This window comes from Gossypium raimondii, chromosome 3, assembly GCF_025698545.1.
Source record: "Gossypium raimondii isolate GPD5lz chromosome 3, ASM2569854v1, whole genome shotgun sequence".
Lineage (NCBI taxonomy): Eukaryota > Viridiplantae > Streptophyta > Magnoliopsida > Malvales > Malvaceae > Gossypium > Gossypium raimondii.
Genome location: NC_068567.1, coordinates 53,831,678 through 53,975,856, shown reverse-complemented (window position 1 = coordinate 53,975,856; position 144,179 = coordinate 53,831,678). Strand labels below are relative to the sequence as shown.

Here is a 144,179-nt window from a genome sequence, read left to right as displayed (position 1 = left end):
TACTACCATTATTATTACTCTCATTCTTCTTCTTATTATTTTTATTACAATCTTAATTTCATCCTTTTTATTTGTCCTTTTAATATTTCATAAATTATTTTTCTTTTTAAATATTCATTTGTATATTTATTTATTAATTCCTTTTTCCTTTTAAATTTAGTATGGCTTTGTTATTTTTTATTGTTTTATTGTTGTTATTCATTGATATTATTTATTTATTTATCTTTTATTTTCATTCATTGTTAATATTTGCGTTAAAATGATGTATCATTGTTGTTGTATTTGCAACGATTTGTTTATTAGTACACTCACATTGTGGTCGTTTGTTAGTTTAATATTTTATGCGTATATTTGCATGTAAGTGTTTTCAAAGTACGTTCTTTATTTGTTTCATGTTTTGAGATCCTTGTATCTCAATTAAGCTAACATTTATGTCTAATTTCAAAACTATTAAAGTTTGAAGTGTTGTCATTGTTGAATTGAATGTATTAACATATAGATAAAAACAAAATCAACTAGTAGATAATAGAGGAAAATGAAAGATCACAGATAGATCATTTGATGTTCAATTTCTGCTATTAGACCATGTAAGTTCAGATGGTGTTGTAATATTTAATTATGAAATATCTGAATGGGAATGTATAAAAAATGGTTAGTAAACTGGTATGATAAAGCAAGAAAATATGTTAAATGGTAAGATGAAAGTCCAGTTATGTATGTGTTGCTAGAATGAACAAATGATACAATGGCACGCCAATAAGGGTATTTCTACACTATACGAGAAGAAGGGAGGTGTGAAGAAGTTGAAGAAATTTCACTAAATTTTTCTGGAGTCTTGCATTTGTTACGAATTTCCAATTTAATCTTTTCAGAGATTCTAGAGTGTTATCGATTGGAAAGCTCTTATGAGCAATCTAGCGTGCTATTAGGGGAGAATATTTAGCCTACAGGCTTTGCACTATGTGTAACTAACGTATTATCTGTTGGAAAGCTCTTATGAGCAAACTAACGTATTATCGGATGGATACCCACGTATTCCTTTCTGTTCATGTTGAGTCATTGGGCTAAATGTTTTTGAAATAGAAATTTTGACTATGTAACATCTTAAAAACTGGGACAAAATAAATTGAGTTGGCAAAATCAAGATTGGTTACCTTTTAATTTTGAGTTAATATTTTGAAAACTTTTAAAAGTAATTGATTTGGTTCAGTGACTAATTGTTATGTTTGTGTGTGCGTGGTTCCAGGTTCGAACCCTTTCTTTTGAATTTTGCTACCTTTCTATTCTTAAGCATCCGGTTTATATAGTAATTTCACTCAATTGATGACAATGTTGAGCTTAGTGGTTCAGTGGTTAAGCTCTTGTATATCCTCTGGTCTTATGTTTGAATCTCTGCGAAAGCAATAGGAAAATGTTCTTTTTGTTTATGCTGCATTGTGAGTTAGTTTTCCTATTGTTTTAAAGTAGCTAAGTTTCACTCAAAATTCCCTCTCTTCCATGTCCACTTTTCATTTTTGTTTTCTAGCATTCCTATCTATTTTCCTTCCTCTTTGTTTTGCCTTTTCTTCTTTAATTACTTTTGTTTTGTTATACTGCATGAAATTGATTTTTTATGGGGTTTGGTTTCTCCTTCTTGGTTTAATTCGTAGTGCCAATAAATGTTTGTTTTGCTAGTATGGTGAACTTGTTCTGTTGGGTTTTTTAGTTTGCATTACAAGAGTTCATTCTAATTTGAGTGTTGGATTAATGGGTTTGGTTAATTCAAGAGAAGATAGAGTGACATTTAACGCTCCCCCAACGATTTAAGAATTTAGTATTGGTCGATTCGTCTGCCAGAAGTTTGATTCTGATTTTTGTGTCGAAAGTTCTTCCACATAACTTTGGGTTTGGATGTTAGTTTTGCGTTTTGATTTTGAATAAATTGTTTCATTGAGATTGATTATTGTTTTAGGGCCGAGAATTCATCTTGGTTGCTTTTACATCGAATCTGTAACAGGTGTGTAATGAAAACCTGAAATCTCGCAAACGACAGAGGCAAAAACAAATGACTATCGACGTCACGCGGCTGTGTGGGCTACACGACTGTGTGTCAGGCTGTGTGGTAGGTCGTGTAACTCACTGTTTTGGAATTAGAGACACACAGGCCAGAGACACGGACGTGTATCCTGGCATGTGAAATATATTTTGGATCTTGAGTCACATGAGCATGTGCTCAGTCATGTGCTAGACTGTGTAACTCTCTGACTTGGGTCACACGACCGTGTGAGGCATTGATATCAGCCACACGGCCCTGTACCAGGCTATGTGGACCACACGGGTGAACTTTGTAGGCCATGTGAATCCACATGGGCGTGTGGGCCTAAAAATTAAGTTTTTTTTCTAAAGCCATAAACATTGTTCCATTCGAACGTAAGCCATTCATGGGGTCCGTATGGTATAAAATATGCTATAAAATTTGATATATGGTGATTTGTTAGTGTATAATCCGTTATCTATACGTATGTCTGATATGATATAAGTTAAGTAAGTATGATTTGTTAGTGTATGATGTGCTTTTATTCGAGATGTGGTTAAGGTATGTGTTTTGTCCAGGTATGATCTGTCTTTTGTTAATTTTGATGGTACATCTCTACGTATTTTGTTGAATTAGAACATGTGATATTCGAAATGTTGATTTGTTTTATACTGATTCTGATATATAACCATGCGTGTGATTTCATGGAAAATCTAATATGATTAATTGATATTTGAAAATCTGTTTTGCGTAACATGGATTACCATGCCTTCTGTTCTATCATTGTACTACATCATGTCCTACATGTTCATCACTTTGATTCTAAATATATATGTCATGACACTTTTCGTAGGGTTTCGGATGATGTGAAGGGAGGAAGTTACTGATAGTTTAATTATATGCATTATCTGGTGGTTTATCAACAATTCTGCCTGACAGGTTGTCTGCAATTATAGTGGCTTGACCATATATATCTGATCTAATAGTTTTAACTGCAAATTTGGTGTCACTATCTACAAACATCCATTGGTGTATTTTGGTTGGAAGAGTTTTGGGGAACTCTATTTTGGTATGTAACGGAGATGGATAGGATATTTCTGAAAAATCTACATTCTGATTTTCTGAAAAACACAACATTAGCATAATCAAACATTATTCGTTCTGTTTACATGATTGTTATGAAATCCTCTGCGTTACTTTGATTTATGTATTGTGTTTGGTTTATCTCTGTTTGAGTTTAATTATACACTGAGCTTAATAACTCGCCCATTTTGTTTTATCTCTGTTTGTTCAAGTAACCTTCTAACTTAGGACCGGACGACGTGTGGGAGCTCGGATTATTTTTTGCCCTTAATGTAAATATCTTGATTTTGGTTATTGTTTGTTTTGAATTTTTGGGTCTGCAAGCTGTAATTTATTTCAAACTTGATGCGGTCGTTGAAAGCACCAAAAATATCCTATCCCTAATAAATAATGAAAAGAATAGTAAAAGGGAAGTAGGGTCAAATCCTCAGGGACTGGACTTGCAAAATATCTTGTTCCGTGATATCCATGGCAGAGTCTTGCCCAAGACAACCTGCGTTCCTGAAAAAAATAAAAACAATAGCAGAATTAAATTGTTGGATCTAGAAACAAAAAATAAAATAAAAACAGAATTAAGAATATTGAATTGAAAATTCGAGAAATTAAAAATAAAGTTAAGAGAAAGAAAATTCTTATGGGAGATTCCAGCCTCCAGTTGTCTCGTTCCGCCTTGGGTTCAATCCTCGGCTTTTAGATGATCCTTCCCAAACCGAATAAGCCAGTTATAGTGGAAGAGGACGCCTACGACCACCAGCTCCAATGATTTAGACTACGATTTGGTGGAACCTGACTCTAGCTAACAATCGCTTCTGTGGGATCGTCTTATGCTAGATCAACGCTTCTCAATGGCGAATCCCACGCCATTTTGTCTCTTGGGCTCGCCAACCTCTAACGCAGTAAGCTAGCGAACCGACTGTGCAACCTTCCCAAAACATACAAAGCGGCCACCTTTGCATATGTTGAAAAACTTACTTCTTAAGGGACTTGACGGAGCGTCGATACAGAAAGTGGAGAAACGATGAATACTCAGCGAGAAGGCTAAGTACGGATTCTAAGCCTCAAGAACCTTTTTGGGGATTTTTGACAACCTTCGGCTAGATGGGTTTAGTGGCTCGTGGTTGTGGTAGAAAAGAAAATAAATAAAATAAAAATAAATATTTTATTGAAAAGATATATGAAAAGAACAAAAGCCTAGATTTTTAGGGACAGAGTGTTTACAGAAGAAGAAAAGATGGAGATCCCCTTTTGAGTCACTTCACCCCCTATTTATAGTGCTAAGGGAGATATTCTAATTCTACTTAAATTCCTAAAAGATAAATACATTTAATTGAAGATAAATAAAGATAAAATAAAATCCTAAAAATAATCATTAATAATTATCTCAATATTAATTATCCTAATATAATTAAAATAGAGTTTAATAAAATAAAATATCTTCTTTTTGCATTTCAACCCTTGTGTCCTCCATGCTTGCACTTTTGGCACCAACTTTTCCTTGTGTCGCACATTGGCCCATTTTATCTCTAAATTCACGCTTTTGGCCCTTAATTTCACTTTTGGCTCAAATTTAGTCCCTATGAGATAAAAGATCATAAATAGCTCAAATTAGCAGGATCATACTCAGAATAAATACATAATTAATACATAAAAATACGTTATTCTAGAGTGTTATCAAATCCCCCCTACTTAGCCCATGCTTGCCCTCAAGTATGGTTCATATCTACTGTGAAAGTTAGATTCTGCCATAAAAGAAATACAACTCCAAAGTTTTATAAAAATCAGTCAAAAATGCATATGAAAAATAAAGAGAACCCTAAGCTTGCTTTAAGTAAAACAGAAAAAGTTTTTCAATTAATACACACAAAAATTAGAATCAACTTGAACTATTTAATGAAAATTAGGTAATTTACCAAACCTACCAAGACACCCTATTTGTTTCCTCCTTTAGTCCCCAAATTATTTTTTTCTTTTTTTTGTTTTTGTTTTTTTTTATGTTTTAGGAATATACTGAACCTTTTGACGCGAAGAGAGATGACAGCCAAGCACCCCACCCCGGTTACTCAGCCCAACATGTTCTTAAAAATTAATTCCGGTTAGCGGAGTTTTACCTAACACGTCACACAACCTTTTGACGCGAAATAGGATGACAACCCAAGCACCCTACCCCGGTTACTCAGTCAGTCACGTTTTTAAGCTGCACTCATAACCACGGAAACATTAAACGACATTTTAATAATAACTTTTTTTATGAGGACTTTAGAGAAAAATAATCAAGTGTCAAAAATAAGTTTCAGTAATTACCTTAATAGTCATCAACATATTTTAGCATGCAAACATATTAAGTGTCTACTTTGTATTTAAACTTGATCAATTTTACGAAAAGCAAGATAGAGTTAACTTTATGAAACACAATTATTTTTACACTAATAAAAATAAAACAGTGGAGATGGCATCAATTATGAAAAATTCGTAATTTTCTCAGAAAACAAGAATCATGCTTGTAGGTCAAACAGTAGGCAATTCTTGGTAAAAATCTTGGGCATGAAAAGAGGCAGGAGATTCTAAAAAAAATGGATAAAATAAAGCCTCAAGCAGCAACACCAGCAATAATAACCAAAATCACAGCAGAAAATGATAGTAATAACGAAGAGTACCTCCCCCTACTGAAAGCACATTGTCCTCAATGTGGACGAAAAGAAATAAATAGGTAGAAAAGTTTAGAAAAACTCCCTGTGTTGTTACTGTCGATCGCATATGATGGCAATGAGCTCAGTCAGTTGTTGGCCAAAGGTTTCAAGTCGGGCCTCAATACATTCTAAATTTTCGCTCTGTATTATCTAAGCAAAAGAAGAAAAATTTATTAATATCTAAATAAGTAAAATAAAATAAAATAAAGTAATAAATAAAGTAAAAATAATAATAATAATAATAAGTGGGTTGCCTCCCAACAAGCGCTTGTTTAACGTCGTTAGCTCGACGCCGTTATTGGTTCTATGGTGGTTCCAAATGGATTTCCTCAACCGTGTGGGCTTGAAAATTCTCATAAAATGGCTTCAACCGCTGGCCATTGACTACGAACTGCTTTCTAGATTCTTCACTCTCTATTTCAACCGCTCCATGTGTGAACACTTTAGTAACAATGAAAGGTCCTTGCCATCGTGATCGAAGCTTACCTGGGAACAACTTTAACACGGAGTTATAAAGTAAAACTTTTTGTCCTACCAAAAAACGCTTCTGAGCTATTCTCTTATCGTGAAATAACTCTGTTTTGTCTTTATAAATGTAAGCATTCTCGTAGGCATCATTGCGAATTTCTTCTAACTCTTGGATGTCTAATTTCCTTGCCTTTCCTGCAGGTTCTAACTCCAACTCTGGTGCCTGTATAACAGAAGGTAACAATTTAATATTTGGAGATAATAACTCATTAACAAATTTAATTTCATTAAGTTCATAATTATCTCCATAAATTGGCTCAAAATTCTCTTCCACCAAAGAGTCAATTATGTCGATACGATTTACGCTCAATATTTCGCTTGGATGGCTAATGGCGTTGTAGACATTAAACTTTACGATCTCCCCATCAAACTCCATCGTGAGAGTTCCACTTCGAACATCAATTTTAGTATTTGCTGTACTAAGGAACGGTCGACCCAGCAGGAGATCTGAAGATCCAGGAGTGCTATCCTCCTCCATTTTGATCACATAAAAATCTGCAGGGAAAATAAGCTCGTTAACTTTTACCAGAACATCCTCAAGGACTCCTTCTGGATGCACAACAGACCTATCCGCCAATTGAATGATAACACTTGTTTTTGTCAAAAAACCTGCGTTAAGTGATTCATAAACAGAATATGGCATTACATTTATAGAATCCCCTAGATCACACATAGCCTTTTTAATTCCCAGATGGCCTATTTTGCATGGTATTGCAAACATGCCCCTATCCTTGCATTTTGCCGGCATTTTCCGCTGTAATACTGCGGATACATTCTCACCAACATTCACCCTTTCATTACCTGTCAATTTTCGCTTGTTAGTGCAAAGCTCTTTAAGAAATTTAGCATACCGTGGTATTTGCTTGATGGCATCCAACAGTGGAATGTTGATCTCGACATTTCTAAATGTTTCAAGAATTTCCTTGTCCTCTTTACCTCTTCGACATTGGATGAATCGTTCTGGAAATGGAGGTTGAATTTTAGGTAATGGAGGCTTTGGTAGGACCTGTTCGTCTTTTTCGGGTTTTTCCTGGGCAATTTTTTGGGTAAGATTCCTGTCAGGAATCGATTCCAGTACCTTTCCACTTCGTAACGTCACTGCATTTGCATTTTGTCTAGGGTTTGGCTCTGTTTGTGACGGCAGCTTCCCTTGAGAGGTTAATTTCTCGATCGATGTGGTCAACTCTCTGATGGATGCCTCGGTTTTCTGTTGGAAATCCTTCATCTCTTTTTGGAAATTAAGATTTTACTGCTGAAAATCAAGAACATTAGCTGCTAACTTATTGACCATGGTTTCTAGAAAATTACCTGAACCTTGCGGCTGTTGTGAAAATCGATTTTGGTATGGCTGGTTATTTCGTGGATTTGCCCCATAACTTAAGTTAGGGTGGTCCCTCCATCATGGGTTGTAGGTATTAGCGTAGGGGTCGTACTGCCTTTGTGGTGGCCCAGGGAAATTTCCAACAGCATCCAAATGGGTCGTGGCATCATCATACAAACTGGGACATGCATCAGTTGTATGATCAAGTGTAGCACATATTCCACATAATCGAGCTGTCTTCGCTTTTTCTGCAATAAGAGAATTCATCATATTAGTAAGTCTATCAACTTTATCCTCTAAGGTTGAATTACTTAGCTGGTGAACCCTTCTAGGGGGTTCAGTATTGGCTCGGAACTGCTGAGAATTTGCAGCCATCGTGGAGATCAAGTCTCTCGCTTGTTGGGGAGTCATGTTGACCAATGCTCCTCCACTAGCAGCGTCTACCATATTCATCTCCATGGGCTTCAAACCTTCGTAAAAGTATTGGAGGAGAGATTGCTCTGTTATACCATGTTGTGGGCAGCTTGCACACAACTTCTTAAATCGCTCCCAATAATCGTAAAGGGACTCAGCTTCTTTTTGCCTTATTCAACGATCTCTCTTCTTAGCTCACCGCCGAGACGCTGGAAAAACACGTTCGAAACAAACGAGATAGATCACCCAAGTTGTAATAGATCTAGGGGTAAATAAAATAACCATTCCTTAGCGGAATCGCTAGGGAGAAAGGAAAGCACGCAATTTAATCGATCTTCGCCCCCGAGGTTTCATGCTAAGACAAACCATATGAAATTCTTTCAGGTGCTTGTGGGGATTTTCATTTTGTAACCCACGAAAAGTTGGCAATAACTGGATTAAACCTGACTTCAATTCAAAATCAGTATCCATAGTAGGATACGCGATGCATAATGGCAGTTGTTCTGTTGGAGCTTCGGCCAGTTGCCGAATTGTTTGAGCCATTGGTTCGTGTGCTAAATTTGGGTTTTCGTTAACCCTAGCGTTAAGCACTTCTTCTAGTGAGTCGACTTCTACTTTTTCACTTTCAAATGTTTGAGTAGGATTTTCGTTAACCCTAGACTCAGCTTCGTCGTCGACTTCAATTTCTGGCGGTGGATTACTTTGAGTTCCAACCACCGCTGACTGGTTTTTTCGTAACTTTGTCTCTTTGCGATTGGCTCTAGCAGTCTTCTCAATTTCTGAATCGAACGCAAGAGTACCTGGAGCAGATCTGGTCATAAGAAACAAAAAACAAGATTAGTACGTTGCCAGTCCCCGGCAACGGCGCCAAAATTTGATGCGGTCGTTGAAAGCACCAAAAATATCCTATCCCTAATAAATAATGAAAAGAATAGTAAAAGGGAAGTAGGGTCAAATCCTCAGGGACTGGACTTGCAAAATATCTTGTTCCGTGATATCCATGGCAGAGTCTTGCCCAAGACAACCTGCGTTCCTGAAAAAAATAAAAACAATAGCAGAATTAAATTGTTGGATCTAGAAACAAAAAATAAAATAAAAACAGAATTAAGAATATTGAATTGAAAATTCGAGAAATTAAAAATAAAGTTAAGAGAAAGAAAATTCTTATGGGAGATTCCAGCCTCCAGTTGTCTTGTTCCGCCTTGGGTTCAATCCTCGGCTTTTAGATGATCCTTCCCAAACCGAGTAAGCCAGTTATAGTGGAAGAGGACGCCTACGACCACCAGCTCCAATGATTTAGACTACGATTTGGTGGAACCTGACTCTAGCTAACAATCGCTTCTGTGGGATCGTCTTATGCTAGATCAACGCTTCTCAATGGCGAATCCCACGCCATTTTGTCTCTTGGGCTCGCCAACCTCTGACGCAGTAAGCTAGCGAACCGACTGTGCAACCTTCCCAAAACATACAAAGCGGCCACCTTTGCATATGTTGAAAAACTTACTTCTTAAGGGACTTGGACGGAAGCGTCAGCCCTGTAGTGCGGAGAAACGATGAATACTCAATGAGAAGGCTAAGTACGGATTCTAAGCCTCAAGAACCTTTTTGGGGATTTTTGACAACCTTCGGCTAGATGGGTTTAGTGGCTCGTGGTTGTGGTAGAAAAGAAAATAAATAAAATAAAAATAAATATTTTATTGAAAAGATATATGAAAAGAACAAAAGCCTAGATTTTTAGGGACAGAGTGTTTACAGAAGAAGAAAAGATGGGGATCCCCTTTTGAGTCACTTCACCCCCTATTTATAGTGCTAGGGGAGATATTCTAATTCTACTTAAATTCCTAAAAGATAAATACATTTAATTGAAGATAAATAAAGATAAAATAAAATCCTAAAAATAATCCTTAATAATTATCTCAATATTAATTATCCTAATATAATTAAAATAAAGTTTAATAAAATAAAATATCTTCTTTTTGCATTTCAACCCTTGTGTCCTCCATGCTTGCACTTTTGGCACCAACTTTTCCTTGTGTCGCACATTGGCCCATTTTATCTCTAAATTCACGCTTTTGGCCCTTAATTTCACTTTTGCCTCAAATTTAGTCCCTATGAGATAAAAGATCATAAATAGCTCAAATTAGCAAGATCATACTCAGAATAAATACATAATTAATACATAAAAATACGTTATTCTAGAGTGTTATCAAAACTGGTTCGGGTTTTTTTAATTCGTCGGTAGCTTCTGATTTTAAATGTGAATCCACAAAATCACGTAAGTCAGCAAAATGGATTTTGGTTTTCAAAATTAAAAACTCCGAGAAGATTTTCTGCTATAAAATAATTAATTTCTTAAGTGTGTCTGTAAACGAGCAAATGGTCTTAATGATTGGTTGCCAGAGTTGTAATTGCTAAGTACTTACTGAAAATAATTTTCTAAACGAATCGATGTAATTTCTCCAGATTTGGTCATAACTTCTAGATCGGGTTTGGGGTGTTACATACTATATGACTTATATGAATTGAAGTAAGGTATGAATGAGTAATGAAATGTTTGGGATACATTATATGTTTGAATGAGATGTACTCACCTTGTACATGTGGTATGTGTTGGCAGGATAAAGAATTTAGTTAAGCAATATATATATGTATGAATGTTTTGTGAGGTGAGTTTAATGTTTTAAACCTGTGAACTTACTAAGCATATTTATTGCTTATCTTGTTTAATTTTCCCTTTCTTGTAGAGAAATTGGTGGAACTCGATGAACGGATTAATCCACAACTAACACTATATAGCTCCTGTTTCGGTAGAATTATTTTAACTCTACGCCGAGTCAAATGGCATGTATATAAGGTCTACTAAGTGGAATTGAATGTGAAACGAGTGTTGATGTATTGAACATTATATTTATATATGTATATACTCTTTCATGATGCTTGTTCAATGTTGGCGTAGACAAATAGTACGCTTGAACTGAAAATAATTGCATGTGTTAAATATGTTAACTTATTTTAGATAATTGGTGGACTTATAAAAGCAGACTATTTAGGCAGATAATAATGTAATAAGAATGCGTAGGGGTGTTCATTCGGTTAACCGACCCAAAATAACATTAACCGAATTAACCAACCTTTCAAAATCTTTATCCGTTAACCGAATCGAAATTTTTTCAAAAAAAGAAACCGAATCGAAATTTTTTTGGTTAATTCGTTCGGTTAACCGAATTAACCGACAATTATATGTTTCTTATTTTTGGTTAAAAATTAACCGAATTACTCGAATTACTCGAATTAACCGAATTAACCGAATTGAATCACTACATAATTAAATTATTTTTAGACTTTTAAACTTCAGTTTTTGTTTTAGTTTTAGAATTTTATTTTTATTTTTTAAATTATTTGTAATTTTTATGATTGGGTTGGGTTGGGTAATTGGGTTGGGTTGAATACTTGGGTTTAGATTAGGTTTAGGTGAATAGTGGGCCTATTTATATATTATAATTTTATTTATTAATTTTTTCTGTTAAACCGAAAAAATTCGGTTAACCGACCAGTTTTGAACCGAATTAACCGTTAATCAAAAAATCAAAAAATAATTAACCGACCCCCGATCGAAAAGTTCGGTTAACCGACCGATTAATCGAATTCGGTCAGTTAACCGAATTTTTTTGGTTTTACCTGAATTTTGCACACCCCTAAGAACGGGCGGTGGATAGTAATTTAACGGATAAGCTCAGGTGGTCAATTTTTTGACGGACCTCCTTGGCGCGTTTTGGTTAAAAATTTTCGTATAGAATTATAAAATACCTGAAACTAATAATATTGTTTAAACCTTGATTAGTCTCACATATGTTTATACCTCTACTATATATGTATCATCATAATAGAATTCAGATGACTTTAAAATAGATTTCTTTGATGGTTTTGCATGTGAATGTCTCTGTTTTTTCATAGCACTATGTAACTTGGGTTCAGCAATCGGGCTGGGCGAGGGGTGTTATAGGACTACCCAACAGAGAGACTACTTGGGAATCAACCGAGACATTGAGTCAGTTCCAAGTCAAGTCAAACTAGTGGCATTCCAAGGACGTGATGAAGGCATTGCAATAATGGGTAGGGGAGAATGTCATGGGTCGCAGATTAAAGCTCGTTACAATTGCGCATAAAACGCCCCATTGAGGTCAACTTATTAAATGGGGCTCATTTGACCCGCTTAAACTGGCCCAATTCGTGGAACCCATAGAGAAGCTCATCTACTTGAAGCCTTGGTAGGCCAATGAAACAATCCAGTAAAACTAGAGTTACCAGGGTAAATATTGTAAATCCTAAAGGATAAGATTGTAGAGAGTTTAAATCTCTTAGGACTCTCAATTGTAGATCGGCTCTAATCTTGCCTGTCGATGTAACTCAATCTGTACTGTTGGATTTGGGGGAGCTCAACTATAAATAGAGGTCTCCCCTTTCATTTGTATTCATCCCATTGTATTCTTTCTTAAGTTAAAGATTGAGAGCATTTATCCAAACATCTTGTGTGTATTGTTTTCTTGTGGCTTTTCAATTTTCTCGTTGCTTTTTCGTTTTGAGTTGCTTTTGTTATATCTTTCGACGCCTTAGAGAATTTCCACGAAAATTTTCATCTTTCGAGAGCTAGGCTAACTTAGGCAAATTTAAAGTAAAGATATCACTTAAAGTCGCAAGATTTATCAAACTAAATTCTAATCCTATAACAAAAGCACATATGACGATGGCACAACTTTAAAAGAGTAAAAGTGAGGCTATTTGAGATGGGTTAAATTTTAATTTGTATGGATTTAAACTTTATTTTTATTTTTTTGTAATTTATTTCTTTCATTGTAGGAATGATTAAATAAATAGGTTTTTCATGGATGGTTGAACCTATTTATTAGAAAATCAATTGCTTCAATTGTATAATTTAAATTAAAAGAATTGATGAAGCCATTAAAGTGGATAAAATCCATATAATTTTTAGTGTAAATTACACCAACAGTCACTCAACTTTGGGGTAGCTAACAAAATAGTCCCCTAGGTTTCATTTCAGTCACTCAACTTTTGAAAAATAACAAAACAGTCACTAACGTTATAAAAAAGTGACAAAACAATCACTGATTAATAGTTCTCGTTAGTGTCTTAACGGGACTGCTGATATGGTCAGTTAACTTGCCATGTTGGATGTTCACAGTGGAAACCCACCCAATTTAAGAAGAAATTGAAAAAAAAACCCTAAAAAACCCCTTAATAACAAAGAAGAAGAAGAAGAAAATGTATCAAGAAATTTTATATTCCGGTGACCATTCCGAACTCCGACAATCAGAGTTCATAATTTTCCGAACTCTGTCAAAAAATTTCACAGTCCAATGACCATTCCCAAATTCCAACATGGAGAAAATTTGAAACAAAATGAAAAACACACAATACTATCCCGGAGACTCTATTTTTTCTTCATCACCATTTTTTTGTGAATGGAAATTTACAGAAAAGGGGAAATTGTCGTTATTTGAAAAAAAAAAGCAAAGAATATTGTAGCCAAGGGGATTAATTTTCGAGAAATTATTTGCATATACAACTTTGACCTGCCAAAAGCTGCTAGTGATTATATAAATCAGGCTGGAAGAATCAAAGAACCAAATATAAAAGGAAAAAAAATGAACCCAAAATGAAAACTCAAAAATTAAAGAACCCACTTTCGTCATTGAAACCCCATGTCTTTGCAGATGTAAAGTTTTTGTTGGGGAAGATAATGTATGAAGAGTTGCAGAGCAGGTAAGAAAATTTCATCAAACATATGTTTTTTTTCTTTGAAAAAAATGGTGGATTGGATTTCAGAGGCTGTGTGTATTTGTGCAGATGACATAATTTGTCTGCAGTTTTAATGGCAACAATGAGAGACCATAAGCTTAGTAGTTGATTTTGGAATCACTGGAGGCATCTCCATTTTTTCTCCTCCTCCTCCTCCTTCTTCTCCTCCTTTTCTTCTTCTTTTTCTCTTCTTAAACCCTAAATTGGTGTTGATAGGGCTCTTAAATTGGTGGGTTTTTTACACTAAACACGCCGTCATCTGCCATGTCACTTTTCGTGATGTCTGTGACGAAAAACGACAAAAAAGACTGTTTTGTCACTTTTTGTTTTGTCACTTTTTTAAAGTTGAGTGACTGAAATGAAACCAAAGTGACTATTTTCTCAACTACCCCAAAATTGAATGATTGTTGGTGTAATTTACCCTAATTTTTATTTCGAGCTTTCTGTAAGTAGAACAATAACTGAAATTTTAAACCATGGAAGGGCTAAGATGTGTGGTTAAATGTGGGGCTTAAAAAGAAATAGGGGCCTCCAAAGATTGCCTTTAGTCTCTCACAAAAATTAAAATATTTTATTTATCTTTAAAATTTTTAATTAAATAAAAAATTATATTCTTTTATCCTTTTAAAAGAAATAAAATTTTAAACATAAAACTTTTATTTTTAGCTTAAAATCTCATAGTTTTTATATTTCAAATGCACAATCAAACCAACATTTGCGGTCCAAAGCAGGAGCAGTACAGACCAGATTCAAACTGGAAATGGTTTTTTTTTTGGGGTAGAAAACACCCAAAATAATTACAACATTATTTCAATATCATTACGCATAAAACGACCATCTATCCTTAATTAATCAAGAATTTCTTCTGAGAATTCTTGAGGATACAAGGGGATATACATAAAAGCTTTAAATTTTGAGGAATCATCCAATTTTTAGAGCACTTTCAATTTGGCCATTTAAAATAAAATCCTTAAAATTTTGTCACCCAACTTTTAAAACACTTTCATTTTTAGTCATCCAACCGTTAAACCTCTAACGGCAATTATATTCTACATACCGTATCATGTTTATACATTCGTTTTGGTCATCTAATTGTTTTTAATATTAAAATTTTAAATTTCAACACATCAAAATCAATTAAATAAATTGTTGAAATTTTTATCCTTCTAAATTCATTCTTGTAATATCTGAAATTAATTAATTTAATCTCCTAAATTTTAAATTTTATTTTAAATTTTCAGATTATTCTTAATGAAATCAACTTGAATAACTCATATTTAATAATTGTTTACAAAAACATAATCTCCAATCTTCCGTGCTAAGCTAAAAGAAAAGAAAAACCTTGCAATCAATTAAATTAATTGTTTGTTCTCTGTTTGGTTAAAGAAGTGATGAAAAATTCTAGGTTTTGTTTGGCATGAAAAATAAGGTTAAATAATTGCAATGAGTTTTCTTTACTTTTAGCTTAATATGGAAAATTCAAGATTATATAATCGAAGAAATTTAAGTTTTATAGACAATTATTAAATATGATTTATTTTAACTGACTTTAATATAGTAACATAAAATAAAAATTTAAAATTTAAAAGGAAATTAAATTAAATTAATTAATTTACTTAATTTCAATATTATAGTAATAGATTAGCTAATACTATCAAGGAATAAAATAAAATTTCAATGTTAAAAAAAAATAAAACTTTCAGCAATGTACAAATTTTAAAGCATTATTTTAATTTTTATTGTTTTTTCACTTTTATTTTCAATGTTAATATTTAAAAATAAAAAAATTTTGGATGAACAAAATGAACTGTGTCTATAATCAACCACCATAAAAAATTAAATTGTTGGACATCATTTCATTTTCGTGACCCTAAAAGTTGAGTTGCCTACCGGTTAGTTTACCAAAATGAAATACCTTAGAAAATGCGTGGTTGCTCCACTTCCCGAGCCCGGATCTGGGTAACTGCCTGCGATCTCATTTTTACATTTATTTCAACATTTTGAACATTTAGATATAATCCTCCAATGCATTGGTACAAATATTTCAACATAAAATTTTAAATATTTTAATTTATGAAACTCATATTGTTGTATATTTTAAATATATTCAAGAAATAAGAAAAACATAAGAATATCTTTTCCTTCAACCTAAAATTGTTTCTGCTAATATATCAAAAAATTGTTATGTTACCCAATTTCATCCATGATCATCACCCCAGCAGATAAAGAGAGAAAAAAAAATAAAAAAAATCAATCTACTTGTTTCCATTGTTGAGCTTAGTTACAAGACAGTTCTCTAACACTTCATCACAGAGTTCAAGTGTGGTTTCCATGTTCCCTTCTTCATAGTTTATATCAACAAAATAACAATATATCTCTTTATCTGCTGCCATCCCTTTTTGTCTCATCTCATCAAAAATTTCCTTTGCCTCTTTCAACTTTTTCCTCTTAATGAAACCCTTGATCAGATCATTATATGATGTAGCTGTAAGATCATACCCCTTCTCAATCATTTCTCTTCGTAAGAACCATGCTTCCTTCATATTCCTTGCTTTACAATGCCCTTTTATCAAAATGTTATAGGAGTTGGCATCCGGCATCACTCCTTGCGCGCACATGCCTTTCCACATTGCAGCTGTGGCGCACATATCCTTCCGTATGCAGTACTGCTTCATAAGATAATTATACGTGGTTGCGTTCGGCTTTATACCCTTTTCCAACAGCCATTGTAGTAACTTCTCACCATCTTCCAGCATTCCGGACATGCAAAAACCATTCATCAGCACATTGAATGTAACAAGAGTGGGTTGTATCCTTCTATCCAACATCTTCCTCAGAAGCTCATAAGCCTTATCCATCTCCCCTGTCTTACAGTAAGCATCCATTAATGTGGTATATGTAATAACATTGGGATGAAGCCCCGCGGTCTCCATATCATCCATCAGTTTAATAGCTTGAGCAATATTTCCTGATTTACAGAGCCCATTAACAAGAGAGTTGTAAGTAAAGATATTTGGCTGAAGGCCCCTTACACACATTTCATGAAGAAGCTCATTGGCTGTATCTACCTCCCCGCATTTACAAAGGCCATCAGCAAGTGCAGTATAAGTCACGACATTTGGTATAAGCCCCATTTGCACCATCTGATTATGGAGGGAGAAGGCCTCTTTCATTTCACCTGCCTTACAATAACCATCAATAAGTGCTGTGTATGTAAATTCATCGGGTTCCAACCCTCTTCCAAGCATTTCTTGAAAGATATTACAAGCTTCTGTCATCTTTCCAATTCGACATAACCCACAGATTATAGATGTATAAGTTAATAAATCGGGGATAATTTTTCGACCCTGCATCTCATTTAACAACTTGTACGCAAAAGCAATATTCCCTAGCTTACAAAAACCATCTATGAGAGTTGTGTATACCACACTATCAGGGAGTATTCCCTGGTTCAACATCTCTCTCAAAGCTTTCTCTGCTTCAACTACCTTACCAGTCTCGCACAGTAGATTTATTATGCTGCTATAGGTATAAGGGTTGGGCCTTAGTGCTTTACTTTGCATTTCGTCAATTAGCCTTAACACCATTTGCAGCCTCCCCACATGACAATATCCATCAATTATGGTGCTGTACGTTACAACATCAGGAATACAGCCCCTCAACTCCATCTGCAAGAGTAAACGGTGGGCTTCTTTTATTTTCCCTAATTGACAGAGGGAGTGAATGATAATGTTGTACGACGCTGTATTCCAACAAATGCCAACATCAGGAAGTTCAAAGAAAACCTTTATAGCTCTCCAAAACCCATCAAAATGGTCTCTTAATTTACTAAGATATATGTTTAAAGAATCAACAGAGATAATCAATCCATAATTCAACATTTTGTCAAAGAGCTTCTTCCCTTCATCAAGCAACCCGACTTCAACGAGAACTTGAAAAAAAACATCAAACACTTTGGGATCTGAACCCCAGTCCTTGTAAGTGTAAATTAACCGTTCAAGGATGTAACTGAATGAGAGACCAATATCCAAATCAGGTTTTGACCAAAAGTCATGAATAAGTTGATGAGCCATTTTTAAATCTTTAGAAGCTACAGCAATTTGGATAACAATGCAACGGGCCTCGAGTGTTGGGTCTCTACGCAAGCATGCCCACTCAAAGAAATCCAAAACAAGTCTATATTCACCCTTAATGTTCATCAGAACCCAAATCAAATGATCAGATCTAAATTTTGACTCATAAGGCTTCAGAACACGACAGACGGGCTCAGAACGGCGTAATTTTATTGCATTTGAGATTTGATGCACAAGTTCCGAGTCCTTGACGGTAGGTTTCTTTGGGGAATAATTGGGAAAAGGCCTGGTATTGGCAGAGTCCGACAAGTGGAGTATTGGGCCCAAATATCTTTTGAAGAAAGGTGGACCAGATTTGGGGGCAAAACTTTGGGGATAACAATGAGATAAGAGCTGGAAACAATGGCTCAGAGAACAGACAGCAAACTTGATCATCTTTGCAGGAAAAACCCATCACGAGAAATTTTGAAAAATCTTTGTTCAAGAAGACAGCAATTCCTCTCCATGAAGAAGAAACAGAATGAAGGAACTTTCTCATCACACCATCATAAGGAGAATGCAAATTATCATGGTAAAAGCTGCATATATTAGGATAATAATAAATAGACGATAGCATGGTAGCAAATCAGTGAAATCACATTTTCAGCAACACTCAATCATTACTAAATGCTAAGTGATATGAAATGCCCACTAATATCATCATTAAGCAACACATTAAATTGATATCCACAAATTTATCATTCTCTTCTCATTTGAGCTAAACTTTGTACATAAACCACATGCCATTATGGAGGTGAAGTCAATAGTTAAACAATGAAGGTAATCATTTTAACAAAAATGTTGGTTCACCTCTCTGACTTGTGCAATCAGTAAACATTTCTAATGAATTTGAAATTAATGAAAAAGAATATATAAATCAAATACTATTCAAACAGTGAAATTTGAAGTACCTTGTTTTCTCCTTTCAGCAAAACATATTTCTCCCAGTAAAAACTGCTATAGGGAACGAAAGAATTATTTAGCTAATGATGCCTTTATTCCATATGGTGATAGAAGTCTCAAAGATCAACACCTCAAACAAGCCGTATGTAAAACGTAACGCTCATACATCAAGATTTCAACAGCATCTTGTTCAGTGGCCTTTTCCTGATGATGGAGAAAACAATTATATTAGTTAAGTGCTGAAATCCAACATTCAGTTCGAAACTTAAATATATCATCAGTATAAAGGTGACCAGTCCATTTAAAAGCCTAATTTACGTGGCCCAAAAACAAATGTTACAAGCCCAAATTGTAACCCAATTACATTAGCCTAAAACCAAATCTAATCTAGCCCAATAAACCCATCAAAGAACCCTAGCCCCTTCGCCTCAGTGCTGCAGCAGCAAGCAGCCTCCACAGCGCCACAGATGTCGCAGCACGTCGCACGATCTCTTTCCACGTCGCGCACGTCTATCTTCCACGAACCACAAACAACAGCAAATAAAAAGAAAAGGAGAATAGCAAAACGGGGGGGAATTTTTTCTGTAATGAAAGAGGAGGGAAATGAGTGTAAAAAAATCAGTGTAAAGAGACAAGTTTTGTATTGAAATTAAGGAAACTAAAAAAGAAAAAACAGAAAAGCAAGGATTTTGAAGGTGATTTTCTGGGTCTATTTTCTTCTTGCTCATTGATTTCTTTGTTTTTTTTCTTCTGCACACCAATCAAAAATAAAAGGAGGAGAAATCCTTACCAAAAGAGGCGCGCCGCCAACATCTTTGCTTCTCTTCGTCTAAATCGAAGTTGAAAGGAGGGAGTTCGGCTTGAAAAACAGAGGAGGAGGTGGAGCAGTTCTTGAGGCTGCTGTTACCGCAAAAGGGAATAGGGTTTTAATTAGAGTTTGGAATGGGTTTTAACTTTTAAGCATTGATGGGTTATTTGTGTTTTTAATCCTTCCATTTTATCCCATCATTTCAAAACCATTCTTTTTTTGTTTTCAAATTTTTCCATGAAATATCGAATCTGTTTTATTTTAGTCCAGTGTTGCGCAGCGTTTTGGGTGGTTTGGGTAAATTTCTCTTTTGATCCTCCTCCTGTTGGGCGCATTTTAATTCGGTCCCTTTTTGTGTTTTCTATTTTTAAATTTAGCTTTAAATTTTCGTTTGTTTTCAATTTAATCGTTAATCTGTTGTTTTTTTTAATTTCTTTTATATAATTAATTTTATTATATAAATTATTATTATTGTTATTATTATTATTTCAATACATATATGTAGGCGCATATGTATCTTATTATATATATGTACATATTTAAAATGGTTTTTAATACATATGCATATCTTATATATTTTATTATTATTTTATTCTTCTTAGTTTTATTACATATATATACGTACATATATTTATATTTTATAATATTTATATAGTTTTTCACATTTTATAATCCATATATATATATATATATATTTATTTTTATAATATACATATATATACATAAACTATTCAAAATTATTATAAATATATTTTCCGCATTTTTCATAATTTATGAATATATTTTACTTATATTATTTATTTATTTATTTATTTTAGATACCTATACATATTTATTTATTTTTCATAATTTATGAATATATGCACACATATTTTTAAAATTCACGTATATTTTATTTTGTAAATACATATACATATATCATTTAAATTGAAGTAATGGTTTCATGTTATGCATTAACATTTTTAAGAAAACATCTTGGTTTCGTCAAAGTACCAAAATCATCATATTTTATAAATTTTCAAAATATTTAGCATTCATGATTCTCGAGAAAATAATTGTGTCTTAACTTACTGGATTGCGATTATTTTTCGATGAATTTAGAGAGCTAATTATTTATCTTGTAATAAATTCACAGAGATTTCAAATAAAAGTTTATTCTCGGGAATCCAAAAATGTCAGGTCCTAACTTACTGGTCATGACATTTTATTATCTCGAAATAAGAATTTCTAAAACAAAAGATCATATTCGGTATTTGGAATTTTGAGAAATTGTGGCCTAACTTATTGGGTTTCAATTTTCTTCATTTGACCTAGATAGCCGAATATTCTTAGATTTAAATGTGTGAGTTTTAAAAATCAAAAGACAAACTTAATTTTGAAGATTTAAAAATATTGCGCCCTAACTCACTAGGTGTGATATTTTATTTCTTTGAAATAAGAATGTTTTGTTATTTTAATTTATTCACAAGTTAAAAGTTTTCTTTTAAAATATTTTCAAATTTTCGACACCAAGACATTAAACAATTAATTCGGTACCGATTTTGAGCGTTACGAGGGTGCTAACCCTTCCTCGTGCGTAACTGACTCCCGAACCTATTTTCTCAAATTTCGCAGACCAAAATCGTTTTTAAGGTGAGCCGATCATACCTCAATCAAGGATCGGTGGCGACTCCAATTTTTGTTTTTTAAAGGTCGACATCTAATTTTTTTGTTTTCAAAAAAATAGTTTCGACAGCTTGGCAACTCCGCTGGGGACATTCTTAGAGAGTCGAGCCATAAATTGATTATTTCTGTCTTTTTTGTCGAAAAATCAAAATTTGTTTTAAATCACGATTTCCCCTTTTGCATTCATTGGTTTTCCTCATGATATGCTTACTTAATTGGTCTAAATTCGTTAGTTTATTTGCATTTTGCATTTCATGGTCAATTTTACCCCTCTAGATGGGAGCGAGAAGCTAGTCCTTCGTGAGGATTTCACTTCCGTGCAGGGTAGTGGACCGCTTTTGGGATACATCCGTACCTATGTCTTCGTGAGATTTTCATCTCCGTGCAGCCATAGGGAAATGTATTCCCCTGAACTGAACTCGATCTATATGAGCCTATAATGGGTGAGGATCGAGGAATCTGCTGGTTCGGGTACCCTTTCTTTAGAAGCCAAACCTCATATAATGAACCTTAGGAACTCACCCTAAGTAGAATTACTCTTAACCTTAGTAGACACCTCATTAGGAGTTTTTACTATTTCTTGGTCGTATTGTATTTAATTGATACTGACTTTTTGTGTTTTACTCTGATTGCATGGCATTACATGGCATTTCATTATAAAGGCGTTGGTTCGTATTCGGTTGCTCGATAGAAAGTTTATCATGGGAAATGGGTTTCTTGATAGACCAATATCCAAATCAGGTTTTGACCAAAAGTCATGAATAAGTTGATGAGCCATTTTTAAATCTTTAGAAGCTACAGCAATTTGGATAACAATGCAACGGGCCTCGAGTGTTGGGTCTCTACGCAAGCATGCCCACTCAAAGAAATCCAAAACAAGTCTATATTCACCCTTAATGTTCATCGAACCCAAATCAAATGATCGATCTAAATTTTGACCCATAAGGCTTTAGAACACGACAGACATGTGCTCGAACGGCGTAATTTTATTGCATTTGAGATTTGATGCACAAGTTCGAGTCCTTGACGGTGAGGTTACTTTCGGAATAATTGGGAAAAGGCCCGGTATTGGCAGAGTCCGACAAGTGGAGTATTGGGCCCAAATATCTTTTGAAGAAAGGTGGACCGATTTGGGGCAAAACTTTGGGGATAACAATGAGATAAGAGTGGAAACAATGGCTCGAGAGCAGATGACAAACTTGATCATCTTTGCGGGAAAAACCCATCACGAGAAATTTTGAAAAATCTTTGTTCAAGAAGACAACAATTCCTCTCCATGAAGAAGAAACAGAATGAAGGAACTTTCTCATCACACCATCATAAGGAGAATGCAAATTATCATGGTAAAGGCTACATATATTAGGATAATAATAAATAGACATTAGCATGGTAGCAAATCAGTGAAATCACATTTTCAGCAACACTCAATCATTGTTAAATGCTAAGTGATATGAAATGCCCACTAATATCATCATTAAGCAACACATTAAATTGATATCCACAAATTTATCATTCTCTTCTCATTTGAGCTAAACTTTGTACATAAACCACATGTCATTATGGAGGTGAAGTCAATAGTTAAACAATGAAGGTAATCATTTTAACAAAAATGTTGGTTCACCTCTCTGACTTGTGCAATCAGTAAACATTTCTAATGAATTTGAAATTAATGAAAAAAGAATATATAAATCAAATACTATTCAAACAGTGAAATTTGAAGTACCTTGGTTTCTCCTTTCAGCAAAACATATTTCTCCCAGTAAAAACTGCTATAGGGAAACGAAAGAATTATTTAGCTAATGATGCCTTTATTCCATATGGTGATAGAAGTCACAAAGATCAACACCTCAAGCAAGCCGTATGCAAAACGTAAACGCTCATACATCAAGATTTCAACAGCATCTTGTTCAGTGGCCTTTTCCTGATGATGGAGAAAACACTTATATTAGTTAACTACTGAAATCCAACATTCAGTTCTACTACGGGAAACTTACAAAGAGCCTATTCAATCACCTCTAAAATGTCAAAGCTAAATAAATATATCATCAGTTCCTACTGTTTGTGAAGGAAAATAATTTCAAACCATGTACTAATGAAAGCATCTAATTTCAACAGCTTAACAACAAATGTACCCTTTTTTTATACCGATATGAATAGTTCTAGGCAATTCATCAAACATAAGGAGAGTAAACTTTAGATTCTTTACCATACGCAATCCAACACAAAAAAATAATTCCTATAATTCTATAATCTCAATTGAATCCACAGAGAAACCCAAGAAACGGCTGGAACAACACATTGCGGCAGATTTTAAAGAGCACCTCAAAGAAAGAAAGAAAAAAGTTGATGGCATAGAAAATAAAATAAAGAAAACGTGAATGCGACTGATACCTTGAATTCGAAGAAAACCAGTAGGAAGGTGCTTCAGTTGGTTTCCTAGTTCCAAAAGAGGCACGAAGATTTTGCTTCCGCTGTTCGGCTACAGAAATAAAAGAGAGACCAAATTGCAGTTGGTGAGTTGCCAGTTGGGACAGTGCTTCATCGTAGGGGTTGGGCTTCTATATGATTTTCTCGGCTTCTATTGGGCTTTTTATTTGTTACAGGCCATCAAATCAAATTCAGTTGGGAGTTGGAAACTGTATAAATATATATAGTAATTCATATTCTCTACTAAAAAGAATGCGAGTACTAATAAAATTAATAAAATAAATAAATTTTCTAAATAATTTTATCTACTTATTCTAATATTTCATATTTGTTAAGTTATTCTCTCTTTAACATTAAACATAAACTTATTATTATTAATAATTGATCCTCAATCAAGTATAAAAATAGATTTTGTGACTTTTGCAGCCTCAGCTTTGGAAAGTTGGCTTCAGACCTAACTTCCAAACCTTCCAACTATATATGCCCTTTTTGTCAATCAAGTTCACCCTAACCGATGAGTTTTGTCGAATATGATTCTAGGATGCAAGAGGAAGAGGAGAAAGAGGTATCATTTCTTTTCTAAGCCTCAGGAAAATGATATGGCTCAGGCCTTTCGCTAGTCACATTTCAAGTACCGTTCCCTTGAGGGTTTTGGGAATTTTACCATCATATAGAAAATGGTCACAACCATCTTGGCCATTCACATTATTGGCCTATCGAAGATTGTATTATATGCAGTCAGATGGTCTACCACTAAAAAGTCAATCATCTTTGTGACTGTATGTTCATTGCCCAATACCATTGGGAGGGTGATAGATTCCTTAACCATGATTGGCTAATTGGCGAAACCATATACTGGACTAGCTTTCATTAATGTTGTGTCCTTAAGACCCATCTTGTGAAAGGCCTTGGCTGTTAAAATGTCCACCAAACTCTCCATGTCTACTAGGATTCTATTAACCTAAAAGGTTGAAATGGTGGCTGAGACAATAAGAGGTCATCTCCAATAGTTTTATGCCATATTAGTAATTTCATCTTGAATTTCAAGATTTTAATTTGGATTTGATTTTTTTTCAGGATGAAAATACTAAAAATTTAGGATGAAAATGCTGATGTGGGATAAAACTATTGGAAAAGTGATACAGATGACGTAGCATCATTGTTTCATACAATCTTTCCCTAGTAACATAGTATTAGTTTTGTCAAAAGAAGAAGACACTTCCTCTAAAGAATCATATTCTAAAATAAAAAGCATAAAAATCGAAAATGTAAAAGAAATTATACTTATCAACAAAATATGATTTCCAATCCTATAAACAACTTATAGAACATTGGAAGAATAAATTTACTAAGACACCGATAAAAATGAAAGAATAGAATATCTAAAACTAATAGAACAACTTTATAAAAAACATAAAGACCTATTTGTATTATTCAATTATCAATATATGTTAAACTATGATACTATAGATAGTAGTAGTAGTTCTAATAATTCGATTATTCTATAGACTTAGAAGACATAAATGTTACAAGTTATAAATCGATGAAGAAAATACTTCAACAGATGAAAAGAAAATATAGAAATACCGAACCAATGGATACTAATCAAACAAATCAAGATCCTAATAGAAAAGAAAATGAGATTTAGATCTTCTAAAAGATGATTATTTAAGATCCTTTAATAAAAAATATGAGCAAGTTGAAAATATAACAAGAATTTTGGCAATCAAATCGAAAATATTGCTACTAACGAAATAAAATCTGAAAATTTAGGAGAATCATCTACTCAACCTACCCCACATAGGATAGATGATCTAAATAAAAGAAATGTTACTCAAAGAGGAATATATTTAGATCTAACTAATATTCCTATAACAGACTATGAAAAAAACCATAGATGAATGGGCACAGTCTATGACTATAGTTGTTAACAACAACACGTGGTCAAAAGAAAAATTTTAAACTATTTTGTTGGAACACTTCAAGGAGATGATACAAGTCCTAAGAAGACGGGAAGAATCAGAAAAAGGAAAAACAAAACAAAACAAAACAAAAAGAGCAGTTAACCAACAAAATTCAAACTCCCAAAGATGTATTAAAAGGGTTAACTTATATTCTAAAAACAGAATTTTGTGGCTATACTGATAAAAAAGATCAAGATAGTCTGTCTAGTTATGTATTGCCAAAAATTAAATTGTGTGATATTAGATATCTAGAAGATTTTTCTAAAAAAATTTCTTCATTAGGATGAGATTTGTATAAAAATACGATTCTTATTTAGAAAAACATAGTCAAATATCCGGTTTGGATTCACAAACTATAGGTTCTTTAGGAAATAGAATTAATTTTTCAAAAGAAAAATAAGTAGTTATTGTTTACAAAGTAAAGCTTCTAAACAAGTTAATCATAAATTAAGTAATAAACATTGTACAAAAATTCTAGAAAATGAATGGAAATTTGGATGTAAATCAAGATGTCCAAATACTTATAGAAAATATAAAAGAAAAATAGAAGATATAAACTAGTTAGATGGAACAAGGAAATAAGAAAATTTGGTTATAATACAAAGAAAGATTCATTAGAAGAAAAACTTCAAAAATCCTAAAAAACAAAAATGCAAATGTTTCATATGAGATGAAGAAAGTCATATAGCACCAAATTGTCCTAATAAGGAAAATGTGCAAGAAAAATGATTAAAACACTTGAAGAACAAGATTTAGAAATATGTTCGAAGAGAAAATAAATCTTGAGGAAATATTATATGAATTAATATCATAAATGATTACGATATGATGATGAAGAATATATATTTATGTTTAATATAGGAAGTAGTTCTAATAATCGGTTAGAAGAAATACCTAAGAATGAACAATAAGATATAAAATTAGGAAATATAATTGGAGAAGAAAAAGGCTTTTCTCGATCAAATGATAGAAAAGGTTAATAAAAATCATATTTTTAAAAAGAAATTTATAAAATATCTAAATATAAAATCGGTGTCAAAGACATATAGAAAAATAATTGGTAATACAGTTACTAAAGATTCTAGAGGCGGATTAACGAAATCCCACTATTTACTAAAGACAAAATTAAAAGGACTAAAAAGAAATATCCCCAAGTTATATATATACATTTAGGAATTATAATCATAACTATAAGAACATTATTTAGAAAAACACCAATAATAGTGGTATTATTAGATAAAATATTTGAAAATCCAATAAAAGCACTCTATTATAGATCTTTTGATAGAAGAATATTTATATCTTAAAATTCGGACAAAAATTCTGAAATTAATGATTAGTTGAAGATCTAGTAATTAATTAGACTTCTATTAATGAATATACTAATGCAACAGAAGTAGAAATTAAAAAATAATAATAAAATTATTAAACTCTTTGAACCTAATAAAATCACAGGAGCAAAAATAACTTTCTTTAAGATTTTCTATGATGTTGTAGTCACCAATAAGCAACCAAGGCTTATCACATATAACAACTGCAAATCAACAAAATAATTCCATAATATTCTTCTAGTAATGCCCTCATTCCTTCTATATATAGCAGTACCAAACCCATGCTTTGCTTGAACACGGAATTCACAAGTATTACTTTGATCTGGTAGCAAGGCTCAACAACATGCTACATTGCCAAAAAAATTAAGATTCTAACATTATCAGCTTCATTATGATTACGCAAAAAATACCAACCTCGAAATCATTTATCAACAATCGGCTGCAAATTGCTCTTTATTCTAGTTTTTATCAAACATATAACATCTATTTTAAGTTTGCTGACCTTATCCACAGTACTTCTTTGCTTGAGAAGATCGTTCATCCTCATCACATTCCAAACAATCTATTTTATTGCAAAGAAGAGGATGGTTTCATACCTGAGGTAGATAGAACTACCTTAGTAGGTTTCTTCCCTTTATCAATTTGGCCTCTTTTTTTCCCTATTTTTATGTCCCTTCATTAGCTTAGCTGTAATACCCCTATCCCGTAACCATCGCCGGAATAGGTAAGGGGCATTACAGGACCTTTATTTCAATTCGAAACAGTAAAACATTAAATATTTACTAAATATCATCTCAAACATACCAAACTCAATGCCAATTTCATATAATAATTTCATATCCAAACATATGTTCATATCTCATTTCAATACATTATAAAACATACCAAAAACCTTGTTAAACCATATCAAAATCTTACCAAATTCACAAGTAACACATACCAAACCAAACATTTCTAACTCAAGCCATATCATATAACTAGATCAAACCCCAAAATTTATACCAACATAAGTGACCATATAATTCAATCCATAAACGAGCTTATACATGCCATATTTACATTATTTACATAAGATCCAAAAGTATCGAATATCATCTGGATAGTGTGATAGCAAATCTCCTCATCTAAAATCGAGTGAACTTTTGAAATCTATAGGACATAATAAAAGAACAAAGTAAGCATTACACTTAAAGCCCATATAATGTCAAGTTAAACTTATCAATTTAACATAAAGCACTAAAGCAATTAAAACCAACTCATTTGTCCACAAAGCCTGTTCACATATATGACCTTCGTTCGTACGTCATTATAACCTATATTACCATTTCAGAATAATCCAACCAAATTTTCTTTCCTGCCAAATGCATAAGCATATAAAATCATCCATACCATGTAATTCACATAACATTATAGCAATTCATTTCTATTCGTATAAACTGTAATTCATTCATATAACCAGTAGATCATTATAAATAATAATTCATCCATATAAACACATATCTTATTCATATGATCATTAACAGTAATTATGCCCGTTGAACTTCGTAGAATATTGATAGATACTCGGGTGATACACACTAAGTGTATTTATCGGTAATCTGTCAATACATTATCCTTTTCGCTCTTTCGAGCCATGAACGATAAACTCCTCCTGAGCTGATAAATAGTAGGCTCTATTGAGCTGAAACGGTAAGCTTTGATGAGCTGAATAGTAAGCTCATACGAGCTAAAATGGTAAGCTCTAATGAACTGAAAACAGTAGGCTCTTACGAGCTAAAATATCGGTAAGCTCATATGAGCTGTAGTGAGTCCTCAACAAATGTAGGAGCTCGACCAAATCGGTAACCTAGTGACATGTCACTCGTATCTAACAACTTCCTACAGTCCAAACGAGACTCGGTAACTATTCAAATTCATCATTTAAGCATTCAATGATCAATAATTCAATTTCTCAAATCACATATATATAATCTATTCAATTAAGTACATACATTTAAATACTTAATTCGCATACCTTCTCAAATCACATATATATAATCGATTTAAACATTTAAATACTCAATTCGCATACTTTCTCAAATCATATACATATAATCAATTCAATTAACTACATACATTTAATTACTCAATTCGCATACTTTCTCAAATCATATACATATAATCAATTCAATTAAATACATACATTTAATTATTCAATTCACATACTTTCTCAAATCACATACATATAATCGATTTAATTAAATACATACATTTAATTACTCAATTCGCATACTTTCTCAAATCACATACATATAATCAATTCAATTAAATACATACATTTAAATACTATTGCAATTGTTTAATAGTTCGATTCTAGCTATACGGACTTACCTCGTATTTGCTTAGATACTTTCGTCTACCTGTCTAACTTTTGTTTCCACTGATCAAGTTCCGATATTTGCTTATCCTGATCTATATAATATCAATTCAATATTTTCAGTAATTATTCAATTCAATTTAGCCCAATTCACAAATATTTGGTAAATTACACATTTGCCCCTATACTTTTAACTACTATGCAATTTAGTCCTTTTCACATAAAATGGTACTTTTACACAATTAAACCAAAACCCGTTACAGCAGAATTTCACTTAACCTCATAGCAGCCCATATTTTCATTTTATTCACATTTCAAACCACCATATTTCTATCTTTTACAAATTAATCCCTTTTTTTTTTACATTTTTGTCAAAAATCACTTTATAAAACTTGTATATCTATTAACAACCATCAATATTTTACCATTAAACATCTAAACAACCAAGCATTCAACAATGGCTTAACTCAAAATCATCAATAATTTCAGAAATTAAAGCATGGGCTAGCTAGATTGAGCTGCAACGAGCTCAAAAACGTAAAAACCATTAAAAACGGAATAAAAATTGTACCTTAATTGAGGATCTAATCTTGGTTGAATGTAAAAGCCCTAACTTTCGCTTTCTAAGCTTCAAAATATCGATGGAGTAAAGATGAACACTCCAAATCTTGTTTTGTTTTTACTTTAATTCTAATATTAATAACCATTTTACCAAATTAACCTTTATTATAAACCATAAAAATAATTTCCACTAAGCCCATATGTAACACCCCTTATCCGAGACCATCGCTGGAATTGAGTACGAGATGTTATCCAACTTAACTTACCAATTCGGAGCATAAAAATTTGCTTTTAAAATTAAATTCATTGTTCACAACAAAACTGTCCACGTGCGCGACTGTTACTAATTTAATTATATCTTGAGTTACGAAACTCAAAATTTAAATCCGTAAATTTCCCCTGAAACTAGACACATATACCTTCTTACCATAAAATTTTTAGAATTTTTGGTTTATCCAATTACTACAGTTTATTCATTAAAGTATCCCATGTTTCACTACTTGACAGTTCTAACCTCTTGGCACTAAAAATCAATTATCTCATTGTACAGAATTCATATAAGGTTATCATTTATTTCTTTTGAAAATAGACTCACTAAGGAATCTAGACATATAAATTATGACCTATAATTATTTCTGTGAAATTTATAATGATTTTCTAAAGTTAGAACAGGGGACTTCAAAAACCATTCTGACCCTGTCACACTAAAGTTCAAATATCTCAGAATATAAAATTCCTTTGCCTATACCGTTTCTTTCATGTAAAAATAGACTTGATAAGATTTAATTCTATATACCATTCACTCTCTAATTCCATTTCTATTATTTATGGTGATTTTTCACATTCACGTCACTGCTGCTGTCAAAGAAACTGCTTCTTTGTATTAACGACCATTTACGCATATATAACACCAAAACATAATCTTTACTAACCATTTCAATAGCTAATCTTAGCCATATCATATGAACATACTCAAAATGATTAAGACTCTATACATGCCATAGTTTTAAACATTCTGAAAAACACATAATACCGAGATGGTTATGATAGTGTGATACAAGCTCCGACGATCCCAAATTCGAGCAAGCTTAAATCACTAAAAAACAAAGGAAATGAGAAAATGTGTAAGCTACAAATAGCTTAGTAAGTTACATGTAAACAATAATTACTCATTTAATAATTAACACTTTTAACATATAACTAATCAAAACATTTCTTAGCAATTTTAATCACTTACACATGCACAATCTTACCAATTCACTTGCATATACATTTTCACACTTAACATTTATCACATATGCTCAATTCTTTCAATTGTACCTGCATGCACACTTCATTTCATATTCACTTTAACTCATTATTAATCCCGTTGAACACTCGGAATATACACAGATACGTAGAGAGTTAGCACATAAGTGCCACACTGATATGTAGCCGAAGCTACCACTGAAATGTAGCTGAAGCTACCACTGATCAATAACACTGGAAATGTCCACGGGCCTGCTCACACAAGCTGTCAGGTGTCTGCAACACATGCTAGATCACCCAGCACCCGGGACTCATTGTAACACTGTAACACTGATCTCTAGTGACATGTCACTTGTTTCCACTTCTATTCCTAAGTTCAACCGGGGATTTACACTTAACACTTTATTTCAACACTTTATCACTTGAATAATTCATGAACAATTTTCTTCCACATTCAATATTAATTCACATATCAAATATAATTCACAATTTATAAAAATATAACTATTATTTACACATAACTTACCTCGGATGCAAAACGACTATTTTTGTAAATTAGTCGATAACCTTCTCTTTTCCTCGATCACTTCCACTATTTCTTCTTTCTTGATAATTGAGCTTAGAAAAATCAAGAACCCTAGCTATGGTGACATGAATTTTTTTGACAGCAAACGTCTGATTTTGAAGAAGATGGACACTTATTTTCACTTTATTTTGTCTTTTTCTCAATTTGGACAAAAATGTCCTTGGCCCATTACTTAGATATTTTTTCTAGAATTACCCTTTTGTGTCCATATCAATAATTTATGGTCTAATTTCCACATAAACACTTCCAATTTCATGCAATAATTCAATTAAGTCATTTAGTCACTAATTAGACACACTTTGTATTTTTCTCAATTTAGTCCTAAAAATTCAATTAGGCACTAAATCATTAAATTTTCCTATCCATATTTTCACACAATATTTCAATCAATCTAAAATTAATAAAACTTTATAAAATTAAACTATTTCACTTTGGATTTGTGGTTACGAAACCACTATTCCGATTAGGCCCTATTTTGGGCTATCACACCATATTTGTCCACCCATGCAACTAATGGTATATTTACCATGCAAGGACTTATATAATTAATTCCATAATCATTTAAACCATTTTACTACTAATAGAACTCATATTTTATGCGTTATGCGATTTAGTCCTTTTTACCGAATTAACCATTTAATCGGTAAAATTTCTTTACGGAATTTTCACACGATATTTCTTTCATGCTGTAAAACTTATTAAAATAATAAAATAAATATTTTGACTCAGTTAAGTGGTCCCGAAACCACTGTTCCGATCAGACTCAGAAACGGGTTGTTACATTAGCAACTTTTACAGCAACAGCCCTAGAATTCTTGAGAGATTCAGATTCATTAAAACACCCATTGAGTTTTCTTCCATCTCAGATACTGTGTGAGTAATTTCCACTTATACTAATAAAGAAAACTTGTTTGATGAACCCGCAAATAAACCTTTCTTTTTCTTATTTCTTGTTGAATCATTTGATTTCTAAGGGGAACAAGCCTTACCTCTCACACTACTAGGCTCAATAACTATAGCATCATTATGCTTCCCATTAGAAGTTAACACATTTACTTCTTTTCCATTCTTAGAAACCCATTTCTTTACAAATAATATTTATCCTCATGTCCAAAAGTTGAGAATCTAAACCATCTTTGGGGCATCTAAGATACATCATCTAGAACATCACAAGTAGAACCATCCTTTAATTTGGCATCAATAGAAGTAGGAATAAGTCATGATACTATCCATATAAAGAAGCAAACCAAGAGCACTTGCAATATAACTCAGTCCTAGTTTCATATAAAGCTCTAATGGAACATAACAGAGATAAACCCAAATATGTAATTTACACATATCAAAATCAAATCTCTTCATGCTTGGTTCTTTCTTTTTTACAATAAAAGGTTTATTATAGATGTACCAAGGTCTTTGGTTTAAAACCCAATACCTAGTTGCATCACTGGTAAATTGCACCACATAAAGATTAGGGCCTACAAGCTTGATATCAACTTCACCAGATGATGGTCACTAAATTAACTATAAATACGACTAAGGCAAGCGCACCTATTGAACAATAGTATAGTTATGGTGAGTAGGGAATATCGTATCCACGAGGACTAAAAGTACTAGTAATTACCGTTTTTCTATTATTTAGTCGACAAATTGGAGTGATTGTTTTTAATCTAAAATTACTAAACTACTCTAACTAAGAATGCAACAGAGAATGAAATAGGAAATAATCGAAGATAACCAATGAGATAGACAATACTCAGGAAAGAATCCACCTAGATTTCACCTATTATTATAAATCTAAATTAAACGATTTATTCACTTGTGTCTTGATCCGTAGAAATCCCTAAATTATGTTAATAGCTCTTTTGAGAGTAAGAGCAACTGACTCTAGGTTGATTAATTGAAATCTTTTTCTAATTAAAACTCATATTGTCACATTAACTCAATCTATAGATTCCCCTATTAGATTTGACTCTAATTCGGTAGATTTATGTCGTCCTATTTCTAGGATTGCATGCAACTCCATTCAATTATGCTAAATCTACTCTTAAACATGGACTTTTGCTCCACTGAAATAAGCACATTAAACTTGAATTAATATCTCAGAAATATTAAAACAAGAAATAAGCATACATAATTGAGAACAAGAATCAAGTATTTATCGCATAAATCAGAAATCAAATAATAAGATTCATCATAGGTTTCATCTTGTAATGACCCAAAATTCGCGGGCATCGAAAAAGTATAATATCGGGCCTCCGTCTTAGTAATTTGAGTTCAGAAATAATTATTAGAAATATTTACGAGGCTAGTTGTGTGTTTAAGTAGGTTTTGGATAGGTGAATTTAGTTTAATTATGAGTAATTAGTAAAAAGGATTAAATTGAATAAAGAGTGAAAGTCTAATTATAGATTAAAAGAAAGTGAAAAGGGCTAAAATGGCAATTAAGCCATTTATATGAAATGAGGCGGCATAAACTCTTAAAATCTAAGATTTTAATTAAGATATATATAAATGTTATATGTATATAATTATTATAATTATTATAATTATTTATTTAAATGGTAATTTATATTAATTATATTATTTTATTATGGAATAAGTTAAAATTAAGACAAATGTTTGGTGATAGGATGGTACAAGTGTAATAACATATATATATACACTTGTATTATAATTATTATTTACTTAAAATTTAAGTAAAAGATATTAATTAATTAATTAATTAATTAATTAATTATATCATGAGATTTTTATTTGGTAAACAAATTAAATAATGACAATTGTAATAAAACTATTGGCACAAATGTAAAAATATAAGTGTGACCAAATGTAAAATGAATATTGATATTAAATAGATATTAATATAATATAAAGTAAATGAAATAAAAGGAAATAAAAACAAAGAAAAGAAAAGAAAGAAACAGAATAGAAGTGACGAAACAGAGAAGAAACAGGGAGAAAGAAAGAAAGAAGAAAATAGGAAAATAGGGTTTTGAGGATTGAAATTTAATTTGGTAAGTCAATTTAGCCCTTTTCTCTTAATTCTAATGTTTTAGAAGTTTTAAAACAAAGTTTTGATGGAATTAAATTGATATTTAGAAAGTTAATAGATTTTTGAATAGGGTTTATGTTGAATAAATGATGGAATTGAGGGTTTATTTGATAGAAATTTTGATTGGAATTGATAAGAGGATTAAATTGTAAAAGAAACTATAAATTTTATGTTTTAGGGCTAAAATTGAGGGAAATTCGAAATTAAGAAAATATGCTGAAATTTTGATAGTTAAATTTGAGTTTGGATGGAATTTGAATAGAAATAGAGTGTGAATTGAGTTAGGAAAGTAAGTGAATTTAGTTAGGATTAAATTGAGAATAAGGAAGAAATTGAATAGAAATCCAATTATTTATCATAATTAGTGCTGAAATTAATAGTATAAATTATTATTATTTTCGTAGCTAACAAAGAACCCGAGGCATCAGCATCAAAGGGAAATGAGAAGATTATCGAGGAGTAAACTCGAGAAAATCATGGTTTGTATTACTATAATTCAAGTTATTTATTATTAAATGTTAAATTTTAAATTATGTGTTTAGTAAATGAAATGTGAGGTAAGTATTATTATTATTATTATTATTATTATTATTATTAGTGGGAATTAAATTGAATAGTCGATATGAATAAATATTTGAATTGTTTGTTGATTGAAATTGGGAAATGAATTTGAATCGAATTGTGAATGGTATTAAATTGTATGGAAATGTATTGAGTTGTGAAAAGTATGAAATTGTGGATTAATTATTGATTGAAAGGTGGGAAAATGATTGAATTGAAAATGTGAGAAATTGTGATTGAATTGAGGTTATATGTGATTTAAATACCCTATTAACTAGTCGGGCTGAGTCGGATATAGTTGGCATGCCATAGGTTTGGAAGAGTTCAGGGATACTTCGACCTCGAGTCGATGAGACACTGGGTGTCACTATATTTCTTCGGATAGTTTCAACGAGGTACTGGGTACCAACTTACTTCGGCTTGGCCGATGAGACACTGGGTGTCAACTATTGCTTCGAACTATCCGATGAGGCACTAGGTGCCATTCTAGTGTGTTTGGTTGGATCCGTGTATCCGCCAAAGTCCGAGTTTTGTTAATAGGGTAAATGATGAAATGATAAACCGAATGAGTTGGTCAAACAAGCTATTGAAATGATATGAAAAAAGTTAAATTGTGAATTGAAATGTGAAATGAGATTGAGAAATGAACCTAAGGTTCATGATTTGTTCAAACTCAAATTGTGGATATATGATATTGGTTGATGAATTGCTATTGTTGAGATATTGAATTTAAATTGTATATACGAATTATGCATTACATGTTTATTATTGTTATAATTTGAATTATGGTAATACCACTGAGTATAAAATACTCAGCGTACGGTTGTTTCTGTGCGCGGGTTGGTAGAAGTCAAAAATTCTGGTTCAGCACCCAAATCAATCCCGACTTCAGTACAACTTTGGTGATGTATATTTCCTTTTGGATAATGTGGCATGTACATAGGATGTGTATAAAGATTATTATGTTTAATATAAATGGTTAAAAATGTTAGTATTATAAGTTCAAGATTTATAATGAATGAAGTTTACCTAATTTGATTTATTTATTGTTTTGTTAAATTTAAATTAATATCATGTAGATTGAGTTTGATTAGAAGTATTTAGAATAGAAAATGAGAATGTGAAATGAATTGGTTGATTGGTTATATTTGAAAATGATATGGTTTTAAATTGCAGGGGGTTTGATGTAAAAATAAGTAGAAATGCTGCCGAAATTTTTCTAAAAATGAATGAAATCAATTAGTAAAATTTATAACAATTTATGAATTATTTTAATAGGTTGGTTATTTATTTAAGAATTATTTTTAAATTGCTTGGTATGTCCGGTAATGCCTCGTAACCCTGTTCCGGCGACAGTTTGGGGTTAGGGGGTGTTACACATCTTCCCTAGGTATATTGGGAATTTAGTTCATAATCCTGAATAAAAACATCTCAAAGTCAGAATAACCAAAAAGACATAAAGAAACTCAATAAAATTCGAAAGAAATTAAATGGATATCTTCGATCTTGAGGAAGATCTGCTTCCGAGTTGATTTCGATGGCGTTCTTCTAGTGCTTTCTTCGATCTTCTCTGAGTGCCCCCTTAGGTCTTCTTCTAATTGGTATTTATAGACTTTAGAATGTTCAGAAAGTCCAAAAATTGAGTTTTTCTGCCTATTTGGGAAGTAGGGTGCGATATCGACACAAGTTGGCACATGGACATGTGGCCAGCTCGTGTGGCTCACACGAGTGTGTGGCCAGCCCGTGTGGATTCTAGAAATAGCTCTATTTGTCCAATTTTGGCTTGTTTTTCGCTCCTTTTGTTCCCAAATGCTCTCCTAAGTATAGAAACATGAATTTAAAGGATTAGGAGCATCAAATTCACTAATTTATATAATTAGTCATCCAAAAACGCATTAAGAATGAGATTAAAATATGTTTACTTTTAGAACTTATCACCAGATTTTCTCTGAAGTAGATTCAAAGTCTTTTGAAGATAACTAAAATTTGGTGTTTCATCCAAAAATTGCACCACCAATGAATGTTGCCAACATCATCAAAAACCTCATATGAGGTTCAACAGTAACCACGCCATTTGAGACTTGTGGAAAGAATTGGAGAGACTGATCAGCGCTAAACAGCTTCTAGTCTATGGAGGGTTGCAATCCCCCCTTTGTCATCAAAACTTCTTTTGTCACTGTCATTGCAAATCCAAAGAATGAAAACAGTAAAAGAAATCAATAACAAAATTGAAAACAATTAAGAGTACTGAAAAGAATCCACCAAAAACAAAAGAGAAACACAATAAATCTTTCAAACCCTATTAGGCACCAAGAGAATTTCTAAACGAGCAAAAAAAGTTTGCAATGAGCATGGATAGAACATGCAACATTCAAATCTTCAATCTAACTTTCTTTTTTACAAGAATGACACATATCATTTATTAATCAATTTTTCGATGTTAGAACTCTTAATTTGGAGCTCAATACCAAATCCTTTACAACTTAGAAATACATATAATTCTACCAATGAAAATTAAAATGATCAAGAACCGATAAGAGTATTTCCTCGTACTTGATTGCTAAACATATAAACATTGATTGAAGATTAATTAATGATAATTTTACGTTGAATACATAATTTTTTGCTTTAAATAACTTATTAATTGCAGGTCCTTTTTTTCTTTTTAATATCACTTTTAAGTAATATGTCTCTAGGAACTGATCAACACTAAACATTAAAGTCTGTCACTATTTCATCAGCAGCAACACACATGCATTGCTCAATACAAAGTAAGAATATATTGATGCTAATTAATAAGATCGACCCACTCGGATCTGCCCTACTCCACCACACAACACCCATTAATGCTGTTGTTAAAGCAAAAGATTGTCTCCACTCTCTACTTTTAAACTATTAATATATCTCTCTTTTTTTTTCTGCTAACATACTAATGCAGATGCCTTATAGTTGTATTTTGGTTTCAGTGGACCAAACTTTGATGATCAATCTTAACTATTTCTGGTAGGCCCCATGTGATGGAATATGGCGATTCCAAATCTCAATTAAAGAGTGGAAAAGAAAGATTCCCTTCTTCATCTATGTTAACAAGCTTCGACTTTTTAGTGGTTTCTAGGATTTGATTATATGTATATGATTCTGCTTCTGTTATTTTTATGAGAAAGACAATATAAGTGCTGAAAATCATGCAGCAACTTTATTAACCGTGTTCAATGGCTACCCTTCTTTTCTGGGTGGAGGGTTAGGTAGGAGCAATACAATCAAAGGAACCCTTGCAGATCTATTAATCGTTTGTCTGAAATTTATACATCATGGCATCGACAAGACATCCCCAAGGCAAAATAGCTTTCGATAACTAGCCATATATTTCAACACTAAATACAAATGCTTGACTTTATCGATTTAGCTGTCCTTGTTTTGGAAAAGATGCCCGTAATGAAATGGAATATATATAAAAAAATTTACTCTTAATATTCTCCTTGTTAAGTGTAGTGTAGTGTTGATTAAGCCTAAACCTTTTCTAGACAGTGTTGTAAGAGAGATTCTGTACTTGATTTATTTATTTGTTTATGTTTCATATATATATGAAATTTCTGTCATCTTTCCTATGAATATGGATCAATGCATCAAACTACATATATATAAAAGAAAATTAAACTGGAATGAATAACATCGTATTGTGCACATGAGATGCCCAGAATAAACAAAGTCCAGGGTCAACGTATCCCCCTACAATAAAATGCCAGATCAACCTCTTGACAACCAGGGTCCTTAGTTACCCATGTACACCAACACGTACAAACACACTCAATTTCCTTGTTTTTAATCAACTGATAATATGGAAATATGTTGCCATACGTTAATTAATCTTTTAATCAACTTCTTTACTTTCTCTTTTTTTTTTTCGAAAGAAAAAAAAATATTGAATCGACAAATAGAAGTTTTAAAAGTGCATAGAAAACCAAGTCATCATTACACAGCAACGGGAGCAATACTTGAGAATAACAAGGCATCTACAGGGAAAAGTGAATGGTCCTAAAAGCTAGCCAGCCTCACACCGAAAGTCATCAAACCAATCCCTTAAAACATAAAGCACAAGATGCTTCCTTCTACCCATCCATCCATCCATTCATAGAAACTTTGGTCGAATTCATAAAATTTATGTTAAAGGTGTCGGGATAAAAGATGATCAAATTATAAATTTTCGAGAAAAAACCGCTCTTTAAAACCACCTTCTCATTCATTTCGTGGATGCATGCTCATTACAATATATACCAATCCCACTCCAACATAAAGCATCTCTAGTTTCCCTCTCCAATTCTCTAAGCTTAGCCGAAACAATGAAGCTAAAACATCACTCTTCCATCACTCTCCTCCCCTTGCTCTCTTTGATCTTTCTTCCCTCCTTGGTCTCATCTCAGGCCTGCCAGAGAACCTGTGGCAATCTCCCCATCAAGTTCCCCTTTGGAACCGGCCCTGGCTGCGGTGATCCGCGCTTTCAACAGTATGTAACTTGCGACCAACAAAAACTCACCTTGACAACACACACCGGAAACTATCCCATAACCAACATAGACTACAGCAACCAAGTTATATACATCTCGGATCCTTCGATGTCAACTTGCGGTTGCTCTCAACCGAGCAAAGGCTTCGGCCTTGATTGGGATGCACCCTTTTCTTTCACGGACGACAACGTATTCACTCTCCTTGACTGCTCCACCACTTCGTCACCCATTTTCAGATCCAACAGCTATAATGTTGATAACAGTAGTGCTGTTCCTCTATGTGACAAACAAGGTGCCCCCATTTGTAGTTACTTGTACTCTTGCAGGGCAATTAGCATGCTCAATCTCCCAATATCCACATGTTGCATATACACACCGGTAGATCTCGGCCCCTCGTTCGAATTCAATTTGCCGAAGCTGCAATGCTCTTCGTATTCCGCGTTCTATAGCTTCAGTGGCCAAGAATCAAACCCTGATAACTGGAAGTACGGAATATCGCTTAAATATAAGTTCAACGTGTATAATGACTACCCGAACGCATGTGCGGATTGTGAGAAAAGCAGCGGTGCCTGTGGATACACCGGAAGCTACAATTCATTTATTTGCAACTGTCCTAATGGCATAAACACCACCTCTACTTGTTTCTTTGTATCATCGTTTAATAATGGGCTGAGGCTACTCCCATCGCAGACGGGTATTTATTCCATAATTTACATCTTTATTTTTCTTTCAGTGTTTAATAACGATCACTGGAACTAAAAGCCGAGCACATGACATCTTTGGTTTTGTGATCTTTAAATGGTTGCAGGAACTTTGTTGGTCTATCCACTGGCATGGATACTGGCTATGGTCCTGCTATAGGCACCAATCAAAGAAGGGCAAGATTCCAACTTCCAAAATGAGTTAAATTTAGTGCTGCAAGTTTTACGTTGCTTTTGTTAACTTTTGCAATGTGAGATACCAAAAACTCAACTTGTCAAAATTGCTTTTATTACATGTTATTATTTGCTTTCAAGACATAAAAAGGAAGAAGGATTTGCTTTTCTTAACCAGTGCCTTAAATATTATTATTTAGTTGCTTTTTTAATTAAAGACATGGTTTTTAGTGAACACAAAAAATGTGCAAAATGACAGTTACCTTTCTTATTGTACACAAAGGGGATTACCTTGGTGATGAAGTAAGTTGCATTTGATATGTAAAACGTGATTAAAATTACAAGTTGAAGGAAGGTGTAGCTAAAAGACAAGAAAAAATAAAGGGGGTAAATGGAATCAGATCCCTTGTTATCCACTGAAACAGAACCGCTTTCACTGTAAAGGCTGTCTCTTTATTTTTTATAGTAATGGTTTCCATGGCGAACCCTAGAAAAAAGTGAGTGATAAAAGGATGCCTCCGCTTTTATTCTCTCCTTCATTTATATACACTTAATACCAACCCACAAATTGAAGATTTTGGATGAATAACACAAGAAATAAATGAATATGCAAAATTTATATAGCACCAATTATGAAAAGACCATAAGCCTAAGCCCATACAATGAATTTTAAGCCTAGAAGAGACCTAAGCTGAACAAGGAGGGGAGCCACCACGTATCATTAGGTCATGCAGAAAACAATACTTAGGACACGTTTGGTTCGCTGTAATGGAATAGAGGCGTAATAGGTAATCCTTTTGTTTGGTTGAATGGAATGATGTTGTAATAGCATAAGGAAAAAAACTAAAATAACTAGAATACTCTTAGAAGAATTTTTTTTAGGTAGATGGTTATTGTTATTGTTATTAAATTTTAATAAGATTATTAATATAAATAATAAATAATTTAATCATATTTTAACATAATTATTATTAAATATAATTTAATAATAATAATATATAATTTAATAAAATATATGAATTTACTAAAATCATAATATATAATAATATAAAATATAATTTAACAAAAATATATAATTTAATAAAATTCTTAGTATTAAATATTCTTATATGAATTTACTAAAATCATAATATATAATACTATAAAATATAATTTAAAATAATTATTATTAAATATAATTTAATAAAAATATATAATTCCCGATACTGAAAGCAATTAATTGTTTGACTAATCAAGGTACTGATTTTCTTTAGTCATAAAATACATCAATATATATATTTATGTAATGAGAGTTTTCATTTACATCCGAGTAAAGTTATTTTAATTTTATATTTCAACTAACTTAACATTTTATCTCCTATATTCTTTTGGAATATTAATTTTATATCAATCTTATATCATTCTTCTATATCATTTTGATTAAATTTAAGCTTAAATCTTATAAAAATAACATGTTTTAATAATAAAATAAAACAAACTTATTTTATTAAATTCCATAAGTTCAACTTAATAAACTGTGCTTCTTTTAAAACGAAAAAGGAAAGCAGGTTATGATATAATTTGGTAAATTAAAATTAGTCAATATCCAAACTTTACAATTTAATCAAAAAGCAAATATCCTCTCCATTGAAAGTGTAGTAGATCACTTCATGCAAGACAACAAATCAAAAAGCAATTATATAAAGTACAAAATAGAAATCTCTAAGCTTCAAATCTGAAACTTTTTCATGCAGTGGGTTGGGATCAAGGATGCACAATACCAAACCACAAACTTGAAAATGCATCTCGTAATTTCTGTTATGACTTTTAAATGATAATAAGTAATGGATCTCGAAATTCCTGCTATGCTTCTTCTATACTTCTGATTAGGCTAAAACTGCTGATCGGACTTAAATCATATCAAATTGACTACAACATATTTAGTGTTCAAATCTGATTTCTGAACTAAAACAACTCAACAAATAATCATGAGGCTCACTAATTAAAAAGTAAATCATACATGAAGATTTGACCATTAATCGACATGTGGTAAGTATTTAAAACAGTTTATGCTTTTTCTGTTTTAACTATTAATAATAAAAAATGATTTCATATATCATCCATGATGCCAAATAAAAATTTACAATAAATTCATGCCAATTTCCCCTTCAAGAACTTAACAACAGTAAAACACAATAGCTCTAACAAACAAGTTCCAAGCAGAACACAATAATTATCTCATCAAATATACCTTTGAATTGGAGATATACTCTCTGATAATATTCGAAAGCTGAGCATTTGTATCCATAAACTGTAAATTACATAGATGAGAAGTAATTTTAGGTATAGACAACCAGAAAAGATGCAAAAGGTACATGAGTTTCATGATACACACCAAGAATTGGAAACCACTCTCAGTTAATCTTGGAGCTTCTTTATCTCTGTAGAAACAGACATAAATACATCATGACACCAATCGTGAGATATAGAACCCTCAATATCTATTGCATAAAAGAAATTCTCATTATGGAAGAGCTGAAGCTCGTTGATTTTTCAACTTGTCCTGAACTTATAAGTTGCAGCAAGAAACACTGCTTAACAAAGCTGAAGTAAGAAGCAGCTCAAATATTAAAACTAAACAGTTGAGCAAATTCAAAACTCCCCTTTCACATCATGGAGCAAAGAAAGATAACAGGAAAAAGAAAAGGGTGAAATAAGGACAAAAAATATTCACCGAAAAACATTTTTGTTTGAAGTTGGTTTCATTCTTTTCATATTTGTGCAGGTTGTTTCACTCTTTTCATAGATAATTTGAAAATAAGTAACAGCAAGGCAATTTGTAATACCAATAAATTTTCTACTTTATAGACAATCTAAAAATGTGCCTATATGATATACTAGGAACAAGATGATTAAAAGATGCATGTAGATAATTACATAAATAGAGGCTGCCAAAGCTATATACCTTAGTTGGTTGTTGTGTTCTTCTTTCCTCCTGTAAAAAATATGGTTAAATTTTCTCATCAAAAGCAATGCATACAGATTTATACGAATTACTAAACCAAAATTTTCATGCATTACAAACATTTGAAGCTCAATTCTATGCAACTGGTGGTGGCCAAAGGAGGGAACAAGTAGGCGTACTTATTCACATAGAAGATGAAGTACTTTAAACAGAATAGCTAAACATAAAGAATATAGAATAACAATCAGCAAGCATCAACTTTTAGCATGAAACATTGAAGCTCAAATTTCCCAATTTAATTTACATAGCTACTCTCTTGGTTTTATTGCTCATCACAGAATCAGTAGATGCCCCATTGCTGCATGCTGGCTGGATTCGTTGAGAAGTCCAACAGATGAGCCCTACACAAAAACATTCACCAAGAACATTTACCAAGGACTTGATATTCTCAAGGGCAAGCATTATTGAAAGTGTGATTCGTAAGGAAGACAAAACAAGCATGTAACATCCAAGCACATTAAATTACACTGCTATTAAGTAAACTGTTGTCACATACATAATTTACAAGAAGAAAACTCATTAATTACCAAGATGACTCTGAAAGATCAAATGCTAATCTATTTGTAAACTTGAGGAATCAATAATCTCATCATCAATTATGGCTATTGATCAACTCTGTCAAAAGTGTAATCACAATTTGCAATGAAGACTCTACAAATAGGACAATAAATTTTCTTTCGGTACATAAATCATTAGAAAAATATTCTAGAAAAATAACAATACTATCATCAGAAAAAGACAATTCAGACACCATAAAGAAAGACCAAAATGATGTGAGCTAGAAAAGTTAGTTAAACGATACGTTTTAGACTGGGGGAATAATTGGTAAAACAGGGCATTGCAGGTTACTAAAACGATGAGTTTTATTAATTGTTTTGCCACGTTAGTTTCTTGTTATTTTCTTTCCTTTTAAGCTAAAAAGTGTGGGGAGTCGGTTATGGAATTTCATGGACTGAAAAAATAGACTTCTTCTTATTCTATTCCCTTCCTCTCTGCTCTCTCTTCTTCTTCTTAAAAATTCTACTTGATTTTTGAGCTTCTAACAAAGGTATCAGAGCTTTTACGATCTTGCTAATGGCTAGTGACGGAGTTTCTACGAGGCTGCAGAAAGAGATTGTTAGCGTTCAACAGGACGTGTCCAAGTTGCAAGCAGAACTGGGTCGTTTAGAGGTTAAGATGGAAACTCAAATGGACGCAAAGTTTCAGGAGTTTCGCAACGAAATTCGTATTGATTTGCAGGCTCTTTTGGAATAATATCTCGGCCAACTCAAGCTTGGACCGACGGTGTCGGTGAATGAGGAAAAAGGGAAATGAGTGTTGGGGGCACCCCCTGGGTTTCCTATTAAAGAGTTGGGCGGTGGATCGAATCTAGCAGATAGGGTTAGCTTTCACCGAAGAACTGCTTCTCACTTACTGGATAAGTCGAAAAGAGTTAGTCGTCATCTCGAGTGTCCCCGTTTTGATGGTTCGAATTTTCGTGGGTGGTTAACTAAGCTGGAATAATACTTCGAGGCTGAAGGAACGTTGGATGCTGACAGAATTTGCGTCGTAATGTTGCATCTGGAGGGCCGAGCTTTGGAATGGCACCATTTTTACTCGCGACGGAATGGAGGTCTTCATATGCTAGCATGGTCGGCTTACTTGGAGAGTTTGCAACACCGTTTTGGTTTCAACCAATTTGGAGATCCTATAAAGGCCTTGGTCAATCTTAAGCAGCAGGGCACTGTTGAGCAGTTCCAGGATTCCTTTGTGGGATTATTGAATCAATTACACCTTCCCGAATCCTATGCCCTAAGTATTTTCATCAGCAACTTGAAGACTGAATTTGGGCATTATTTGGATTTATTCGAACCTTCTACATTGGTGGAAACTTTCCAGCTTGCAAGGAAGATAGAGGTACTGCTTTCGGGCACTATTAAGAAACCTTCTGTTCCTTTGCAGATTTCTTCGCGATCCTTGTTTAATTCTTCTATGGCGTAGGGTTACTCTTCAACTCCAACAAGAGCAAGTTCAGTTTATCAATCAGGCAACAACACCCCTGTTAGCAAATCAACAGCTCGTTCCATTTCTCCGGCGCTAATGGCGGAACGAAAATAGAAGGGTTTATGTTTTTGGTGTGGAGCCAAGTACCAAGTAGGGCATAAATATGTTAAATCCCAATTATATCAGCTACTGATGGAACCTGTTTCTGACAGTGAAGCAGAGGAGTTCCAAGAGTGTTCGGATCGTTTGGAAGAGGGTAATACAGAGGATGAACCACCTAAGTGACCTGTAATTTCATTACATGCCCTTACAGGTATGCAAGGTCATAACACCATGAGAGGTGCTACTCGGGTAGGTTCTCTTTTAGCCATTATTCTTGTTGACTCAGGGAGCACACATAACTTTATCGATACTAGATTGGTTAGCCGCTTATCTTTACCTGTAATGCATCAGGAGCAATTAAAAGTGTCGGTGGCTAATGGTGAATCGCTGTTTACTAAAGGAGTGTGCAAAGGGGTATCGTGGGAAGTCCAAAATTACATGTTTGAGACGGATTTTATGATTTTACCATTAAAAGGATGCGATATGGTACTTGGGGTTCAATGGCTACTTTCTTTAGGTGACATAATTTGGAATTTTAGTTCCTTAACCATATAGTTTAAGTTCAAGGAGGAAGTTTGCATCATACAGGGAATTGTTCCTGGTTCATTTACAGTCGAAAGTCTGAACTCTAGCTCAAGGTGTTTTTCGGCTACTGGGCACTCTTGGGGTCCCTATGCCATGGTGTTGAGCTCTTCAAGTCAAATAATACTTTCAGCTCTTATGGGGGATGACTTGAAAAATGAGCTTCAAGAGCTTTTGGGAGAATTTGCGAATATTTTCCAGTTACCTAACGGCCTACCTCCTTCTCGCTTACATGATCATAGGATTCCCTTGAAAGACGAGGGTATGGTAGTAAAGATATGGCCCTATCGATATCCGGCTATTCAAAAGGGAAAAATTGAGAAGTTGATCCAAGAAATACTTTATGCTGGCATCATCAGAGACAGCAATAGCTCATTTGCTTCTCCTATAGTGATGGTTAAGAAAAAAGATGATAGCTGGAGACTTTGTGTAGATTATAAACAATTGAATCAGCATACCATTAAAGATAAGTTCCCCATCCCTATAATTGAGGAGTTGCTGGATGAGTTGGGAGAAGCTCGCGTGTTTTCCAAGTTGGACCTAAGGTCCGGATACCATCAAATACACATGTGGAAACCTGATATTCCTAAGATTGCTTTCAGAACACACGAGAGGCATTATGAGTTCCTCGTTATGTCTTTCGGCCTCACCAATGCCCCATCAAGCTTCCAGGCTCTCATGAACAGTGTTTTTAAACCATGGTTACAGAAATTTGTGCTCGTTTTCTTTGATGATATACTCGTATATTCAAAGTCATGGGCTGAACATTTGGAGCATTTGAAATCGGTTCTCCTGGTTTTAAGGGAACAACAGTTGTTCGCTAAAAAGAGTAAATGTTATTTTGGAACAGCTAAAGTCGAATATTTTGGTCATGTACTATCTGAGGGTACAGTTTCTATGGATCATTTGAAGCTTCAATGCATCTTAGCTTGGCCGATTCCATAGTCAGTGAAGGAATTGAGAAGTTTCATTGGTCTTTCTGGATATTATCGGAGGTTCATTCGGGGTTACGGGGTGTTAGCCAGACCACTTACGCAGTTGTTGAAGAAAAATGGTTGAGGCTGGTCGAACCAAGCTACAGCAGCTTTTCAAGCATTAAAAGCAGCCCTATGTGCTGCACCTGTGTTGGTTTTACCAAATTTTCAAATGGAATTTGTTGTGGATACTGACGCTAGTGGTATTGGAGTGGGTGCAGTGTTACAACAACAAGGGAGACCGGTGGCTTTCTTTAGCAAAGCCTTGGGAATCATACATCAGGCCTTGTCAATTTATGAAAAAGAAATGTTAGCAGCCCTGTTAGCAGTCCGAAAGTGGCATACGTATCTAGCGGGGCGACACTTCAAAATACGGACTGACTATCAAAGCTTACAGTTCCTGTCCAATCAGGCAGCAATCACTCTATTTCAACAGCGCTGGGTTGCGAAGATGTTCGGGTATGATTTCGAGATATCATACAGGAAAGGCATTAATAATAAGGTTGCTGATGCATTATCTCGACAACCCCATCTGGGACAGGGTCAGTTTTTTACGTTATCAGCTAGTTCAACTATATCTGAGTTGTTGCAACAGGTACAACAAGAGTATACGCTCGATGAGAAGTTGAAAAAAATCATTCAAGACTTATAACAGGCCAATGTTCAAAGTGACAAATACTCATGTGATGGCTGTTTCTTGCATCGAAAAGGAAAAATCATGGTTGGTAAAAACATGCGGCTGAGACGTGAATTATTTTCTCATTTTCATGCTAATGCAGTAGGTGGCCATTCGGGGGTACTGGTGACTAAGAAAAGATTGACGAGTCTGTTATTTTGGAAGGGGTTAACTACTGATGTGAAACGGTGGATTCGCAAGTGCTTGGTTTGTCAAAAATGCAAGAGCGAAACAGTGGCTTCTCCAGGGCTGCTCCAACTAGAGGTGTTCATGGGTCGGGCGGCCCAGCCCGGCCCGACGGCCCGCCCGAAATATGTGAGGGTTTGGGTAAAAATATAGGCCCGAAATATGGGCTTGGGCAAAAAAATGAGGCCCGATTAAAAAACGGGCCAGGCCCGATTAAAATATTTTTATTTTTATTTTTTATTTTTTATTTTTTTAACTTTAAAATACTTTTAAAATACTTTTTTTTAATTTTTTTAATTTTAAAATTTTTTAAAATACTTTTTTTAATTTTTTTAATTTTAAAATATTTTTAAAATACTTTTTTTAATTTTTATTTTAATTTTTAAAATAAATTTTTGGTATTTATTTAGAAAACGGGCCGGGCCGATCCCGGGCTTATGAATTTTTTCTCGAGCCGGGCCTGGGCAAAATTCTAGGCCCATATTTCGGGCCGGGCCGAAATTTTTTTCTGGGCTCGGCCCGAACCCGGCCCGGCCCATGAACACCTCTAGCTCCAACCTTTGCCGATACCTAACCGAGCTTGGTCAGTCATCAGCTTAGACTTTATTGAAGGTTTACCTAAGTCGAGCAAGAAAATTTTCATTTTGGTAGTAGTCGACCATTTAACAAAGTACGGTCACTTCCTGGGTTTGTCGCATCCTTATACAGCTCAAGAGGTGGCACAGGAGTATATGACCCATGTTTACAAACTCCATGGCATGCCAGATTCAATTATTTCAGACAAAGATAAAATCTTTGTAAGCAATTTTTGGCAGGAGTTATTTCATTGGGAACTAAGTTGTTGTTGTCCACAACTTACCACCCACAAACGGATGGTCAGACTGAGGTGTTAAATCGTTGTCTCAAAAGTTACTTACGGTGCATAACTGGAGAGACTCCCACAAAGTGGTTCCATTGGTTACCACTAACTGAATAGTGGTATAACTCTTCTTTCCATTTTTCTATCCAACTCACTCCCTATGAAGCTCTTTATGGGCAGCCCCCACCTTCACACATGTCGTACCTCGTTAGGGTTTCCTCGGTAGCTATCATTGATAGGAGTCTGCAAGCTCGTAAGGCTGCAAGAAAATTAGTACATTTCCATTTAAAAAGAGCTCAAGGGTGCATGAAACAATTTGCAGACAAACATAGGAGTGAGAGGAGTTTTCAGGTTGAGGATTGGGTCTACTTGAAGTTGCAGCCATATATACAACACATTGTCAGGAAAGTCGTTAATCAAAAGTTGTCCCTTAAGTACTATGGTCTTTTTCTAGTGCTTAAGAAAGTTGGTGAAGTAGCGTACACCTTGCAACTACCCTCAGGGTCTCGTATTCATCCAACCTTCTATGTCTTCCAACTGAAGAAACACATAGGGTCTGCTTCTTCACAATCTCACTTACCTTTGGTGGATATTCATGGTGCTTTACCGAAGGAACCGGTCAGAATCATTGAGAGGCGAATTGTGAAAAAAGAAATCAAGCCATAACTGAAGTTCTTGTCGAGTGGATTGACTCTTTTCCAGAAGATGCAACTTGGGAGCCCTTGACTGAGCTACAGGCTAAGTTTCCTCATTTTCATCCTTGAGGACAAGGATTTTGTTTCCGAGCGGGTGGTATTGATGTAAGCTAGAAAAGTTAGTTAAACGATACGTTTTGGACTGGGGGAATAATTGGTAAAATGGGGCGTTGCAGGTTACTAAAATGATGAGTTTTATTAATTGTTTTGTCACGTCAGTTTCTTGTTATTTTCTTTCCTTTTAAGCTGAAAAGTGTGGGGAGTCGGTTATGGAATTTCATGGCCTGAAAAAACAGACTTCTTCTTATCTTATTCCCTTCCTCTCTGCTCTCTCTTCTTCTTCTTAAAAATTCTACTTGATTTTTGAGCTTCTAACACAAAAGAGGAGAGAAAACCTCAGCAGCCACAGCACCATGACAGTCAGAATCAGCAGTAGACAAGTCATTCGTCCTTAAATATTAATTTACATAGCACTCAGAGAACAAGACTATTTCTTTCATCTAAGAAATGCCACAAATTAGAGCTATTCAAGGATTTGCATAAAGAAGTGAAAACTTGTAGCCTAGGTTGCATATAAACCAATATGACTGCCATCGGTAGTAGAAGTGTACCTGGAAAATGAAGAGAATTGAAATGATACGCATAGCCCATTTTACAAAGAAATCTGATCTTTTTTTATCAGCCAAGGGGTTAACAAGGAAATCAAACAAGAAAATCAAACATGCAATACAAACAGTAAAATCAAAGCCCAATGGAAATCATAAGAAAAGAATCAATATCGCAGATTTGAGCAAAAGTAAACGAACGAGAAGAAGAAGAAGCGAACAAAAATCGATTTAACAAACAAACGAGAATAAATGAATCACAGATAAAAAAAAGAAGCAGAAATAGATGGAAGGTAAAGGGAAATTACCTCTAGAAGGGAAACGTGGGAGAATCGGTGGACGTGACTTTGCTGGCAGCTTCTGTTGATGTTGGGAGGGAGAGGGTGGAGGTCAATTTCGGGTAGGGAGGGAGGGTAAAACAGAGACTGTTTTGGGAGGACATCCGTAATAGGCTAATCGTCGTTTTGGGAAGGGAATACAAAAGCAAAGATTTTGGAGAATAGGTCGGTAATGTAATACGCTCGTAATAGACATTACAGCGAACCAAACACGGGATTAAGTGTGGCGCACGGAATAGATGAGTAACCGCATACCCATTACAACGAACCAAACACGCTGTTAATCTTTAGAAAACCCTAGTTAATTACAAACAACCTGAAAACAAAGAACTGTAAATTGATGTTTTGTTGTCAATGTCCATGATCCTTCCCATAGATCTCGATATAACCCTAACTAAAAGTCCTTCCAAGTGAACTTCTATTGGCTCGAGATAGAGGTCAGCGCTTTGGTTTGAATGTGGTCAAATTCAGTAACTTATTGAAAGCAAACGCCTACATGTCATCCCATGAACTAGTGGGACTGGATTTGGGTTATCTTCCTTTAAATACACGCGTCATCTCAATTACAAAGTTGGTGTGCTTCACATATAAGATTCCTTTATCCTCTTTGGAAGGTTAGACAAAATGGCCAAACTGATTAATTGATTTCTTTTCAAAAGTGGGGTAAGCAATTCTCCCCATATATATACAGAGATTTTTACCATGACCGCAAAATTTGTGTCTCTGTTTTCCTTTCTCAAATTTACCCACATTGTAAGTGAAAATTGTCTATTGATTTTCTTCTGTTTAATGGGTCATCTCATGTTGCAGCATTGGGGCTTTCCTTGTTTTTGTAATTTATCCCACATGCATAACATTTGTCTCGGAGATTGGTAATGCGCAGTGTAATAATCCTCGATGCATCCGAACTGGCAAAACTTCAAGCTGTGTTGGTACTCCACTGCTTTTGAACTATTGAATTTTTCCACCCACATTCCCATGCTCACATCTTCCATCTTGAATAGCTGCAACATGTAGCTTAATGGTTTTACTAAACTAAAATTGAATCCGATGTTTGTTCGTTAACGACCATGCACACACATATACAAAGAGCAAGGACTGAGAATTAAAATAAATAGGTGACTTACTCGCAACTTGTGATTCTCAAACTCATCCACAATAAATTGCGCAATATCAGATGAAACTATGTACCCCGGACCATTCGCATAGGGAGGATATTCTTCCTCTGGCCATTCCTGAAAATCACCAAGTAGAAATTATGTTATTAAGTAACAGACTGATATGAACAAATGATGTTGCCCTGCACGTAAGGAAAAAAATGCAGTAATAGTTATTGTCAAGGTGCTAATTAAAGAGATAATCACTAGAGTCAGTTGGAACAAGAGATAAGAATCCTAAATTCTGCAGAGCTAAAGAACAGCAGATGTTAAGAATTGATGATTTTAATCATGCAAGGAAACTATATTTGTGGATTGTTCTCCACTCAGAAGAATGTGTAGGTAGTCACAGTGAATTACAGAAAGGTAAGGCACGTTTCGTACTATATACAACTAAACTCAACTTTAAACCAGTTTACATTTTTTTACAAGGCAAACCAGTTTAGATTGATCATAAGAAAACATTTTCAGTTTTGCATGCCACCAACTCAGAGCAAGTTCAAAACTATCAATAATATATTGCCATAATAACTAATTTATCCCTTAATGTTGATCTATTTTGTCACTTCGGCCCTATTTTTTTCATCACTTTGGCCCTCAACTTCCAAATTTTGGTTAAATTGCATTTTTTATTACGGAGAAGCTGACTGAACTATTAAAATTTTAGTGACAATGATGTGGCAGCTCACATAGCAGTCTACCTGTACTTCAATGTTGGCTTGGATATATATTTTTTAAAAATTGTTAAATTTTAAAATAATTTTTATTATTTTTTAAAATTTTCATGAAGTAATGCGGACTGCCACATGAGCTGTCACATCAGTATTGCTAAAAAAATTTAATAGTTCAATAAGCTTTTCTATCTGAAAAATGCAACTTGACTAAAATTTGAAGTTTGAGAACCAAAGTAATCAAACAGGTAAACGTTAGTTGTGCCTAAAATACTTACTAATTACAATATTCATACTCATGTTCCATGTAGCATCAGTCAAAAATGAGAAATAAATTTCTCATCTAAAAGGGGAATTAATTTATAACAGAAATGAGAATAGGTATGACGAAGCATATCAAAATGCAAATAATGGTTAAGATGCAGTGATAAATATAAGAAAGCAAATGTAAAGGAATAAGTTATTCATATCAAATTCCACTGAACTTTAGGTGTTGAACAAGGAAAGTAAAGAAGGTGGGGATGACAAGTAAATAAAGCCTCAAGATTTGTGTTCAAGAGGAAGTACACACCTCATACGTTACTGCCCATTTACCGTTTCGCAGAGGTTTGTGGTAGTAATTCATATTTCCTATATACAGGCTTCTACCTCCAAGCTTCTTTGCTTCCTTAATCACAGGGTCTACCCGGACAAATGTATCATCATCACACTTCATAATGTATTTTGCAGCCACTGTACGGATCTGTGAACAATAAGATACAATATAAAGGGTAGATCTTTTAACAACTAAAGAACAATATCGAATTTTACTTGTACATCTATGACAAAATTTCAGCAAGGGAAAAAGTAGGCAATGTCAGATCAGGCGATCATTCACTCACCCCATATTCACAGATGGCAACTGTTTTAAGTACAACCAGGTCATAGTTATCCATGTAAGGAACTATAACAATATCACCAAAATACTCTGCTTCCTTCTTTAGTTCCACATTTATATCCTTTCTTCCATTCTAAAAAGAAACAATGGTAAATATATCAGGCAAATGGATTTTCCAAAGAAAAGAACTTGTGCCTGTTTTGTCTGTCCTTACCAGCGCTACGAAAAAACGAGCAACTACTTTTGAAGACTTTATTAACTTATGTTGCACCCAGGACTTCCTCACAGCCATCCTCTCTGCAAAATGATTGCCAGCAGAAAGGACGCCAATAAAAAGCTCTACGTTCCCTTCAGGAAGTGGTGGCGCCTTCCATTTACTCAACCTCTCAAGATGCTTTTGTGGAGCAAAACTTGGATGTGAAGTGGGCAAAGCAGCAGCAAATACAGAGTGAACATCAAGGTCACCCTTTAGAGATAACCCAGTAGCATCCTCAAGCACAAATCCCTGTAAATGTCATCAGAAATTTGAAGACTTTATGTTATTCATTGAATCGATGAGCCAATAACAAGAGGATTACTTACAGTTCGATACGGAAATGAGGTAACATGGCGCCCATCAACATTGACATGGTAACCCTCCAATCCAGCACTCAATGTGAGAACAAATAACCTTCCCTCTGCAAAAGGGTATGGCCAATCAAGTGCCACCTTATTCTTTCTTCCTATCAATCTTTTCAACCACCATGTAGCCTTTGATTCTTCAGAGCCATTGTCATCATCTCGAATCCATTTCTCACATTTAACTTGTCCATCAACTACCCCCAAAAAAGACGCAACAATTAGCAAATATATAGAATGGGTAATATGAGTAACTTGTAAACTACACCCTCCCTAGCAAGATCATAAAAGCAACACCACAACCAACTTCAAAACAACTAACCACCGACAATTACTAGCAAATTCATAGACTTTTTCCAACCTACAGTCTCCATTTACTTGGTCAGCATGCAAACAATTGGACTGAAAATAATAAATGAAAATCATTAAAAAGAATTTGACCTGTTTCCTCAGCAGCTCTTGACTTCCACCCTTCGCACCTCAACGCTGTTCCCCACTGCATCCGGTAGCAAGTATTCTGCTCGATCACGGGCTTCCCGCTCCAATCTCCTTTCAACCTTGGATTGAAATGAAGAATCCGCGGCGGATCCTCGCCTTCAACCGTCTTCAACCCTTGCAGCTCCATCATAAACTGCGTTACCATCACTGACTCATCCCCTTCTTTTAAGATTGCAATTTTTGGGTCATACTCTGCATGCGCCCAATGCGGCATCCCAATCACCGTAATGTGGGACCCTAATGTTAACCCACAGGGGATGACCAAGACCCGACTCCGGTTCACGAACTCCGACCCGGACAAGGAAATTGATTCCGGGCACGATCCGGTTCGATTTTGCTTTTGATTTTGCCGTTCGGGTTCTGAATCGGACTTGTTTTGAGGCGATTGTAGGTCGTCCCAGAGTTTCTTGCCGAGAACGAAGGCGTGTCGTGCGGTTTTGTGGAGCACCGAGAACTCGTCTTTAGAATCGTTGCTGTCGAAAGAACTTTCGTTGAAAAGAAGACCCGATACTTCCTTGTACTCCCACATTCTCCGCGGCGGCGTCCTGCTTCCGGCTAGACGGACAAGTTCCGGGTCATCGGTCGGGCGAGCAGGCGCCGATTTGTCGGTGAAGTCCTCTTCGCTCTCTAGAAACAAAGGTCTCGGCAATGCGTCCGTGTAAAAGCCCGCCGAAGTGGTTTTGAAAACCAGCGGGATTTCGAAGCTTATGAAGAGAAGGTAAAGAAACAAAACCCCCATCAAGAACTGAACCAGCCTAAGTCGACTCAGCGACACTAACGAGTCAAATTTTGCTAGCTTCATCCTTTACTTGAAAAACTCAAAAGCGTTGGCTTGGGTTTATGGAAATAGGTAAAGAGCTCAAACCCTCGATTTGATTTGCAGGGAAAGGAGAAAACGGTTTGGCTTGTTTTAGTTAAGCTGAAAGCATCCAGAGAATGCATAAGCAGCTCTTCAAAAACAGAATGAAAGCGAAAGACTGAGAGAGCTTCATAGAATGGAAAAAGGAAAGAGCTTTTAATTCAAGTCATTTTATTTTAAATTCCACTCTTTTTTCGAGACAAAACGTTCAAATTTTACGCCAAAAAAATAAGCAAAATTATTATTATATTTTAATGTCCTTTCTCCCGTTTAACTTTACTTCTCGTTAGTTACCAAGTACAAACTAGCTCCATTTTTTAAAAAAATTCTTTTATTTTTTTATGAATATGTAATGATAGTAACTATTATCAACGCATTGATCTGTTAGTCCATTGAGTCTTGACTCGTATTTTGTATGGATTTACATATACATAAGGCTTGCATATAGATGAGCTCTAGATGATGACATGTACTGATCCGCTAGTCCGTCGGGTCTTGACTCGCACTCTATATGAGTTCGTGCGTGTATAATGCATACATGAAAGCATACCTAATATGTCATATCTATAAACAACAATCATATCATATAAATACACAGTAATTAACTTATATGAGGGAATACATAAAAAACAACTCAATACCATTTAAAATTCTTTCAAATAAATTTATAAAACAATAAGTTAAATAATTAAATGAAAAGATTGTAAATTATGGTATGTTGGAATTGAATGGCAGTAAATACATGTTTTAGATTTTATATGATTTAAAATGATAAAAATAATTTTATTTATTATTTTATAAAAAAGTTTTTGGTAATTAATTAATTGTAGTGACACAAATTGTATGAAATTATATATCATCATGAATCATGAAAAAAAATGGTAAAAATTAAAAATAATATAGCAAAGGAGTGGTTGATTCCATGTTGTAGGAGTGGGATAGGTGTTTTCAGCATTCAAAAATAGGATTTAAATCCAATAAAATCTGTAATTCTTAGCATTTTGGGAATTGGTTCTTTAAAACATGAGTTGTATAAAAGAGAGAAAACCCATAAAACTGAATGTGAAGTAGTATAGCTAAAAGCCATTAATAATTAGAAATGGAGAGGAGAGGGAGCTTTTGGCACTTGGGTTTGGTAGGTGGAGTTTATAATCGTTGGAAATGTCTTTTTGTCCTTTTTTTTCTTTTTTGAAATTTAAATTTTCATTCAACAACCACTAATAAAAAGGAGAAAGGGGTGTTGCAAGTGCGTGGTTGGCATTTGAGGTGTTCATGGGCTGGGCCGGGCCGGATCAGGCTCAGAAAAAATTTCTGCCTGAGTTCTAGGCCCGGGCTCGGCCTGAAATATGAGCCTAGAATTTTGTCCAGGCCCGGCCTGGGAAAAATTCATAAGCCCGACCCGGCCCGGGCCAAAAAAGTGGTGCCCGAGGCCCGACCGGTTTTTTAATCGGGCCTCGTTTTTTTCCCAAGCCCATATTTTGGGTCTAAATTTTTACCCAAACTCTCTCATATTTCGGGCGGGCCGCCCGGCCCATGATCAGCTCTAGTTGGCATCTTAGTGGAACAAAGACAGAAAGGAAAGATTTGTGGCCAAAACCTTGCCGTTTTTCTCATCCTCTCAAATTATTTTTTAAAATAATTAAAAAGTAATGGATTAAATACTCAACTGGTCCTTGCAATATTGTGTTAGAAGTAATTTAATCTTGATACTATTAAACAGCGGGGAAAAAAGGAAAGATAATTGTTCACTGATTATTGAACCTATTTGTAAAAGTTATAATATAGTGGAAATTACAACAAAAGATAAATGCAGTTGTTACGAATCCATCCTTGATTGTTTTTTGAATCTTTTAAAAATTTAAACAAGTATGCATTTAATTTAAATATAACCATGAGGGATCGATTTAATTGACCCAAAACTTTTAAGTTAATCAAAGTTGTCAAAATTCATTTTATCGATCTAATTCAATTTAAAATTTTGTAATTTCATTCAATAAACTTTATAGAAAACGTGACTAAATTTCAAGGTGCACTGCATAAATTTTAGAGTATATGTATTTAAAACCTCTTTTAAAGAAAAATAAGGAAAAAAATAGATATTTAATAATTTTAAATTTTGTGGGTTAATAACTCAATTTACTATTTATATTATTTTTATAGAGTAATTATTTGGAGTGAACTCCGCCACTAAATATATCTAATTTCAATGCGTATGTTTTGTTACTTTTGTAGTTATAATAATATTGTTAACATGCAAAGATTACTCAATGCTAAAATTTATAAATTTATGCCAAAATTATTTTTTAGCATAAGTTTAAATTTTATTATCTTCTTTTCCTCTAATATATATTGATATTTATATTTGTGATTGAGTTGGTGTCATATACATTAATTAAATCTAATTAACATAGTTAAAAAGTTATCATATGAGAAACTTAATTTTTTAAAGAATTTAAATTTAAATGTATAAAAATATGATTTTAATTAAAATGGTAAAATTAAATGATAAAAAATGAAAAGATCAACGGAAGAATTTTAAGTAAAGCTCAAGACGAAATACATAAATAAATAAAGTAAAGAAATAACGGCTAAAATAAATCTGAAACTAACAAAGCGAGTTCTTCGTTGTAATCCAATAAGAGCAAAACATGCCCGACTCTGCCTCCCAATTTAAGCTCTTTGTTCATCTAAGCCTCTTCCCTTTTTTTTTTTTTTTTAATTTGATTTTATATCTTATGATCGCTTAATGGTGATTTTGGGTTTCCGCTTGTAACATTTGGGTTCAGATTATACGAAACAAAAATGAGCATAGGTGATGTATCGGAGCTTGAGAGTAACCTCACTCTCAGCGATCGCTTGAAGCAGTTCAAATCATCGCAGTTCAACCCCGAGGCTTATCTCCAATCCAAATGCAACAACATGACCGAGAAGGTCTCTTCCTTTGTTTTCTATTCTCTTTAGCCCTTTACCGCTTCCTATCATTCATCAATGCACATCACATATATGTCAATTGTCAAATCATCTTATACATAGATAACAACGACTATATATGTCAGTCATAATGATTTGTGCGATCAAATGGGGAAAAATGATTTGCTCTGTTATTATAACAAGACGGTATAAATTAATTTCATAATATTGGTAATGGTGGAGACATTGAATTTGGTAGATTGTTTTTTTTATCGCAGGAGATAAAGCATGCTTGCTCAAACTTGTTAGAATTACGGAAGGCGTCTGCAGAGGAAATGCGTAAAAGTGTTTACGCTAATTACACTGCCTTTATACGGTAATTCCTTGATCTTTTCCTTTCATTCTATATATTAAGGTTTTTGTTATTCTCTCTCTAAGCATCCTTAAGTATGAGCGTCGGATATCTATATGTGTCTAACATTTAATTTTTTATGTTTAAAGGGGAATAAAATAATCAAAGCAGCTTTTAAAATGTTTATTGTGTTTCGGGTTTCTCAGTTGTCAACATGTTATTGTATATTTTCAGCCCTTCCATTTCATTGTTACCGTCTAAGGTTACTGGGAAGTTGTCTAAGCTTTAATGAATTTTGAATGATTGAAAAAGAAGCAACATAATGATATTTCCCGGTGATCAGTAGTTGGGCGACAGTAGATAGATTAGAGGAGGCCCCTATGTTGGCTGTTTGTAAGAAAATGAATAGCAGAAGCTTAGAACTACTCAGGATGTAACTTGACTTTGCATCTCAAGTCATAGCATTGTTTGCGTTTGAAGTACATCCAAGGAGATTACAATTCTAGAGGGGGAGCTGCTTTCAATGAGGAATCATCTTTCTACTCAGGCAGCTTTAGTTCATGGTTTAGCTGAAGTTACCATCCTTGATTCCTTGACAACTGGTGCTTACGAATTGGAAGAGGAGAAAGTATCTGGTGTTAAAAGTACAAAGCTTAATAAAACTGAGAAGTGGTTTATCAAATTTGAGGAAAACCTTGAAGTTCTATTGGCGGAAAAGAGAGTGGATGAAGCTATGGCTGCATTGGACGAAGGGGAACAAGTAGCACAAGAAGATAAGACTAAACAGAGCTTAAGTCCAGATGCACTCCTAAGATTGAAGAATGCCCTCACTTTGCTGAGACAAAAACTAGTTGATCAGCTTGCAGAGACAACTTGCCAGCCTTTCACACGAGGGGCTGAGCTCCGTTCAGCTGTTTCATCCATTAAAAATCTTGGGGATGGTCCTCGTGCTCATACATTGCTACTCAACTCTCACCAGCAGAGGCTGCAGCGGGGTCTGCAGGTTCTTCGTCCTTCAACCAATTCTTACGGAGGAGCAACTACTTCATCTCTTTCGCAGCTTGTATTTTCAACCATTGCACAAGCAGCTAGTGATTCCTTAGCAGTTTTTGGCGAGGAGCCTGCCTATTCGTCTGAACTTGTAACTTGGGCTGTCAAGCAAACTGAGGCATTTGCACTTCTCTTAAAGAGACATGTTCTTGCTTCATCAGCAGCTGCTGGGGGTCTAAGAGTTGCCACAGAATGTGTTCAGATATGCCTCGGCCATTGTGCTTTGTTAGAATCTCGTGGATTGGCCCTTTCCCCTATCTTAATGAGGCATTTTAGGCCGTGTGTCGAATTAGCATTCAGTGCCACCTTAAAAAGAATTGAACATAGCACTGCTGCATTAGCTGCTGCAGATGATTGGGAGCTTTCTTATGCACCAGCTGATGCACGTTCTATCTCTTCTACTTCATCTCTTAGCAGCGCGAGTATGTCACAGGCAAAGCTTTCAAGCAGTGCTCACAAATTGAATTCAATGGTTAAGGTAATTATTTTACTCCTTCTCAATTGATCCTAACAGTATTTATGGGTTCATTCCATCTTTCTTTTACTTTTATTTTCTTTTCAAATTTATTTGCTTCTTTCTCAAAATCGCCATAGCTTGTGTAAGACCTGTCGGATATGGCAAAATTTTATTTTGGCTTGTCTTCGGACACCTAGTTTTACCAGTCCCATGTTGAAGTGAAGAATGTTAAATTTGATTAATGTCGTGATAAAACACAAGTAAAATACTAAAATGTCCTTTTAATTCTTGTTTTACAAGTTTCAGAATCTTTAGTGTTCCTAATCCTAATTGTGCATTATCTCTGGTTGTAGGCATTTATGGAGGATGTTGGCCCCCTTGAGGACCTTCAATTGGATGGTCCAGCATTAGAAGGTGTTTTACAAATATTCAATTCCTATGTTAATCTGTTGATAAGTGCTTTGCCTAATTCAATGGAAAATGAAGAACATTTAGATGGTTCTGGGAGTAAAATTCTTAATATGGCGGAGAGTGAATCCCAACAGTTGGCTTTACTCGCCAATGCATCGTTGCTAGCTGATGAATTGCTTCCACGGGCTGCATTGAAGCTTTTGCCATTGAGCCAGGCTAACAGAGTGGATGCCACCCCTAAAGGCACTTCAGATAGACAAAGCCGTGTTCCAGAACAAAGGGAATGGAAGAGGAAACTACAACGTTCTGTTGAACGCTTGCGAGATAGCTTTTGTAGACAACATGCCCTTGATCTTATCTTTACAGTCGATGGGGACATCCGTCTCAATGCAGAGATATACTTAAGTATGGATGGCCAAACTGAGGAACCAGAATGGTTTCCATCACCCATTTTCCAGGTAATATATTTGCAAATTTATTGTGAGATTTATATATATATATATATTTTGTTTTCCTTATTCCTGACATAAGCATGCAACCTGAAAAGAAGATATGCCATCTGATACATTCAAGCCTGATGAATGGAGCTCAAACGGTGCTCTGTAGTATATATACATAATTGTGCTGTCCATCACTACACTTTCTTTATATATGCATTTTGTTCTTTGATACACAGCAGTTCTCAGGTATAACAGAATTGTGGATATGACAACATAACCATAAGATATTCTTCTCTTACTGCTACATCTTTGTTGAACCAAGTATGTTAAATTTATAATTCAATGTTAATTTCCTTGCTTTTCATTAAATAGACACATGGAAACCATGTTTATGGACTAATTAAAAGCCATCATTTTATGTATATGTATTAGTCATAAAACCACCTATATTTTGGGTTTGATTGTTAATAGGTTCTGTTCATGTTCTTGTCATAACGTTCAGTATGTGTAGAAAGGCAAACTATAATCTTAAAAGGAGCATAATATAAATCTGTATCAGTTTCTGTGTAAAACAACATAAATGCTAGTCTTTAATCATCACAAAAATGAAATGTTTTATCTTCTCTCTCACTAGTATAGTGGTTTTATGTTGTTCCAGGAACTGTTTGAAAAACTGACAACGATGGCAACAATTGCAACTGATATGTTTGTGGGAAGGGAAAGGTTTGCCACACTTCTATTAATGAGACAAACTGAGACAGTGATCCTTTGGCTTTCTGATGACCAGAGCTTTTGGGAAGAGATCGAGCAGGGTCCAACTCCTTTAGGTCCTCTCGGTCTTCAACAGGTATACTCATAATCACACACAACAGGGAAAAAGCAAATTCATGTACAATGCACTGTGCTAGTAATTAACATCATCATATTATATCTTCCTTTTCATTTCAATGCAGCTTTATCTGGATATGGAATTTGTTATAATTTTCGCTTCTGAAGGCCGGTATCTGTCTCGAAATCTGCAACAAGTTATCAAAAACATAATAGAGAGAGCAATCGATGCAGTGGCCGCAACTGGAATAGATCCATACAGGTACATGACACACGATCCATATCATCATAGGAACATTTTTGTTTTGACCTCAAGCTGATGAAGCCTTTTTCGTGTTTTGGCAGCGTGTTGCCGGAGGATGACTGGTTTGCCGAAGTTGCTCAAATAGCAATCAAGATGTTAACGGGTAAAGGCAACTATAGTAGTATGGAGGGAGATGTACTAAGCCCTACAGCAGCGGCATCTGCAGCTCCAGTCGTATCTCAAGGAAGTAACCAAGGTCTGTAGGCGTTCCTTTCAGTTATGCATGTCACAGTCACAGTCACAAAGCAAACATGCTATCATTGATCATTTATCCCTCATGCATGCACTGGCGTTGAATAAAATACAGGTTTCTAGATCATGGTATTAACTTTCAACAGCATATATACTATGTAGGAATGCAGAGCTTTCCATAGATTGTTTAACAGGCCTAATGAGCTTATTCTCCAACACATTTTCTAGTTTTAGTGTTGGGTCCTTCAAATGTTTACTTAAAATAGATGTGATAAATTTTAAAACTACAAACTCTTTGGTTTTACGATAATATAAAATAGTTTCATGTCTATGACTATAAATACATATGTAGTTTGAAATTATATCAAAATAAAAAAATATTTTGACTGCTTTTACAGATTCAGATATTGAATTGAGTATTTAAATAAAAATTCAAAGCGATATAAATTTGGATATTCATTTTTCCAATCATTTAAATTTTAGTTTGAATAGAAGGTATATTATTCATTTAGATGATTGTTTGATGCAGAGATGGCAAAAATAATTATAAACTTCACGAACTTTTTAAGTCGGGTTTAAGGCGAATTAGGAGGATTTAATTCTAAAATGGATTAAGATCAGATAATGTTCCTTATATATAATATTAGATTTAGGTTTTCTATTTTAACTCTTCTTATAAGTAGACTCTTTATTTTTAAAATTAAATTTTTGCTTTGCTGGCTGTTGTGTTGGTTTTTGGGCAGGTTCTTGACCGTGATTTCTTCAACATTTTTTTTTATTTTTTAATTTTAATCCACACTATTTTATGGTTTTATTTTGTCCACATTTTCCTTTTCTAAGCTTTGATTTGTCCAATTTATTATTTTTAAAGCTTATGTGATTTTATTTTAAATTTTAATCATGTTCCAGAATATATATGAGATTTGCCAATATAAGAGTGTAGGCAAATCTATTAGAAGCTGTTCTCAAAAAGCTTTGAGATGATGAGAAGGAGAATAGACCAACCGAGACTTAGCCTTTTGTGCATTACTGGTATGGTGAGTCTTTTGACGGTTTTTTTTTTTGTGTTGATCGGTGTTCATCCTGTTGATTTGATGACAGTGAGGCTAGGATGCAAATTTCAACAATTTGATCAAGTTAATACATTTTTATTTGTTTTTGAATAATTCCAATGTTACAATTATTGATTTTTTTTTAGAATATCCTATAAACATAATATTTATGTATTAATTTATAATGATTTATTTATACTATATATCATACCTTTAAATATTATTATGAATAAGAATAATAATATTGAAAGGCTCTGTGAACCCATAAATTCCCCCATTTTTCTTTTTTATCATTTCATTTCCTGAAGTCTTCTATAAGCCATGGGATGTTTTTGAATTATCTAAAGAATCATTGATGCCTAAGTCCCCAAAAAAATCATCTCACTTTGGGGGATGACAGTTGAGAGGAAAATGTCGAATTTCATCATGCATCGACAAAACTAGCATGCAATTCTTGGGGTTCTTTTCTAAATTATGGAAAATATGACACCATTTATTCTTATCCATCAGTTTTTGGATATTTAATTTGAGAACGAGTCAAATTGAATGAATATCATATTGAGATTAAAGTGGTGTTTCACTCAATTACGATATTTAATATCCAAATGATTAATATTTTAAAGAAATTAAAAATAAATAAATGAAGTATATAAAGATGTTTTTGAAATCAAAAGATTTCAAGCTTAGACGGAGCGATAATCGACAATCAAAAGGAGTGGTCAACATTCAAGAACGAGATGCAAATGTTGTTATGGAAACTAATTTGGCACCAAACAAGCCTAGGTCATGGAAAGATTGTCTCATGGGTACAGGCTTGCAAATCAACGATAAAACAGAAACGTCAACTAGAGATGAAGATGACGATGACTTAGATTTACGTGAAGATGATATTGTGAGAACATCGGTTAACGGCATACCGGCAATAGAATTCTCTAATCGGGTTAATCAACTACTCATAAAAGATATGGAACATACGGTAGTAATCAAACTCTTAGGAAGGAACATTGGATACGTAACGCTACAAAACAAGATACATTCCTTATGACAACCGAGTCAACCATTCCGATTAATGGATATCGAAAACAGTTACTACCTGGCTAAGTTTCAAAACTTCAGAGATTTTGAGAGAGTCTTAAGTCAAGGACCTTGGATAGTTTATGAGCAATATCTAACTGTTCAACACTGGAGCATTGAATTTAACCCTTCGCAGCCATACCCCGAATATGGTCATGGCTTGGATACGACTACCAGGATTGCCTGGACATATGTACAAAAAGAAAATACTCTGAAACATATGTGAGGGATCCATCTCAAGAATTAAACGAAGAAATCGAGTAAGATTCAAGAGTAGCTGTCGAGTAAAGATAACGGTTTAGATTTTATTTTTCCTTTACACTAGTTTACTTTTTCCACCAAAAAAAAAAATAAAAGTTATTGAAACATCATCTGTAAATAGCATAGTCCAGGAAATCCAAGTATGAGTGTGGAGAAGACAATACTACATTGTCCTTTCGCTCGTCCCAATCTGTGTAGTCTCCTTGCTTTCCTGCTCTGTACTATTCCCTTTTGAGGGTCCATTCTCAGTCCGTAACATTATCACCTTTGAACAACAACATGGAACAATAACAAAATTATAAAAAAATATATCCCCATCCAGTGGGTGATGGATATGAACTCGATCCCCAATCCCCAATCCCCATCCCTCTCTTGTTGATATTCTATGCAATTTTGCTATACCCGAAGGAGCATGCATCGTATCCACACTTGTATATCTTATATAAGGGTGTTTCATTTTTATACATATCCCAAAAGATCTTTTTTTTTTAAATAATAATAAATTAATGATGTTTCTCCCCATTACAAATCTTCACTTATCATTATGCTCAATGTTATCTTAAATATCCCTCTTTATCATTCCCTATACATTCACTTTCTTTCTCTCCATTAAAAGTCTCTGTACACACCGACTACTCATCAACTATTACATTTTTAGTTTATATAAAGTTTGATATATTAATAATCTCTTAATCATATAATTTTTTAAGATTTAATCAACTCTAAAACATTTTCTTTTTATGTTAATACATAAGTAGGCAGATGAGAGTTGTATTAAATAAAATTTAATTGTGATTGCATATCAAATATTATTATTGTTATATGATATAATACAAGGCTAAGCCTGTTTGAACTTGGTGTAGTCGAATCTTGTAATTAATAAAATAAAAAAGGTTTGTTCTTGAGCTGGGAACATTATTTTCCAACCCTTCCAACTGCTTAATTGCTTTACAGCAGCTTTAAAGTCTTTACCCATTGGCTTAAGATCCTTCTTGAAATTCCAATCTCGAAAACAACAACTGCAGACGGCAGGCTTTCATGCGAGTGCATCAACAAGTAAAGGAACCTTTGATGCCTCCCCCATGGAAGTTTTTCTTATACTTCATTATCACAATATTTGTAAGCCTGGACCACCCGTTATCTTAACAACATGCCCAAAACCTGCATGCTTCCAATGGAGAATAATGTCACTAGGAGGGAAGGGGAGGTGTCTTGTATTTAAATTACACATCTTTTCAATTTTAGTAAATTACAAGAATGATATTGTGATTATTGTAATTAACCCGAAAGTCAACTTGTGACGATCTGAGTTCAAGGAAGTCTGAGTCCGTAATAGATCTAAGTCTGAAAAATTCGAGTTTGAGAAAGTCTGAGTCCGAGATAAATCCGACTCAAAGCCTAAAAAAACCCGACTTTATAACTGAGCAGCCATAATAGACCTTAATAATTAATATAATGTTACGATATTAATTAAAATATAAATAAATGATGATTCTTTTTTTTTAAATGTATTCATAAGTATTGCATATTTATATTAATATTTTATTAATAGGAAAAGTAATTAATAACATTTTATGTTAATTTATAAAGTGAAATATTTTTAAGATATTTTAAATACTATAATTATATATTATATGCATAATAAATATATAAAATTAATCATTATTAAAATCTATAAAATTTAACTTAATATAACTATTACTTAAAATATTAATACATATATAACTATTATTATAATAAAAGATATAATATTATAATTTTTAATTATCGGTGCATATATGTAAACCATTAATATATTATATACTATATGATATGATATAGCATTATATAATATAGTAGGAGGGTTTGCTTTCAGATGTACAAAAATATAGGGACTTAGAGTATATTTCAACCATTATAATAACAAATAATAATATATGATAATAATTAATATATTATGTTTTACTCTACTATTATAGTATGTAATATAGTATTATATAATGAAATAATATATTTTATAATTATTAATATAATAACTGTTATTATATTATAGATTATAATAAAAATCTTGCATCAATAGTTATGTGTAATTTAGTATATTAAAATACATGTCTATAATTATAACTAACATGCATAAAATATTATTAAAAATTTAATATTATGTTTTTATAAGGGAAATTCAAATTTGGGATGTCATCGTATAAAAATAAGATGTATTATTACATTCAAAATTAAAATATTTATAACTTATAAAATTTAAAATTATCTGGATTCATCAAAGCCTGCCCGACTCGATCCAAATCCAAATCTAAAAAAATCTAAATTCAAAAGAGATCAAACCCGAAAAATATCCAAACTTGAAAAACTTTGATTCGAGTCGGTTTGCCAGCTCTAATTGTAATCATGGTAATTATATTCATTTCCCATAATTTATTATAAAATTTGGTATCATCATTATATTATCAAAAAATAAAATTGTGTCATAATGTTAACATGCGTTCATTCTTGGCAGCCAATAGAAGCTCGTAAGGAGCAAAGAGGAAAAAAAATGTGAAACCAACGCCATCCAGCCTCCCGAGGGCCTACCACTTAAAAAATAGCTCTTCTTTTTATTTGGTCATAAGAAAAGGGGCATTGGCATCAATTGGGGTGAATACGAGGAAAGAAAGAAAAATGTGAGGGTTACGGAAAAGAATCATTTCAGCATGTGATGAGGTTTTGCATCAAGTAATTGGTGAACTGGATGTCAGTAGATCTAATCCTGGGCGCGGAATAAGTAGATATTCTGGTTTGCAGCACCCTCAACCACAGTTCAGACTTAACAAATATCTTTTTGATAGGGTTTTTGTTAAAACCAATTGAGAATTATGTTTCTTGTCGTTTTATTAAGAAATCTTTCGCCTAAATTGACTCCCTTTCTAAAAAGGAGATCATGATCTACACTCCTGCTTTTTTAGCATAACCAAACTGTCCGGAAAAGACCGAGGACAAAAGAAAAAGGCAAAATCAATGTCTCTTAATTTGAGGGTTCATCAGCTGAGCCAAATTACTGCCCCCATTCTCTCTTCTTTAACTCGCACCCAATTTCACTTTCCTGCTTTTCCTATTCAATCACACTGATAATAGTGAGAACGTTATCCATATTGTAGCTTAAGAGTAAGAGAATCAGCTGTCCATGACAAAAATGGGTTGTCAAATGTTATGGCTTCCTCTAGCATTGACTCTGATGATGGCGACAGTCTCCACAGGAGGAAGCATTGTTGAAGAATGTGACCCTGGTGACCTCAAAGGTCTCGCCAGTTTTAGGGGCGGAATCCATATGGACACTTCAGGTCGGCTAGCGAAGTGGGTCGGTCGTCGTTGTTGCAGATGGCAAGGTATTTCCTGCAACAATGAAACTGGTAGGGTCACTGAAGTTCATCTACCTGGATTCATTTCCTCCGTTGATTTCGTCTTTCAGTCTCAGATGGAAGGCTGGTTTTCCCCATCAATCACACTCCTCACCTCGCTTGAAGTTCTCGACCTTGGAGGACTCGCAGGCCTTTCTGGAAGAATTCCCACATCCATTGGTCGTCTTAAGAACCTTAGAAAGCTTTATCTTTATGGAAACAAGCTGAGAGGGCCCGTGCCAGAAAGCATTGGTAAGCTTTTAAAACTTGAGGAACTTCACCTGCATGAGAATAGATTATCTGGGTTTCTTCCTCCTACCCTTGGTTGTCTTAAAAATCTCAATGCTTTGCTTCTTCATTCAAATAGATTCACTGGTAGTATTCCTGCTTCATTCTCCAACTTGACAAATCTCATGCATTTAGACCTTCATGCCAATTCCATCACTGGTCATATACCACAAAATATTGGAGACTTGCAGCTCTTGAAAGAGCTTGATCTTTCAGATAATCTTTTGAATGGGGAAATTCCAGCTTCAGTAAACAATCTAACATCCATTTCAGTCATGTATTTAGATGCTAATCATCTAGAAGGAGAGATACCATTTCCATCAAATTATGGTCAGATGCCTCTGCTTGGATTTTTAAGGCTGCAAAACAACCAACTAGGCGGGAAAATACCACCCAATTTGGGATATCTGGTCTCCCTCCAAAGGGTTTCACTTGAAAACAACAAGCTTGAAGGAGCAATTCCTTCTAGTTTAGGTAATCTAGAAGCTTTGACAGAGTTGTATCTCAACGGCAACAAGCTATCTGGAGTTATACCAAAGTCAATTGGTCAACTCTCACATCTCATACTCTTGACCCTTTCTCATAACTCAATTCAAGGACCATTGCCTAATGAAATGTCTGCTCTCCAAAATTTGCAAACACTGGATCTTTCATTCAACAGTTTAACTCTAAACTCCATTCCAAGGTGGGTAGCAAAATTGCCATCTCTTTCCCGAATCTATTTGGCAGGATGTGGAATCAAAGGACAAATACCAGACATGCTGAAATCAACTCCAAGTCCAATACAGGAACTGGACTTATCAGCCAATGATCTCACTGGTGGGATACCAGCATGGATGGGAAGCCTCACTCAACTCTACTCCTTGAATCTTTCAAGGAACCATCTCAGTTCAAGTATTCCAGCTTCAGTTGCAGATTTCCAGGAATTGGGAGTGCTGGACCTTCACTCAAACAACATAACAGCCTCAATGGAACATGTTTTCAAGATAGGAACCAGTTTCCCAGGTGGTTCACTCACATATGTTGACCTATCTGATAACAGCTTCACAAGTGGAATCCAACAAATTAGTGTAGGAACGCTGGAGAGAGTTGTGTATCTTAATTTATCACATAACTTACAAAAGGGTAAATTGCCAACATCAATGGAGAAATTGAAGGCATTGCAGAGTTTGGATTTGAGCTATAACAAATTTGGTTTCGGCTTGGTAGAGGCGTTGGCAAATCTAAGCCATTTGGAGACACTGAAGCTGCAGAGAAACCAATTTACTGGTAGAATACCTGCTGAGTTTTTGAACCTAAAAAACCTCAAGGACTTGGATTTATCAGACAATCTTTTAGTGGGGGAAATCCCTGCTGGCAGACCTCTTAGTGACTTTCCCCAGAGTTGTTTCACTGGCAACACAGGTTTATGTGGGAAACCTCTTTCTCCCTGCAAATCTTGAATTACTTGGAATTCCCCACCCCCCCCCCCCCCCAAAAAAAAAAAAAAAACAAAATTGCTGTATTATTTACCAACATTTAGTATCTTGGCATGCTTCTCATCTGTGAATACTGATGCTACAGTCAATGGATTTCATTTCACATTGTGTTTCAGTATGAAGATAAAAAAAAGCAAAGTTATGAACATCAATGCATGAATATGATTACCCACAATAATCATTTCTAAAGCCTTGTTGCCATCTGTCCCCATGCCTTTGGGCCTAAACTAGGAATAAGAGCAGAGGGCTCTGGACTTGATGGTAATTCACATAGTCAATGCTGCTACGTTACTTAAGATCTAAAACCATTTAAAGACACTTTCCCCCATTCTATTTCAATTAAATTTTATTTTACGTTATTATTTAACATCAATGTCGAATCGGGTTTATTATATTAATCTTAAACCAGGTCCTCTGATTGAAGCCCACATTATTGCCCTGATTCCTGTATTATGTAAATTTCTACTTGGGTTTTTTTTTTTTTTTTTGGAAATAGGAACTCGAGCTCAAGAGTTTACCCCAAAATTTTATTGTTCTAAAAATATATACATATCTTGAGTCCAGTCTAAGTTTTTCCTTTATTTTTTAGTTTTGAATGGGCTGCAATGCAGGCCCCCTACAGAGCTGGATGCTGGAATATATATATATATATATTTCTTAAATTAAATTTCAATCACAAGCCCTTTTTGTATGAATCAATTCATGAGATTTGGCCTTTCATAGGTGTTCCATCTTATAATTTATTTTATACATTTATTAAATCATAATTTCTTTCCCATTTAAAACAAAAAATACTTTTGAGATAAAAACATTACTTTCAAAAGTAATATTTTTATTAAAACAGAATCAAAAATTTTAACTTTTGTTCAAAATACTTTTAAAAAATAATATCTAAATTGCTGCCATAAAAACAATGTCAATATTTACTAAAAGAATTGTTGTGAATTAAGCTAGCAGTAAGTTCACTTCATTCAACAAGTTCTTGTTTTTTTTCTTAAAAAAAATTAAAAGTCAAAATATATTATCTGAAAAAATATATATCTAAGGCTGGATCCGAACTAAAGCTCAAGAGATAGAAGCATGAATATTGGCCTTGCGGGACACATGCTCTTTTAGGCCCTTAACCTAAGTTTGTCTGGGTTGGGTTACAACTGTTTATGGTCAAAATTATTCGTCCAAATTTGAAGGCCCGTTCAAAATTTAAGAAACTTTAGGTAATATTATTAAATTCAAATATAAATTTAGACAAAAAAAATTAGGCTTATTTAAAATATAGACTAGGCTTGAACTTTTAAATGTTCAAGTTTGAGTTCGCCTGATCTTTTTAAGTTCATAATATTTTATATTATGTTATTTTTATATATGATACAATTTATAACACATTAAAAAAAGTAAAACCTATACTAAATATATAATATTATTTTAATATAAATATTACAATAATGTTAAGATGATTATATAAAAAATATAATATAATATAATATAAATATTAAATTAATATAATATAAATATTTTTTTAAAAATAATATCGACATACCTAAAATGAGCTTGGGTTAGTCTTTTGTAAATATAGACAAGCTTAGATAAAATTTTAGGTCCATATTTGGGGCCAAGCTTAGACAAGCATAAAGTATACTAATATCATACTTAGGCTCGCTCGGCCCAACTCATGAACACCTCTAGTTGTGACTTACTTTTATTGTACGTTTATAATATATCTAATACTATTTCGAATTTGAATTAATTTAAATTCATATCAATTCGAGTACGCATAATATTCAGTATTACCCATAATCTTTAAATGGAAGATAAAATGTGTTTGAGTGTAGTCAGATTAATGTCATCTTACATTTACGATAATATTGATGCCAATTAAAATTAAACTCAATCTAAAAGAAAGTACAAACTTAAATAAATTCACATAATTTTAATAATGACTCTACAGGGGAATAACGGATATTTTACTCTATCCTCCCTAACTGCAAGTATAGCAAACCGAACATGCTTGCGGAGGAAAAGAGTGGGCATATTACCAGATGGAGTAATTGAGCACGTGACATTAAGTTTTTTTAATGAAAGAAATAAAGGGAGTGGAAAATGGGCATAGGAGATGTATGTTTCACATGCGGATTATAACGAAAGGTGGGGAAATGCAAATGAGGTGCAACTCTCTCCACATGGCTGAGAATGAAGGCGAGAGCTCCCCCGATATGGGAGCTTGGAGCAAAGCGCACGCCTTTTACCTACACTTCTCCTTGGCTATCTTGGACATTGGATGGGACATACAAATTTGAGGATAAATGTGAAAGTTGCATCTCACTTCTTTTTATCCAGGAATAAAGGCATAGGTAGAGCGTAATCCTAAACGTGGTGAAATAAAATTGGGCCACAAAATCCATTTTAAGCTAAGGAAGCAACTTATCTTTTCTGGTGATTATGCATGCCTAACTAAGTTATACATGAAAATGGGAAGTTTGGCAGAAGCCCTTATCTTTCCCATTTTCTTTGGCAAGTCACTAACACTGCACGTGATTAATATCTTAGCTCCAAAAATTTGAAAATTTTCAATTATTCCATCACGTGCTCTTGTTCATTATATTTGTTGAAAAAGGAAAACTTCTCAACTTGCAAGAAAATCTTAGCGTTGTTTCAATATTGAATATTTATATGATGAAGCTATAATGATAGGCGAAGAGAATTCTTTCAATTTCAATTTCAATACAGCTATTGTATTACAGCTCATTCTTTTTTTGGCACGTGGATTTACTACTTTTGGGTTTACAGCATTCTGTACATCCAAATCAATTGCTTTTAACTTCCTCTTTTTTCATTTTTCTTTTTGGCTTCAATGATATTGGAATGATAATATTGGGATTTCTTTTTAAAATAATTACTTATTTAGATATCATTTTATGGAGCTTTATTTAAACTATTGTAATTTTTCATATTTTCAATTTTAAAATAAACAAAATTTACACTTTCAACCCACAAGTAAAATGAAGTTGGTAGCAAACAAGCAGGAAAAAGGACATTGCTAATTTTATTATCAGCAGTTGAGAGTGAGGGGTGAAGTGGATTCATCAACATTATGGACACCATGGTGTCAAGATTCCTCCTCGATCAGACATCTACAGTTTTACCTTATAATTATTTTTAAATTTCCACCTACACAAGACTATGACCTTCCAATAGAAGAATAAAATTTTAATTTAAACAAGTTTTGGTCACCGGTATTTACACTTTTATCATATATTGTGCATAGTTTATATGCTACTATTTGTGTCACATTCTAAAAATCGGTTCAGAAGATTTGGGTTTGTGGTTGATTGATTGATTGGATTTGAGTTTGAATACACATGATTATTAGAGTGTGTTAATGTATGTTTTAGTGTAACTAGGCATGATTTGTATGATCTATGTATGATATACAATATGCTAGAATAGAAAATTTGACATAAAAACATGAAATAGTATGTATAGGTGTCAATGTGTCATATATAGGTTGGACATGTTTTGTTATCTTTGCAATTGAGTTCGATTTTTATGCTATGCAATTGGAGTCTCTAAGTTCTATGAAATGACCTAAAATTTTGCATGATTAAGTCTTATTTGGATAATTCCATAATTTTACTCTCAATTTTACAAAAAGGTTTTACTAAAATTATGATTTAGTCTTTAAACTTTGCTTTAGATAATTAATTAAAGTATTAAAATAATATAACTAGGTTTTATTTTATTAATTGATCTAAAACGAAACTTGATTACGAGGTTTAATTTAAAAATAGTGTGTCAAGACCTAATTGGAAAAGGGGAGAAACATGGAGTGACCAAAAGGGAAAATTGCTCAATTTTTGGGAAATTAGTCTTCCACTAGGAATTTCCACCGTCTTCTTTTTCTCTCTCCTAACCTAAACCCACATCTTAAGTTCTGAAAGTAAGTACGTCAAGAATTTAATTATGTTTAAGTCATGTTAATTAGAAATTATGCAAATTAAGTAACTTATTTACTATTTTAATAATGCTATGTATAGTATTATCAAAGGAAAGTAGTGTTGATGATACAAATTTTAGTTTAAGTCATGAAATTATGGTAATTTACAATAACAGTGGAAAAAAATTAAATGGTAAAGTTAATAAAGTATGTCATGACATTTTATAAAGTGGAAAGAGGGCTTAAGTGAAGAAGTGTTAAAGTTATGGTATTATATGTGATAAATGTGTAAAGTAATAAAGAATACGCGAGTAGTAGCCCTTCCTCCCATTTTGTTAATAAATAAAATCAAGTAAAAAATAGGTTCAAGCCTAATGGTTAAAGGTTAGCTTCCCTCCTTTATGATCCTAGGTTCAAATCCTTCCTTTTCTTTTTATTTTGGGAATTCGGCAAGTCTCAAAAAAGAAAGCAATATGTACGATTAAGTGTCTAAAATAAACAAGGAATAAGACATAAATTTAATGGTTAGGCATTAGTGCCTCTTCTTTAGAAATCAAGGTTCAAGTCTCCTTTTTATTTCATAAGTTCACCAAAAACACCCCCAAAAACATATCTATATAATTAAGTGTAAAAAATAAATAATAAATGGGTAACAACCCAATGGTTAAATGTTAGTTTCCCTTTATGAACCCGAATTCGAGTCTCTACCTCCTTTCTCCCTTTTATTTTAATTTCAAAGTTCGGCAAAATCTTGGGAAAATTACAAACCCTAGAATTTAACCAATTCTTTCATGATTAGAAATCACAACTTGCTCCTTCTCAAAATTTCAATAGAATTAGAATTCCATAATCTTTTTCTCTTATTTTCCCAATTAGATTTTCATATTACCCCTTTTCAAATCCTAATAGAATTTTCTTCATCTTTCTATTTATTCTCTTTTTATTTTCTTCCCCTTCCTTTACATTATATTTTTCATCTTTTTTGCTGTTGAATAGTTTTCTTTTTCGTATCAAATCAATCCTTGATTAAATCATTTTCTACCGGTTGTTGAATTCATTGTCGATAGCATCCATATTTTCATCAAAGTTCGGTAAGTGTATTCGTTTCGATAAATAGAACTTGTAAACTCCGCAATAGCATTGATCCACGTTAATCTTTCATTTCAATTACTCGACTTTTTCCAGTTCTTAACAAATCTTTTAATAATTTTGATAAATCTTGGAATCAATCGTTAACTCATGTATAAATGTCGTTTGAATGACTTGATTTAGGTGAATCGGATCAAAATCAAGTGTGAGGAACGCTGATCGGTCTCCTAGTGAAATGTGTGTGTTCTTTTACAAGCGAGTTGGGGCAAATTGTACATTGGAGTAGGGTCACATAGGCGTGTTGAAAATATATAATTAACTTATTTATTATAAAATATTATAAATATCATAAATATAAAATATTTAAATAATAATTTAATTATATTGAATTTATTTACATATCATAATTATTAAATTATTGTTTAATTCATAACACAATAATACACAATTATAAATATATGATACTTAATTGATAATGTACTTATTAAAATTAAGGGTAAACTATCAAAATAATCACTTTTGTTTATCTCATGTTACATTTTAGTCACTTATGTTTGAAATGTTACGTTTTAGCTACTTACGTTACCACGTTGTAACATTTTAGTCACTGAGCCATTAATTGCCATTAACGATGTAACAATAAGTTGATGTGGCACGTTAAATCATTATTTAAAACAAAAAAATTAGGTTAATTTATACAATCGGTACATATATTTTTTTGTTTTAAGCAATTTAATTTTTTTCTTTTATGTTCTTTTAACTTTCCCTTTTTTTTTTCTTTATTTTCCATTCTCTTTTGCTTCTCCCTCTGTTTTCCTCCCTTTCCCATTTATTTTAATGTAAATTTTCTATGTTTTCCATTTGTTAAAACTAATTGCTATACTCTTTTTTTTGAACAATTTAATTTTTTTCGAGCAATGCGAGCTTGTGGACTAGTTTTAACAAATGGAAAATATAAAAAACTACGTTAAAAGAAATGAAGGAAGGAGGAAAACAGAGGGAGAAGCAGAATAGAATGAAAAATAAAGGGAAAAAAAAGAAAGTTAAAAGAACATAAAAGAAAAAAAAATATAGGGACCAATTATAGAATTTAACCTAAAATTTTCGTTTGAAATGATGATTTAACGTGCCACATCAGCTTACCGTTATACCGTTAAAGGCAATTAACGGCTAAGTGACTAAAACATAAATAAAAGTGGGTATTTTAATAGTTTACCCTAAAATTAATTTAAGTGTAAAATAATCGCTATCAACATAAGTGTAAAATTTTAAAAATAAAAATAACATAATATAGCTCATAATATAAACATTCATGTAATTTTACACAAAACTTAAAAATTGAAAAATTGAAAATTGACAATAATTCTTACCTCTTTTGTATTATAAAATTTTAATCATGCTAACAAATAAATATACATGGTCAATCCATGCATCGCACTAGGATAATCTATTTATTTGTATTAAAATTTGAAATATAAACAATTTAACATATTTATTTGAATGATTTAAAATCATTTCAAAACACAAGCAGTAATAGTTTTTAACATTTAAAATACAGATTTGATTTCTTCATTAAATGAAAAAAGAAAGAAAATTGGAAGGGAAATGGCGATAAGTAGGTAAACCCGGCAATGAGAAGAAAATAAATAGCTAAAGATTCCCAAAAACTTTCTAACAAATTGACACTTAATCATTGTTTTTCTAATCATTAATCACATCAGCTTAATTTCCCAATTAGGTACTAATCAAGTGATACGGTGGGTTTAAAAGTGGAATCGGATGGTGGAGAAGCGAAGGAGAGAGTGATCCGGGTTTTGGAAGCATAAAAAAGAATCCTCCCAGTAAACCTCACTGGAAGTTACTTAAGTTCGCAACTCTCGAGGTCTCTTTCTAAGCCATCATAGATACACAGTTCGGTAATGAGATCAAACACATTAGAGACAACAAGCAATAAACCCCATCATCTTTCTTCGCTAATAATTTAACCAAACTTTACCTTTTTGCTGGGTGATGGATCCACCAGCTATGATGAGCGATGGGGGGTACAATCTAGCGGAGATCTGGCAGTATCCCGTGAATGAATCTGGGTTAAGGAGGGGTCAGTTTGGGAATGTGCCGCCGCCTCATTACGACCACCCCAATCCAGAGGTATCGGGTGGTGTGAGGAGAAGGCGTGATGGAGAAGATGAGGCAGCTAAGGTTGTCTCCACCAGTAGTGGCAATGGCGTGGTATTCATTTTCACTTTACTTCTTTCATTAATTGGATTTTGTGATCCTCACTTGTACTATTTCAGATGGGCACCTTTTTATTTTGCTTGACATTTATCTTTCAAGTATTGAAAGGAAATGATTGGAATTAATAGGGCAGTTTTTTTAATAATTTGGGCAGAGTTTTGGTGATGGAAAGAGACTTAAAGCATCAGGATGTAGAGAGGAGAATGACGATTCTAAAGTTGAAGCAGCAGAACCCAGTTCAGGCAAGCCAGTGGAACAAAAAGCTAAACCACCAGAGCCACCTAAACAAGACTACATCCATGTGCGAGCTAGAAGGGGTCAAGCTACTGATAGTCACAGTTTAGCAGAAAGGGTAACTTGCTTTATGATAGTTTGAAATCCTTGCAATGTATAAAAACCGAAATTTGATACAAAGGACATGTCTTTGATTGTGAAACTTATATATCTAACCCTTTTAATATTTTATCATCGCCTACTATTTTTTACCATCATTATGCAGTTTTTGGCGTTTTGGTTGAACAAAATTCATAGAATCTGACGTACATGGAGATTTGAATATGTTTCACTGATCCGAATCATTTGATGGACAGGCGAGGAGAGAAAAGATTAGTGAAAGAATGAAAATTCTTCAGGATCTGGTCCCTGGTTGCAATAAGGTATATAGCAATGAAAATTTTGTGAACTGCCTTGCTACCAACTCTATATTTGTTTATTCAATGTTTTGTGTATAAGAAAAACTGGTCCCTGGTTGCAATAAGGTATATAGCAATGGAAATTTTGTAAACTGTGTCTTGCTACCAACTCTATGTTTGTTTATTCAATGTTTTGTGCATAAGAAAAACTAGTCCCTGGTTTGCTGTATCTGTCTCCGCTTATTGGTAAATTGATAACTTATGTGGTGACATGGTCGATGACCGAAACCATATCAAATTTCTCTTCAGTTTGCCTGAGCATGGCATATTTACGCCGCATACTAAGTCGTTTATTGGACTCAGGTCATTGGCAAGGCTCTTGTTCTTGATGAGATAATCAATTACATTCAGTCACTACAGCGTCAGGTTGAGGTGTGTGTTTCCTTCTGCTTATCTATCATTGTATTTATTTTACATTTTGCCCCAGTAATCTCGAACTTTTATTCTGAAATATTATTGCTGCTGTTGCAGTTCTTGTCAATGAAGCTTGAAGCAGTTAATTCAAGAATGAATCCTACCATTGAAGTATTTCCTCTTAAAGATGTTAGTATTTAATCTGTTGTTGACTTTGTTGTTTTATTTAATTACTTCAATTTATATTTTCTAGTTGCTAGCATATACACATGCTTTCTATGTTGAAGTTTCAGTTGTCTAAAGTTAGATGCTCGCAAGTCATCTCGAACTTGCTTAGGTAGTCCCTGACTGCTTTGTGTTGAATGAAACAATTCTATTCAACAGCAGCATTGACCTTGTTAGGGGAAAACTTTGGAATGTTTCATCGAAGAGATTCTTTTCTTTTTCCCCAGACTTACATCTGCTATAACAATTGCTTTGTCATTTCAGTATGGCCAACAAACGTTTGATGCTACTGGAATGGCATTTGGTCCACAAGCAACGAGGGAATACAGTCGCGGTGCATCACCAGAGTGGTTGCATATTCATGGTGGTTTCGAAAGAACAACATAATCTCTACAGTTCATTGTCAATCAGCAATAAGAACATTAATTTCCCAATGAATCCTCTCCTTCAGTCATACCCAAAGAAGCATATTGCATCCTGGTAAAACCAGAGACACTCTATTTTCATTCTCAACATGAGGCATTGAGCTCTAAAAGAATGCTAAAGTCAGTACCTGAACATCTTGATTGTTGTGTTTGGGAGAATGTGTTCTTTTTCTTCATATATGAAAGGTCAGCCTTGTCTGTACTAATACCTGAACAGAATCTCCTAGAATGATTTATCGTTGGGTGTACAAGAAAGTTGCTTGTTCAGAATTACTGTCTGATGCTGACATGTTGAATCAACTTTGTTTTAGTGTCTTGTTAGTTAAAAAGTTGAAATTGTGATAAATAAATAAAGCCAGTTTACTGTTATCTTTTATTTTCCCTGAGCTAGTAACAGTTATAATCCTAAACAACAAATTACATGATGAGTTTCTGCATTCTTCTCAGTATTTTTTTCCTACTTCATACTATTGATGGGTATTGGTTTAAGGGAAAACTAGTATGATTGTCATATTTACATTTTCCAAGAGGAAAAGGCGGCACATTCAAATGACTGAAACCTTTTACTTCCTGCAACCAAGGATGCAGATTTGGGTATCCGATTTCAAATTTATTGATTATAAAACAAGATTTGAATCCAATGATGTTCTAACCATCTATATATATTTACACAAATTAATAAATAACTTTTAATAACGTAATAAAAATATTTTACCAAATTAAATATAATTAAAATGATAGTTTGAACATCACGAATCTATGAATCAAAATCCAAACAGTTTTGTTCCCCAATCTTCAACACCGACCGCTAGATCGACTTGAACCTAAGGTATGTTCTACTTGTTGATGGGTACTGATCCACCATATCGATCATCGAATCGTCGCTTGGAGCTCTCTGACTGAGCTTAAAAAAGATTTAATAGCCCAGTGATTTAAATAAAATTTTTCGAATAGTTCAGTAGCTATTTTGAAGTTAAGTGACCAAAATGTAAATCAACTATGAATGAAGTTTACCATTATTTTTATTGCTTAGAAGATTAGTTGGATCATAATTCCTCTTATATATAGGAGGAAGTGAGGCACTTAAACGAGACACACAAAGTTTTAGATTTGTTGTTGATTGTGTTTGGAATTCTAAAAGAACTTTTTAACATTAGAAGTAACGAAGAACACCTAACTTTTGAGGTTAAAACTATGATTGAAAAATGATTTTCTATTCAAGCTTAAAATTTGAAATTTAGTTACTTATGATTTTTGTGTTTTGAAGTAAAATTATCAAAATATCCTTATTTATATTAGTTATTTAAAATGTATTTAAAACTTTAGATTAATTTATATTTTATGTATCATTAGATTAAACTATTTAAATATTATTTATCATTATATTTAAATTTTTGTAATATTTTATGCATCATTAATTTTACAACTAATTTATATTAATTACTTAAAATATATAAAATTTATATTCCATGTATAGGTATATTAAATTATTTAAATATAATTTAAATTAATTATTTTTTACTTTTTCATATCATGTCTAAAATAAACATTTTAACTCCCCATCCCAATTTTTACCGCAATACAAAATGCTTTAACAAACTGCACTTTTCCACAACATTTATTAACTCTAATAGCAATTGATAACTGACCCTTAATCCTGAAACTTTTTTTGGCGAGAGAGACTCACTCTCCTTTTAACTTGCTTTCGTGTTTTAGTTTCGATAAAAATTTCTTTTATTATTGGCTTTATTCACAAATTAGTCTTTGAATTATATTTGTTTTTCCACATTAGTACCTAAATTTTTTTATCCCATTTTGATACTTGAACTTTGCACCGTTACTCGTTTTGGTATTTAAAAACTAACGATGTTAAAAAAGATGGCCAATCAAAACATGTCATGTCATCGATGACATGGTAGGTTAACTAGTGACATGACACATTGATCAATGATATGGCAAGTTAATTGGTGATGCGGCAAGTTGACTTGGTGTTGACCAATGTTGACTTGCATTGACCTGGTGTTAACAAATGTTTGACTAGTAAAAATTATAAATTTTGTAAACATTCTTTAAAAGTTATTAATTTTGTAAACATTCTTTAAAAGATTGGTCAACATAGACCAACGTGTTTGCAAAAATATTTCATTAAAATTTTAAATATTATCACCATGGAAACTAAAAGTGGGTCAATAACTGAGGTCAATGTTTGTCAATACCAAGTCAACTTGATCAATGTGCCATGTCATCAATGATGTGACACATTTTGATTGGCATTTTTTTATATATTATTAACTTTTAAGTACTAAAACGAGTATGATGCAAAACTCAAATATCAAATTGATATAAAAAATATTTAAGTATCAATGTGGAAAAACAAGTATAGCTCAAGGGTTAAATTGTGAATAAAGCCTTTATTATTTCCTTAATCAATCTTTTGTTATGAATAGCTAAGAAATTAATCAGAGATTATAAGATTCAAGTTTGTGTTTTAATTTTCATGTTTTGTTATTTATTTATTCTTGATTTATGAGATAGGAGAACATAGTCTATTAAATATTATTTTTTATTTTGATTCAAGAAGGCCCTTATCTAATATTTAAATTAATACATAGTTAATAAAGATAGATTGATTCGTAATTGTCCTTATATTCTAATCACAAGAACAAGTTAATATAGTTCGAGTGAAAAAACAATTAAGTTATGTTATGGGGTGAATACTCTAATATAAACAACCACTCAATTGAGTCCACTAGTTAAAGTGGAGTTTTTTTAGATCGTAAATTTGCTAACAGATTAAATATATCGAATAGTTCGAGTTAAAAACAATTAGATTATGTTATAAGATTAAAGTTGCTATTTTAGGGCTTGAATATGCCCATAACTAATTTTATTGTCACCCTCGTCTTTAAACTCACTAAAATCTATTTCATTATCCATCCAAATGGATCCTAAGAATGTATACTGCGTTCAACTTGAGTGAAGTGAAATAACAGAAATAGGCATACGCGCCTTGAAATCTCTCATGATTTTACGCTTAACCTCCCGCACCAACTGCAGCACGACTTGATTGGGCGACGTTTTTGTTTCTTACTTTGGAGTTGAAGCTCTTCTTTTATTTCATGGCTGCAGTTGGATTGGTGATCAATTCCATCATTTTCTTCAAGAGAGCTGAAAAACTTGGCTAATTTTTCTGATACAGACTGCTGGTTCTCATCCAGTGAATCTTCATCGCCACCATAATCATCATCGTTTTCATAAACTAGAAAAATCCCAGCTTTCTTCAGCTCTACGCCCTGTACGTAGGGCGGGTTTCGCCTGGTCACTTTAATCTTAAAACCATCCTTCAACATGGAAACCAAGGGACGATATGCGGGATATCGACACAAGTGAACATTGCCTTGGTTGGTTCTAGGTACCCCAATTAAGTTCAATGCAGTGGTCATTATTGCCTCCTCGCCATTGAAGATCTGTGCTTGAATGTCCAGCACGGCAGGCAGTTGGTATCTCAGTTCATCTGGAATATGATGGTTAATGGAAACAACAACTGCGATTATCACCCCAGTGAGATCACGGGTTTTGTGGCTTGAAAAGGTAACCATCTCTTGTGTAAACCAATCTGGAATTCTACTTCCAGGCATGCTTAGATTTCTCAGATTCTTGAGATAAACCTGCAAAATTAGTTGCATCAATATTCAAAAGCTCCATCCCAAACGTGATTTATTTGCTATTTATTGTTTGAATAAACTCAATAAAAAATATTATATATAATATCTATTTATACCATATTTAAGTTCTTCACAAAATTGGAAAAATATTACTTAGTGTGTTTTTATCTTGAAACTTGAATCTAAACATTAAGGTGAGATGATAAAATATACTACATGGAAAGATTATAAAAAGATGTTTTGTCATTATAAATATACCAAGCTTTATAAACTGAAGGTGCATTAAATATAAACTTTCTAAAAGAAAGAAAACTAACCTTGGAGAGTCTTTTCTTTGCTGCTGAAGCGCAGGTACTGCAGTTACTCATATACAATTCTCTCAAGGACGTTAAGGACTCAAGGCCTGGCAAATCTACCAATTTCTCACAGTTTGTAAGGTTTAATTCTTGTAAGCCCTTTATATTGGAAAGATCAGATAATGTCGCCAATGATATACAGTTTGCAAGATTCAACTTCTCCAAACTAGAGGGAAGTGGAGGCAGGGACTGAAGCTTTTCACATTTGGGCAGCTTGAGATCTCTTAGAAGTGACAGTCCCCTTAGACTTGATGGTAGTTTATAGAAATCATTGCTACCCAAATCCAGACTCTCTATTGCTGCCAGCTTCTCAAAATCATCTGGGATTTCACCACATATTCTCCAGGCCCGAGCATCAAGTTCTTGCAGCGATAAGAGATTTGTGAAAGATGCTGGCAACGCTACAAATGATGAATTTGGTTGCTCTTGCTTGTTGGGATCCTTTCTCATGTTCAGCACCATCAAACATGTGAGCATGCCAAAGCTTTCTGGTAATTCTGTCACAGCAGTTTCCTTCATATACAAATGATGCAATGACTTCAAATTTCCCATTGAGGATGGAAGTTTATGAAGCTTTCTACACTTGTTCAATCTTAACGTGATGAGATTTTCCAACATCCCAAAAGACTCTGGCAACTCAGTAATACTGGCGTTGCATATGTTGATAGAAGTGAGAGCAAACAAGCCCCAGTTGAATCTGGCAGAGATTCAAGTGAAGTGCAATTAAATATCACAAGCTTCTTAAGTAATCTCAAATCACCAATCTGACTTGGGAGACACGTAATTGATGTGCCTTCTATTTCAAGTTCCACTGAAGAAACCAGTCCTCGAATTGAGTCTGGCAATTTCCGCATCTGTATGCCTCCAACATACAAGCACTTGAGATATGATAAAGAACAGATAGAATTTGGCAACTCTGTGATTGCTCTACCCTTTATGAACAACTCTTTCAATAAGTTGAGATTGCCAACAGTATCAGGAATTGCAGTCAATGATTCGCAAGATATTAAACTTAATTTCTCCAGGTTCTCCAAATATCCAACAGAATCAGGCAATTCTTGTAATCCAGATCCATCAAGATGAAGTTCCTTGAGAGAAGCTAGCTTTCCTACACATCTTGGCAACTGTTTGATATGTATGCAACGATTTAGGCTCAGTTTTTCAAGTTTCTCGAGACGGTAAATAGAGTCTGGCAGCTTCTCAATGCCAGTTCGATTAACATATAGTTCTTTGAGTGACCTCATGCTGCCTATGTCCTCGGGTAATTCCTTCAAATTGGAGCAATCGGTGAGGACAAGGGTTTGAAGGTTTTTCATCCCTGAGACATCACTTGGAAATTCAACAAGGTTTAAACAGCCTGTCATATCCAAGTGGTGCAAGGAAATTAAAGTACCAACTGACTTGTCAATGTTTATCAGTTTTACACAATACGCGAGAACAATCTTTTGCAGGTTTTTTGTCCTGATAAATCAGGAAGAGAAGCCAAATGAGGGCAACCACGCAGGTTTATGACCATCAAGTTTTCAGCAACCTGAAACAAACAAATATTGCTTATATATTTCCACAAACTAGCTAGTTACAAGCAGAAGAAAGTAGACAGTGCGTATATCTAAAACGATATGTCATTACATTGTTAGAGTAAGAGCTCCATAGCTTTTCGATTTTGCTTTCTGAGAGATCAAGGACAGCAAGCTTTTGAGGACAAAAATCAGAAGGAAGAGTTTTCAATGCACATCCTTGCCATTGAAGCCACTTGAGTTCATGAGGAACAAATTTAAACTTTCCTTCCAGTTTCACATGATTCACCTGAAGCAATCTTAGATTAACCATTGATTTAAATGGTTTTGTATGGACTACCACCTGATTCCCATTCTCGACTTTCTTCATGTCCATTACAATACCCTCAATGCTTCTTGTTCCCTATTGTCAATAGTATAACGAAGTAATGTATCAACAGTATCAAATATGCAAGACATTTCTTATATATAATATACCTTGTGATTTTGCAGGACAGTCATGATTTGGTTTCGATCCCAGAGCCTGCTGCGCATTCCAGGATCGTCATTTTCATTTTGCACAATCTCTTTTCCCATGTCCCTAAGTTGATCATGCATCCAAAGAGCATCGCCCTCAGTGAACTTAATCAGTGATTTTTCCTCAAGAACTCTTAACCCTATTTCAGCTTTGAAACCACATCCTCTCAATACATCAATTATGTCCTCTCTCTTGGTATGCAAATCGAGAAAACAGCAGGCTACATCTAGGAATATGCATTGATTTTCTCTGTCTAGCGCATCGAAGCTTATCTTCAGCACATCTTGAAGCTCGTGTGGACGAACATCTCTCAACTTGTTCAAAGCATCTTCCCATTCTGTTACCTTCCTCTTGTCCAACAAAAACGAACCGAACACTTCCAAAGCCAAAGGTAAATTTCCAGTGAGAGCTACAAGTTGCTTGGACAATTTCTCAAACTCTTTTGTTGGTTTCTCTCTTCTGAGCGCATGATAGCTGAAAAGTTCTAGTGCTTGATCAAAATGCAATTCCCTGACCTCGTAAGTCCGATTTACATAACATTCATTTAAAACTCCTTTATTTCTTGTTGTAATAATGATCCGAATACTGCCATCATTTTGCCATTTGACTCTTGCACCTAGTCCTAGTGCATTCAGTTGGTTTTCTTGGTCGACATCATCCAGGACAATTAGAACCCTTTTTTCATTAATATTTTCATTAATAATCTTTCTGATTCTCGAGGCATTAGCATCGAATTCATCCGCAGGAAGATGAAAATTACCAGTGGAACCGAAGAGATCACCAATGAGTTTTTTCTGGAGAGATACTAAACCGTCTCCTTGTTTTGAAAGTTCTCTGACATTTGAGATAAAGCTGCGGTGGTCAAAGTGTACGAGTATCTTGTTAAAGACAGCCTTGGCAAGGGTTGTCTTCCCAATCCCGCCAATCCCATGAAGCCCCACAACTTTAATGCCACTGGACTTCACGTCTAAGAGATTTATTAGCTCTGTCACCCGCGTATCCAGTCCAACTGCGTAGGTTGCTACTTCCACAGGAGTATTATTCACTTGTTGCAGAACTTCTCTCAGCAGAACCCGAATCAATTCCCTTTCATCACTGCCAACCAACCTGAATGCACTGTAAAAGTTAGAAGAACCTACTTGGTAAAGAAGAGTTGCATCAAACAATTGCAGCAATGAAAACTTGGAACATCTCAGATAAATGTGTCGAGCCTGCCTTTCTTTTTTTTTAAATCTGGGGTTTCGATTTCTACTCTAATATAATTTACAGCTTTATAGGTATACTAATTGCCAACCACTATCTGCATTCAAGATAAAGTAAAGGCATTCTCTTGGATAATGTTATTGGTTTAAAGATCACAATTAAAATATTAATTGAGTTTAGCTGATAGACTTTTAACTTGATTGCTATTCAACGAGAATTTGAGTGTGCATAAACATTTAAGAATGAGAAGTTTAGAAAAAATATTAAATCAATGTTAATGACAAAATGCGTAATTTCTAAATTATTTGTTATATTTTTCTCTAATTATGTTTTTAATTATATTATTTATAAATATATTTTATTTATTATAAATTTAGAGAATATCTAGAGAAAAATGAGTTTAAAGTATAATTTTGACAAGTTTTTGCGATTTGGACTTTCAATACAATGTAGTTTCAGTATTTTAGTCATAACTTGAGTTATAAACTTCTGTTTTGGATCCATAATAATTCGAAGAGACTAAAAAATCAGGAAGGTGCAAAAAACGGTCTGAAAGTTTGACGTGAAAATTATCAAAAAATCTATAAAAATTTTGATTTATGTATTCAATGGCACTTTTGTTTGGGAGACGGAAGCATAACCACCCTTAATTTTATTTTGATTTTGTGTTTTATTGTCTTCATGGGTTGCTAAACTTTCCGTTTTAGTCAAAGAATTATTTGAAGTTTGATTCTATAAAGTTTGTGAGTTCGAGTTATTCTTAATCTTTTCCTTGTTCTTTGGTATTTGCATATCTTCTAGTTTAATTACAATAGTTCAAGTTTGTTAAATATATTACCAGTATTTGATAGCTTAAAATGATTGCCTTATCAATTAAGTATTTAATCAATTGATTGATTTCTAATATTTGTCACGAACTACATCTTTGTTCGTGTAGTGTGAGCGTGCGATCTAACTTAAATGAACCTTGATTGTATGTTTGTTGGTCAGAATTGGATTTTTTTTTGTTCTTAATGCTATTGATAGATTAAATCCTAAATGATTGTTATAGGATTATTTGTCAATAAGGAAAGTAATTAATGATGATTGTCTTGGTTATCAAGAAGGTAAAAAGAGATTAAGTTGCTCGACAATCATCAACAACTATAACCAATTTATTAAAAAGCATTGAAATCATTTTTGTATCAATGATCAAACCCTTGAATGAAACGGAGATTGTCTTATATTTTATTTTACGATTTCTTTTTACTTTGTTTTAATTTTAGTTTTAATTTCAAATATCTTTATTTAATTTTTATTTTACTTGTTTCTTAAATAAATAAAATTATTATTGATCTTCGTGAATTCAACTCACAATTAACTACAAAATTTCATTTATTTAAGTAGATTTTATTTTGTAGGTCTCAACAACCTATCAGCTAACAACTTAAGTTTTGTTGCCCTTTTCATATAATATTTATACTCTCATCATCTCAATTAATAAATTTATAAAAAAACCCATCAAATTGAAGCCACAATGTAATAAATACACATATAACATTGTTATTTATTTTTTAAATAAATAGGTAAATGACACTTAGGATGGGTTTAGATGGACGATTGGGTGCAGTGTATTTAGCTTACTTTTTGTCTCACGCTACAGTATCGCTACAGTATCTAATCTCACCGCCACCGCTAGAGGTGAGCATTCGATCGCATCGAATCGAATCGAATCGAAAATTTTCGAGTTAATCGAGTTTTCGAATCTCATTTTATCATCCTAACTTTATTTGAAGTTTTCTCGAATCGAGTTGAGTGAGATGGAATTCGAATCGAATCGAATATATTTGTTCGAGTTAAATTTTAAAAAACAATTTTGAGTCCTTGCAACCATTGTCACTCATCGTAATAAAATTTGTCCACCTTAATCAAAATTTTTATTAACTTTCATCACCTCATAATTTATTATTAATTTTTTATATACTGGTTAGCTTCTTTGCTTGCTTAGTTGTTTCAATTTTCTTCAGATTCTTGTCACTATGTATTTTGAAATTAAATAATATATTAAATGTAAAAATATGATTTTTTAATAAAAGTTATTTTAAAATAAAATGTGAAATTGATGCTAATATAAAATTTTAATACGAATATTTTATGGCATAATTAATAATTCAATTTTAATATAAATATTCAATATAACTAAACAATTCAATAATATAAATAATATAAAATGTAAAATTTAATTTAATAATATAAATAGTAGATATAAATAAAATTATTACTATTTATGTTTAGTGATTTTTTTTGATAATTTTAATTTTTTATTTGAGAGTAAAGGGTGAGAAGTAAAAGTTTAGGGGGAAAAATAAAAAATTTTGGGGAATAAAAATTTGAGGAAAAGTAAATAGGGGGAGTAAAATTTTGGAGGAAAAATATTAAAAAAAATTTGGAGGGGGGAGGGTTTGGGGTAGATGGGAGGTGGGATGGGAAAGGAATAAAAGTTTTAGGAGAAAAGTGGGAGGAAGTAAAAATTGTGGGAGAAAATAAAAGGTTTTGAGAATTTTTGGGAGTAAAATTTTGAGAAAAAATAAATGGGAGAGTAAAATTTTGGTGGGAAATGAATTTTGGGTAGATTGGGGGGTTGGAAGGGGAGGGGAGTAAAAGTTTTGGGGGAAAAGTGGGAATGAGTAAAAGTTTTGAGGGAAAAATAAAAAGGTTTGGGAGTTTTGGGTAAAAATATAAAATATTATAGTTTAATATTCGAATTATTCGAATTCGAAAACTCGACTCGATTCGAACTCAAAATTCGAAAAAAAATTCGAGTTGATTCAAATAACTCGATTAACTCGAATAACTCGATTCGTTTAACTCGAAATTCGAATTTTTTTCGATTTTTTCGAGTCGAATCGAGTTTTGCTCACCCCTAGCCACCGTTATTTTTACACTAACCGCAAGTAAACGCACCGCCCATCCAAACTCACTCTTATCCTCTTGAATTTAGTGTAAAGAACACCCACTTATCCCTCTTTAAGTTTAAAATAAAAAAAAATGATTATATTCTTTTTATTATTTAGTTTTGTTCTATTTTTTTCTGTCTATTTTTAATTATAAAATAATGAAAAATTAATGGCATTAAGATATATTTGATTTTAAAATTAAATATTTTAAATTTATATTTAAATAAGTTATATATTAATTTATTAAATTTTCATGTAAATTTAATTTAGTTATATTTATTTAGAAAATTTTAATGGAAAAGAAATTAACTAAAATAAAAATTAATTTCAATGTTAATATATAATTAAATTAAATTTAAGTTTTAAAAGTAATTAAAAAGAAATAGAAAGTAAAAACAAAACAAAAGTAAAATATAATTATCATTGATAATAACTTTTAAAACCGTTAAGTAGACCTATTTGAAGGTCAAGCTACCTACCTAAGCTTGAAGGTGGACTCGAAAATTGAAAAGGGTTGGGACAAAAATATTAAACTTGAAAATGAGCTTAAGCAAAAAAATTAAATTAGTTTAAAATATAGGTCAAACTCAAGCTCTAATATTCAAAGCTAGAGTCTAACTCAACTTGACTCACCATTTTCAAGTTTATGATAATGATATGTTATTTATTTTAGTTTAGTTTATGTATTAAATGAAATATTCTTTTGATTTTCTAAGATATCTACTGAAGCGAGTCCAGTTATAAATCACCCACATTTTGTAGGCTTATTAAAGGGGTAAACACTGGTCATGAGTATATTAAGTAATTTATATATCATATAAAAATTAAATATATTATAGTATAATGTAAATGTTAAAAATTTTTAATTGTATATGTTTAGATTTAATAAAAGGAAAAAAAATATTAATAGTAAAAGATGACAAAAAATATATAATTATTAAATATTAAATAAAAATAATTATATTTTATATAATAAAAAATATATAGATAAGCTTAAATGAATTTAGTTAGTCGTTTATAAATATAAATGGTTTTGAACAAAATTTAATGTTCATAGTTCAGGACCAAAACCCAATGTCATAGGTTCAAATCCTACAGAGCGTGATGTCGCTCTTGTTAGGTCGAAAATTACACCAAATTGAAAAAAAAATTAAACAACAATTCGAATTTGACCTCCTTGGATTAAATTAAAATTATACAATTAAAGGGTCAGTCAAAAAAAATAAGGTAAGTTAATTAACCAAAGGTCCAACTGATTACCTTGTTTGTATTGTAAATATGCGGTTACGAATAATTCAGCCAAAGTGATAGAAATTAGACCTAAGACAATTCCAAATTGAAAAACTTCAATCATTTCAATTTTTTTGAGTGTTAGACTTAAGCAACTATACATGATATTAATAGTTAATACCATGCCTGAATCCAACCAAATTCTTTTTATAATCATGCAATAAATTACTTAATAATAAACACAAATTTCTAATTTTTTTTAAATTATAAGCTAAAATTTGCAATTAATTTCAATTTGTGTGTATGAAAGGCAGTTAAGCGAATTAATTTGAAATATAGATTGTTAACTAAATAAAAACCTAAAACAATCATTAACACTAAATTTAAATTCATCTTTGAAACTTCTTAAATCTCAATAAAATTATTTAAAACCTAAGTTATTTATAATTTTATCTTAATTTTTTTAAAATTAAGATTCTTTCCTCACTCGCATGGTAGTGTGATTTTAATTTCTTAAAATTAATCTACTTAAATATTTAATTAAAATAATTGCAGAAACACGAGAGATTTGAGGTAATTAGTAGAAAGGGAAAAGCTTACCTTTTAACAAAACCAACAAGGGAGCCAACTTTGGCCATGGCTTCCCTCCATCTGTTGGCCTGTTTTTCTCCGAATCTGTTTTCGTGGCTAAAGAAGGCTTCCTTAAAAGGTCCCCTCTGTTTTCGAACATGAGAGGGGTCAACCCCATAGAACACAGGCAGAACCAGTCTCCGGCTCCGGCTATGCAACTCGCAGATCCTCGCCAATTCTTCAAGGCACCAATGGGAGGTAGCGTAATTTTCAGAGAGAATGACAACGAAAGCAGCCGAGTCTTCGATGGCTTCCACCAAACTCGGTGCGATCTCGTCTCCACGTCTCAAAGCGTCATCATCTCGAAAGACTCGCAAGCCTTCTCCCACAAGCGAGCAATACAGGGTGTTGGTGATACCGTGACGAGTATCTTCGCCTCTGAAACTGAGGAACACGTCCCATCGGAGCCTGAAAGACGTCGGAGTTGTGGTTGACACTACACCGGAGCTCTCCATTTTATTTCTTCTCTCTCTCCTCTTTACCTTTTCGATCCCACTTAATTAGCATTAATTACCTATGTCGGTGCGTGCAAAAAGAAGGTGGTCAGATTCATTTGAAGCAGCCATGAGAAGAAAAGTATTACATTCGCTCCCTTTACTGGTGACACTGACACTCGGAATACGGGGCTAAATGTGAGGAACACGTAATAACTCTATTTTAATTTAATAAACTATTCTCATTTAATAACTCTATTTTAATTTAAAAATTAAGTAAACTATTTTAATTTAATAACTCTATTTTAATTTAATAGAGTTATTACTTAATTAGAATTCTCTCATTTAATAACTCTATTTTAATTTAATAAACTATTCTCATTTAATAACTCTATTTTAATTTAAAAATTTAAGTAAACTATTTTAATTTAATTTTTTAAAATTAAAATAGAGTTATTAAATGAGAATAGTTTATTAAATTAAAATAGAGTTATTACTTAATTAGAATTCTAAGCATTTTAATTATCACTTAACTAATATTAGATTTAATTAAAAAATTAATAGAATACTGTGCATGCCTTATTGAAAACCGAAGTAATAATAAAACTGATCACCAATAAATGTAACCCAAATAGAAAAAATAAATTATAATTATAAACTATTCTCATCAAATTTAGTAAATTTTTAAATAAACTATTCTCATCAAATTACCAAAATAATACATAAAATGTGAATTAGTTTATACTTTTAAAATAGTTTTACTTTAGGTAAAATATATTTACTTTAATAATAAAATAAAGGGCTTTTACAAGTATAAATCATAGATTAAGAGCTTATTTAATTACAAAATAGGTTGAGGACTTGTTTATTAAATAAAAAGTGAGTTAAAGGGAATAAAAAGAAAATAATAAATAAGGATGACTTAAAAGGCAATTAGTCACATTTTAGTACGCAACAGCAATTCACTTTTAAAATTCAAAATGGTAATTTTACATGTCAGGTCCTTAAAACTGCAGAAAGTTACATTTTAGTCCTTTGGCACCATTGGTGCTGCCAATCTCTTTGGCACCATTGGTGCCGCCAATCTCTTTGGCACCTTTGGTGCCGCCAATGTGATTGGCCTGATCAGGCTGTTGTCAGGTTTTTTCTTCTGTTTTTTGTATATTTTGGTAAATAAAAAAATTTATAATATTTTGGTAAATAAAAAATTTATAATATTTTGGTTATTTTTTATTTTTTTATAATAATTTTGTAAAAAACCCTAACTTTGGGTGTTAGTTATTTTTTGAGAATAAATTTATAATCTCTTTCCGGGTTACCAAAATGTCAACCATTAGATGTCAACCATTAGATTTGAATCCATTAAAAACTTCAATGCTACAAGCAGTTTTGTAATTGGTTATGCATTTTGTTCAAGCTTACGCGCTGTTATAAACAAAGTTGCAATTACCAAATTCAATTTCCCAGGTTTATTGACTGCATTACATTACTTAACTTTTGCTTTAGGGTGGGTTTTGTGCAAGTTGATTTTTACGTCATGAACCATGCCAATGTGGAGACTTTCATAGTGTTTAGATCATTGACACCCCTTTTGGTTGCCTTGGCTTTTACAACCTTTAGGAGGCAGCCTTGTCCTTCAAAGCTCACATTTATGTCTCTTTTTGATAATTTTGGGTGGTACTATTGAGAATGTAGCTAGTGATTCCGCTTTTACTTTTATTGCATATTATTGGTGTTGACACCATTTTTTTATAAAATGAGGTCGACTTGGATTTTGAAAATGAAAACGAATATGTGAGTCGCCACAAATCCTTTTTGATGAGATGTGATCGATTCACCTCGAAAAGTGGTTGTTTTTAATAAACGATTTGATTTTGTTAAAACAACGATTTTGATCCACGAAATTCAGAAAAACAGATTCGGGAGTCAGTTACGCACGAGGAAGGATTAGCACCCTCAATACGCCCAAAATTGGTACCTAGTTGATTATTTAGTGTCTTAGTGTCGAGAATTAGAAACTTTAAAGAGATTTAAAATACGATCCTTTATTGAAATAAAACTTGTATAAATCAAATTACACGTTAAGACCCTCTCATTTTAGAGAGAGAAAATGTCATACCCAATGAGTTAGGGCATGATATTTCACCTCCTCAAAAATGAGCTTCTCCAAAAAAACTCAAGCAATAAAATTTAAAAGGATATTCACTTGTTTAAGTCAGATGAAGAAATCGCAACCCAATACGTTAGGACACAATTTCTCAAAATTCTAAACATTGAATCTTGCCTTTATTATTTTTTAGAAAAATCCACATCTCGAGGAAACATATCATATCCAATGCGTTAGGACACAACGTATTGAATTCCCGATATGTGAATAAATGCCAAAAAATTATTTATTTAAAAGATATTTAACTATCTCAGATTTAAAAAAGGGATCATGCCCAGTAAGTTAGGACACGATCTTTTCTTAATTCCCGATATCGTTTAAAACTTGAGAAAAAGATTCGTGTATTTAGATTTATTGTGAAAATCGAAACCCCATAAGTTAGAGTACGACCTTCTCGAATCTAAACACGAGATTTTGCTTATTCAAAAATTCATAATTTATACATTGAATAAAATTACGAAATAGTATAAATGAAACACGATGTCAATATGCGTACAAAACAATATTGAATACGATGGTATAAAAATAATACAAGCGGAGCAACAATAATAAGATAAATAAAAAGGACAATTCAATAACATACAAAATAACAAGTATATAACCAAATGAAATTAAAACATTCTTTTAAAATAATAATGAAAACGTAAATAAATAAATAAATAGAGAAAATGAATAAAATTATAAAAATATAAAAAGATATATGAGTATGTATATATATGTTTATTAAAATTATAAAGTATAAAGAAAAATATATGTGGATATATATATGTATACTAATTGTAAAATATACTGAAAAATATGTATGTATATACTAATTATAAAATATAAAAACTATATATGTAAAAAAGGGTATGTTTTAAAATATAAAGAATATATATAGGTATATATATATTTATGGAAGTTACATATGTATGTAGATACATGGGTGTGTATAAATTATAAATTATATAAAGAAATATAATCATGCATATATACATATATATAAATAAATTATAAAAATATGTACACGTATATGTATATATATTATAAAATGTATGTATGTATATATAAATTATAAAGTATATTAAAATTATAAAATTATAATAATAATATGAATAAAACCCAAAGTAATAATATATAGTAAGATAAGAAAATATGACTGAATATACCACTAAAGCAATAGTAATAAATTAGTTAATAATTAGTTAATTAAAAAAACAAATTTTTTTAGAAAAAAAGACTAAATCGCAATCAAATCTGAATTAACAAGAAAATAATAGAATTATAAACAAAACGAGGAGTTTAAAGTGCAATATGCGGATTATATTGGGGCATATTGGAAATATTTCCTCGCCCCAAAAACGTTGCGTACTGTTCAGGACCTACGTGAAACAAAACAGAAATGTATGTTGAAATTCAAAATAAATAAAAGCTGATTTGAAAAACCCTATAAAACAAAAGGGACCAAACGCCGAAATTTCCCACGCACTATAAAACACGCGGGTCTTCGGTGCCGTCGGGTCGGGTCATGGGTCAACGTTAAAACGACGCCGTTTTTGGTGCCTAAACCTTAGGCCCAAAACGACGTCGTATGAGCACTGATATAAATGACAAAACTTTAACCTAAAAATCATTTTTCAGCCGCCCTCCCCTTTTTTAAATTTCTTCCTTTCATTTTTCCTCTGGGTTTCAGACCCTAGTGGCCGGCTCCGGCATGTTGCCATCAAAGTGTCGCCGTAAGCGGCAGTCGAAGCCACGCGAAATCTACCCCTTTTTTAATCTTTTTTTAAAAAAATTAGAAGGTCAAGCCTCCTAGGCCTCAACGGCCGAAAGAAAAGAAAACCTCACGCCCTCACGCGGCCCAACCTCAGCGACGAGGAAGAGGATTCCGGCGACAAGACCCACGGGCGAACCTAGGTGCTTTTCCTTTTCCCTTTTTATTTTTTGTATTTAGAAACAAAACGAAAAATAAAAATAAAAAAACAACACAATCACAGAAATAAAAAAATCGGAATCACCTCAAAGTTTTTTTTCATTTTTATTTTCTGAATCTTTCGATACCAAAAATCCCCCTTTTCATTACATTTCATTCGGCTCTTATAGCCGATTAAACACTACTGTTTTTTGTTCTCTGTTGCTGTTTTTTTGCTTTTGTGGTCCTTTCTTTCTTTTTCTTGCAGGTTCGGCCAGCTGGAGACGTTGACGAGGGCGGAGTTCACGGCTTTTTTCTTTTTGGTGCAAGGCTGCCAGGCTTTGGGCGGTGTGCGCGCCGAGGGCGCACATGGGGCAGGCTGCAGAATATGTACGGCGGCAGGGTTCGGATGCGGCGCCAGAAGGTTTAGTGAAACCCTAAGGTTTCTCTGATTGTGTATTTTTGGGTTAGGGCTAATTTGGATTTTGGGCCATATTGGGCCGTTATGGTTTTAAAATTTGGGCTGTGTATCTGGATTGGATTTGTTTTTATTAGTTTTGGGTCTTTAGACCCAGGTCAAAATTGACCTGTTACAATGGGCATTTGCGTATTTGGCTACCATCGCTACTGAAACGGTTTATATTAGGTGAAGAACCTTGGGTTGAGCACTTGGGGTTTTGTGTTGTAGAATAACTTGTTGTCCTTAATGATGGCACCTATATTTTGGGTTTTGACCGGATAATACAATGAGGTTGTTTTCCCATGAAAGTTCTTATAACATGTTAAATTTGTATTATTTTTTGTGATTAAATAGGTGAAGTCTTGAATTGATCCTTGCTAAATTAGTGATTTTATGTTTTAATCTTGATGGGAATGCAATTGGAAGGCTGAGTCAAAAAAGGGCAAAAAAGGACCCATTTGCAGCACAGTCAATAAAGTGGGACCAAATCAAAAACTTGAAAATAATCAAAGACTCATTAGATTTCTTTTGACTTAATAAAAGCTAAAATAAGAAGAAAATCTAATTTTATTTTTATTTAATTTTAATTATGTGTAGTGGGTAGTTAGGTCAAATTTAATAAATTGTATATATATATATATATATATAGGGCATTTGTGGTATCTTGAAAAGACACTTAATTTCACTTGGAATTAAATAAGAATTATTATTTTCCTTCTAAATTAATGCGACGAAAGCTAGGAGGGATTTACCAAAAAAAGCTGATTTTTTTATAAAATTACCGAAATAGGTCGGTTTTTTAATTATTTACCGGATTGGGCCATTTCCCCTAAAATCGCGCCACGTCGGAGCGATGTCGGGGATCTGAGAAGGTCGCGATCACGTCGCGCAAGAACTGGCGACGTGGACGCGATGTGGACGAACAGCGTGAACAAGGTTCAACGGTCAAAAAATTGACCGTTGCCCCCCCCAAAGGTCAAATTTTTTTTACTATATAAACCCCCCAACCCTTTTATTTTCACAAACAAATTCAATATCAACTTCTTTCAAAAATTCTCTCAATTCCTTTCAAAATTTCTCTCAATTCCCTTCAAAATTTCTATCAATTTCCTTCCAAAATTCTCTCAAACTCTCAAATTCCTTCCAAAATCCTCTCAATTTCCTTCAAAAAATCTCCAAATCCATATTAAATTTCTTTTTCCATTAAATTTCATTTTTAAGAAAATTTTAAAATTTTTATTTTTTTAAATAATTTTAAAATTTTAATATTTTCAACAATGGTCGGATCATTGATTCGTCTTGATAGGAATCACATATCGGTGGAGCAAATGAACATGGTAAGTATTAAATTTAAATTTTAAATTTTTTTAAGATATTTTTATTTATGTATTTTTAGATATTTATTAATATATTTTTTTGTTATAAAAGGCTGAAGATCGGGTATTGGAATGCAATATTCGGAATATGCATGCTCCATCACATTTAGTAGAGAACTACCTGCGGGAAGCGGGATTTTGGCACGTGGCGACGGTAGGCCGGGGATGCAAGTTGGAGCCGAAACTGATCAGTGCGTTGATCGAGAGGTAGAGACCTGAGACGCACACATTTCATCTTCCATGTGGAGAGTGCACTATCACTCTGGAAGATGTCCATCTGCATTTGGGATTGTCGGTGGATGGGCACCCGGTGGATCGGGTCCGCCTAATCTAGCAATTGGGAGGCGGTGTGCTACGAGCTTTTGGGGCGTTAGGATAAAATGGATGGAGGTAAGGTGGAGATGGGTGTTACGTGCCACCTTTCTCGATCGAATGAAAATTCAACCGAGATTGAAAGAATCCGATATGCTCGATCATACATTCTTCAAATAATTGGAGGCTATCTCATGGTCGACACATCACGAGCCGTGTACATCTAAGGTGGTCGCTAAAACTCGTTGATTTTAAAGCACACGGTGAATTTAGTTGGGGTCTGCCGTCTTGGCAACATTATATCGGGAGATGTGCGGGCGACCAAACCGAGGAGAGCAAAAATCGGAGGTTGCTGTCACTCACCGCAATCATGGGCACGGTTTCGCTTTCCATTTCTACGCCCTCGAGTGAATCACCCATATACATTCCCACCGTAACGAGGTAAATTTTATATTACATTTTGAAATTGATATGTAGATTTTGTAAGAATAAAAGAATGCTAAAATTTATTTAATTAGGTGGAACCATCCGCAAGTTATCGTGGAATACCGATCGAACTTGAAGATATACGGCTTCTATTGAGCAACGCTTCGGAAGGTAATAAGTATTATTGCAAATAGATATTTCCATACATTCGCTAGTGGATTGATATTTAGTATTTAGTATTATGTATATATGTAATATTTCTATCATGTTCATGTAGTTTCAATGGACACCATACGAGGATCCGGCAGTCCGGGCAGTAATCCTGGAAGAGTTTTTACAAAATCCGAACGCTTGGCACGTGAAAGTGGTGTTGATCAACTATGCAACCGTGGAGCCCTACCAGACAGACAGAGTCCTACGACAGTTTGGATGTAGACAACCGATCCCTGCGGACCCTGAGGAGTTTGACGAGCACCACAAAATCGACCTTCGGCTATTAGGTACGGATTGGCCGTTGTACTGGTCAGTGTACACAGAAATGTGGGAAAATCGGAATGAATATCTACCTACTCGGGAACCAATCATCGTTCCCGAGTTAGCGTGCGTTCCAGAATACATGCCATGGTTTAGGGCCCATGGGAAGCCGTATTTACTTACGCCGGAGGAGAGGCGGCGGCAAATACGTGTCGGAAGGGAAAGGCGCGGGCCTTAAAATCCAAGGGGACAAAACTACGAGGGCAGCCCCTCAACGAGGCCCAGACATTCACCCGGTTCATCATCAGCGACCATGCAATCATCGTCCCCAACGAGAGCACCAACGCGATCACTGGCGCACAATTCAGCAGATGATACCCACGCATTCACCTTTCCCTATGATGCCAGGTATGTTTCCTAGCCCTTATATGTACCCTAACCCGTACATGTATCCTTTTCCGAATCCTATGGCAGGTTGGAGCCAAATACCCGGATCAGCTCCATTTCCTGTAATACCGAGCGGACCACCGATAACTAGGCCATCGGCCCAGGAGGGGTCGCATATCACCATCGGCACTCATATCACCATCTTCACCTTCTATTGGAATAGACTCCGGTTCAGAAAATAATCCCACCTCTGCACCATCCGACCCGGGCTCTTGAGGTGGATCCACATCGGACTCACCTTCTAACCCACAATCATCTGCAGCGTACGACGTCCCCTCACCGGTTGATGTCGTAGGTAGTACGTCATCCCTTTTCTGGGCATTTGATAACGCCCCCAATTGGATGTAGATTGCCATCCAGTAGAACTTGATGCGGTTCTCCAGCTCGTATTTCCAGCGTCAACCGTCGAGCCACCGACGTACATGTCCCATCCACCGACAGAGTGTCTTGGGGGATGTGCATTCGACACCGCTACCGAACATGGGCTGTTCCGTATTTTGTAACACGCTAACTGAGTGTCAGCCAGGGGTCGTGTATACATCTCGAACACCGGACGAAAATACATCATTTGGTGACGTAAATTGTACATATAACTCAATATAAGTTGTTCCGCTAGCAAGATGAGTCTACACCATTGCCTCCAAGCTACGAGCACCTTTTATGTCGAACGAGTCATATGTCACCGGATCAACAGAAGAACAAAATTGATACGTCATTGACTGAACTTTCATTGGCGTGGTTCCGAAGATTTTACGCCTAATTCTTTTACGGAGTTCTGTCAAATCTATGTTTTCGCTAAATGACAGTCGCATCGTATTCTCCGACAAAAAAACAACACCATTCTCGGTGTGGCAAACCTCACCATCGTAGTAAATAACAGCACTAATACGTTCACTCATTTCGAAACTCTAAATTCCCTAACCCTAACCTAAAATGTTTCTGCTCTGAGTTATGCATTCTAAGAAAATTCTCTGCCTAATTTATAGCCTCAGCCCAAACTTACTACTGTAGCGAAATCGCGTCCACGAGGGCGCGATTTGACACTATTTGCTCATAAACGTCAAAAAAAATTATTTCCTACATGACCAACTGTAGCGAAATCGCGTCCACGAGGGCGCGGTTTCATAATTTCTTCTCATATAGCATCCTGGTATCAGCGATTTTATACTATTTCCTCAGCAAATGTCAAAAAAATTTATTTCTCACATGACCACTGTAGCAAAATTGCGTCCACGAGGCCACTATTTCACAATTTCTTCTTAAATAGCATCCTAGTAGAAGCGATTTCCCACTATTTAACCAGAAACGTCAACTCGAAAAAAAATTTTCCTGGACCCCTAACTCCTAAAAAGCCTGTACCCTAAACCCTAAAAGCCATAAAACTCAGGCGTAAAAATCAGGGTAAATCCCTCGAAAGCTAGTGCTACTTTCATTTCCATTTCTTTATTTTTGCAAAAAAAAATTAATTGCTTTCCAAGTCTCTTCCCTTCCCAACTTCCACTATTTTCATTCAAATCCACTCTATAGCCAACCCAAGCATGATTAAATCCATGCTTCACTAAATTGTAATTTAACTTTAGGTTGGCATTCTTTCCGGTTAGGAATCGTGAGATACGTATCCATACTAAAAATCCTTTCAATCGATATTCACTATTTTCTTAAGTATCGAAATTAACAAATTCATCTTTTAAATTTAACTCGATTTCAAATAAAAAAGGGCGTTGGGTTGGAGTCATGTTTGTGGACAGTTGGGGAAATGAGTTAGCCATGCTGTATTCGGATCTCCGAGAACAAATCAAAGGAGAAGTGATCGGGTTTAAACGACCCGTGCAGATTGATGCCGTTAATCCAAGTTAGGTTCTTCAAAACACAAGGCTGTCAGAATTTGAATCGAAAATGCGTGTATCTCGGTTAGATAATCGGTAATGGTTGGTTTGCAGGTTGTACCAGAATCAACTACAAGAGAAAATATTGGCGGTTCTGGCGTTCTTAACTGTTATAACCAGCTTATTGTTTGGAGGAAAAAATTAATTTTCGAGGATCGATTCAAAATTCAGAATCCACCGAGTCTAGGGCTAAAGATTATTATCTCTGTTTACAAAATCCGAATTTAATTCCCAATTTAATTTTATTTCCAATTTATTTAATTGTTTATTATGCTATTTCAATTATTTAATTTCTAAACATTTCAAAACTCTCTTGATTTATTTATTTATTTTTCAGCAGGTTCGTTTGGAGTTGTGGGCACGACTATTGCCCCGATTATCGACACAACAGAAATTCTGATCACAAGTTAAACGCAAAAGTTGATTATAATATCAATCACTGTGGACTCGACCCTACTACCACTATTTACTACTATTTATAGTTATTTTAATTGTAGAAATTATTTTTGGTGGTTTCAATGTCCATCAAGTTCAAAGCAAGAACAAGAACCAAAAATGGAAATGCAGCCTCCACCAGCACAACTTCAATGAGATAATTCAAACAATGATGAGATGTATATAACACAATAGAGGGTAGTTCTAGAGCAGGGGAAGACGTCTTTAGTTATCAGGAATTGGTGTGGGGTGATATGGTCGAGTCGGGTGTTGGAAACAGGGGCATGGGAAGGGAACAAAGTTGGGTTAGAAAAGAAGGAGGACAAAGAAATATGACCAAAAAAGAAAAAGAAGAATGAAGGAGAATTTTGATTGGTGGAAAAGTTTGTCGAAAAATTTTAATGGGTAGTGATTAAATTATAAGTTTTTTTTAAATTTCAGTAATTAAAATAAAAACGTCCAAAGAATTGGATCACCAATTAGATAATTTATCCAAATATTTTTTATTTCATTATCAATTAATATATTTTTAAAAAAGGATATCTTCCCATAAATTTTGCAACTGTCTTCCCATATCTCACTTTTCTCCATCCATGAAAAATGGCATGTTTGGTGCTATAAATTTTATAAAATAAATAAATTAGTATATGATAATATTATAATTTAATCCTAAAATTGATACAATCTTCATTGACTTGCTTCTAACCATTAAAATAAATGTTTCCCAATAAATAGAGAATATTAAAAAACTTAAATAATACTAAAATATATGCAACTTAGCAAGTAAATACTTTTAAAATAGTAGTAAAATTAATAATAAAATAGGAGTTATACAATATCAAGAAAATAACAACAAAATAGTAATAATATAATAGCAAAATAATAGACTTTTTTACTCGATAATACAAAAAAATTTTAATACCAAAATAGTATCCTCATGGCATTATTTACAAAAATAGTATGAAATGAACAGTGCTGAGAGGTGGTGCTCGAAAGGGTGGCGACACCACACATTTTTTTGCCTTATCATTTCCATCATTAGCCCATAATTTGTTTTAAAAGAATATTTAAATGGTTGAAGGGTCATATATGGCGACGCCGTATCAAGCACCTATACCGGGTAAAATACGAGTTTTACGAGTAAAAAAGGTGGATGGGCACTCACTGGCGGCACCATGCTTGGAGGGCACGTGTCAAGTGGCATCAAAAGGAGGGCCTGTAACACCCCCAACCCGTATCCCTCACCGGAACCGGGTTACGAAACATTACCGGAGTTTACAGATCAAACAGATAGAAATTTCAACATTTCATATAACATAACATTCATGTCAAAAACCAATCAAAATTATACATAATTAGAAACAAATCAGGAATAAATTAGAAACTTAGAAAATTTTTCGGAAACACTTAAAAATTTTCAAAGCTGCAGGGTTCACACGGTCGTGTGACTCACACGGTCAATAGACATGCACGTGTCCCAGCTCGTGCCCGTGCCCATGTAACTCTCAAGCTTGGCCACACGCCTGTGTGCCAAGCCGTATGAATATATTAACTTCCACTCTTTAAAAGATAAAGGAGACACACGGCCATGTCACCTGGCCATGTATCACACATCGCTGAGACACGCGCTCGTGTCTCTGCCCGTGTGGACGAAAATAGGCCATTTTACAACCCATATTTCTCACTCAATTTGGTGTGAACCTACAATCAACATTATGCATATAAACAAGCCATATTATGGCATTTAAAACAAGCAATTTCAGGTCTTAAACATATAGTATATTCACATACAACTAATATGCCCTTAGGCACCTCAAATGACAATTATATACATGTTTAACCATGTAATCCATGTAACTAAGAAATCAACCAACTTTTATGTATAATTGCATTAACACACAACATGTAAATCATTTACCAAAACTTTCATGAACCATGCCAATGTGGAGACTTTCATAGTGTTTAGATCATTGAAACCTCTTTTGGTTGCCTTGGCTTATACAACCTTTAAGAGGCAGCCTTGTCCTTTAAAGCTCACATTTATGTCTCTTTTGATCATTTTGGGTGGTACTATTGAGTATGTAGCTAGTGATTCCGCTTTTACTTTTATTGCATATTATGGGCATTTGCGTATTTCGCTACAATCGCTACAGAAACGGTTTACATAAAGCATATAGTGATGAACCTTGGGTTGATCACTTGGGAGTTTGTGTTGTAGAATAACTTGTTGTCCTTAATGATGGCACCTATATTTTGGGTTTTGACTGGGGAATACAATGAGGTTGTTTTCCCATGAAAGTTCTTATAACATGTTAAATTTGTATTATTTTTTGTGTTTAAATCGGTTAATTCTTGAATTGATCCTTGTTAAATTAGTGATTTTATGTTTTAATCCTATCAGAATGCAATTTGAATGTTATGAGTCAAAAAATAAGCAAAAAACGACCAATTTGTAGCACAGTCAATAAAGTGGTGCCAAATCAAAAACTTAGAAATAATCAAAGACTCGTCAGATTTCTTTTGACTTTGTGAAAACTAAAATAAGAAGAAAATCTGATTTTAATTTTATTTAATTTTAATTATGTGTAGTGGGTAGTTAGGTTAAATTTAGTAAATTATATATATAAATAGGGCCTTTACAGTAGCTTGAAAAGACACTTGATTTCACTTGGAATTAAATAAGAATTATTATTTTCCTTCCAAATTCATGTGTCGGTAGCTAGTGCTACTTTCATTTCCCTTTCCTTTTTTGCAAAATTTGTTTAATTACTTTCCAAGTCCCTTCCGTTCTCAACTTTCACTATTTTTATTCAAATCCACTCCATAGCCAACCAAAGCATGATTAAATTCATGCTTCACTAAAACCTAATTTAGCTTTAGGTTGGCATTCTTTCCAGTCAGGAATCGTGAGATACGTATCCATACTAAAAATCCTTTCAATCAATATTCACAATTTTTCTAAGTATCTAGATTGACAAATTCATCCCTTAAAGTTAACTCGATTTTAAATCAAAAAGTGTGTTGGGTTGGAGTCATGTTTGCCGACAGTTGGGGAAATGAGTCGGTCGTGGTGTATTCGGATCTCCGAGAAAAAATCAAGAGAGAAGTGATCGGGTTTAAACAACCCATGTGGTTGAGGCCGTTAATCCGAGTTAGGTTCTTCAGAACGCAAGGCTATCAAAATCTTGAATCAGAAACACACGTATCTCGGTTAGATAATCGGTAAGGGTTGGTTTGCAGGTCATACCGAGATCAACTACGAGAGAAAGAATTGGTGGTTATGATGTTCTTAACTGCTATAACCAACTAATTATTTGGAGGAGAAAATTAATTTTCGAGGATCAATTCAAAATCTGGAATCCACGGAGTCTAGGGCTAAAGCTTATTGTCTCTGTTTACAAAATCCGAATTTAATTCCCAATTTAATTTTATTTCTAATTTATTTAATTGTTTATTTATGTTATTTCAATTATTTAATTTCTAAACATTTCAAAACTCTCTTGATTTATTTGTTTAATTTTCAACAGGTTCGTTTGGAGTCGTGGGCACGATTATTGGCATGGTTATTGACACGATAGAAATTCTGATCACAAGTTAAACGTGAAAGTTGATTATAATGCCAATCCTTTATGGACTCGACCCTACTACCACTCTTTACTACTATTTATAGTTATTTTAATTGTAGGAATTATGTTTGGTGGTTTCAACGCCCATCAAGTTCAAAGCAAAAAAAGGGACCAAAAATAGAAATGAAGCCTCCACCAGCACAACCTCAATGAGATAATTCAAACAATGATGAGATGTATATAACATAACAGAGGGTAGTTCTAGAGTAGGGGAAGGCGTCTCTAGTTATCAGGAATTGGTGTGGGGTGATATGGCCGAGTCGGGTGTTGGAAGCAGGGGCATGGGAAGGGAACAAAGTTGGGTTAGGGAAGGAGGAAGAGAAAGTAGTATGACCATAAAAGAAAAAAAGGAATAAAAGAGAAATTTGATTGGTGGAAAAGTTTGCCAAAAAATTTTAATGGGTAGTGATTAAATTATAAGTTTTTTGCTTAATTTGAGTGATTAAAATAAAAACGTCCAAAGAATTGGATCACCCAAAACACGGTAACCCTTAATGACATGTCATTTGTATCCTATCTATTCCTAAAGTTCATCAAGGATCCATAGGTCACCGAAACTTTGTCGAGATTTTCATGGAGTCGTATCATCATGAATATAATAATAAAGCATTTAAATTAAATATAATTTAATGCTTATTAAACGTATGAACTTATCTCGAATTCGTACAGAGAAAAATGACCGGTTAGTCCATTACTTTGTCTTTTCCCTGATTTAATTCCGTCTATTACTTTTTTTATCTATATAATCAAATTTAACTAATTTAAACCTCAATATATACAATTCAATCCAAAAATCATGTTATGGCAAAATTACCATTTTGCCCCTATACTTTTGATTTCTTTACAATTTAGTCCCTTGGCTTGTAAAATGAAATTCATGCAATTTCACCCACACCTAAGCCTAGCCGAATTCTTTACATGCTTATAGCAGCCCATACATTTCACAATCACACACATTCACCACACAATTTTCACATTTTCTCTATTTAACCCCTAATTGATAATTTTATTAAAAATCACTTAACAAAAGTTGTTTAACTCAAATCGAAGATTTATTTTCTTCCATTAAACTTCAAAAAAGATTAAAATTATCTCATGGTAAAACTCTATACTTTCAACCATTTTGCAAATTAGTCCCCTAGTTAGCTAGGGTAAGCTACAACAATCTCGAAAACATAAAAATCAACAAAAACGGGACAAGATATCACTTACATGCAAAGGGTTTTCTTGGATGAAAATTTCAAACTCTCCTAAGCCTATTATTTGTGAAAAATTGGTGGAAGAAGATGACTAAGGGTGATGGAAATTTTGTTTTATTTAATTTTTTCATTTATTACTTAATTACCATTTTAACCCTACCTAACTTTAAAAATAGCAATATTGCCAAGCCATGCACATCCACTACCACATTTAATGATCTAATTACCACATAAGGACCTCCACTTTAAAGTTCTATAGCTATTTAATACCTTTAGGTATTAGAACACAATTTTTTTCACTTTACGCGATTTAGTCCTTTTCATCAAATTGAGCATACAAACGGTAAAATTTATTAATGAAATTTTTAAACAATAATACTATCATGCTGTAGATCACAAAATAATATTAAAATAAATTTTTTTACCTCAGATTTGTGGTCCCGAAACTACTATTTTGATTTTACTGAAAACGGGCTAATTACAACTCTCCCCCCTTAGGAATTTTCGTCCTCGAAAATCTTACTAGAAAATAGGTTAGGGTATTGTTTTCTCATAGTTTCCTCGAGTTCCCAAGTAGCCTCCTCAATCCCATGACATTGCCAAAGAACCTTCACTAAGGCTATATTTTTGTTTTTTAACTCTTTAATCTCTCGTATGATAATTCTGATTAGTTCTTCGTTATACGATATGTCGGGCTGAATATCAACCTCTGTCGGAGAAATTATATGTGAAGGGTCTAATTGTTACCGTCGTAACATAGATACATGAAACACATTACGAACCTTTTTCAATTCTTACGGTAATTCAAGTCGATATGCCACTAGCCCTATTCTTTTGATAATCTCATATGGTCCGATAAATCGCGGACTCAAATTTCCTTTGCGACCAAATCGGAGAATTCTTTTCCAATGCAATACTTTCAAAAACACTTTATCGCCAACCTGGAATTCAATATCCTTACGCTTCAAATCCTCATACAATTTATTTAATCTGAAGCTGCTTTCAAACTGTCACGAATCACTTCCACTTTCTCTTCAGTGTCTCTGAACAAATCAACCAACTGTATCTTTTTCTCACTAAGCTCTGTCTAGTACAACAGAGTTCGACATTTATGACCATATAAGGCTTCATACGGTGCCATCTTTATGCTCGAATGAAAACTATTATTATATACAAATTCCACAGATGGTAAATATTTTCCCCCGTTGCCTTCAAACTCTAACACATAGCAACGAAGCATATCTTCGAGAATCTGAATCACTCTCTCATACTGAACATCAGTTTGAGGTTGAAAGGCAGTGCTAAAATGCAACTGCGTACCCAAAGCCTATTGTAACTTCTTCTAAAATCGTGAGGTAAGTCGCGAATCTCTATCCAAAATAATGGAGACTGACACTCCATGAAATCTGACAACATAAAAAATATACAACTCGGTTAATCTGTCAAATGAGAAGTCTGTACGTACTGGAATAAAATGTGCAGACTTCATCAAATGATCAACAATAACCCAGATAGCATCTTTCTTTTTTGAAGATAGGGGTAACTTCGATACGAAATCCATCGTAACTCTATCCCATTTCCACTTCGGTATTATCGCTAGTTGTAGTAGTCCTGACGATAATTGATGTTCAGCTTTAACCTATTGACAAATCAAACATCTAGACACAAAGTCAAAAATGTCGAGTTTCATACGCAACCACCAGTTCATCTGTATCTACCACTGTGAGCTTCGCGCAAAATTTTTCCATATAAGCTCTGGATTCTTCGGTACACAAACTCTACCTCGGAACAATAAACAGCCATCGGATCTGACCTAAAATTCAGAATCAGAAGTTGACTCACACTGTACTCGTTTAGCTTGTAAATCATTATCACATTTTTGAGTGTCGCAGATTTGCTGTAGAAACATTGGTTTAACTTTTAATTCAGCTAATATCAAGCCATCATTAGACAAATTCCATCACGTATTCATCACTCTCAAGGTAAATAAATATTTTCTACTCAAAGCATCCGCGACTACATTCACTTTCCCCGGATGGTAATCAATGACTAACTCATAATCTTTTAACAGTTCAAGCCATCTACGCTGTCTTAGATTCAGATCTTTCTGTGACATCAGAAACTTTACACTCTTGTGATCGGTAAATATGTGGCATTTGTCACCAAAAAATACTGTCACCAAATTTTTAATGCAAACACAATAGCGACCAACTCTAAGTTGTGTGTCGGATAATTCTTCTTATGCGGCTTTAACTATTTGAAAGCATAAGCTATCACTTTTTCTTCTTGCATTAAAACACATCCTAAACCGTTCAATGATGCATCACTGAAAATTACAAATTCTTTACCCGACTCAGGCTGAACTAAAACTCGTGATTCGGTTAAAGTGCTTTTAATTACTTAAAACTCTGTTGGCATTTATCAGACCACTCATGCTTCACATCTTTTTGTAGCTAACAAATTCAAATGCTTTCGTCGGTGTAGATAATATTGAGAACCCTTTTACAAATCTCCGATAATATCCCACTAATCTCAAAGAACTTCTAACCTCAGATATGTTTATTGGTGGTTTCCAATCAACAACCACTGAAATCTTGCTCGGATCAACTCTGATGCCATCCGCCGATACAGTGTGTCCTAAAAACCCAACTTCTCAGAGCCAAAACTCGTATTTGTTGAACTTAGCAAACAATTGTTCATCTCGTAAAGTTTGTAACACAATTCTCAAATACTCGACATGTTCAGACTCGTCTTGGGAATATATCAAGATATCATCAATGAATACAATAACAAATCTGTCTAAATACGGTCTGAAGATTCTATTCATCAAGTTCATAAATACTGCAGGAGCGGTAGTTAACCCAAATGGCATAACAAGAAATTCATAGAGCCCGTACCTGATCCTGATCGTAATTTTCAGTACATCCGAATCTTCAACCCGCAATTGATAATAATTGAAACGTAAATCAATTTTTGAAAATACCGTTGCACCTTTCAACTAATCAAAAAATTATCGATTTGTAGCAATGGGTACTTATTCTTGATCGTAACTTTGTTGAGCTGACGATAATCAATACACAATCTCATTGATCCATATTTCTTTTTTACGAACAAAGCTGGTGCACCCTAGAGTGAGAAACTAAGTCGTGCAAAACTTCTATCTGTTAACTCTTGCAATTGAGCTTTTAAATCTTTCAACTCTGTAGGAGCCATTCTATACAGATCTATCGATATCGGTGATGTTCCCGGTATTAACTTAATAGCAAACTTAACCTCTTTGATCGGTGGCAACCCGGGTAATTCTTTTGGAAACACATTTGGATATTCACAAACTACTGGCATGATTCAATCTTTGATTTAGAAACTTTAGTATCTAGTTCATATGTAAGGTAACCATTGCAACCTTTTCTCACATATTTCTGGGCTAGCATAGCTGATGTCAATATAGGGAACCCACTCGAATCATCAGATTCAATACGAAAAGTCTCACCGTTCTGACATTTTAACATAATAATCTTTCGTCTACTGTGTGCAACAGAACCATGCAAAGTCAGCCAATCCATACCCAAAATCACATCGAATTCATCAAACGGTAAAAGCATCCAATCAGCTAAAAAACTGTAACCCCGAGTCATCAAAGGACAATTCTTGCAAACTTTATCAATTAAGACATACTGACCTAGGGGTTTGATACTTTAACCACGAATTCAGTGGACTCAACAGGTAAACTCTTACTAGACACTAAATTCATACAAACATAAGAATGGGGAAAATGTGGAGGTGGAGGTTGCTGAGCAGTCGGATTAGTTCGGATAAACTTAGTGAACCACTCGTTCATCATTTGAAAGAAAGCTTCCTTAGCCTTTCTTCCACGACCCTCAGATACGGGTCTTAATCCAAACGACGCTACTCCGTGAATGGAGGCCGACATGTTACTTTCTACATCATCAGAGTTTGTTCAGTTAGAATCCATTACTATATGAAAACATGATTTAAACTTTCTAAGAATTGACTAAACCGTAGCTCTGATACTAATAAATGTAACACTCCTAACTCGTATTCGATGTCAAAACAGGGTTACGGAGTGTAACAGCCTGATTTTTAGTGATGTCGAAAATAATGGTTCCAGACCACCTAATCATGCAAACAAGCTCATAAATTTTTAGTATTAATACTTACGAGCTAAATGTGGTTTTTAAAAGATTTTTGAATTAGTAATTTGTGTTTTATAAGGCTTTATTATGTTAAGTGATTTAGAAAAGAGGTATCGAGATCTTAGTCTTATAAACCGAGTCATAAATATTTTTACAAATATTTACGGAGTGTCATTAAGGTAGTATTAAAGTTTCATTACAAAATTTTAACGTTTTGGTAGTTAATTAATTAAAAGGACTAAATTGAAAAAGGTACAAAACTTACTAATTAAAGAAATAATGATTAAATAGCCTAAATAGTAAATCAAGGAAGACTAAAAGGGAAATTAGACCCACATGGGATGCCTGAGGCTGCATAAGCATGGAAAAATCAAGAAATTGATGTGAAATAAGGGTAAAATTGTAAATTTTGCCAAATTTAAGTGAAATAAATTGGAAGTTAAAATTCTAAACATTTTCATCATCATTTTTCAGTTCTAAAATAGCCATTGAAAAGGTTTTAAACTAGTTTTTCAATATTTTCTTCATGTAAGTTTAATTCTTGCTCTTTCCTTGAAATTTTTATGTTTTGGGACTTTTACAATTAGGTCCAACTAACCATTTCATTAGTTTTTTATTTTGTTGAAAGTTTTGGAAGATACCATTGATAATTTTATATGATTTTAGTTATTAGATGATGAAATTGAGATGTTTATGGATATTTAAATGCATTTTATTAAATGATTTTGGATGAAATCATGATTCAGGGATTAAATTGAGAAGTTGTTGAATTCATGGGCTGCTATTGATATATATGAAAATATATAGGCTTGAGATAAGGATTAAATTGCTTGAATTTCATTTTCCGAGCATTGGGATGAAATCGTCATTAATTAAAAGTATAGGGGCAAAACAGTAATTTTGCCTAAGATGTGACTTGGATTGAATTGAATGCAAATTGTATTAAATTTACGTTAAATTTACTTGTATAGACCTGGATATATTAGAAACGGAGTTAGATCATGGAAAAGAAAAAGTGTCGGATTTGTAGTTTACAAGTCACGAACAATTGTAGAGGTAAGTTTTTGTAACTTAATTGTGAATATTTATATGCTTATATTGAGTGTTGAATATGTAAATTGTGTAAATTTCATATATGTGTATGTAATTGATCTCATAACTAAAAATCTCTAATAAATAAATAAGTCTTGTTTAGATAATGAGATTCGATGGATACAAGGTTCTGTTTCCCAAAAGGTAGTGTTTCTGCATATGTTGCGGATATACCGTAGCTCAAAAGAGCGTCCCGTTATAAGCCCTATCAATCTTCCTATTATAGTGTTCTTGCGAGCTTTCCATTAAATGCTCTTCGGAGCATCCCGATCGGTTGTGACCTTATATGTGTTGTGGGCACACCGTAGCTCTTATGAGTGTCCTGTTATATGGATCTTCGTGAGCTTTCTGATTAAAGGCTCTCTGTCAGCTTCTGATTAGTGCTCACTTGAACTTCCCGTTATATGGCTATCAGGTACTTCCCATTAATTGCTCTTCGGAGCTACCCATTAATTACTCTTTGGAGCTACCCGTTATAGGCTTTTTGTGAGCTTCCTGTTATATTGTCTGGATAAGCTTCCCGTCACAAGGCTCAATGAGCTTCCCGTTATAGTGCTTGAGAGCTTCCTGTTTAAGTGATCATAAATGCACTCCCGAATATGAATTGACGAATTTATAGTATTGTACACTTCAGGTGTACTACCAAAGTATCCATCGAGATTTCAAATGATTCAACGGGTGAAATTTTGACATGAGAACATGTGAAATCAAAATGAAACTATTATCTGTATACGTATGAAATACTTGGAAACTCGATACCTGATGAGCTCATCCTTATTCTTGTTATTCACATGAAATACATGACTAACATGTTTGTTGAGGTTATATGTGTTAGGCTAATTGCCAAATTGCTTTGGATGTATTATGCATGTTTATTATATAAGTAAATGAATGGCAAGTTAATTTCCCGTTATACAAACTTACTAAGCATTAAGTGCTTACTCTGTCTTATTTCCCATTAATTTCCCATTATTATATAAGGCTCATAAAGGTTGGAAGCTGGTCGGAGCTACATTACACTATCCCCTAAACTTTTCAGTATATATATAAATAGTAAACTAATTTTTGCAATAATGGCATGTGTAGGTTAAATGTTACCATTGATGACAATGTAATGTTGGTTGAAATTAGCCATTGGAATGGCCATTAAGTTATATGTTTTGATATGTAAATAGTCTTAATATGCTTGATGAATATGTTTAAAGGGGTGAATGAGGAAAATCAATAAGTATATTGGATATTAGTTTATGATAGTAAAACATGTTTATAAGCATTAGGCTATCTTGGTAAGTTGGAAATTTGATCATAGGTATTAAAATGTCATGCATAAGACTTGAATTTGGCTAGGTTTATATGTTTTGAATTGACTCTTGAATGTGTTTAAATGTTTATATAGGTGGAAGGTGAAATTGGGTGAAAAATAAGGCTGGGAAATGGTCTTATTTTGTCCACACGGGCGTGTCTCTCACTCGTGTGTGACACATAACCAAACACATGGGTGTGTGTTCTGGCCGTGTGTCCCCTGGAACTTAAAAGTTTAAAACAGAATGCTCAGAAATTTTCACACGGGCATGTGACTTGGCCTTGTGACCCCTGCACTTAAATGTATTGCAAGTGAGAGACTTACATGGGCTGGGGACACGGCCGTGTGCCCTACTTCAAATACCATACGGCCTAAGACACAGGTGTGTCACTTGGCCGTGTGAGCGACACGGCCTGACCACATGGGCGTGTGTCCCCTGTACCTTAGAAAAAATTTTGAGATTTTACGAAAAATTCTCTGAGTTTTCGATTTAGTCCCGACTTGTTTCTAATGTATGTTTTGGGCCTCGATGGCTCATATAAGGGACGGTATGATAAATTTATGACTAATTTCTGATATTAATATGAAGTAATATGAAATATTTGAGTCAGATTGGTAAACCCTATAAATACTCTTAAACCTTGTCCCGGCGACGAATACAGGTTAGTGGTGTTACACGGAGCATTATCGGACTTACAATCAAACAAGTATACATTTCATGTTCATCTCACATTCAAATCAAAAACCATTTATAAACATTCATATAGTCCCTAAAACGAGCCCTCCAGGCCCAATATAGACATTAAAAATAGCTCGGGACTAAATCGAGTACTCAATGAATTTGTCAAAAAACGTGGAAAATTTTCAAAGGTGTAGGGGTCACACGCCTGTGTGGCCAGGCCGTGTGGACATTCAAAATGACGACCCACACCCGTGTCCAAACTAGTGAGCATGTTAACTTGGGTCACACGGCCAGACCACACGCCTGTGTGTCAGGCCATGTGAAAACTAGAGGGTATACTGGCTTGTGCCACACGACCAAGCCACACACCTGTGTGCTACACTGTGTGAAGCTACTGACTTATTTCCATAGAAGTTACAGAGGACACACGGCCGTGTCACCTGGCCATGTGTTACACACGGCTGAGACACACGTCCGTGTCTCTACCCGTGTGGACAAAAATAGGCCATTTTCCAAACCATATTTCTCTCCCAAATTGGTACCAACCTAAACACAACAATTTGTATATATCCATGACATAATTAGCCATTCAAAACCAACCAACATAAGCATATAACATGTTATAACATCACATACAACCATGATACTTATAGGCACCTCAATTGGCCATCCAAAACATGTCAAAAATGTCTCCAAATCTACCTAATGGTCAAACACATATATGCATCATTGTGCCTAAAACTTAACATGTATGCCACTTATGAATCTCAACTATTTGGTACCTAAAATACCAATCCACAACCATGGCATTCACATGGCAACCATTACACCACATACAATAAGACTATTTACATATGTACATAACAAAAAGTATGTCTACAATACAAGCCAATTCAAATGGCTAAAACACAATAAAATATATAGGCTACCATTAGCCAAAATGACCTATACATGCCATTTAACTAAAATATATAGTCGAAAGTACCAAAATAGCATTTGATAGTGTGATGAGATCTCTGACAACTTCCAATCCGTACGAGCTTCTTAAACTCTTTAAAACATGGAAAAATAAACAGAGTAGGCAATTAAGCTTAATAAGTTCGTATAACTAAAAATAAAACTTACCATAGGTAAGTAAAATTTAGGTATAAAACAACTCCATTTTGGCCCAAAAGCCTAACACAATATCATCAACCATGTCAGCCATATATTCATATGTCAAATATATATCACTTCCCGTATTTTACATAAATACCTGTACTAGTTCGTATCGAACTCGTATAATCCTCGTAACAACACTGTGCCCGTTGAACCAGTTGGAATAATATCGGATATGCGGGTATCTCGCACATTGTGTGCCAACACGTGGTCAAAACCACTACTATCTCATATCTCGTATCAATGCTCTTTCTCGAGCCATAACTGGGTTTGCTCATACAAGCTATCAGTCAAGACGTAGTTACACGGTACTGCTCACACAAGCTGTAAATTAACTGCAACACATGCCAAAAACTCAGCCACCGGTAGGACGTACGAGACCAACACCCAAAACACGGTAACCCCTAATGACATGTCATTTGTATCCTATCTATTCCTAGGGTTCAACTGGGATCCATAAGTCGCTGAAACTTTGTTGAGTATTTTCATGGAGTCGTATCATCACGAATATAATAATAAAGCATTTAAATCAAATATAATTTAATGCTTATTAAACGTACGAACTTACCTTAAATTCATATGGAGAAAAACGACCGATTAGTCCACTATTTTGTCTTTCCCCAATTTAATTCTGTCTATTTCTTTTCTTGATCTATATAATCAAATTTAACTAATTTAAACCTCAATTTATACAATTCAATCCAAAAATCATGTTATGGTAAAATTACAATTTTGCCCCTATATTTTTTATTTATTTACAATTTAGTCCCTAGGCCCGTAAAATGAAATTCATGCAATTTCATCCACACCTAAGCCTAGCCGAATTCTTTACATGCTTATAGCAGTCGATACATTTCACAATTTTACACATTCACCACACAATTTTCATATTTTCTCAATTTAACCCCTAATTGACAATTTCATCAAAAATCACTTAACAAAAGTTGTTTAACTCACATCAAAGATTCATTTTCCTCCATTAAACTTCAAAACAACTAAAATTCTCTCATGGTTAAACCCTAGAATTTCAACCATTTTTCAAATTAGTCCCCTAGTTAGCTAGGTTAAGCTAACGATCCCGAAAACATAAAAATCAATAAAAATAGGACAAAATATCACTTACATGCAAAGGGTTCTCTTGGATGAAAATTTCAAGTTCTCCCAAGCCCATTCTTTGTGAAAAATCAGTAGAAGAAGATGACTAATGATGATGGAAATTTTGTTTTATTTAATTTATTCATTTATTACCTAATTACCATTTTAACCCTACCTAACTTTAAAAATAACAATATTGCCAAGCCATGCACATCCACTATCACTTTTAATGGTCTAATTACTACATAAGGACCTCCACTTTAAATTTCTATAGCTATTTAATACCTTTATCTATTAGAACACAATTTTTGCACTTTACGCAATTTAGTCCTTTTCATCAAATTGAGCATACAAACGGTAAAATTTCTTAACGAAATTTTTATACAACAATAATATCATGCTGTAGATTACAAAATAATATTAAAATAATTTTTCTCGACCTCAGATTTGTGGCCCCAAAACCACTGTTCTAATTTTACTGAAAACGAGTTGTTACAAAAAAAAAACAAATGCCAAGTTTTGTGGTGTGTGCAGAATAGTTGGTAATAATTAGACTAAATACCTGTATCGAACCTATCATATTGGACAGTCGTCTTGATCGAGTGGAATATGAATTAATGTACTCCATGTTCAAATGTATGTGAAATGTTATCAATTGAAGTAATATTTCATTTGACATAGAACTTGTTATGCTTTTAGTTTTATTAAAATTTATTTGATTATGATGAAATTTTGATATTGCTTAAACAGGTTCAACTATAAACTAAAAAGATTGCACTTCAGTGAATATTACATTTGGAATACGGAGAAAATGTCTGAGCTATATATTATACAAACTTGAAAATTTGAATTACAACTACAAAACACATGCAATAAAGATAATGTTATGTAGGCTAAAATTGATGGTTCGACGGTATTGTCTATAGGGTAAATCATTTTGGTGCCTAGCGTTGGCGTTCCCTAACCCGGCACATCATTTACATCATTCATCGATGAACCTTGAGGTGTTCTAAACATATTCGAAAAATCAAATGTCCGAAAGGTTTACCCAAGAGGGGTTGAGTACTAAGATGGTAATAGGCTAGAGATATCAAACATCATTGATGATATCAGATTCGGATGATTAGAATTGGAATCAAGAATCTTCGACCCATATGCGTAGCTAGACAACCCCGAAACATAATTATCTAACTCCAAATTTAGGTGATGAGAACTACCCCCAAACTGTATATAAGATTGCTTGGGTTTCGATGAAGAAGGCGGATGACCCCGTCGATGGTATTGGTGCCCTCGTCAATGCATATGTGAAGGGATATCATCAATTGCCCACCATATAAAAACAATTTCCCATTCTTGCTGTACCAATATTGGTATTCGACCAAAGGCCACAAATTAAGATCAAAATTCATCCGAGGTTTCTACTCCATCCAGACATTCCACAATACAAGATATTGTTGATGCTTTAATGCCCAATTATTTGATTCTTTCTCTCTTTTGTTAATTCTATAACACCACTAACTCGTATTCGTCGCCAAAATGGGGTTACGATGCATTACTAAACGAAGCAAATATCTGAACAATTTACAAGTACACATAAACAAGTCTCTTAAATCAATCAAATTTTAAATCATAAAGCTAACATAAACTCTTTATGAATTATTCCATATTTTAAAACGAACATATATGTAGCCACATAAATCATAAGCAAAAATATCAAATAAATGAAAATTCACTTTTTCATAATCGCACATCATGCATTTACATTCAATAACTTACATTGACTGAATTTAATATACTTATCACTATATTTCTATATACAACTTAGTCATTAAAATCCAAATAACAAAACCAATTTACTTAAAACACATATACTCTTCTAGTTTTATTATAACACAAGTCAATATTCAAATGGTCAAACCCAAATACAAGAGCCGAACATAAACATGCTAATTCATATGTTTTAGTAAATATCTATTTTCATTCAACTAAATTACATCGCATTTAATTAATATCGCATAGTACCGAACTACAATATATCGTTCCATAATTAGCAATTTATAACAAACTCATCACTAATATATATATATATATATATATATATATATATATATATATAACATGTCCGTATGTAAGTAGGCTTAATACACCAATCATAAATAGTTCATATGTACATATTAAACACTTATGAACCTATTACAAGCTTGTGCATGTGTGTACTCCAAATAGGTCATTTCCGAACGTCCATATTTCATTATCACTACAAAACTAATTAAGACATATTAGGTCATTATAACACTCATCATAGCTTATTTATGTTTTCATAATATTTTCCAAAACACATACTTATCAATATAAATATGAACACCAAAACTGAATCATTAATCACTTACATTTTCAAATCAAACATATTTTAAATACACCACATGTATGTACAATATTTCTAAATACCTAACTATCACATAACATAATCTTAATTCAACTAACATCCAATATTAATCTTATTGTCAAACACATAACTAAATATCACCTTTTATTCAACTCATATCACAAGACTTTAAAATCTAACATAAACCAAATTTATCACATACATGTAACTTGAATATCTCATTCGAATGCAAGCTCAAATCATGATCAAATGTAGTCAAATTCAAGCATAAAATTTAAACACATCAAGCACCCATTCAAAAACACATAAAACCCAATTTAAACAAAATGATCATGGACAAGCCATTTTTAAACCAAACCGAACACAAGCATGGAAATTAAACCATTTTCGCATGGTTATTTATATATACATGATCCAAAACTAACCAAAAACATAATCAAGCCTATACATGCCATATGATCGAGTTCAAACTTTAACAAAATACCAAAAGAAGTCGATAGTGTGATAGACTTTGCTGATGATCCCCGAGCTCGTAACGTGACTCCAAAATCTATAAAACAGAAGTAAAAAAGAACACACATAGAGTAAGCTATTTAAGCTTAGTAAATCTTAAGCAAAAACATATATAACAACAATTACATATTAACATTTTGTTAACTAGGTCGAATTTGCATAATATCAAATACAAGTTATCATTTACTACTAGATCATATTTAAACCTCACATACATATACCATATGGCCGAATATAATCAATCATATACATATATATTTTCACTTTTATTATTACAAACACATCAATAGGCCGAATCACTTATATATTCAAATATGTTAACACATAATTCATATTCACATAACTTTTTATCATTTTAAGTAACCAACTTACCATGTTTTCATATAAACAATTAACTAACACATACCTGAACCTGTAATTCAATTTCACATTCGGTCTTTACTTTACATTGCTCATTGAACCGTTCGGAATTAAAAAGGATACGCAGATAATCAGAAAGCTCGTACAATACCAACGTCCTAGACGTGGTCTTACATGTAATCACATATCGATGCCACTGTCCCAGACAGGGTCTTACACGTAAACACAAGTCAATGCCAACGTCCCAGACGTGGTCTTATACGAAAACACATACCAGAGATCCTATGTCATGACATATGTATCCTATCTATTCCTAGGGTTCGTACGGGACTTTCGAACTTTAAATCTCGATTAAATCGAACTCAAAACATAGTTCCCTATCTCATAATCACATTCGGCCAAAACACACACACATATATATTCGAATAATTCAATTCATCACATAACATTTATATATTCTCAATTTAACAACATTTAAATGCTTATAGACTTACCTCGGATGTTGTCGTACGGTATAATTGACTATTCAACTACTTTTGATTTCCCCCGATCTAATTTCATTTTCTTCTGTTCTTGATCTAAATAAATTCAAATTTAAACACACATTCATTTGATTTAATCCCAAAAACACATAAATGGGCAAATTACCATTTTGCCCCTAACATTTTACACTTTTTACAATTTAGTCCCTATTGCATAAAACACAAAATACACAAAATTTGCATATACCATAGGTAGGCCGAATCTTCCTATAGTCCATGTAAGTCCACACATTTCATTTATTTCACATTTTAGTCCCTCAAAATATTATTTTTTTACAATTTAGCCCTAATTACTTAAATTCGCCAAAAATTCCAACACAAAACATGTTAATTTAACACATATCTTTAATATTTCACCATAAAACATCAAAAATCACAAGCAATCATCAATGGCAAAACACAAAATCATCATCAAATTCAAAAATTAAGATATGGGCTTTGAAGATAACTTAGCAACAGACTCAAAAACGTAAAAATTATCAAAAACCGAGTAAAATACATACCTTAATTTAGCTTTAACAAGGCCGAACCCTATGAAGTGTTTTTATTTTCTTTTTCTTTTAAGTTTCGACAATTTTTATGTTTTATTTATTATAATAACTTTATAATATGTTATTTATTATTTTAACTTTTATATTTAATATATAAAAACTATATATTAACCATAATGTCGTCCACTACCTTTACTATTAGCTAAATTACAACATAAAACCTCCAAATTATAAAGACAACAACAATTAGGCACGTTCATATTTAACCATCAAATTTTCATTTTACGCGATTAAGCCCTTTTCTCAAACTAAGCACACAAACAATAAAATTAATTCAGGAAACTTTCACACATGTAAATTCACACATAATTACCACATAAAAAAATATTAAAATATTTTTTAGACTCGAATTTTTGGTCTCAAAACCATTATTCCGATTAGGGTCAAAATCAGGCTATTACAACTCTCCCCCTTGGGGATTTTTGTCCCCGAAATTCTTACCGATGAATAGGTTTGGATAACGCTCTTTCATTGTATCCTCTGGTTCCCAAGTTGCTTCCTCAACTCCGTGTTTATGCCATAATACTTTAACTAACAAAATTTTTCTATTTCGCAATTCTTTAACCTTATGAGCCAAAATGCGAATCTGTTCTTCTTCATATGTCATATCGGACTTAATCTCAATCTCTATCGGACTAATCACATGTGAAGGATTGGATCGATATCTACGAAGCATCGAAACATGGAATACATTGTGAATCTTTTCTAGTTCAGGTGACAACAACAATCTATAAGCAACCGACCCAATACGCTCTATAATCTTATACGGTCCAATGAATCTCAGACTCAATTTGCCTTTACGACCAAATCTGAGTATTTTCTTCCATGGTGTGCCTTTTAAAAAGACTTTATCTCCGATCTGAAACTCTATATCCTTTCTTTTCAAGTCTGTATATGATTTCTGACGATCCGATGCTGTTTTCAGACTATCATGAATCACTTTCACTTTTTGTTCAGTCTCTTTGATCAAATCGACCCCGTGTATCTTATTTTCACTGAGCTTAGTCCAATACAATGGTGTACGACATTTACGACCGTACAAAGCCTCGTAAGGTGCCATTTTGATACTAGATTGAAAGCTATTATTATATGCAACATTTCAACATATCCTCAAATATCTGAATGATTCGTTCGGATTGACCATCTGTTTGCGGATGGAAAGCTATGCTAAAGTGTAGTTTCGTACCTAAAGCATTTTGCAGTTTCTTCAAAAACCGCGATGTGAACCTCGGGTCTCTTTCTGGAAAAATAGAAATAGACACATCATACAACCTCACAATCTGATAAAATATAATTTAGCCATCTTATCAAGCGAATAATCTGTAAGAACCGGAATAAAGTGTGCCGATTTAGTCAATCTATCCACAATAACCTGGATTGCATCTTTCTTACTCGGTGTCAATGGTAAACCAGATACAAAATCCATTGTAACTCTATCCCACTTCTACTTGGGTATCATAATCGGTTGAAGTAACTTAGAAGGTACCTGATGCTCGGCTTTTACTTGTTGACAGACTAGACATTTCAAAACAAAGTTAGAAATGTCTTGTTTCATACCATGCCACCAGTAAAGCTGTTTCAGATCATTATACATTTATGTACTACTCAGGTGAACAGATAACCGACTGCTATGAGCTTCGTTCAAAATCATCCAAATCAACTCTGAATTCCTCAGAACACATATTCGATTTCTGAACCTCAAACAATTATTAGTATCAACTCAAAACTTTGTTTCAACACTCGATTCACATTGAGCTCGCTTTGCTAACAAATCATTATCAACTTTCTGAGCATCACAAATTTGTTGAACAAATAATGATCTTACTTTTAATTCAGCTATTATCGAACCATCATTAGACATAGTCATATGCGCATTCATTGCTCGCAAAGCAAACAATGATTTTCGACTTAAAGCATCAGCAACAACATTAGCTTTTCCCGGATGATAGTCAATTACAAGCTCGTAGTCTTTTAACAACTCTAACCATCGACGTTGTCTCAAATTCAAATCTTTCTGAGTCATCAAATATTTCAGGCTTTTGTGATCAGAATAAATATGACATCTCTCACCGAACAGGCAGTGGTGCCATATCTTCAATGCAAACACAATAGCTGCCAATTCCAGATCGTGGGTCAGATAATTCTTTTCGTACGGCTTTAACTGTCTCGAGGCATAAGCCATGACTTTACCTTCCTGCATTAAAACATAACTTAGACCACTCAGAGATGCATCACTAAAAATGACAAATTCTTTACCCGATTCTAGCTGAATTAACATTGGAGCTTCGATCAAAAGAGCTTTTAACTAATCGAAACTTTTCTGACACTTTTCTGACCACTCGAACTTAACATCTTTTTGTAACAACTTCATCATCGGTGTTGCGATCATAGAGAATCTTTTCACGAACCGTCTATAGTAACCGGCAAGTCCCAAAAAGCTTCAAACCTCATATACATTTTTCAGAGGTTTCCAATCTAGTATAGCTGAAATCTTACTCGGATCAACTTGAATGCCCGATGCTGATACAATATGGCCCAGAAAACTAACTTCACGTAACTAGAACTCATATTTACTGAACTTTGCATACAACTGGTTATCTCGCAAAGTCTGTAACACAAGTACCAGATGTTCGGCATGCTCGGTTTCATCATGAGAGTACATCAAAATGTCATATATGAACACAACCACAAATCAATCCAAATACTGTCTGAAGATCCAATTCATTAAGTTCAAAAAAATAGCAGGTGCATTAGTAAGTCCGAAAGGCATAACCAAAAACTCATAGTGTCTGTACCTCGTTCGGGAAGCAGTTTTTGACACATCGGAGTCTTTAACTCGCAACTGATAGTAGCCTGATCTCAGATCTATCTTCGAAAATACAGTAGCCCCTTTCAACTAATCGAACAAATCATCAATCCGTGGTAAATGATACTTATTCTTTATAGTCACTTTATTGAACTGTCTGTAGTCGATACACATTCTCATAGTTCTGTCTTTCTTTTTAGCAAACAAAACTAGTGCACCCCAGAGAGAGAAACTCGATCGTGCGAAACCTCTATCTGTCAACTCTTGCAACTAAGCTTTCAATTCTTTTAATTCCGTAGGTGCCATTCTGTACGGAGCTATCGATATCGGAGTCGTCCCCGGCACTAATTCAATACCAAATTCAACTTCTCGAATAGGTGGAAAACCCAGTAATTCTTCAGGAAACACATCCAGATACTCGCACACAACAGGTACTGATTCAATCTTTCTTTCGGTTATTTTACTATCAAGCACATATGCAAAGTAAGCTTCACAACCTTTTTTTACATATTTTTGAGCTAACATCGAAGATATCACTGCTAGTGAACCATTCAGATCATTGGATTCAATTAGAATAATCTCATCCTTTTGATACCGTAAATCAATAGTCTTCCATTTGCAGTTTACAATAGCATCATACAGAGTTAACCAATCTATACCCAGAATTATATCAAACCCGTCGAAGGTAACAACATCAAATCAGCTGAAAAATATGAATCTCGAATCATCAATGCACAATTCTTGCACACTTTATCAACCAAAACACACCGGCCTAAGGGGTTTGATACTTTAATCACAAACTCAGTAGACTCTACAGACAAAGTCTTACTGGATACTAAAGTCTTACACATATAAGAATGAGTCGAACCAGGATCAATCAATGCAACAACACTAGTATCATAGAGAGTGAAAATACCAATAATAACATATGGGGATAAGGCCTCCTTGCGTGTGTAAATAGCATAGGCTCTAACAGGTGCACGAGCCTCGGATCTAACAGCTGTATCTTTGGTCCTACTCTGACTGCCACTCACATTACCCATATTTCCGGGTGGTCTACCCGGAGCTACAGTGTTACCCGATCTTATATTCTGTACCGAATTTTGCTCCGCAAACTCTGGGCACTCATGAATATAATGATCCGTTGATCCACATTTAAAGCAAGCCCGATCATGCAATCTGCAACTGACGGGATGTCGTTTACCACAATGTTTACACTCGGGTTGATTTGATCTAACATTACCCACACTAGCTACTGAGGTAGCTCTCGAACTCACAGGTGGTCCATCCTGATCTCGTCTATAATACCCCGCAGTAGCCTTTGATCGGCTAGCATTATCTCGAAACTTCTTTGATGTCGACTAGAATGACTTACTAAATGGTCTCTTACGTGAATCTCTAGCTTCAGAGTCAGCTTTTCTTTTTTTTCTTTCCCAAGCTTTTTGACTTTGCAAGCTCGCTCAACAAGTACTACGAACTCTTTTATCTCAAGTATACCAACTAACAATTTAATGTCTTCGTTCAGCCCATCTTCAAGTCTTTTAAACATTATAGGTTCAGTCGAAACATACTCTTGGGCATACCGACTAAGTCTCACAAATTTTCGCACATACTCTGTCATTATCATCCGACCCTGTTTCAATTCAAGAAATTCCTTGCGTTTCTGATCAATGAATCTCTGGCTGGTGTATTTCTTACGGAACCACCGATACTAGTGTATTCCACCAGTGATATGCAGTGTCTCATAGCAAAGATATGGCACATTTTAAGCACTCGTCAGGGGTGCAAGATAACTCGTCAAACACTCCAATAGTATTATCGAGCCAGAATTCAGCTCGTTCAGCACCATCATCGTTAGTGGCTTTGAACTCTTCAGCCCGTGTTTTCTGATTTTATCAACAAGAGGCTTAAGCAATCTCAACGAATCACTCACTTGAGGTATAACAGGTATCGAAGATGGATTAGTCGGGGTGGAAGTTGTTGTACAGCCGGATATATTGAGTAAACCAGTCGTTCATCATTTGGTAAAAGGCTTGTCTAGCCTCTCCCTCCTGGTTACTCGAAGTCGGTCGAGAATCAACCGGCGTTGTCCCTTGCGCTGGAGTAGGCACTATACTCTCAACATAATCAGCTACGACTCGATCGGGATCCATTACTATACGAAAACACATTTTCAGATGTCAGAAGTCATCATACTATCGCAATATAAAATATGTCATGTATAGCTAGACTCACATATGCTATGGTAGTGAACCGACTAAACCATAGCTTTGATACCAATAAAATGTAACACCCCTAACCCGTATTCGTCGCCGGAATAGGGTTATGAGGCATTACTAAATGAAGCACACATCCGAACAATTTACAAGTACACATAAACAAGTCTATTAAATCAATCAAATTTTAAATCATAAAGCTAACATAAACTCTTTATGAATTATTCCATATTTTAAAACGAACATATATGTAGTCACATAAATCATAAGCAAAAATATCAAATAAATCAAAAATTACTTTTTTATAATCGGCACATCATGAAGTATTCGAATATATATATGTGTGTTTTGGCCGAATGTGATTATGAGATAGGGAACTATGTAAATGCATTAAAATCATTTTATTTTAAACAAAACGACGTCATTTTGCTCCCTGTCTTCTCACCCATCATCCAAGTGGCCATCATGTATTCTTTTCGACAACTCATACACTCTTTCATCCTCTTCTATTTATTATTTAACTAGTTTCTTTATATTAATTAAAATACAATTTGTTTTTAATTTAATATTAAAAATCTTCAGAAAAATTAATGACGCATAGAAAAAATTCGAAAGTAAAAACATAGAAAATATATGTTAAAAATGAAAAAAATTAAAATACTATTATTTAAAATAAATTTAATTTTTTGGGTATATGACTGATTTTTTTAATTTATATATTAAATAATTTCTTATATAATTGTAAAAGAGATAATATTAACTCTATATATATTAAAATTATTATTATAGTTTAAATTATTTAAGAGATAATAGATAAACTTTATATATATTAAAATTAAAAAATTGCTAACCCATGCATCTCTAGAGAAACAAAATTAATTAGTAAATTGAAAAGTTATTTAAATTTCCTAAAATAATAAAAGAATATATAATTACAAAGAGAAATTTTTTAAAAGTTTTTTTTCATATTTTGAAATGTTTTGTTTTTGTTTTCTTACATACAAAATTATATAAAATTTCTAAATTTATCTAATTCTTTTAAATATTACTTAAATTTTAAAAAATATTTATTCATAAATGATATGAAAGATATAATAATTCAATATAAAAATTGTGAAGAAATCAAGCATTAACGGTGTTTATGAGAAAAACGCCATAAAAAGTAAGCAATAGTGATGTTTCTATGCAAAAAATTATTTTATTTTAAACAAAACGACATCATTTTGCTCTCTACAAAAAAAATTGACCAATAATAATGTTTTTGGTCCAAACCCCGTGAAAATGTATTTATTTTTTACAAACCGGCATCATTTTGTTAACAGCAAAATGCATAAATAATTTCACCAGAACCCTTCCCCTTTTTCCCCCAATTCATTTCCCCCAAATCAGTTACCCCCAATGCCTATTTTTTCCCCCATTTTATTTTCCCCTACCCCGAAATCCTAACAATTTCTCCCCTACTTCGGAACATAATTCTCTTCTGCGTATTATCAACCAGCAAGAAATTTCTCAGAATAAAATGGCCAGCGACGGATTTATTCATCAAAACCCATTGTGAGCTTTTGCCTCTTAAACCCCCTTTCACAGTTTCTTTAATTTCTTGAAGTTAGTTTTTTTTTTCCCTCACAAAAATATCTTATGTATGATTTTAATGGTAGAAAGAGATAAGTGTGAGTTTATTAAAAATAATAATAATTATGTTTTATTAACTTAGGATGGAAACGAAAATGGCTGGTGAGAGAATTTCATAAATACGAAAAGTCTTTTTGGTTGTTGAGAAATTCCGGGAAATGTAAAGGAAAATCAAGATTGACCCATAGGTTTTCTAGCCTAGATTTCTTTTCTCCCTTTCTGGGCTCTTTGTTTTCTTTTGGGACTGTAGGATTTAATGATCTAGGATTTGTATAATTTTCCGGAGCGAAAAGCACAAATAGAAAATGAAGCTACTAAAAATCAATTTGAACTTGTTTGAATTAATTATCCTTTGGGCTTATCAAAGAAACTAAAATTTGGGTTCTTCCTGCTTTCTACATGTTTCCTTATCAACTGACATTTTCCTTTTCAAATTGATGTTTCATTTTGTACTAATAAGAAAAGTAAAGTATTCGGCATTATTTGCTGATGATTTTGGTCTGGTTGTGGCATTGTTATTGTTAAGCTTGTTTAGTTAGGTCTGATTTTGGTCTCGTTACACATTTGATTTCCCCCAAAGTGTCTTCATACAGTATTTTTGTTCATCTTTTATGTCAACTTGATTTGGTTCCAGTTTTGCACCTCTTAAATTCTTAGACATTGACTTTTCTTCCCTTTTTCGTGCATCATGCATGTCATAGATATAATCTTTTATCGAAGAGGTTTTGTTTATACTCTTTTCTTTTTTAAGTTAATTCACTCGTAATTTTGCTATTTATACTCTTTTATTATTTTCGCTAAAGGTCATATTTTATAGCGGTGTTTGTGGGAAAAATTCCTAAAGGTCATGTTTTATAACGGTGTTTGTGGGAAAAGCACTGCTAAAGGTCATGTTCTATAAAAACGCCGCAAATAATTTTAGACGTCGTTAAAAACCTATTTTGCTGTAGTGGTAACAAAATAATAAAAAATAATAACAGTATTTTTTGCAAATTCGAGCTAGGCCTGAACAATAAAAACTTACCCAAGACCCAACTCATTTAGAAAATGGACCTTACTTTTTGTCTAAGCTCATTTTTCGGATCTATATTATTACTTAAACTCTCCCACTTTTTGAGCGGACCTTTGAGCTTAATCTAATGACATGCAAAAAAAAAAAAATTGTTTTAAGTAATAATTGAATGAGACTATAATGTGGTACGAAATAAACGAATATGTAAATTGAGAAAAACATATGATAACAAATACTTTCATATCGAAAATGTATATATTACTCTCCCATGAAATTGTCCAAAATTCAACTCACAATAAATAAACAAATATAAAAGAAGCATTTAAAATAATAAAAATGACCATTAAAAATCCTACTCACAAGTACACTGAACTACATCCAAACCTAAACATTTTGATAAAAAAAAATGAAAATACTAACAATAAAAGAAAAAGGAAACAACATCTCTTCATCTTAGATTGAACAAACAAATGAGATGTTAGGCCATTAGCGGATAAAAGAGCTTGTAATTGATAAATCGAATAAACAAACCTGCGAGTGGAAAAGTTGATGGTTGATGCCCGACGGCTATAAAAACAACCCTTTTTTTTTTTGCATAATTACAAATTTAGTCTTTAATGTTATAAATTTTATTAATTTGGTTTTTCTTCTTTTTTGATTGAGCTAAATTTGGTCTCAACCTTTTACAAAAAATTAAATTTGACCGTCAACCTCTTAAAAAGAGTAAAATTGTTGTTCTTTTAACGAAAATATTGACTAAAACGTAAGTTTTTAAACATGGTACATTGCATGACAATCTACAAGTACTTCATGCTAATCTTTTTGGATCTTTTTATAATCTTTAAATTGTTTGTTGACGTGATATAGTCAGCATGAAGTGTACATGGATTGCCACGACAACATTTTTTCCATTAAAAAAACGATTTGTCTCTTTTTAAAATATTAGTGGTCAAATTTAACCACAAAATAAAAATTAAATTGACATAAGGTGTAAACATTAAGCACTAAATTCATATTTAGTTCGGTCTCATGCCTTTAGACTTTTAGAAATTATAATATCCGTATAAACTTCTATTTGGATTGGATTTCAAGATATGAATATTAACTTATTGAATTTGGACCGAGTTGAGACTCTAATTTAGAAAAAATTATCAACCGTCTAACCCGATTAAAAAGTGAACCCATTCCACAAACCTTGTATCATTTGAATCTTTAGATTCAAATAAATAATTTAATGTTGGATAAATTTATTTAAGAAAAAACTCTTTAAAATACGTGGACCGCATAGCTTATTAATTACATCTCAATCGATCTCATATGAAGTTGGATGAGGGAACTTCATTTCAAGAATAATTTATAGGTTGAGGACACAAAGAAACTTGGGCAGTGAAAAATGTGGAGCGGGGGAACCCACTACGGCTTCATCCAAACAGTATCGCTAAATTTGTAGGTCCCACCATTCCAAGTTCCTATTCAAAGAGAAGTCACCGTGGTCAATTACTTCCTTTCTTGGGCATAACAAGTTTTTTGGAATCACACTACCACTAACTAGATTAGCCATAAACATGCCTATTAAATATTTTCAAATATAAAATATTAAAATTTAAATATTTACCAAGTAATATTTTTAATGTTGTTTTTGGAATTAATATTTGTATTAAATTAAAATATACTTTTAATTAAATCAAATATAACATAACATTATATTTGTTTAATGTATCTATAAAATATATAAGGTATTAATAATGTAAATAAAATATTATTTTTAATCTAAAGGTTAAAATAGTTATTTTAGTCTATTTTAACCTATTACGTGATATTATTTATCTAATCAAACAATGGTATACCATTATATGTCTATTTCATTTAATTAAGGAAATAACGTAATACCTATTACCTCTTTGTTTCATTCCCATTGCATAGCTATTCCTATATGCTATTCGTTATTCAAATGTGTACTCCTACAATCCTAACCCAACATAAAGAATTGAAAACATATATTATATTTCCTAAGTTATTCAATGAAGATATGGTTGAAAACTTTTTGCATTTTCAAAGACTTGAAAAATACTCAAAAACATATTTTAAATGTGTTTCATCCTTACCAAATGTTTTTGAGTCAATACCAAAGTGTTCTAAGATGTTTAGAATGTTTTAAGACACTTTGATAGTCACATAAGATTATGAAAGTTTGAATGCAAAATTTTGCTTTCAAGGCTGCATATCTAGAGACAAGGCCTGTCAATGGCTGTATAACTGTTATTTTTCAACCAAATCTCAAGGCATACGTTGTGGGGATAGTTTTTAAGCCTGAATTCAATGCTTATAACCGCTAGAACTCATCCCCAACGGCTAAAAACGTCCACAAACTCATTCTTTGATATAAATATAAGTCAAAGACACATCAAGATATAAGAGTTGAACATCCAAGCATCTAAGTCAAGTGAAAAGCTTCAAATTCTTTATTCTTTCATTTTCTATTGTACATATATCTAGGAGCTTATTATTAGATCTTTTACCACTCTCATTTTCATTTCTTGGGGAGCTTAATTTTTTTGTAAACACACACCTTATAGAGGCCTCTTTGTTTACTTTGTTTCATATCACTAATTATAGATTGAGATGGTTTTAATTGAGCCATAAAAATTAAAAAGGTTCTAGTTTAGCCATAAAAGTTAGGAGAAAAGATTCTATCTAAGCCTTAAGAAAAAGATATTGTTGTAAATGTTATACCTTCTCTTTAAAAGGTATCAAATTCTAGTAGTGAATTAAGAAATTCTTAGTGGTGAAAAATTAAGGCAATGAAGATAGACCATTGGGGTTGAACCACTATAAATTTACCATGTCAAGCTATTCTCCCTTGATATTATCATGAAATATTGATATTCTCAAACCTAACCACTGTTAATGAGAAAATGCAAGAACTACTTCACAAGTATTGGACCGGTCACTGAACATAAAATCTTGAGAAGATTGTTTACAATCACTAAACAAAAAAAGTATTTTGAATTATATTTTATGACTAAAGTATATTTAGAAAATTAATTAGAACTTAGGTTAATTTGATTAGTGGAAGTTAATTCAACCAACATATTGAACACCCCTAGCAATAAAAGCTTGGATTTCCAATAAAATTATTTTAGAATTTGAAGATTAATTTTAAACACATTGAAGGTTAATTTTAAAAGAACGAGAAAAATAAGAAAATTATTATATTGGATTTTGAGTATTTTTGTTTTTTTGGTATATTTTTAATCAATTTTAGCTAAGAAATTTTTTTTTAACTTTTTAGGTGAAAGAGTCATTAATAAAAGCAAAACTGAAAAAAAGGGACCAAATTGCACAATATGTAATTGTTGAAGGTTAGATTTTTAGAATCAAGACTAAATTAACAAAATGTATAAATGTTGAGGGTTAAAGTTGTTATTATTCCAATTTAAAAGCTACTAGGTGACCAAAAAGAAAACAAATTAATAATTGAATAACTATTTTAATAGTTGAATGATCAAAACAATTACTCATAATTGAGTGACAACTAGTGTAGTTTACCCATGTTTTTAGAGATAAACTATTTTTTTTGAACTTCAAGAATAAATAAATTTCTCACAAAAATTAGAAGTCCACTGACCTTGTCTTTGAATCAATTAAGGCTCATTTTTCATTGCGTTTGAGAAGTCAAAGGTACTTTTTCACCGCAAAAACAACGAAGAACAAATTTTTGGGGTCAAAATTGCGGTGAAAAATTGCTTTTCCACCCAAACACAAAAGTTGAGATTTAGGTGCTTTTGGTTTTTACATTTGAAAGCAAAAATTATCAAAATACCCTTATCTATATTAACTATTTAAAAGTATACAAAAAATTATATTAATTTGCAATTTATGTATCATTATATTAAATTATTTAAATATAATTTGGTTGGGTGCATCCCTCGTTAATTGGGAATTAGGGAGATGAACCTTATTCCAAGGAAGGTGTATCATATGTTTGGGGAATCATCTACATTCATGCATGTTATTAATTCAATTTACATTTCCCAAGTTCATCCATTTATGGTGGATTTGTCTAAAAGCTATGAATGATGTCTTTTGGGAACCCCATTGCTCTACTATAAATATGAGGCTTTTAGAAGGCTTTTGGTAGAGAGGGAGAAGCATCAAAACTCAATCACAAGTGAGTTCACCAAGAGAGAAAGATAGAGAGAGATCCACCATTATGTGAGAATTGCAAACCATCCTAATTGGATGAGATATTGAATGTAATCCTACTCATATAATAGTATACGGCAAGTTTGCACTGGACTAAGGTGTCGCAGTTTTTCCCATTTGGGTTTTCCACATCAACAAAATTTGTGTGTTTTTTTTCTCTTTAATTTTTATCTATTATTGCCCATTTCAATTACACAAAGAGTGAAAGAAGTATTCTCTAACATACTCTGTTCTTTTCAACACATTTATCATCATATTAAATTATTTAAATATAATTTTAAATTATATTTAAGTTTTTAAAATAGTTTATGTATCATTAATTTTACAAATAATTTATATTAATTACTTAAGTATTTAAAGTTTATACTTTATATACTATTGTATTAAATTATTTAAATATCATAAACCTTATATAATTTTTAACTTTCCATTATCATGTCCAAAAATGATATTTTAACCTTTAACCACAATTATTGACAGCAATGGAGAACACTAAAACTTAACAAATCACATTTTTCACAACATTTTTTTACTATACTTTTCAAAAATACTTTTTTGAACGGCAACAATGGGGAACCAGCCCTATGTGAGTTGATTTGATTTAATGTATACAAGGAGCAGGGACTAAGCCAAAAAATTTACGAAAGGTGGCCACACTGTTTATTTAAAATAGACATATTTAAAGTAGGTCTGACTCATATGGACCGAGCTTACTTTGAACAAGGTATTTTTAAATTTGAGCTAGTTTTGATCATCTAGATTAACATTTCAAAAAGTAAAATAGGTTAAAAGTTCAATTTGCATTAGATACCACAATTATTTAAGTTTGTTTTTGTATGAAATTAATATTTAAATACTACTTATCATTTATATGCTGCAATTAGTTAACATTATTATTTTCTTACCAAATTAATATTTAGATATTACTTTGTATTAGTTTACTAAATTAAACTAAAATGTGACCAAATATTTTTATTAAATTAAATTTTAGATACTACTTTGTATTAGTTTGTCAAATTAAACTAAAAGTGCTACTAAATTTAATATAAACATCTATAAACTATATAAAAGAAACCAAGTTAAAAATTTTAAAAGACTTTTTGGGGCCAAACACAAATTGTCATATTTTTATACATTAATTATAGTATTAAAATGAAAATTTTAAAATTGAAGGGACCAAAGTGAATATTTTCAAAATTTAAGGCACACTCATATAAAATAATTAAATATAGGCACACTCATAAGGTTTGAGCAAAATATTCATTTTAATACTATGATTAATGTCTAAAAATATGACTATATATAAAATTTAAGGCACACTCATTAAAAAAATATTAAAAATTAACCAAGCAAATATGAAGCAAATGACTATATATAAAATCATAATAAATAAAAAATATATAAAATAATTAAATATAAATATATATTTTAAAAATTTTAAAAAATGAGTGTGTCTAAGATGGGCTTAAATTAGTCATTTGCAAATATAGGCAGGCTCGGTCAAAATCTTAGACCATACTTTGGGTGGGATTAGGCTTGAGCAAGTATAAAGTTATTAATATCACGTTTAGGCTCAGTCCGAACCTGACCCGGCCCACGAATACCTCTAATTTACTATATATGTTTCAAAATGTGTGATAGTTTTTTTTTATACAAAATTTAGAATTATTCATTATTTCTTCTCAATCTATAAATAGGAGAATAAGCATATTTTAACACGTTTAAACTCACGTCTTCTTGATAATATAAAAAAATTTAAGTAGGAAGTAAACGATAAAGAAAAAAAAGATACGTATTCTGGTTTACGTAAAGTGTTAGTGGTATAACACCAATCTGCTTTACGTAATTTGATGTGAGAAATTGAGATCGTTTTCAAACAAATTCCAACGACAGAAAAGGCGGCGCATCCCTCTGCAATGTGCATAACATCACTTCAATTATTATTTGCACTTAAAAGCCTTTGGTTTGGGGTATCCATATCTTTTACCCCCAAAACAGGGTAGAATTTATATTTAATATATTCTTAGTGTATAAAAATTTAAAAAAAACAACTATTGGTGTATAAAATGAAGAGACTAGTATAAAATATTCTGAGTAGAGCTAGCTAATGTGAAAGTTACCTTCAATTAGAAGCCATTACAGTGGGAAGCATTGGATTCTCCAAACAAAACACTTTAATGTTTCAAAACTAAGATTCAAATGGTATGGATAAGACAAAATGTGCCATATGCTGCTAAACTTTAGCTCTAATGGAATATGGACTGCCCGAGCTTTGCTATATATTCTACCCCCCCCCAGCTGGTTAATGCTTGTTTTTATTAAAAGAAGCTTCTGGTCTCCATGTCCATCAATAATTATACATATATAGAGATATTGTGCGACAGATTTTTTATATTCCTCCAAGATATGAATTCAAAGAGATCAATAACAGAAACAAGGAAATTAAATTAGCAACCCCAACTAAGAGTGGTTCAAATGGTCAGAGCATAAACTTGTGGACCATGGCTGCTGCCTGTTGTTGCAAGTATAGTAGATGTCGACATCAGTTGCTTCTAATTAAGAGTATTAAATTTGGGAACTGTGAAGTTCAACCAAACGTGCGCACAGGAATCTACTCCTTGCCCTGCACATTCTTATTTTACATACTTATCGAAATTATACATGGTGATGGTGGGATTCACTCAACATTCCTACATAATTTCTAAACTTCACATTTGATTTGGTGAAGCTTCTATTAGGAGACTTGCACAAGTATATGAGTTACTTGGCATGTGGTTTAGATGGAAACTCATCCAAACATAGATTATAGCACCAACATCTTCGAGATAGAATATGCATCAAATCTAAACCAAGGAACATCCATTCAATATGTTGTTACATCAAGACGGGGAAGAATAGCGTCTTCCTCTCGATATAGAGTGCAACAAACTTTATTTATTTCATAATAAAACATTTTTTGGTAATTTAATTTATTTGCTTAAAACATTTACCATATCTATACATACACATTTTAGTTATGTTAAATTATAATCTCTCATTAACCTCAAAAAAGTAAAAAGTAAAAACTAAAAACTAAAACCATCCTTTATACAATGTATTTTACTATGTCACCCTAGTATAGTTTTACTAGAAAAGGGATTGTATGAAACTGTGATTCAACGTCATCCATATCCCTTTTCAATACGAGAATGACAAATCAGATTTTTCCTCATGGAAAAATCCAAATCCAACTAAAAATGCTAAAAATCAGGAGAAAAAATCTGATTTGTCATTCTCCTATTGAAAAGGGATAGGGATGACGTGGAATTATAATTTCATACAATCCTTTCTTAGTTTTACTATCGGTCTAATTCACATCAAATACAAGAAAACTGAAAATTTCAATTTTAGTACTTTTGGTTTGTTGCCTTTTCAAATTTAATACTGCTTAATATAGTTTGTGGTTAGAAGCAAAAGTAGATGTAGTCCTTACAAGTTACAAAAGCGGTGTTAAGTTCTAGATTATAACTTTATATATTGGAAATAAGTTAAAAGTTTCAAAGCAATTGTTTAAGAACTATATTTCTCTACTTTATTGCATTTGTTACTATTTTATATTGGTTTGGTTTGCATTTTAACTTTGTATAGAGCTTTTGAGGAAAATTTAATATTTTATATTAAAACACACACACAAAATTTAAGTACATTAGAGTAATATAATTTATTTTAAATACAAAAAAATTCATAATTTTTCTAATTGAGTTGATTTTCGATTGGCTCGTGACACCAACTCAATTAGGTGTTTAAATAATAGTATAAATATTTCTCTACTTTATAGCATTTGTTACTATTTTTTATTGGTTTATTTTGAATTTAACCCTATTTTTAATCCTTCATGTATGCTTTATTGATTCACTTGTAATAATGTCAATTTACATTCTCTCATTGAAAATATAATATATTTTAGCATTAAGTCCAAATATTTAACCATAACATAATATCTTAAGTTAGCTTAAGATGTTGAAATGACATATAAAATTAATGATAATATAATTAAATCCCAAGGTATGTGATATAATGACAAGTACGTGATGCTTCAAACCATTAGAGCCGTATATATCAGTTCCAAGGACCAAGTTCCATAACACCAAGGGATTATCTAAAGTATAATACTTTGTTGATGTCGTACGTAAAGGCATGAAGTGTTGGGGTAAATATGCAGTAGTGCATGAAAATACCCAAACTCAAAGCAAAAGAAGATCATACCCAAGCAAACCCCTCAAAACCAGCTGTTCGTCCCTCCTCCCTTTCACAAAGTAACAGAGAATCGCCAATAGCTCCCACCCCTCTCTATATAAAACAACACCAACCATCAAGTTAAACAAAACATAAAAATACTACTGCCAAGCCCAAGCTAGCTTACCGCATAATCAAAAACAAACAAAAATTCTTGCCTTAACCCACCCTCCCTTTATCTCCTTTTTCCTTCTTTCCTTCTCATATAAACCATATATATAGACACACTGCAATCACCATATCATTTGACGATAATACTCTCCCTTTTCTTTCTTCCTTGTATCCTTTTTCCCTCCTCTATATATGTTCTAGAGAAACTATTATATATATAATTAAACATGGGGGTTTCTTTGTCGTTTAAAACCTTATTTAGAACACTTATAGTTTTGGGGTTCATCATAGTTGGGACCCTGCAGCAGGAGGGGCAAGTGAAAGACTTGGGTAAAGGGAAGTCGACTTTGGTGCATCAACGGTTGGATCTCAATTACATAAGCAGAAGAAGAGTTCCTAATGGACCGGATCCTATTCATAACAGGTCTGCTTCCTCTTTTCTTTTTCTTTTTAAATAACTATATGTATATATATTAGCTAACAATTAGATTTTGCATGCTTTGCACTATACATGTACTCCTATGTCATGAGGAGAAATTAGATTTTGCATCTTAAGCTTTTTTTCCACCTCGAGCACTTTCTTCCCTTTTTCTTTTCAAATTTGTAGTGGTAGTTGTAATTATAATTAAGGTGCAGATTTTGCATGCTCCCCGTTTTCGTTTCACTTACAAACTTTAATTACGACCAAAAATATTTTATTTCTAATCTTTTTTATAATTATATATACTTTTTTTACTATAATTATTATGTATCATCTGTTTTTCAATTTGGGTGTGTTTTATTTTTCAAAATAAAAAATAAGAACAAAAACTACAATAAAATTATGGATATATATACGCACACTATATTTAAAGTGTTGAGTGAGTTGATATCACTTATTAATTGCGTCTCAATTTAGTTAAGCAATTATCGAAAACTATTTTTTTATAAAACAATAAAAATTATTAAGAGGATATTTTATTATTTTAACTCTGAGATTTCAATCAAAACTACATATTTTTCATTTAACTGTTACATTGAGTCCTACATGTGGTCCATCGTGATTTAATCTCCAACATTACCCACTTACAACTGAAAAAATAAAAGAAAATAAAGCCTGTCTCTTCCTTTATTCCATCTCTTAATCTTTGCTTATCCATAGCTAATTATATATGGTTAGCATATTGCATTTACAAAGCCTTATATAATTACTTAATTAAACCTTTTTTATGTCACCTTTCTTTGGTCTTTCTTTCTCTTCTTTTCATTAGTTTGCTATACAACCTCTCTTTTTCTTTTATTAAAGTGTGCGTTGTAGCATTACAAAGCTGACCATGCTACAATGAAAATTTCCATGTTTCGACCAAACTGCAGTTAATTAATATCTTTCATTTTCCCTTTAATTATTAAAGCAGAGGTGGTAGTTGTTTTTTATTTATGGAAAATCATTTAATATATTATTAGTTTTTAGATTCGTATCTCATTTCAAAATAACACTCTATCAATGAGTCACAATTTAAGTTTAGATTATAAATTTTAATGTAGAGTAAGATGTATATAATTAAGTGAGACATGTGACATTTTTTTAACTCCAATAGCCTTAGTCCCCAAAAAAATTGTTTATATAATTCTTTTAATTTTAAAAATCACGAGTTAGTATTATAGTGAAATTATACTTTGATCCCTTTAAAATTGTTTATTTATTTTAACTCCCTAAAACAATTTCTTAAGTTTGCACCTACTCGGATACGAAGGTATTTAAAAACAACTTTTTACTTATTTAGTTTTTACTAATAAAAACATATCACCAGCTAAAATTATGATATTTAGCAAGTTATATTTGATTTTCTTATTCAATATCTTTATCAGAGATTTCTTTTTCTTTTTTAAATAGGCGAGCTGGCAACTCGAGACGACCGCCAAGACAAGCTTAGGCATCAAAGTATGGGGAAGCTTCGAATCAGCCGAAGTGCTAAAAGATGATGACCACAAAGCCAGCATATCTGGCATATATCTTGCATGTAATATTTTGGGAGTGGGACTATAAATATTTGAAATATTTTGAATATCCAATTAAGCCTGCATGCATGTAGGGTTTTTTTTTTTTCTAACAACAGTTATTATACAGTGGGTGATTCTAGGGGAAAGAGAGGAGTAAACATATGGAAGCTCTCACCAAAAGCATCTAGCTAGCAGAGAAAGATATTAAGCATCTATATATCTACCTACCCTTTTGTGTATGTTAAAGAAAATATATTTATTAATTAGTTTTGGTAAAATTATTTGAGAGATCAAATAAAGAGAGAGAGCAAGTTGATATGATCGAAATTGTGCTTTTTAAAATTAATATAGGCTTGGGAAAAATATGAAGATTCTCTTTAAAACATAATTAAGGAAAAAAGAAGCAGCATTTAAAAGAAGAAATAAAAGGAAGAGGTAGGGATTAAGGAACAAGTAAGGGTGGAATATGGTAGTGGAGACATATGTTCCATGGAAGCATGCATGTAGCAAAAGGTCGATCAATTTTGGTATTTGGAATAGGGTTTGGGTTGATTTGTTTTAATCACAATAGTTGCCGAAGAGTTGCGGTTAGATTCTAGAAAAGGTGGGCAGGGGGGGGGGCATAAGTTCCAAAACTAAAGTGAATCCACCAATTAAAGGTGTTCAGCTCCTAAAAGCAAAAGTTGTTTTACATTTTTGTGTGTTAAGTCTTTTTCTGGATTCTTTGGGGACTGTTTTGGTCTTTGGATCCATTATAACCTGTAAGCATATATATTATATCGTGGCCATCAAAGCAAAACTTTTGTTTTTTGGGGTAAAACTAATGTATTTTCTACTATGGTTGTCAGGGGTGAGCATTCGATCGAATCGAATCGAATTGAATCAAAAATTTTCGAGTTAATCGAGTTTTCGAATCTCATTTTATCATCCTAACTTTATTTGAAGTTTTCTCGAATCGAGTCGAGTGAGATGGAATTCGAATCGAATCGAATCGAATATATTTGTTCGAGTTAAATTTTTAAAAAATAATTTTGGGTCCTTATAACCGTTGTCACCCATCGTAATAAAATTTGTCTACCTTAATCAAATTTTTTATTAACTTTCATCACCTCATAATTTATTTATTAATTTTTTATATACTGATTAGTTTATTTGCTTGCTTAGTTGTTTCAATTATCTTCAGATTCTTGTCACTATGTATTTTGGAATTAAAAATATATTAAATGTAAAAATATGATTTTTAATAAAAGTTATTTCAAAAATAAAATGTGAAATTGATACCAATATAAAATTTTAACACGAATATTTTATGGCATAATTAATAATTCAATTTTAATATAAATATTCAATATGACTAAACAATTCAATAATATAAATAATATAAAATGTGAAATTTAATTTAATAATATAAATAGTAAATATAAATAAAATTATTACTATTTATGTTTAGTGATTTTTTGGATAATTTTGATTTTTATTTGAGAGTAAAGAGTGAGAAGTAAAAGTTTGGGAAAATAAAAGTTTTGGGGAATAAAAGTTTGAGGAAAGTAAATAGGGGAGTAAAATTTTGGAGGAAAATATTAAAAAAAATTGGAGGGGGAGGGTTTGGGGTAGATGGGAGGTGGGAGGTGGGATGGAAAGGGAATAAAAGTTTTAGGGGGAAAGTGGGAAGGAGTAAAAATTTTGAGAGAAAATAAAAGGTTTTGAGGGTTTTGGGGAGTAAAATTTTGAGAAAAAGTAAATGGGAGAGTAAAATTTTGGTGGGAAATGTATTTTGGGTAGATTGGGGGGTTGGGAGGGGAGGAGAGTAAAAGTTTTAAGGGGAAAGTGGGAAGGAGTAAAAGTTTTGAGGGAAAAGTAAAAAGGTTTGGGAGTTTAGGGTAAAACTATCAAATATTATATTTTGATATTCGAATTATTCGAATTCGAAAACTTAACTCGATTCGAACTCGAAGTTCGAAAAAAAAATTCGAGTTGATTCGAATAACTCGATTAACTCGAATAACTCGATTCGTTTAACTCGAAATTCGAATTTTTTTCGATTTTTTCGAGTCGAATCGAGTTTTGCTCACCCCTAATGGTTGTATGGTTGATAGAAGTTAATTTTTTCAAATTCGTGATTTTTATTTTCAAAATTTGAATTTGTGTCTCTTTTTTAAGAAAAGCAACATGACATTAACATTATATTTACCATTTGTTGGTATCAAAGGAGATTTATATTCTTTAAAAAAATCAAATGTAAATTTAACTCTGTTATTATTCAATGTCTTATTTTTTGTTGTTTGTGTTGAGAAGAAGCAAAAGCAAAGAAGTGGTCTAAACTCTAAAGAAAGATAGGTTCAAATTTGGGCAATTAGCCAATTACTAAAAAGAGAAAAAGCAAAAGCAGATACAAGCTTTGGACTTGATTCTCAACATAAGGATATCTTGGATTAACATTGTAAGCCGTCTTATTCTAGTATTTAGATGGCAATTCTTGGTTGAAATTTGATTGTTGTTGATTGCAAATTACTAGAGTTAGGAAAGTGTTGACCATCAAGATTATGGATTGTCATTGTTAGCAAGAATTCGAGATTCTTTGGTTGAGTTGAACATTGTTATTGTGGTGACTGGTGAATAGGTCTCATGTGCTTATTAAAATTCTTGAAAGAGCTTGTTGGGTAATTTCATTGAGGTTAGACTTTGGAACTAGTGTCGTTGATTTACTTTAGGATTCATGGCATCTAAAATACTCCAGTTTCAAAGCGCAGTATCATGTCAGTGTTGTTCAAGAGTTAGTAAAATAACAAAAATATAAAACTTTTATATTAATCACAAATTGAACAAGATCAATATTAATACATATATATATAACTGGAAAATAGAAAACAAAATTAAATTGAAATACTATACTGGTAGTTGAGGCATGTTTAGTCGTCGGTCTGCTGTCTCCTAGGATACAACAACAAGATGAACACGACAGTAGCATGACTGCAGTGATCAACGAACAATGGCATTGCCTTCGTCTATCACCAGAAAACAAATTGAATAATATGCAGGGAAGGATATCTCGAAAAAGTTGGAAAATCTTTCAGTGTGTATCTCTGAGGAAAATTAAAGATACATATTGGGCTAAAATATCCAACACACTACACCAGAATAGGTTTTTAGCGGTGTTTTTTTAGCGGCGCTTAGGGAAAAAACGCCGCTAATGATCATGTTCTTTAGCGGCGCTTAGGAAAAAAACACCGCTAAAAGTAGTGTTCTTTCACGGCGCTTACTTCACAAACGCCACTATATGATATGACTTTTAGCGGCGCTTTTTTAAAAAACGCCACTAATTTTGGGATTTTTTTAAAATAAAATTTTCTATTTTTTTCAACCCTCCTGCAACAACAAATAAAAAGCAACCATATCTAAACCAGCCAAAAATAATAAATTTATATAATATTTCAAATTAAACGAATAAAATAATATTAATTTCAATAAATAAAAGTGAATTCATAATTTTCATTACAAAAACGTTAAAAGTTAAAATGATAAAAAATATTTATGCAATATACACTATGACGGCGGAAGTTGCGACTGCTGAAACATCTTCATCATAATCAAGTCATTGTTGAATTTCGTCATACTTTTGCTCGCTTCGCTTCTCTCGATGTCGATCCGCTTGAAGTCGAGTGGAGTTCATCATATTTCTTTTGAACCTCTGCTTCTCTCGCTGCTTCTCTCGCTGCAGCCTCTGCTTCCCTCGCTGTCGCCTCTGCTTTAAGTTGTTGCTGAAGTTCTTCATATTTCCTTTGAACCTTAAATGTGGTCGCTTGCATCTGAGCCATCTGGTCTTTTAACCTCTGAACTTCAGCTTGAGACTGACCCCCCAAAGCCATGTATTGGTGCAAGCTGGATCCAAAATATTGGGTTGGGCTGATAAAAGATCCTTGAAATCGAACTCGACCATACCTTTCAGGACCCAAAACTTCAGTAATAATCTGGTTATCAATGTCTTCAAGATGAACAGAACTATCACTAGAAGCAATCGCTTCGTACTCCACCTTTTTATCCTTTAGTTTTTCCTAATAAATAAATCACATAGTTTCTTACTCAATATATATTAAAAAAAACAAATGCAACATAGCAATAGTCGCATTATAAGCAATGAATTAAACCATTAGAAAATAAACACTATAAATAACTAAAACAAGTCAAATCGTATTAAGTAAACGTACCATAATTTCACCAGCTTCTGGAGTCATAGCAGATCCATCTTTCTTCTTATGTGTAATTTCAAAAAGTTGAAGGCGTCCAACTTTTTGACTGGACGACCGTTCTTACAATATAATAGTAAAAATATTATTTAACGGAAAGTTATACATATTTGATAATATTAAAAAATTAAAAATACCTCCACCTCAGCTACAAATGCAAAACTTCTCGACCCGGCTGTGTGAGTGAATTTTTGTTTCTGACTGCTGCTTATTCCAACTCGTTCACGATCCTACGTTATAAAATTTTTAGTACGTAAATAGTAAATACTATAAACCAAAATAATTACAATAGTTTGGAAGTACGTCGTACCTCGCCTTTCTTCGAATGCCAAAATCTAACCGCATCTTCCCATTGGTACCTCAGCATACCGGGCGAGACATTTTGCAATTTCTCATCGAGGGTTGTTTTTGTCTTATAATAATATTTCTTCAAAGTACTTTTATGGTCTCTCCATCTTTTTCCCAATGCCTTCTTTACATAAGCATCCGAGACCTCTAAAGCAAACCTCGCCTACAAAAAACACAAGTTAATAAAGTAAATATAAATGAAATTATTTCCCAAGCATTACAGATGACATTAACATTTTGTTACCTTAATATTATCGAGGGCTTGGCTTTTGTTGCTATCGGGCATTTGATGCCATGACTCATAGTTGATAGGCAACATATTCGCATTTCGTGCTAAAATGCCCATGTATCCTGCTAAAAGTCGAGCTTCTGATCCAACAGGCTGACCAAAACTGTTTCGTCCAACTTTGACACGCTCGACTAGATCTAACTCGTATAACTCTCCAAGTAGCGTACGTCCTCGACCTCTGCGCGTCCCACCATTTTCAGCTACAAATGGTATATTATAATATAAGAATTTGAAAAATAAATCAATTATAAGTCAACACGCATGTAAATTTAATGTAAAATTACTTTGAACTTCTGTAGTCTCGTCAGATGTAATCGGAACATTCGAAGATCCAATTGTTGTCTGTTGTTCATTACTATTTGTTTCTGTCGAGTTTGGATCATTTTGAACAATGCTTCCCCTTAGAATTTTTCTTCTAGGCATTTTATCTGCAATACACATAAAATAGTTGAAAACTTAATAACTAATTACAACAAGAATAAAGACATATAAAATAGTTGAAATATATAATAAGACCAAGATTTTAATTATGATATTACATATAATTAAACAATCGTAAAATCTTACTACATCATTATTCGTAAATATCTTCATCCGTATCCTGACGAACCCATTAAAATTGTGCACTAGTACTAGGGATATTATCGTTTAAGTTTTGTTCTGGAAAGGACAAAGTTTCTGATCTATCGTCGATGTTATCTCTACTTCCACTGCCCATGTCAAACAAGTCTCTAGGGATATTACGGAGTACAATGTTCCAACCCTCATCAGTTGGATCTTTTGAGTAAAAAACTTGTTTGCTTTGAGATGAGAATACATACGGCTCATCTATCAGTTGTTGTTCTGTGTGAATCAATCGGTCAAAATTCACCATTGTAAAACCAAATTGATCTTGCTTAATTCCACGAGCTGTATTAACATCGGCCCAATCACCTCAAAATAAGACAACTTTCCATTTGCCGTAGTAATCCAACTCAATTATGTCAGTAAGATGTCCAAAATATTCCACATTTCCCTCAACAGGATTATTGTCCCTAGCACTAGCATAACTTGTAATTGCAGAATTAACAACTATTCCACAATTTTGCGTTCTCCTCAACCTCTCGCGATATTTTGTAT

General features: G+C 33.2%; 9 protein-coding genes and 1 long non-coding RNA gene across 12 annotated transcripts; 4 read left to right on the top strand and 6 right to left on the bottom strand.

Annotated features, from left to right (window-relative positions):
* Positions 1-6,088: 6,088 nt before the first annotated feature.
* LOC105795966 (uncharacterized) lies at positions 6,089-7,537 on the bottom strand. Its single transcript, XM_052628936.1, has 2 exons — positions 6,617-7,537; positions 6,089-6,475 (listed from the first exon to the last, which is right to left on the bottom strand). Exons 1-2 carry the CDS (start codon positions 7,535-7,537, stop codon positions 6,089-6,091), a joined length of 1,308 nt encoding a protein of 435 aa, XP_052484896.1.
* Positions 7,538-16,105: 8,568 nt separating this feature from the next.
* Positions 16,106-19,823, bottom strand: LOC105794730 (pentatricopeptide repeat-containing protein At1g05670, mitochondrial). Of its 3 annotated transcripts, XM_052628536.1 has the most exons (4): positions 19,670-19,823; positions 19,244-19,461; positions 18,888-19,083; positions 16,106-18,515 (listed from the first exon to the last, which is right to left on the bottom strand). In XM_052628536.1, exon 4 carries the CDS (start codon positions 18,370-18,372, stop codon positions 16,120-16,122), a length of 2,253 nt encoding a protein of 750 aa, XP_052484496.1. In that variant the 5' UTR covers positions 18,373-18,515; positions 18,888-19,083; positions 19,244-19,461; positions 19,670-19,823; the 3' UTR covers positions 16,106-16,119. The 3 variants fall into 3 exon arrangements, with proteins under 3 accessions (XP_052484496.1, XP_012479485.1, XP_012479486.1); XM_012624031.2 differs by having other exon boundaries at positions 18,888-19,461; XM_012624032.2 differs by lacking the exon at positions 19,244-19,461 and having other exon boundaries at positions 19,670-19,806.
* A 3,159-nt stretch (positions 19,824-22,982) lies between these two features.
* LOC128039642 (uncharacterized) lies at positions 22,983-23,877 on the bottom strand. Its single transcript, XR_008194088.1, has 2 exons — positions 23,744-23,877; positions 22,983-23,273 (listed from the first exon to the last, which is right to left on the bottom strand). It is a non-coding gene; the product is annotated as an uncharacterized LOC128039642 (long non-coding RNA).
* A 15,698-nt stretch (positions 23,878-39,575) lies between these two features.
* LOC105794728 (wall-associated receptor kinase-like 10) lies at positions 39,576-40,992 on the top strand. Its single transcript, XM_012624028.2, has 2 exons — positions 39,576-40,637; positions 40,752-40,992. Exons 1-2 carry the CDS (start codon positions 39,779-39,781, stop codon positions 40,802-40,804), a joined length of 912 nt encoding a protein of 303 aa, XP_012479482.1. The 5' UTR covers positions 39,576-39,778; the 3' UTR covers positions 40,805-40,992.
* A 10,455-nt stretch (positions 40,993-51,447) lies between these two features.
* On the bottom strand, positions 51,448-55,651 carry LOC105794725 (hydroxyproline O-galactosyltransferase GALT4). Its single transcript, XM_012624025.2, has 7 exons — positions 54,587-55,651; positions 54,110-54,342; positions 53,742-54,032; positions 53,532-53,660; positions 53,222-53,392; positions 51,950-52,057; positions 51,448-51,826 (listed from the first exon to the last, which is right to left on the bottom strand). Exons 1-7 carry the CDS (start codon positions 55,443-55,445, stop codon positions 51,617-51,619), a joined length of 2,001 nt encoding a protein of 666 aa, XP_012479479.1. The 5' UTR covers positions 55,446-55,651; the 3' UTR covers positions 51,448-51,616.
* Positions 55,652-58,111: 2,460 nt separating this feature from the next.
* LOC105794724 (exocyst complex component EXO84A) lies at positions 58,112-63,748 on the top strand. Its single transcript, XM_012624023.2, has 8 exons — positions 58,112-58,433; positions 58,691-58,788; positions 59,245-60,292; positions 60,625-61,140; positions 61,781-61,969; positions 62,076-62,212; positions 62,296-62,450; positions 63,356-63,748. The coding sequence occupies exons 1-8, from the start codon at positions 58,305-58,307 to the stop codon at positions 63,364-63,366; spliced, it is 2,283 nt and encodes a 760-aa protein (XP_012479477.1). The 5' UTR covers positions 58,112-58,304; the 3' UTR covers positions 63,367-63,748.
* A 3,721-nt stretch (positions 63,749-67,469) lies between these two features.
* Positions 67,470-70,082, top strand: LOC105794726 (LRR receptor-like serine/threonine-protein kinase RGI5). Its single transcript, XM_012624026.2, has one exon. The coding sequence runs from the start codon at positions 67,988-67,990 to the stop codon at positions 69,929-69,931; it is 1,944 nt and encodes a 647-aa protein (XP_012479480.1). The 5' UTR covers positions 67,470-67,987; the 3' UTR covers positions 69,932-70,082.
* A 6,586-nt stretch (positions 70,083-76,668) lies between these two features.
* Positions 76,669-79,294, top strand: LOC105794720 (transcription factor BHLH089). The gene is made up of 6 exons (XM_012624022.2): positions 76,669-77,216; positions 77,377-77,574; positions 77,813-77,878; positions 78,218-78,286; positions 78,386-78,457; positions 78,758-79,294. The coding sequence occupies exons 1-6, from the start codon at positions 76,998-77,000 to the stop codon at positions 78,878-78,880; spliced, it is 747 nt and encodes a 248-aa protein (XP_012479476.1). The 5' UTR covers positions 76,669-76,997; the 3' UTR covers positions 78,881-79,294.
* A 2,474-nt stretch (positions 79,295-81,768) lies between these two features.
* Positions 81,769-83,491, bottom strand: LOC105794721 (disease resistance-like protein CSA1). The gene is made up of 2 exons (XM_052628533.1): positions 82,901-83,491; positions 81,769-82,586 (listed from the first exon to the last, which is right to left on the bottom strand). The coding sequence occupies exons 1-2, from the start codon at positions 83,489-83,491 to the stop codon at positions 81,939-81,941; spliced, it is 1,239 nt and encodes a 412-aa protein (XP_052484493.1). The 3' UTR covers positions 81,769-81,938.
* Positions 83,492-83,532: 41 nt separating this feature from the next.
* LOC105794719 (disease resistance protein RPV1) lies at positions 83,533-91,592 on the bottom strand. The gene is made up of 4 exons (XM_052628935.1): positions 90,943-91,592; positions 84,934-86,080; positions 84,515-84,859; positions 83,533-84,381 (listed from the first exon to the last, which is right to left on the bottom strand). Exons 1-4 carry the CDS (start codon positions 91,425-91,427, stop codon positions 83,533-83,535), a joined length of 2,826 nt encoding a protein of 941 aa, XP_052484895.1. The 5' UTR covers positions 91,428-91,592.
* Between the last annotated feature and the right edge of the window lie 52,587 nt (positions 91,593-144,179).

Coding starts and splice junctions, on each gene's coding strand:
- LOC105795966 (XM_052628936.1), bottom strand. CDS start 7,537: ATGAAGGATTTCCAACAGAAAACCGAGGCATCCATCAGAGAGTTGACC. Junction 6,476..6,616: donor ATCCAAGCGAAATATTGAGC/GTAAATCGTATC, acceptor TCTGTTATACAG/GCACCAGAGTTGGAGTTAGA.
- LOC105794730 (XM_012624031.2), bottom strand. CDS start 18,372: ATGATCAAGTTTGCTGTCTGTTCTCTGAGCCATTGTTTCCAGCTCTTA.
- LOC105794728 (XM_012624028.2), top strand. CDS start 39,779: ATGAAGCTAAAACATCACTCTTCCATCACTCTCCTCCCCTTGCTCTCT. Junction 40,638..40,751: donor GCTACTCCCATCGCAGACGG/GTATTTATTCCA, acceptor AAATGGTTGCAG/GAACTTTGTTGGTCTATCCA.
- LOC105794725 (XM_012624025.2), bottom strand. CDS start 55,445: ATGAAGCTAGCAAAATTTGACTCGTTAGTGTCGCTGAGTCGACTTAGG. Junction 53,661..53,741: donor CTCGTTTTTTCGTAGCGCTG/GTAAGGACAGAC, acceptor GTTTCTTTTTAG/AATGGAAGAAAGGATATAAA. Junction 52,058..53,221: donor AATGGGCAGTAACGTATGAG/GTGTGTACTTCC, acceptor GGTGATTTTCAG/GAATGGCCAGAGGAAGAATA.
- LOC105794724 (XM_012624023.2), top strand. CDS start 58,305: ATGAGCATAGGTGATGTATCGGAGCTTGAGAGTAACCTCACTCTCAGC. Junction 58,434..58,690: donor GCAACAACATGACCGAGAAG/GTCTCTTCCTTT, acceptor TTTTTATCGCAG/GAGATAAAGCATGCTTGCTC. Junction 60,293..60,624: donor AATTGAATTCAATGGTTAAG/GTAATTATTTTA, acceptor CTCTGGTTGTAG/GCATTTATGGAGGATGTTGG.
- LOC105794726 (XM_012624026.2), top strand. CDS start 67,988: ATGACAAAAATGGGTTGTCAAATGTTATGGCTTCCTCTAGCATTGACT.
- LOC105794720 (XM_012624022.2), top strand. CDS start 76,998: ATGGATCCACCAGCTATGATGAGCGATGGGGGGTACAATCTAGCGGAG. Junction 77,575..77,812: donor GTCACAGTTTAGCAGAAAGG/GTAACTTGCTTT, acceptor TTTGATGGACAG/GCGAGGAGAGAAAAGATTAG. Junction 78,458..78,757: donor AAGTATTTCCTCTTAAAGAT/GTTAGTATTTAA, acceptor TTGTCATTTCAG/TATGGCCAACAAACGTTTGA.
- LOC105794721 (XM_052628533.1), bottom strand. CDS start 83,491: ATGGGAAATTTGAAGTCATTGCATCATTTGTATATGAAGGAAACTGCT. Junction 82,587..82,900: donor CAAAGAAAAGACTCTCCAAG/GTTAGTTTTCTT, acceptor CTAATTTTGCAG/GTTTATCTCAAGAATCTGAG.
- LOC105794719 (XM_052628935.1), bottom strand. CDS start 91,427: ATGGAGAGCTCCGGTGTAGTGTCAACCACAACTCCGACGTCTTTCAGG. Junction 86,081..90,942: donor CTTGTTGGTTTTGTTAAAAG/GTAAGCTTTTCC, acceptor CAGTGCATTCAG/GTTGGTTGGCAGTGATGAAA. Junction 84,382..84,514: donor TACTTTCTTCTGCTTGTAAC/TAGCTAGTTTGT, acceptor AACCTGCAAAAG/ATTGTTCTCGCGTATTGTGT.